Below are 144,179 nucleotides of genomic sequence, written 5' to 3' on the forward strand. Positions count from 1 at the left end.
TGATGATGATGATGATGATGATGATGATGATGATGATGATGATGATGATGATGATGATGATGATGATGATGATGATGATGATGATGATGATGATGATGATGATGATGATGATGATGATGATGATGATGATGCTTGGATTGAAACGCCTTCTTACAAACACTGCATGCGAACTGTTTGTTCTTTGGAATACCTAAAAAACAAATATGATACATGATTCTGTACCTATCATTGTGTGATATATATCTATGTTTTTATAATATTATATATAATATGTTTTGGAAAACAATATATATTTTTTTTTTTAGTTTTTTCATCACTGTTGACCAGAGTTAATGTAGTTTACACATTTTCACTCACCTTTACATCTAACATAATGTCTTTTTAAGCTTCTTTGGTGCTTCATTGGTTTACAACAACGATCACATATAAACTTTCTCTCCTCCGAGTGGCATGCCATATGTGCGTGTAGATGGATTTTCTGTCCAAATATCTTGTCACACAGTGGACACTACAAATAAAATAACATAATTTGAATTGATCTTTCACTAGATACTATGAATACTGCAAATATGAAAATAAAATATATAGAATGGACATTTTGTCAAACTGAAGAGTACATTTTTTTGGATAATAGTCACTCAATGCAATTAACCCCTGTTAATTAGTCCGAATTGTATCCCTTATGTTACTATCAGCTATTTGGTCTTTGATATACTAGTATATATTATTAGATAATATGCGTCAAACTGCAAACTTCGTGTGTTTTATATGTCACTCCAGATTTCAACTATTACAACATACCATATTGAGTCCCCTCTCAACTTTATGCAGGTGTTCTCTCCTTTTGTGTTGCCAAAGACCAGTATTAGTTGTAAATTCCGCTCCACAATTATTCTTCTCACATTTATACAACTTATAAACATGATTTGGCTGGTTATCTGCTGATTCATGTGTCTTATTGTGTCTTGTTAAATTCCATTTTCTTTTGAAGTTTTTACCACATATATCACAAATATGCATTCTTTAATAATAAAAAAAACATTGAAAATTCTTTATAATCATATATTAAAATTACAAATTCAGTCATAATAGATCAACGTTAAATCCACGCATGGTATTTTCATCTTGTGAGCAGGTATTTATTGGTTGTACATATTGCTTTTTGTTTTTAAAGTCATGATTTAAAATCAAAAGTGTGATCTAATCACTTAAATTTGCAACTTGATCTTAATTTGCAATAAACTATGGTGATATGTTGGCATTGCTGCATCTGATATAACATGCATTGTATCATCACATTAAGTTCCCACACGTTTCATAAAGTACTGATAAATCGATTGGTAGTTACTTTGTAGTGATCATACATCGCGGAAAACTCAAATTAAACGTTTAATATTATAAGACCATGTGTAACATATGCATAATTTAGTTTTCACTTTTGATTTGTTTTGTTATTAAATGAACTGAAATACATGTATGTTTATAATGCAAACAAATATAGACATACCTTTCTACATCAACCTTTCTCTACACTCAATAGAACAACAAGCACGTTTGCGGACTGCGAGTCGGCTAAATGACTTACGATATCATAGGAATACATCATTACTCGAAAAATAAAACTAATATTATGCATTTATTGTGATTTCCAGGAATATAAAATTTTCTTTATTTTACACATTAAATCACCATCAACACAAATATAAAAAAATCTTACTAATGTCAATTTCTTGTTTAGAACCACGTCTTACCAACGATTAGAAAACAACGGTCATTCCGTACTTGATACATTTAGGCGGCAGAAAATGAGAATGATGACTTGGTACAAAAGACAATACATACCGGAAATAAAGTCCTCATAGATACCAGGATTGAAATTTTATATTTACTCCTTATATTTATGCCAAACACGCGTTTCGTCTACGAAAAACTCATCAGTGACGAAAAAAATGTTTAAAATGCCAAATAAAATACGAAGTTGAAAAGCATTGAGGAAACACAACTAATACCGGCGTCACACATCAGCGTATAGCACTGGCGTGTTCAAAATCATTTACGCTGCCAATACGCTAGTAATTTTGGATGCATTTAACCTGTCAATCATATTTGTAACGTGTGCAAAACGAGCTTTAAGCGTGTATTGGGCGTACTAGAAACGTATGTTGGCGTATGTTGTATGTTTTTTTATGCTGCATACAAATTTCCTTTGATTGTAGCGTTCATCAAGCGTATTTACTTTCCTTCATTGGCTACAGGGAATAGGATGAGGGTTGATATCTCATAAACATGTTTATCCCCACCGCAATTTTGCGCCTGTCCCAAGTCAGGAGCCTATGGCCTTTGTTAGTCTTGTGTGATCTAGTATACATATTTTTTAAGGGGCCAGCTGAAGGACGCCTACGGGTGCGGGAGTTTCTCTCTACATTGAAGACCCATTGGTGGCCTTTGCCTGCTCTATGGTTGGGTTGTTGTCGCTTTGACACATTCCCCATTTCCTTTCTCAATTTTACCTTTGTATTTCGACGTACTACAAATTTATGCAACGCGCTTTTAACGATTGCTCAGCGTTCCTATGGCGTGCAACTAACGTATACCGACTTTGTCAATTTTATTTTAATTCGAGCGGCCAATCAGTCCATATAACGCTATATTGAAGTGACACACCCTTCAATGAAATGCAAAGAAATAAAATTAAAATAAAAGTTCTCTTTCTATAAGGATACTGTTGCACCGTATTGTAATTTTTTCGTCACAAGTACATCTCATTTTTTTCAATGAGAAAATATAAACTAAAGGTAGTAAGACTATTGTCGTGGCTAAATAACTCTTAACTGACACGATTTAAATTGTCCAACCCATTAACAGACTGTATTCCCCTAATATTCATTAAAATGTGGTATTACTCAACTTATATAACAATTATGAAATATTTTAACTATGACAATTCATTTTTTAGAACCAAAGTACTATTTTGTGTCCTTTAAATCATATATAAAAATGTTTTTTAGCCTTTTATCTAAAATATTGCTATGCGTACAAGCATAAAAACCACATACTTGCGAGACGCCTTTTCGTTTTACTTAAAACTGGGCAGGCTATGCATTTTTTTTACTGGTGGAAAATGTTCTATGATAGATATCATTTTGTCAGACACTTTTCTTTTTTTGATTTGGTTCTTATAATATGCCAAAAATCTGTATATTTAACAGAGTTTAACATTAAATTGTGTGTTTTACTCTTAACAGACGTATAGCCAACCCGATTAACAGACCAACCGCCGATATAGCCGCATACTCAATATAGATTAACCGACCAACTCTCGGTTAGCCGAGTGTCGGCCGTGTTGATAATTATCGTGGTATTACTATTTTAAGTTGTTATGGTAAGTTATTTACTTGCATTTTGAATAATAGGCTTCATACATATTTAGAAAATTCTGGTTTATTGTGTGAAGAACACAGCAGGGTTCAGAAAAGGTTAGAGTACGACAGATCATATTCTTAATTTGAAATGCTTGATTGATTTATACTTACGTACAGGTAGAAAATTATATTGTGTATTTGTTGACTATCGAAAAGCAAAAACTGTTAAAATGTACCATTGATGGCAAAATGTTTAAGCTAATAAAAAGTTTGTATGTATAACAATGCAAAGTCTTGTGTGAGACAAGGCAACTCTTGTTCAAACTTTTTAAAATCCAATGTAGGTGTACGCCAAGGAGAAAATCTGTCTCCTGTATTGTTTGCCATTTTCTTAAATGACTTGGTCGAATTTATGTCACATTCATATAATGGTTTAGTTGATATGAGTATTGCAGCACGTCTTCTTTATACTGATGAAGTCGCTGTATATTTTCGTTTATATATGTTTTTGTTTGCAGATGATAATGTAATTTTAGCCGAATCGGCAGCAGAGTTACAAGCCTCATTAAATGCCGTATATTTATATTGTCAAACCTGGAAAATGCAAGTAAACCTATCAAAGACAAAAGTTGTAATATTTTCAAGATCTAGACTTTATATGAACTGTAAATATAGTGGTGAAAGCCTAAATATTGTTACAAATTTTCAATACCTTGGTATTATATTTTTATGTAAGGGTAATTTTAATGATGCCAAAGCACATCTTGTACGGCAAGCAAGAATAGCCATGATTATAGTCTTAAGAAAGGCTAGGAAGGTGAATTTACCAATTGATGTGCAACTAGAGCTATTTGATACAATGGTTGTACCTATTTTGTTATATGGTGCAGAAGTATGGGGTTTTGAAAATTGTAATATTATAGAAAACTTGCATATGCAATTTTGTAAAATATTTTTTTTGAAGGTTAAAAAAAGTACTGCTTATTGTATGATTTATGGAGAATTGGGTAGAATACCATTACATATTCTTATTAAAACTAGAATGGTTAGTTTCTGGCAACGTATCATGTGTGGTAAAAGAGAAAAAAAAATATCATATACACTGTATTCTATATTGTATCAGCTTAGTAAAAGGGGTATCTACCACTCTAAATGGTTGTTAGAAATTAAAAATACTTTATATTAATGTGGATCTAATTTGATGTGGGATGATCAAATAATTGCTAAATCTGATAATATTAGTAAGAATGTCAAGAAATGTTTAAGTGATAAATTTATGTTGAACTGGAGTAATAATGTTATGAATTCTGCAAAATGTCTTAATTACAGAATATACAAATCTGATTTTTGTTTTGAGAAATATTTATCAGTGTTACCATCTGATCTAAGAATGTATTTATGTAAATTCCGTTGCCTTAGTAATAAATTACCCTTTGAATCGGGCAGATTTTTTAATATTGATAGAACTGAAAGACATTGTAATCTTTGTAATGCTAATGATTCGAACTTGGTGATGAGTTTCATTACTTATTCAAATTACCCTTTTCAACAATGTAAGAGCTAATTTTTTACCTTTAAATATATGTAATAACCCAAATGTTTTAAAATTTAAAGAATTGATGAATACATCAGATTTATTTACACTTACTGGAATAGCAAAATTTTGCAAAAGTGTTATTAAAACCTTTTAATACATGTGCTTAATCATGTTACTATAATGTGTACTTCCTGTCAAATATCTGTATTAATTATATATACTATTATTGCACCTTTGTTAACCATGTTGTTCTAATGTAAATATGTTCCCACTTTTATTTATTGTTTGTTTAAAAATGTTGTACTAACATACCCCATGTGGGGGCTTTAGTGAAATAAAATGTCTTATGTCTTATGTCTTAGTAATTATTTGGGGCCCTTAAATGTATAGCTTGCTGTTCGGTGCGAGTCAAGGCTCCGTGTTAAAGACCGTACCTTGACCTATACTGGTTTACTTTTATAAATTCTGACTTGGATGGAGAGTTGTCTCATTGACACTCATACCTATGAAATACAGTGGAGAAACCAAATGCACAATTGTGCTGATGGGAAGCTTTGTAGCTATAGCACTTTTAAGACTCATTTTGGTCTTGAAAGATATCTTACTATATTACAACCGCCTGAGCAGAGGAGAAATTTCACTCGATTGCGTATTTCTTCTCACAGACTAAGAATTGAACAAGGTCGCTATCAGGGTACTCTCCGACAAGACAGCATATGTCTCAGGTGCACCTCAAATGAAGTTGATGATGAAAAACATTTTTTATTCTCGTGAACATCATCTCAAGATTTTTAAAAATCAACTATTAACTCACTATGCCCAAACTTTATGCGTTTGATTCCTAGCCAAAAACTGATATGGCTTCTTAATGTAGAGAATCTTGATATCTTTATATCTGTCTGTGAGTTAGTCGATGAAGACAAAATATAACTTGAAAGATAAATATTTAAATCAGGCTTTCTGCACTAGGCACGAGGTTGGCATGGTGGGGTATAGGACACATCGTATAAGTTCTATTACCTTTCTGTTTGTGATATTTTTGATTAAACTGGTAATATTTTATCTTTTTCGTAATATGTGCACTTTGGCATGTCAACTAGCATTGTCTCTTGGTGCCTCTTGTAGTTGTGTCGCTTTAAACAGTACTGACTCCTCGATCTGCACCAGGCACGAGGATGACATACCAGTTATGTGCAACTTCTTACAATATCTTACCATATCATTAATGTCCCGATACACATTTTGATATACACCCACCATGCCATATAGCACCGTCCCTTGGTGTCTCCTGCAGTTCAGCTAGATATATTCAGCCTACTCACAGTATTTTTTTTTTGGTTACTTTCTAGAGGTGTGCCTGAGACGAAGGTTTTATGTATACTCCTATATATATACACGAAAACTGTCGTCTCTTATTTGTGTTTGCAACTATGTATACTGTATTGTTTATTATATATTTGTAAAAGAATATTATTATACACAGTGTAGATACTATTCTGTACGCTATCCGGAAGTCGCGATTTTCGAAGCGATGATTTCCAATGGCTGACAGGACGGTTTTGCCTACGGTAAATTTTCTCATCATTTGTTTACTCCTATATCTACAAAGTGTTTTAAACATCTTCAAGGTATATATAGCATCATAAATATGAGTAACTGTAACAAAAACATGCATTAGAATATAAAATATACGTGTGCATCACATCAACTTGGTAGAAAAAAGTGAGTTCGATGGACAATTTTGCTCTCGTAGTACAAAGCAAATAATCTTTATTGTAAATATTTGCATCAGTTTACAGTTAAATATATACTGTTTCAATATTCTTTTCGTATTTAAGTAGAATATTCGTATTTCCCATAAAAAAATATGTTTTCCTTGAGGATCCCAAAATAAATTACTGTACGATCAGTCTAGAACTGACTGTATTCTAGAGGCGATTTCAGATTTTTTGACTGTATGACCAGTCGTGATTTTGAAGGAAAAACAACAGCAATTTGAAGGTATATACGTGTATATGTGATATTATGAACTATCCAGGGAACTATAACGTGTAATTACTTTCATCAGACAATACAAATATTTTTCTGATGAATTTTTTAGACGGCAAAATAATTGTATTTTTGTTCCATCAGTCTTATTTAAAATCAAATGCCTAAAAAGTAATACACGATTCTCTTGTGGACTTTGTAATAGTGTATCGTTACAGTTATCTGTTTAGCTATTACATTTTTAAAGATTATTTACACCGTCCGCCGTTGACCAATTGATGATAACATAAATCAAGCTTGTCTTTTAAAATAACAAAAAAAGGATAAAGACAGCTTTGCGTAGGGGGATAATTCATGTGATATAATTTTGGTAAGTTTACAGACAGAGAAGGTCAATAATGCATTAATCGAGTAAAAATGGAGTTCAGAAAACTTTAATGATTGGTTTAGGAGGTGTTGGAAATACCTGATGGGTGCCCCCATATAATGTAATGTTCAAGTCCGTATCTTATATAAAGTAACCCCATAAAATATTTTTACTAAAATTCGAAATAGACGGTACACAATACAGTCATTATCATTTATGATAAGGAATCCGAATAAGATTAATTAATAGTTATATCAGTGACTGATTCAAAAAAAGGGGACCCGGCAGTTTGAAACCCTTTTTTAACTATCAATTCATTTGTATGGGAACATATATTTGGAATCCCCTTTTCTCCTGGATTGGACCCCTCTCCATTTAAAAATGGCCGGAATCCCCAATGTATATTAAGTGGTTTATGAGGAGATGCGCTTACAAAACCGGCGAAACATATTGTATCGGTCTAACGGACGAACGGAAAGACGGACTTCTTTATCACTTTAACCCCCCGCTTGACAAAGTGGTGTACAATTGACACAAAAGACAGTTTTCTCGTTTGAATTGTTTTACATTGTCTTATCGAGGCCTTTTATAGCTCACTATGCGGTATGGGCTTTGCTCATTGCAATTTGTTGAAGGCCGTACGGTGACCTATAGTTGTTAATGTCTGTGTCATTTTGGTCTTTTGTGGATAGTTGTCTCATTGGCAATCATACCACATCTTTTTTATATAGCTCTACATCTTAAACAAAGTGAAGGAACTGTGATCAATTATAGGCTACAGTACGGCCTCGAATGTGTGTAAATACATGCATTTTTATATAACAACTAAATCTGTGTGTTTGTACAATTTTAAGTATAACGGAGGACATTTCTGAAACTTATATACTAGTATACATCAAACCTTCCTCTTATTTTAGCAACATTTAAACATCCTTATACTAAATGTAGTAAGTCGAGTACACCTTATCAAGCTAAAACATGTTTCATAAGTTTTCAGGATGTGAATGTATTGAAAGATATTTGTGTTATTTAGAAAAATGCCACCTTCTAATGTATCGTAAATAACTTTGAAATCACCACTAGAATACAGTGACATAAAGACTGATCATACAGTTTTGAAATAAACAAGCGAGACTGATCGTACAGTGAGAAATTCAAACAAGTATAATTTTCTTATTTCTGGCTTCAAAGATCTGGTTGAAACTTTTACCACCACTTGAAATATACTTCATTGAGTTAATTAAGTCTAGTTTTTACGTTAATTTGTACACTACGAGGGCAAAAAGATTGTTTTTAGGTTCGCCGACTGATTTTTCTTAGTGATGCACTTGAAAATCTCTTGATTAAGGCAAAGACACGAATATTGAATGTGCGGAATTTAATTCTAAACCATTTGAGAATATCGATGTCGGCTGAATTAATCATTAAGCAATGTACAGATGACCAACTTACCGTTTAATTCAGTATACCCATCAAATTTAAAATGTGATCCAAAAAGTCGAAAATCGCGACTTCCGGATAGCGTACAGAATAGTATCTACACTGTGTTATAGTGATATTATATTATGCTCCTTGTGAGCCCATTTTATGGAAATAAAGCATCTCCTTCTTCATACAGCATCTTCCTGTATCTAATTAGGTATTTTATGGCAAACAAAGTCAAAGAGAGCATTTCTATAATTTTTTTACATGAAGTTAAAAAATGGATTTCCTTTTCAACACAGCCAGAGAAGCATTTTTTCAAATATTTCATTTCGTGGAATATTAGAAAACGACCAAATTCAATTTTCTTAACCAAAGAGAGATAATTCTCATAGCTAAATTTTGTTTAAATTTGAAATAATTGAACAATTTTCCATCAGACGCATTAAATGATTTGTTTGTCTAACAAGCCAATTGTTACTATATTTAATGTGAATTAATTGATATCGCCAGATCGCTGATTACAGAGCCTACAGATAATTTAACGTTTAATAGACATTTTCAATATTAAATTTGTCAGAATGAAACGTGTTCTAAAAATTAAACTTTAAAACTTCTAGTACTAGACATATTAAAGTTAACTTTGTGTACAAAATGGTCCTAGTTTAAAAAAAAATCCAAATTCAATCTAATAGGCCGAGATTATTCCAGGCCGAGCTAGACAAGTTCAACTGAAGGATTTGTATAGTATTTTTTAACTATACAATTTGTCTAATCCTTGGACAAGTCAACACTTGTAAATGCATGTAAGTGATGGGTGTTTCAGAAAAAACATATTAGTGTCATGATGAAAGGTAGAAATATCTGTATGTATATTTTTTGAGGTGATTTATTATGTTAAAGTTAGTTTTACAGAATACTTGTAAGATTCAGTTAATTTTTAGTTATACAGAACACTTGTAATATTCATTTTAACAATGAAAAGAGTTATTTCCCTTAGACTGTTGTATTTTTAGCAGTCATGGATAATAGTAAAAAAAAAATTAATGTATTTTGGAACTATGATTATTGTTTAATCTATCATGTTTATAGAAACATTAACCAAACTGTGTAATTATAATAGAAGGTTTTCAGGCTAACAAAAAGGTTTATTATACAATTGACAATAGCAAATATTAAAAAATGAACAGAATTCATAAAAAATTGTCAATTTCCTCATGGAATGTACATGGCCTTGGGGATAAAATGAAAGACCCAATGTTTCTGGATTTTTTAAATAAAGATATAAATATATTGTTAGAAACCTAGAAGGGGGGGTCAGAAGATTTTAAAATTGAAGGCTATAACATTATCTCTAAAGTACGCAAGAAAACAAAAAAAGCCAAAAGACATAGTGGAGGCATTATAGTCATGATTAAAAAACAATTTTACAAGGGGATTTCTTATCTTAAAGATGCTACGTCATCCCAGAATAGATTATGGTTAAAGCTTGACAAGTATTTCTTTGGACTTAAACAAGATTTATATCTTTGTGCTGTTTATATTCCTCCTTTTTCATCAGCACATTATGATAGTGACTTGGAAAATCTTGAAAATGAAATTAGTTCATTTTCTATTGAAGGACAAATTATTTTAATAGGGGATTTTAATTCTAGGACTGCAATGAAAGCAGATTACATAGAAAATGACTCAGATGAAATAAATAATTTTGATGGTATTGACCTTCTTCCAGAGAGCTATATAACTGATATTGATATCAGAAGAGTAAACCAAGATAGCACTTTGAATACATTGGGGAATAAATTACTTGAATTATGTTCGTCCTCAAGGCTTCGTATACTTAATGGTCGTTTTTTGGGAGATTCCCTGGGATATTTTACTTATATGTGTAATACTGGGTTCAGTACAGTTGATTATGCTATTGCAAGTGAGAGTCTCCTGCCTGAGGTAAAATACTTTAAAACAAATGACTTTACATATTTATCAGATCATGTTCAAATAAACTTATATATGAATTGTTCTATTATATCAGATACATGTATGAAGAAATGTTTAGATGAGAAGAGATGGCATTTGATAAAATCATACAAATGGACAGAATTGTCATCTTCAAAATTAATTGATGTTCTATCAACAGAAAATGTTAAAAAGGAAATTTTAGATTTAGAGATGGAACATTTTGATAGCAATAAACTAGGCGTTGATGGTGCAACTGAAAAACTAAACAAAATTTTACAAACTATTGCAGAAAATACATGTAAAGTCATATCTAAACCAACAAAAAAGAAAAAGAAAAAAATTAAACAAGTATGGTCAGATAATGTAGTATATGAAACAAAAAGACAAATAAACTATTTAGGAAATAAAATCAAGAATAACTTAAATGACAAAAGTTTAAAATCTAAATATTTTGAATTATGTAAAAAACTAAAAAAAATGATTAAACAGAAAAAATTTGAATATCACCAAAAACTTTATAAATCACTTTCAGATAATTTAAAAAATAATCCAAAAGAATACTGGAATGTTCTAAAGGCAATAAAAAAGAAACCAAATATTGAAGAAGATATTCCTGAAATTTTAATGAATGAAAATAAAATCATAATTCATTTTCAGGATCAGGGTACACCAGCCTCATATGATAAATCCTTTGTAAATAAACTGGAACGTGAACTAAACATTATAGAAGATAATATTGAATTGAATATGGAAACTGATGCACCAATTACATTTGCTGAAGTAAAACTGGTCATTTCAAACCTTAAAGTAAACAAATCAGCAGGTCCAGATAGAATTGTGAATGAAATACTCAAACACTCACAACCTGTGATAATTAATTCTATTGTAAAAGTTTTTAATTTGATTTTAAAGACAGGTAATTATCCAGATTCTTGGAAATTATCTTTCATGATCCCTTTACATAAAAAAGGTGACAAGTTAGACCCTAATAATTATAGAGGCATTTCTCTTATAAGTAATCTACCAAAAAATTTTAATGCCATATTAAATAATAGGCTAATCAAGATTGTTGACAAACAATTAAGTGATTGTCAGTTTGGCTTCAGAGAAAATCACAGAACAGCTGATAGCATCTTTTTATTAAAGTCCTTGATTAATAAATATTTACATAAAGAGAAAAAAAAGATTTATGCCTGCTTCATAGATCTGAAAAAGGCTTTTGATTCAGTATGGAGAACTGCTTTACTTTATAAATTATGTAAAATGGGAGTTGGCAAGTCTTTTTATAGAGTTATAAAACAACAATACTTAAATACTAAATCATCTTTAAAATATAAAGATTATGTATCAGAATATTTTAATATTGCTAGAGGGGTTAAACAGGGAGACACACTAAGTCCCACTTTATTTAATGTCTTTATAAATGATATTGTAAAAATTTTTGAGGGAAATGATTCAAGTCCCCTTAAACTTATAAATAGTAAGGTAGGATGCCTTCTTTTTGCGGATGATCTTTTAATCCTCTCAGAATCAAAAGAGGGTCTACAAAACAGTTTAAATAACGTTAAATTATATTGTAACAAATGGCAACTCTCTTTGAATACAAACAAAACTAAATCCATGATTTTTAGTCAGTCAAAACATAAAAGTGAAACATCACATATTTACTATGAGAATAAAGCCATAGAGAGTGTAACAGAATATTCATTTTTGGGAATGTTGATAAAATGTAATGGAAATTTATCACAAAGTACTTTAGAGCTGACAAAAAAAGCAAAAAAAGTATTTTTTGCAATAAAATCATATACTAAATCATTGAATAATCTACCTATAAAAGTAGCAAATAATCTTTTTGATTCTTTAGTAAAACCAATTATGACCTATAATTCAGAAGTAACATATTTGGATACATATATTTCTTTTCATCGAGCCAAAAGCAGAGCCTTAACTTCAGGAAAAGAAATTAATCAACTTGATTTTATAGACAAAACCCCCATAGAAAATATGCATCTTAAATTTTGTAAATCTACTCTAGGGATAAGAAAAAATGCATCCAATTTAGGAGCAAGAGTTGAATTAGGAAGATTGCCTATAGAATGTTTTATTAAAACACAAACCCTTTTATATTTAGCTAGACTATATAATAATAATATTAATCCATTGTTAAAGGAAGCTTTTTCTCTAGCACAGTCTCTAGATTTGACAGGAACTTACTCATGGTATACATATGCTAAAAATATTGTTAAAGAGACTAACGTTGACCTTAATATTCTTTCTACTTGTAAGGACATAAAAGATGTAAATAAAATAAAAAACGATATAAAGTTAAAAATGAAAAATAGATATGAAGATTTAATTCAAAATAAATTTCAAAACATCGATGATAAAAGTAAATTTTTTCTCTATAAAAAACTTAAAAAAGATTACAAACTAGAATATTATCTAAATACATCTAATTTTCAGATAAGGAGATTAATCACTAAATTTAGAATAAGTGATCACTCCCTCTTGATTGAAAAGGGGAGATATTTTAAAATCCCAAGAGAGGAACGTCTTTGTCATAAATGTAAAATACTAGAGGATGAGAAACATTTTTTACTATATTGTGAGTATAATAAAACTCTAAGAAATGAATTTTTTCATCACATATGTACAGAAAATAATAACTTTAATAATTTAAATGAAGAAGAAAAAATTCATTATTTACTAAATCCATCATCGCCTTTACAAACAAATAAGTTAGGATCCTTCTTGAAAAAGTCATTAGAACTGAGGGCAGGGGACTCTTAACAACTTGTTTGTTGTTATAAATTTTAATGCTGTTGATATTTTGTATGTTTAATATGTATGTATATATGTTTATTGTGTTTATTGTATTAATATATGTTGGTCACAAACTGTAAAGTTTATATGACAATAAAATATTTGATTTGATTTGATTTAAAAAAAATTATAATCCGGAAAATCACCGAAACGAGTATAAGTTAAACTGCTTCCGGTAACATATGTCCGGTAACAAATGATCTACTTTTCGAGGCAAACCTTTTGGGGACTACATGTAGTTACAGCATACTATAAATGTCCTATCATTGAGTAAAAGAGTACTTTCAATATTTCGAATATTATTCAATAGTTCTGATTATATCACTGTCTGAAGGAAATGGAAAGACCAATAAGAGTTGACGAAATACAAGGATTGTGGACATATCTTGCGTCGGTAAATTATGTTTTATCTCTCCTAATAATAATACATAAGGGAGCTACCATTTGATTTTTAGGGGGGGGGGGGGGGGGGGGGGGCTAGGATGAAATTTGAAAAAAATAGGCAGGACAGGAGTTTTGAGTAAAAAAAAGGCAGGATGAGACACTTGCAAAAAAAAAAAGTCCGGACGACAATTTAGGTAAAAAAAAAAGTCGGGATAAACTTAAAAAAAAGGCAGGACCGAACAGAGTGAAAAATAAAAAGGCAGGACAGAGATTACAGCTAAAAAAATGCAGGACAAAAGTTTTCATCCTCCCCCCCCCCCCCCCCCCCCCCCATAAAAATCAAATGGTAGCTCCCTAAGGCTAAGCTTTATTTAGATTCGGCAAGGTATACAAACATAGACAAACATAAGCTCTAATGAGCTTTTAACCGACATATGAGACATTTTAAACAATACAACATTTATTATTTATTCCTTCAACCTATTTTTATGGACAAGAGACGAGGTGGACCTCTGTTAGCAAACTATCTCCATTCTCCATGTTCTCCATTTGATATGGCCATGGTGAATTAATAAATTATTAAACTATTTTTGCATGGCAGAAAAAAAAATCAAAGATATGAAACTTTGAAAGAACAAATAACAATAACAATTGTTTTATGTTGTGACATTTTATATGATATATATATTCTATGATATTAATATATTCTCTTCATGTGAATTAAAATTTTAATTTTATCTTCATTATATGTTTATGTGTTAAGAATCAGAATGTATTGTTTATTGTTGTCATTATGTCCCGTCAGGCATGTCAGGGGCCCTTAATTGGAAAATAAAGAACTTTGAACTTTTATATAACAAAACACATGCAATAAATTTCACAGCACAAAAATGAAGCAGAATATAAGCATAAGCCATTTGTAAGCTAGGTATTATAAAAGCTAAAAGCATATAAGTGTAAACTAGGCATAAAAGCTGGCAAAATGCATAGCATAAAATATTTGAAAAACAGGGTATGATCTAGATGGTAAATAAATTTGCATAATATATAAACTAAAAGTCTGCACAAACTGTGCACTTACAGTCATTTCCATTCCATGACTTTAAAAACTGACTAAAATTAGCAATTTTTCTAAAATCATCAGGTAAATCATTCCATAAAACAGCAGCTGTGTATTTAAAAGAGTTCTTACCATAGGTTGATGTTCGGACCCTAGGTACATGTATATCTACAATATTAGAATATTTAAAATTATATTTACAATCTTTCAATACATATAAATTGTCACCCCTATGCTTACATAATATTTGTCAGGATTTGCCTGCATACAATTTAATCTAAACTAGTAACTTAAAACAGCACTTTCTCTTTCAAGTGTACATAATAGATTTTCAAAATTGTTGTCAGCATATGACAGAGTATTATCATCGGCATAATTATACAGGGTACCATGTTCAATAAAATAGAATATGTTATTTATAAAAATATATTAAATTAAAAACCAATTGTTCAGAGAACCATTGATGGTCTTTCCACCAGTAAAGATATTTTTTTATATGAAAATATTCAATGTCAATTTTAGCGTCAAATGACAGCTTATTGAACGCTGATTCTAAAAATATATGGTTTCTATACAAAAAGATATAAATAAGGGAGATCATTCTTTACTTCCGGTTGGCTTTTTCTAGATCACATTGCTTGCAACCTAATGCAAAAAGGCCCATGGCTTTATCATGTATACATATGAGGTAAAAGCAAAGGTCAAAATCTAGAACGTTAAATTTACCTATGACCTTGAGCTCAATTCCAAGGTCATCAGCCAAGGACCTCAAATCAAAAGACTCTAGGCCTCTACCTTATACTGTTAATGAGTTATATTACCATACAACTAATATTAGATATAAAATGGGGGAAAACTCACCTCAAATGTCTACATACTCTTTCAACTAATATTTACGTGTTACGACATGTCGCAAATAACAATTGTGTGAAAATATTTTGTCGATATCTGAAAATAAGAGATCACAAGCCAAAATCAAATTTTGAACATGACCTTGACCTTTGACCTTGACCTCATTTTCATTTTTTTGGACCAAGGACCTCAAATCTAAAGACCCTAGACCTTTATCACTTATGGTTTTCCAGTTGAAAGTACATTTCACTTATATCAAATACAAAAGGGGAAATAACTCTCATATGGAGTCTCCGGATAGCTTCGGCCAAAATAAATCAAATCATCCTGAGGATATAACGAGCAATTTGGTAAAATAAATTTGTCGGTTTCTTATACGGTTGCGAATATTAAGCGATCACAAGAAAAACAGTTTTCGGGGAGATAACTCTTACATTGAAAAGATTTTGGTTACATGGTGTCATAACTGTTCGATATCATATACCATATGTCTAAGCGACATCTTGCGAAACAAAAAAACTGTGAAGGAAAAAAAAGTTGGCGGAAGAAAAAAAAAAAAATAATGAGAAGAAATCCAATAGGTCTTTCCACGGAAAGGTGGAAAGACCTAATATTAAATAGGGCCCCAGGATTGAGCCTTGGGAACCCCTTTTTGGATGTCAACCCAACTGCTGAGTTCTCCCTGAAGTTTGATTTGTTGCCTATGATCTGTAAGATAATTTTGAAGTAATTTCACTGATTTAGAAGAAAGTCAGTAGGCAGATAATTTACTTAAAAGAATATCATGTGGTAAACAGTAAAAATATTCATATAATTACAATACGCTATGGAACCTTTTGTAAATATGTCTCGCTGTTTAGGCAAAGTCTTAGTTGGTCAGTTCAAGTCCTAGACAAGCAATGTAGCCAATTTAAAAACAGGTTTTGGGGAGTCAAATCGACAAATGACTTGAAATGTGCATGATGTGTAGGGTATGAATGTGTAGTGGGAGCGAATGGACCTGATAACAGTATATGTTTATGTTAGTTGTTAGTTGGTGAATATAAATTGAAAGCGTCACAGGATATATTGTTTTGGCAAAAAAGGTGGAGGTGGCGAATAAGAAAAGTGACACAGGAGAAACCCTGTAATGTTGTTTTAAAAAATTACCCAAGAAATCCCAGATTCAAAATATTGAAACATTCTTCTAAAGGGGGTGCAATGTAGATATCTCGACTTTTTGTGTGGTAAAATTAGCTAGAAATTTAAGTTTCAAGTTGAAACCAATGATATCACCCCTAACAACAATCTATAATCACCATAATTAACAAGAAATCTGTGGATTTCTATTCATTGAGACTATCCCCATATATTTCCCCCAAAACGTGAAGAAGACAATAAGGATAGAGACATGCCTCAATCAGGAGTACACAAGCTGACCCTCCATATAAAAGAATCTAGCGAATTTTATGTCAATGGTTGCTGGGAAAACTGGTGTTGCATTCATTTTAGTCAAACCAATATTTCAGGGGGAAAATGTAATAATGAAGTACTAGTAATAGATTTGTATGTGTCCTAGTGAATCCTACAGACCAAATATCAAGTGACTGACTGACGGAAGGACGGACAAGGTAAATAATATGTCCCTGTTCCGCAAAGAACCTCCGAGTTATGATGGCAAGGTCTCCTACAAGTTGGAAAAATCTACAACAATCTCGAACTCCTAACACCCCTCACTCACGCATGCACTAAGGGATTCATATTGCATATATATGAGTTTATAAAGCTACAGTTACATGTATAAAGCTGCAGATCATGCGAACATTTTATTTTGATTCTGTGTTTCAATGCAAACCAATCTACAATCAAGACACCAGCACTTGTTGTAAAATTATCTATATAGCAATATCGGGTAATATCTTAACTAAACCTTAAAAGACGTGCTGCTGGTAGTTGTGACGTAAAGAAATACAGGTAGACCACAAAAAAAAGGTTGGTTGGAACTTCGATTATCAAAGAAATTGATAAAATTGTTTTTACTTTAACTGCTAAAAACCTATTATGTTTGTCATCAAACCCAGCTTCGCATTTGACACCTTCCTTTGAAGTATATTATATTTTATAGAACTCAAATAAATCATAGGTCAGTTGATTAGTAATCACATTGATTCTGTTAAACTGACTGTTTGACTGTGAAAAGATGAAATGGTCTCGTCTGATACTTAAATAAGTTGAAGACAACCGATGCTTTGCAAATTTTAGGGGTGGGGCGCACGTGACATCTGCCACGCCCTCGCCTAAATTTGCCCCTGCTTGTGGCTTCGTTTTCTCTAGTGAGGTCAAAATTTTACGAGCCAATCTGTGATGTCTAGTTATAACTGTGGACAAATAACAATTTATATAAGATGTTTCAAGTCCATTCATGTCATTCATCAATTAAGAGACCTAATTTTGATGATGGACAAAGGTTTGGCCTCATATTTAATTTTTATTACATTCTTATTTATGTAAAAATGTATACATAGTTTACATGTTTTTTTTCTGTTTTCAGATTGATTGGACTGATCCATGGTTTCGATATTTACTCTTGTTTCATGTTATATGCTGCTTAACTACAATAGTGATCAGGAAAAAATCCAATATACAATTCATTTATTTTGGTTTCTTAAGTAAGTAAAATCAATAAAAATTAATTCACCATGCAACAGATAAAAATGAGAGTATCTCTGAGAAATGCTTCATGAATTCGAATCATTATTAATGTATGCTACTAAAATAAGGAGGTCCAATTTGTTAGCAGGCATAATGTAAAAACAATGAATTAAAAAAATCAACTTTATATGTAACTTATAAAGGACAACAGTGTTGATTAAAGATTACACCATTACAGACCCTTTTAATTGTTTACACATAATTTATAATTACTAATAATTAACAAGTACTAGGTTGAATCTTATAATCCTGGTACCTTTGATTACTACTGATACTGATACCAAAAGTTCCTGTTAACTAATTTGTACCTTCTGATTTGCCAGGCACACCATCAAATGATGTTTGTGTGATACCTGACTACATCATTCTACAACAGAGATTGACAATACTAAATTAATTCATTGACCAAATAAATAAAAACATCTACAACTAATTTCCAGCTTTAGTAAGAAACCAGCATGGAATCAAAGGGAGAGATTCTGAAAGCTGAGAAAATTATGCATTTTATAATTGGCATGACTTTATAAAATAACAGTATGAATACTAAAAATCCAGGCTGAAATATATTGTAAGGCATACAAATGGCATAGGTACAAATGTACTTTAATACATTGTAAGGCATACAAATGGCATAGGTACTTTAATACATTGTAAGGCATACAAATGGCATAGGTACTTTAATACATTGTAAGGCATACAAATGGCATAGGTACTTTATTACATTATAAGGCATACAAATGGCATAGGTACTTTAATACATTGTAAGGCATACAAATGGCATAGGTACTTTAATTTAGTCACAGACCTGCAATGTTGTGGGTTTTCTAGTCATTCTGAATATGGAATGATTAAGATACACAATTTAAGTTATATGGAAGGAACTACATTTGTATTATGTAATTGGAAATGAAACAGCTACTTACTAATTATTTTCTCCAGCTATAATTTGTACATAAAATGTACTGGGGTAATTTTGATATTCACCCTAAAAGGAAAATGTCATGCTTGTACCTTCAATACTAATATACTTTAAATGTTGTTTTGTAACAAAAGTAAAAAGGAATTAAAGGGTATTTTAAAAATTAAACAAGTTTGTTGTGACTTCATCCCATGTTCATCTCAATTCGTGATGATGTTATTTCTTTCCACACTACTGTTTAAAATTCACATGAGGGGAATGTCCAGTTGTGTTTTTAAATTATTAAAGATATTTTTTTTCATAGATTTGACATGATTGAAGTGGAGAACTATTCATGATGTTAAAAGAACACTTCCTACATATAGTGGATATGTTTAATTAATACATTGCCACAATCCCTATTAACACTTAAATAAAAAGAAAATGAAAAACAACACTTCACTATATCTTTGCATAAGAAAACTTAAAAAAAGAATATGGACTATGCAGTTGCTATAAATAGAATATAAAGAGGGAAAATAGTAATCTTTAGTATTATGTATAACATGTGAATGTTTTATTAGTTTATATGAATATTTTATGATAGTTTATATTTGTACTTTTCAGTCATGATGGTGTTTTTGTCAGAATATATAAATGAATGGGCTGCAAAAAATTACAAGTAAGTTTGATGTACTCTAGCATTTATATCTCAAATAACCTTCTACACATTTCTATAATTGTGCACATTTTTCTGACATAAAACAAATGTAGAATTCTATTTTTACATTTTTGGAAGATATAGGATAAGTACATTTTTGATGCATCAATTTTTTTCTTTACAACCACACACATAACTTGTATACCACCTTCAATCAAGCAAATTTTAAAAATATATTTGATCCTCACTGGCTTTTATTAACAAAGGTGAATTTTGTGGTTTCTGACACAACATTAAAAGATGAAAAAAATTTAACAAAGAGTTCATTCTTTAATCATACTTTTCTTCATATTGATCATCTAATCTGATAGGTGTATTCAATGGCATAGACTAGCTATTAAGTCCTTGCATGGTCAGTTTTAAATCATGGATAACATGTATAAAATTGTGAATGGAAATGGGGAATGTGTCAAAGAGACAACAACCTGACCATAGAACAGACAACAGCAGAAGGTCACAAATAGGTCTTCAATGAAGCGAGAAATTCCGGCACCTAGAGGCGTCCTTCAGCTGGCCCCTTAACAAATATATATACTAGTTCAGTGATAATGAACGCCAAACTAAACTCCAAATTATACACAAGAAACTAAAATTAAAAATAATACAAGACTAACAAAGGCCAGAGGCTCCTGACTTGGGACAGTATGTTTATTTGTTACCCTATGTCATCTATGGGTTTGTTTGTGTCCTCTATGGGATTGTTTGTGTCCTTTATTGGTTTGTTTGTGTCATCTATGGGTTTGTTTGTGTCTTCTATGGGTTTGTATGTGTCATCTATGGGATTGATTTTGTCACCTATGGGATCGCTTTTGTCATCTATGGGATTGCTTTTGTCATCTATGGGTTTGTTTGTGTCATAAATGGGTTTGTTTGTGTCATCTATGGGCTTGTTTGTGTCATCTATAGGATTGCTTTTGTCATTTATGGGTTTGTTTGTGTCATCTATGGGTTTGTTTGTCATCTATTGTTGTGTCATCTATGGGATTGCATTTGTCATCTGGGTTTGTTTGTGTCATCTATGGGATTGCTTTTGTCACTTTTGGGTTTGTTTGTGTCATCTATGGGATTACTTTTGTCCTCTATGGGTTTGTTTGTGTCCTCTATTGGAATAGTTTGTGTCCTCTATTGGTTTGTTTGTGTCATCTATGGGTTTGTTTGTGTCTTCTATGGGTTTGTTTGTGTCATCTATGGGATTGCTTTTGTCATCTATGGGCTAGTTTGTGTCATCTATGGAATTGTTGTATCATCTATTGGCTTGTTTGTGTCTTCTATGGGTTTGTTTGTGTCATCTATGGGATTGTTTGTGTCATCTATGGAAATGCTTTTGTCATCTTTGGAATTGTTGTGTCATCTATGGGCTTGCTTTTGTCATCTTTGGAATTGTTGTGTCATCTATGGGTTTGTTTGTGTCATCTATGGGAATGCTTTTGTCATTTATGGGTTTGTTTGTGTCATCTATGGGATTGCTTTTTTCATCTATGGGTTTGTTTGTGTCATAAATGGGTTTGTTTGTGTCATCTATGGGCTTGTTTGTGTCATGTATGGGATTGCTTTTGTCATTTATGGGTTTGTTTGTGTCATCTATGGGATTGCTTTTGTCATCTATTGTTGTGTCATCTATGGGTTTGTTTGTGTCATCTATGGGATTGCATTTGTCATCTGGGTTTGTTTGTGTCATCTATGGGATTGCTTTTGTCACCTTTGGGTTTGTTTGTGTCATCTATGGGATTACTGTTGTCATCTATGGAATTGTTGTGTCATCTATGGGTTTGTTTGTGTCATCTATGGGATTGTTTGTGTCCTCTATTGGTTTGTTTGTGTCATCTATGGGTTTGTTTGTGTCTTCTATTGGTTTGTTTGTGTCATCTATGGGATTGATTTGTCACCTATGGGATCGCTTTTGTCATCTATGGGATTGCTTTTGTCATCTATGGGCTTGTTTGTGTCATTTATGGGCTTGTTTGTGTCTTCTATGGGTTTGTGTGTGTCATCTATGGGATTGCTTTTGTCATCTTTGGAATTGTTGTGTCATCTATGGGTTTGTTTGTGTCATCTATGGGTTTGTTTGTGTCATCTTTGGGTTTGTTTGTGTCATCTATGGGATTGCTTTTGTCATCTGTGGGTCTGTTTGTGTCATCTATTGGCTTGTTTGTGTCATCTATGGGTTTGTTTGTGTCATCAATGGGTTTGTTTGTTTCATCTATGGGATTGTTATGTCATCTATGGGTTTGTTTGTGTCATCTATGGGAATGCTTTTGTCATTTATGGGTTTGTTTGTGTCATCTATGGGATTGCTTTTGTCATCTATGGGTTTGTTTGTGTCATCTATGGAATTGTTGTATCATCTATTGGTTTGTTTCTGTCATCTATGGGATTGCTTTTGTCATCTGTGGGCTGGCTTGATGACTTGTTTGTGTCCTTTTTTAGATTTTTTTTTGTCATCTATGGGCTTCTTTGTGTCATCTATGGGCTTGTTTGTATCATTTATTGGCTTCTTGTTTGTGTTGTCCATTATGTTTATTGTGTTATAAAATTAAGAATGGAAATGGGGAAAACATCCGAACAACAGCCGAAGTCCACCAATGGGTTTTCCAAGAAAATCCTGCTCTTGGATGTGGTCTTTAGCTGGCCCCTAAATAAAACTGTGTACTATTTCAGTGAAAATTGACGTCACACTAAACTAAAGGGAGTAGTGGTTAGTGCATCAGACTACTAACACAAAGGTTCCTGGTTCGATTCCCAATTGGGATGAAAATTTCAGGAACTGAATTTTCGGCTCTCCCTTGACACCATTTGCGAGTATGGTCTAGAGGAAATGATGATAGTCCGTCGGAAGGGGACGATAAATGGCTGACCTGTGTTAAGAGAGAGCCATATCTCTTGCACATTAAAGACACCCTTGTAGATTTCGAAAAAGAGCAGTCTAATGCCGCTACAAGGCAGCACTCGCACCGTCAAAGTGGAAAGGGATTAATATTAGTTGCAAAACTTGTTTCCTAATCCACAATAAATAAATATGTTTAAACTAAACTAAATTTCAAAACATATAAATGAACTAAAATTAAAAAAACATACAAGACTAACAAAAGCGGGTTAAACGTCATGTATTGTGAGATGTCAACCCTCCCCTATACCTGTAGCCAATGTAGAATTAAAGAAAAATAGCAATACACACAGTAAAACTCAGTTTAAAGAAGTCCAAAGTTATCTATTGTCATGATTGTTGTTGTCATATTTTGTTTATGTTTTCCCCTAAAAAGTTAAGTCGATATATATAATCCTAATTGGAAGAAGATGAATAGTATAATTACCAAAAGAAAAAAGAGAAAAAGACCTACAAGAGTCAACAAATCAGTACACCAAATAACATGAAGTGAGCATAAAAGAACCCTGTCAAAAACCAAGATGAACAATCAATGTAAGGGCTAGCAGTGCCTGCTTCATCACTGTTTTGTACTTTTATATTTTAAATGTTGTTAAACTACATATCAGTATATATCATTAATTTAATCAGAATTTCTTTTAAATATCTGTTTTACAGGTCATTCTCGAGACAGCAGTATTTTGACAGTAATGGCTTGTTTATATCAACAGTTTTTTCAACACCAATTCTTATTAACTGTTTGATTATGGTAGTAAGTAAATGTTTTTGTTGTTAAAGTAAGAAATTGTGCACAAATGAAATTCTATTAAAAAGCCAATTTCCTGAATATGTATCTGTAGAAATATACAATTAGAGGATAAAGATACAGATTAGAAGTCAATTAGTCTAAGGTCAAAGTTATAAAGTTACTAATAGAAGATTTGTGTAAAAGAATATTACTGTCTAAAATAGTAATTTATATGGACTGGGTGGGGGTGTGTGAGCTTGCTCAATGAATGTTCTTCTAATTAGAAGAGTCTAGGGTATCTTGCATACTGCAACCCATTGAATTTAATGCCCTCAAACAGACTGGGAGTCCCTGCATATTTATACACCCAACACAGTGTAACAATGCTCATACTGTGGTAGGCCAATTTCGATTGGTATTCAGTTTTAAATGCATCAGCACGTCTCATTTCCATAGAGAATATTTGCCCCACCCCTCAGTCATGATCTATTGACTTAGAAACTTTTGTTTAGTTTACATTTAGTTTGTGATTAGATCAGTTTAAGATGAACTGCTATTGTTATAAGAATGGAAATTTAGTATTCAAATTTATTGGTATTTGCAAGTATTGTTTCCATGGAGATTATATAGCCCCACCTCCTCATCATGGTTCATTAAACTTGGAACTTTTACATAGTTTACAAGTTAATGTTTTTGTTTAAGCTTGTTTAAAGGGAACGACTTATGATGAGACAATAGTATTTGTTATGCAGTTGTTAAAGCATTGGCACATTTCATTTTCATGGAGATTGTTCAGCCATGAAACTGCAGCCAAGTTTCATCGCCTTTGAATATTTGCTTAACATGCATAACTTACATGCTAAAGTATTGCTATTTTAATTTAACATTTGCATTATCAAAATTACAAAAAGGCGAGACATATCTCTATGAAAACAGTTTATTAATTTTAACCCATATGTTTAAATTTTTGCTCATTATCTCAAATAAAATTGAGAATGGAAATGGGGAATGTGTCAAAGAGACATCAACCCGACCTTAGAACAGACAACAGCAGAAGGTCTTCAATGCAGCAAGAAATTCAAAAGCTATATAAAGCTAGTCAAAAACCTTGTACATTTTACAACAAAAAGTTCTTTGATATCTTGATTTTGTTTTCACATGTTGACCAGTGCCTCATATTATAGTAAAAGTTAATGTATTGTACCTTAATTATAACATGTTTTATTACAGATAATGTGGTTATTAAATATGAGCAAATTGATGTCAGAAGTCAGATATGTTAAACATCGTTCAAAAAGGAAAAATGAGAGTGAACCACTTCAAACTTCAGAGAATAGAACAGATAAAGTAGGAAAGAGAGAAAAAGGAGACTAGCATTGTTAAATTCATTATTGGATATTAAATTGTGGGAATTGCAATATCTTTATAATGGTAATCTGGGGTTAATATTTGTAAGCATTCCAAGAAGATAACCAGTATTATGATACATCTTTTCATGTCTACAGTGTGTTATTTAGGATAACAAACTAAAGTTGTTTTGAGAAGACAGTGATAGCGTGCTTGTATTGACAAGGTAGTGTCTTTGAAAAAATTGTACAAGGTGGTATTGTTATGGAATTAACATGTTTATAAGTTAATTACTATGATTAAGATGTCTTCTAATCCTGGACTCTGATTAATGTGTTTAGTTAATTACAATGGCTAAGATGTCTTCCAAAAGTGTTTAGTTTATAACCATGGCTAATTTCTCTTACAGTCATGGACTTTGATTAAGAGTTTAGTTAATAACCATGGCTAAGATGTCTTACAATCATTGACTCTGACTAAAGTGTTTAGTTTATAACCATGGCTAAGATGTCTTACAATCAAACTTGTAATGATTTTATTATTTCAATGCAGACTATTATTCTTCTCTCAACCGAGTTTTATTCATAGAAATAAGTTTTTTTCTCTTTTTAGCTCACCTGGCCCTAAGTGAGCTTTTCTCATCACTTGGCATCTGTCGTCCCTCGTCAACCAATCATTTTACAAAAATCTTCTCTTCTGAAACTACTGGTCCAAATTTAACCAAACTTAACCACAATCATCACTAGGGTATCTAGTTGAAATAATGTGTCTGATGACCCCGTCAGCCAACCAAGATGGCTGACATGGCTAACAATAGATCATAGGTGTTAAATTGAGTTTTTGGCATATATCTCTGTAATCAAAGCATTTAGAGCAAATCTGCAGATCTATCTGCCCTTAAATTTTCAGATGAATCAGACAACCCATTGTTGGGTTGCTGCCCCTGAATTGGTAATTTTAAGGAAATTTTGTCATTTTTGATTATTATCTTGAATATTATTATATATAGAGATCAACTGTAAACAGCAATAATGTGCAGCAAAGTAAGATCTACAAATAAGTCAGCATGACCAAAATTGTCAGTTGACCCCTTAAGAAGTTATTGCCTTTTATAGTCCATTTTTAACAATTTTTGTAAATTTTTGTCATCTTTTTCAAAAGTCTTCACCTCTGAAACTACTGTGACAAATTTAATTAAACTTTGCCACAATCATCATTAGGGTACTATGTTAAAAAAATGTTTCTGAGGACCCTGCCCGCAAACCAAGATGGTGACATGGCTAAAAATTGTACAAAGGGGTTAAATCCATTTTTTTGCTCATATCTCTGAAACCAAAGCATTTAGAGCAAATCTGACGGGATACAAAAATTTTCATTAGGCAAAGATCTATCTGCCTTGAAATTTTCAAACCAATCAGGCAACTAGTAGTTGGGTTGCAACCCCTGAATTGGTAATTTTAAGAAAAATTTGCAGCTTTTGGTAATTATCTTCAATCTCATAATAGATAGATAGAAATAAACTGTAAACAGCAATAATGTACAGCAAAGTAAGATCTGCAAATAAGTCAACATGACCAAAATGGTCAATTGACCTCTTCAAGAGTTATTGCCTTTTATAAAATTGAGAATGGAAATGGGGAATAGTAAATTTTTTTACAATTTTCATAAATTTCCTCTAAAACTACTGGGCAAAGTTCACTATAGATAGAGCTAATTGTGAGCAGCAAGAATGTTCAGTAAATTCAGATCTACAAACACATCACAGTGGCGGACCCATAACTTTTCATAAGGGGGGCCTGAAGACTAACCTAAGGGGGGGGGCTCCAGTCATGCTTCAGTGATTCCCTATATAATCAACCAAATTTTTCTCATGCTTTTGCTGTAAATGTGCATCATGACTGAAATATAATGTGATCTGTCATACTAGCATTGACTAGTGCATCATGACTGAAATATTGCTGTATTGTACAAGAAGTGTACAAACACACCAGTTAGTAACTCTATATATTGTTTATTTAGTTATCGTTCATGATAATGTTACTTGTTTGTGATTAATCCTGCATGGTAATGTTATCTGTTGGGATTACATGTGTATTACTTCATTAAAATGTTACCTGTTTGGGAATAATACTTCGTGATAATTCAACTTGTTTGGGATTAAATACTTCATGATAATGTAACTTGTTTGGGATAACTACTTTATTATAATGTTATTTGTTTGGGATACTACTTCAATGTTCCGCAATTGTTAATTTTGAGAGCATTAAAATGATTTTGACGCATGGATAGTTATTTCATATTTTTTGTGTCTTGTTTAGAAGAGGTTTATAAAGTGAGACTTACATGTATGCATGCTGTTTTTCAGAAGTGACATTAGTACATCTTATTTTCTTGGAGATTTTTCCCACCCCTCAGTCATGGTTTATTGACTTTGAAACCTTTGCTTAGTTTCTTCTTCTTCTTTCAGTACAGAGTTGGACTCTTCTTGAAGGTATATAAATGACTCTTGCTCGTGAAATCATGAGGCCTTCGCTCCTCAATTAATAAAAACTATTTACAGGAAAATTATTTACAAATAAAACTATGTACATCTGGGGTCTAAGGAGTTCTAGGTCTGGGAAGCATTAGCTTTGACTTCTGGTTTACACCGTCCTATGTTCCTTCTCAGAAACCCTAGTGTCCTTGATGCTTTGCCTACCGTCTAGTTGATATGTGTCTTCCACTGTAGGTCATTGTTTATTGTGACTCCCAGGTATTTCCCATGCTCAACTGCATCTAGTGTGTGACCATTTAGTTGTTAGTTCCTTATCAGTGGGTTTCTTTTGTTGGTTATCCGTATCACGATTAACTTCTCGGGATGGAAATTCATCTGCCATCGTGATTCCCACTCTTGGAGTTTGTTAAGGTCGTCTTGTAGTGTCTCGCTATCCTTTACATTCTTTATTTTTCTATAAACTAGGCAATCGTCTGCAAATAACCAGAATATGTTGATTGTAGCAGGTCGTTAATATAAGCCATATATAAGCCGTGTCACTCCACGTATTCCGTAATAGTCCATTTTTGGAGGAGTCTCTTGTGGGGCTTTGGAGAAGTCAAGCAAAATGGTGTCTGTCTGTTCTCCATGGTCTAAATTCTTGCCAATTTCGTCTAGTGTTATCAGGAGTTGTGTTTCACAAGATCTTTTGGATCTGACACCGTGTTGATGGTCACAAAGGATCTGGTGGCGGTCAAAGTGATCCATGATGGTGCTGTGAACAATATGTTCCTATAGTTTGCAGCAGATCGAAGTCAATGAGACTGGTCGATAGTTGGAAGCTTTGTGTTTTTCCCCTTTTTTGAAGACTGGGACAATGTTGGCAGCTCGCCAGTCGTCAGGGATAATTCCAGTGTCCAAAGATTTCTGGTAAAGTAATGTTATAGTTTACATGTATATGTTTGTGTTTGGGTCAGTTTTAGGGAAATACTAGTATTAGGTCAATGATACATGGTTTTCAGTTGTATGAGTTTTGAATGTACATCTCGTTTCCATGTAGATTATTTCGCGCCCAATTTTAATTCAAATTCCAGTTGAATAATTGGAAAATCATCATTGTTGTTTTTAATTGCTTTCGTGTAAATACTGAATGTATTTATAGCTTGGTATGAGATTATAAATGAAAAACACAATAGATAATTGCTTTTAACAGCTTGGTCCCTTTGATCTGAAACAATGAAACAATAAAATATAGCAATACACTATTATAACCAAAACATGATAAAATTTATTCAAGACTAAAAAAAAACGTAGTCAGAATCTCACTTCATTTTGAAACAAGTCAATGAAACAAAGTTATAGTAATTAAATACACTAACCAAAACATGATAAAGAGTTATTCAACACAAAATAAAACGTTGACAGAATCCCACTTTATTTAGAAAGGAATATTATTATTTTTTAACAAATTACACTATCCAAAACATGATTTAGATTTATTCAACACAAAAAAATGCTGTATCACTTTATTTTGAGACAATGAAAAAAATAATACTTATAAGAATACTACTTGATTACAAAGTTAAAATTGGGCGCGAACATGTAGGGTGCGAACGGACTTTGAGTGCGAACATGTAGAGTGCGAAAGTGAAAGGGGGCGAACATGAGTGGGTGCGAACGTGAATGGGCGCGAACGGACCCGGATTCATTTGATTCCACTCCTCAGTCATTGTCTATTATCTTTGATACTTTTGCTAATTTAACATGTTAAAATTTGTGATAAGTTTGGTTTAAGACAAAGCGCTTTCATGTATGGTAAGTCACTGATTTTTAGTATATAGATGTATTTATACCCCCGCTTTGAATAAGGAGAGGGATACTGTTTTACCTCTGTCTATCAGTCAACCGTCCGTCCGTCAGTCCGTCCGTCTCATTAATATTTTCATCGCATTTTTCTCAGGAACTACAATAGAAGGATTACTGAAATTTTGTTTCAGGGTTTATATTTTAAAGTCAGCTTTACCGAATGGTGTGTTTTCAGAGTCATCACTCAACAACTTCCTATTTACCAAACACTTGTATCATATTACACATGATGGCCAAGTTGAAAATTGTCGTAGCATTTTTCATAGGAACTACAATGCCAGGATTTCTGAACTTTTGTTTCAGGGTTTATATAAGTCAGCTATGCCTTGTGATGCGTTTTCAGATTCATCACTTGACAACTTCCTGTTTACCGAACACTTGTATCATTTTACACACGATGTCCAAGTTGAAAATAGTAAACAGGAAGTTGTCGAGTGATGAATCTGAAAGGCAGGCAGTGTCTGCGCGTACCCGCATGCGGGTACAAATAGCAAAATTGCCGTTCGTAGGCTACGCGTACCCACATCCGGTTTTATAACAAATTGCCATCTGATCTGGAATTAAACGTAAAATATATACAGAAATTATCGCAATTAGTGAATAAAATTGATCAACTACTTAGAAGTTTTGTAAACATTTATATATATGTAAGTGAACAGTTTTTCTCGGTTAATAAATATTCTTAAAATGGGAAAAGAGTGATATACATGTGGGACAGACATTTCAAAGTTATCATGAATTGGAACAATTTGTTCAAAAGTATCAGAGTCGATTAATTTTATACAAATTGTATATAAAAACAAACTCAGAGTCAATTGCAGCTGCAGAGAAACGAAGAACTGGAGACACAAAAAATAAAGAGGAAATCAAGTTTTACAGAATAATTTTTCCAGTATTCACGGAGGCAAAAAATTCTTAACAAGTTCGACAGGAAAAATTAAGGCCTAATGCATTATTTCTGAAAAACAAAGGCCGATGCCAATAATCTTCTATGAAAGCTTCGTTAATAAATAACAAAATGTTTGACGAAAATGTAAACCTTCAGCGCATCAAAAAATATTTTGCCTCTGAGGCGTGGAAGCAACTTAAAATTCGGATATTATATATTATAGGACTATAGTTTACAGGGACTGTATATTTCATGCATTTTCAATCAGTGTGCATTTAATTTGCAAGGTTTATTATATATTATTAACTTATAAATACAATTCGAAAATATTATTTGTCATACCCTTCACTCGTTCTACTCGAAATCCCCATATTATCGATAATTTCTGTATATATTTCACGTTTAATTCCCGATTTGATTACATTTTATTATAAAACCGGATGTGGGTATACGCGTAGCCTACGAATGTCAATTTGACTATTCGTACCCACATGCGGGTACGCGCAGACACTGCCAATCTGAAAACGCATTACACGGTATAGCTGACTTATATAAACTCTGAAACCAAATTTCAGAAATCATGGCATTGTAGTTCCTTAGAAAAATGTAACGAAAATTTTCAACTTTCAAACCTATGATTGCGTTGGATAAAAACCGCGATTCTTATAAGTGTGCATGCAAAACAAATTTCTTGGTAAAGGGGTCTAATTACAACACAAACAACTTTTTCCAAAGTACTGTAACGTGTACACAGGGTAAGCGTGTCTGTTTCTATTTTAGAATGAGTTCGTTACCAGTTTGATACTGGATCCAAAATGTTCTATGTACAAAATATATAACAAATAATCTTTATCCATATTAACGTCAATGAACCAAAATATGTACAACTGCTCTTTTAAAAAAAAAATAATGTACCCTACAAGTTTACACACTTGTCTTTGTTCTGTTGGTACAATTATGTATTTTACAAGGTGGTCACACAGACACACACTTGTTCTATACGGTTCAGGTTTTAAACGTACAAGTCCGTATTTCTAACAGACACCAACCTGTTCTTTATTACACTTAGTAATATTATCTATTATATAAGAGATACCAATCTCGAATATAAACGGACCGTGGTCTTATGTCTCCGTAGACTTATGACAATCGACCCTGAGCTAGGAATATCTCCTGCTTATATACCCCGATTGAAACTGTACCATTCTTGAGGGAGCTAGGGGTGTTCTGCTCAAGTGTCACATTACTCATTTGGACAGTTTCCTTTGGAACACCCCTTCACATTTGACCTGACCCAAAGTTTCCCCGCGAAAAATCTTACTCTTTTCTATGTTTATTAAAGTTTTATACAAATGCATAAAATAAGGTTTCTGCAGAACAGTAACTAATATAAACAATCTAACCTTAGATACAAAATCATCACAAGACCAAAACAGTGAAAAAGTATATTTTAACAAAACGGGTATATATCACATATTATTGAAAAGCCACAGTTATGGAAAGCCACAGTGAACCCCCCGATTATAATTATTTTTTCCCTTTAAAAATACACGGATACAAATAAATCTTCGGCTCTTACAATCCCGCCGACTATTATAAATTCTATAATCTTCGGCTTTTCAAAATATTCGGCTTTCAAAATCTTCGGCTTTTCAAAATCTTTGGCTTTTCAAAATCTACGGCTTTTTAAAATCTTCGGCTTTCAAAATCTTCGGCTTTAAAAATTCACCGCCGATTATTATGTTATAAAATCTTCGGCTTTTAATCAGCCCGCAGATTATTTTCAAAAATTACTGTAAAAAGCTACTGCAAGTTTTAATAATTGAGGAGGGAAGGCCTCATGATTTCACGAACAAGAGTCATTTATATACACTCAAGAAGAGTCCGACTCTGTACTGAAAGAAGAAGATGAAGAAGAAGAAGAAGAAGAAGAAGAAGAAGAAAGGAAAAACAATAATAATCGGGGGGTTCACTGTGGCTTTCTTTATAGTCTACATGACTGTGCTTGCGTGTCAAGTTAAGGTTTTCAGTTGACTTTTCAACAACAACGCCTACCTATCTCAACCATTCTTGGTGTAATGAACCAGAATATGCAAATCTAGAGTTTCAAATATATTTCTCTGTTCCGCGTCTGCCCATTACGCCCTTACCTGGACCCACCCCTGCAATTTCATCCATTTCGATTTACACATCGGGTTAACTTTCGGATCCGGCTAACTCTTTTGGCTTGGAATAATATATACGTACGTTTGGGTACTTATTCTAACTTTTATCTCTCCTGTCTTTAAATCTTTACTATTGTTTAATGGAATGTTCTGTATCTCGATGTATTTTAAGACTTTTTCCCCCTTTTTTCAATGTACCGTCCCGTGCGATAGTTAAGGTCTTTTATCCAAACGCACCTATTGTTATCTAATAGACATTCGGACCTTTTCTTGACATTACCATATAATGCATTGGTTTCCATTGACGTCACAGTTGTTTAGAAATGGCCGACTAGGACTATTGGAGCCAGTGCCCTAATTTTCGATTGGTATATTTAAAAGTAAGCGCAAGGAAAGCTATGTACATAACAAATAATTAAGATTAATAGTCTCAATAAATGATTTTTGATTTTAGCATAGCTCTTTGCTTCTGAAAAAAGTAATGATAGTAGGTCATGTAGGTGGCAGTTTGCCAACTTCGAAATAATTTATCATGAACGTCCAAAATTATGAAGAAAAAATTCAAAGTAATTAAAAATGATGAACTAATCTGTTGTCTACAAGATACTAGAATGTATTTTTTTTTATTGATTTAAAGTCTATTTTAATATCCAACTGCAGTCTGTGACTTACACAAGAAACAAGTGCCTGTGGTGACATAGCCAATGTAGCAGTTGGTTCGGCCATATTGGATAGGGGGCAGATTTTCATAATAGGGGTTAAATTGGTGTGAAAAATACGGGAAAACATCATTAAACAGAACTGTTGCTTGGAAACATGCATAAGATTTCCTATATACTTTCATACTATTCCCTATTTCCACCTCTTTCCAAAAAATCTGCCCCCTATCCAATGATGGCAATATGGTCGAACTAACCGTGAAGAGCACTATTATTTTTGAATGAAAGAAGTTCAAATATCATCATGTCATATGTTATCCTACATGTCCTATGTCATATTTTTTCGTATTATCCAGACCATATTTCATCGGTTTCGATTTCACATGTGTATATTGTGGGGGTATTCCATTTTCTTTATTTGGAACAACAACAACACTACAACTTGACAATTTAAAAGACGCTAGAACTAATTTAATAAAACTGCCCAGGTTAGTCATTTTTATTTAATGCCAAAAATATGCCTTATTAGAATAGTCGTTGAGCAATATTCTGAGGGATTACATAAAGTATAGCTATATTGTCTGCCTCCCCGACATCGGATCTTCAATACATGTGACTGTCATGTGGTTTTTTGGTCATTTTTATTACAAACCAGCGTGTTAAATTATCATGTTTTTTTTATAAAATGGCTGTTCAAAAATCCATTTACTCAATGTTTTATTAAACCCAACGCAACGGGTTGCGGAGGGTATAATGTTTTTGACCCGTCAGTCCGTCCGTCGTACCGCCAGTCCGTCCGTCAGTCCTGTTTCTTGTCATCGCAACTCCTCTCAAACCACACAACAGAATTTCACGAAACCGTTTCAGGTAATAAGGACATACTATGTAGTTGTGCATATCGACGGGAAATTGCGATTCAATTTTTTTTCTAGGAGTTACGCCCCTTTGAACTTATTTACTTTAATGTACTACTGCAACAGTTTGTCATCGCAACTCCTCTCAAACCACACAACAGAATTTCACAAAACCTTTTCAGATAATAAGGACACTATGTAGTTGTGCATATCGACAGGAAATTGCGATTCAATTTTTTTTTCTAGGAGTTACGCCCCTTTGAACTTATTTACTTTATTGTACTACTGCAACAGTTTGTCATCGCAACTCCTCTCAAACCACACAACAGAATTTCACAAAACCTTTTCAGATAATAAGGACATACTATGTAGTTGTGCATATCGACGGGAAATTGCGATTCAATTTTTTTTCTAGGAGTTACACCCCTTTGAACTTATTTACTTTAATGTACTACTGCAACAGTTTGTCATCGCAACTCCTTTGAAACCACACAACAGAATTTCATGAAACTTTGTAGATAATAAGGACATACTACGTAGATGTGCATATCGACAGGATATTATGATTCAATTTTTTTACCAAGAGTTACACCCCTTTGAACTTATTTGCTTTAATGTACTACTGCAACAGTTTGTCATCGCAATTTCTCTGAAACCATACAATAGAATTTCATGAAACTTTGTAGATAATAAGGACATGCTATGTAGATGTGCATATTGATAGGAAATTACGATATTTTTTTTTATTTCTAGGAGTTATGCTCCTTTGAACTTATTTGCTTCAATGTACTTCTGCAACAGTTTGTAATCGCAACTCCTCTGAAACCACACAACAGAATTTCATGAAACTTTGTAGATAATAAGGAAATACTATGTAGATGTGCATATTGACAGATAATTATGATTCAATTTTTTTTTCTTATACAATTTTCTTTTCTTACACTTATTTCATTTCTCCAATGACAATGTGGGGATGGTGGGGTATGTGAGCGCGCTCACTAAGGTTCTTTAATTGACAATTCTTTTTATACATCCTTGATACACGAAAATGAAAACAGTCTTAACTTTTTACATTTAAACCCTAAATTTTAAAAACTGCATTTTGTTTTAAAAAAAAATAATGTCCTTTGAAAATAGAAACCAAGTGTCAATCGGAAATAAATGAGAATGTATAAACAATTTCAGCACATGGAACACTAACCTTAAACTATTTACTATTTATTTCTAGTACTGAAAAGTATTGAATAACCTTTAATTTATTATGATTCAAGCGATCACCAGAACCACGCCTTTGGAAAACACTAATTTCCGGATTATATAGTCATTTCCTGTCCGTTAACTGATCCAATTTTTAATTCATACGAAAACATGTGACGCTGTTTTTTTAACATACCAAAATCACAAAGTAATCGGAAAAAGGTTAAAAATCTAAGTAAGCCTTGACAAAAAAACTAGATACCTAAAATAATTCGATAGGACAAGCTTTTCAAATTTGAGTAAACACCTGAATAAAAACTCAACAGTGAACACCGTAAGCAGTGAAAATTGTTATCAGTACGAAAACACATCACATGATGATACAGGTATACTAGTGAAGCCCTTAACTGGCTGAAGAGTGTCTTTAGTCACTTGCCACGAAATTCCAGAGCGTCTTTTTACCACAGAACACTCCAAATATACCACAGAACACAAATTACAAAAAAAATACTGAAAGGCTGTACATAGAACATGGCGGCCATTGAGATTTCCGTGGTCACCATATTGGATGTACACACTAAATTTAAAAAGTTTTTAATGAACTTATCTGCTCTCTGTAAATCATTTATAAGTTATAAAATACATAGATAATATACTATTATTTAATAATAAATGTTTAAAAGTCACCAATATGTGCAAATATTAAATTTTCAAGTGTTATTCGGTCATTACAAGTGTTATTCGGATATTAACAGTGTTATTCAGTCATTCACAGTACCAACTACTGAAATATACTTTAGAATGTTAAAAATACAAATCTATTAAAGCTAAGAATTATATTTTTTTTTTTAAATTTTACAAGTATGAATGGGTACAGATAATTGTAGAACTGGCATGCATGTCCAAAAAGACAAAATAGGACTAATTGGGAATGCTCAATTCAGCAAGTTTTATAAGTTCTGAGCGCTATCATAGCAAAATGCAAGAAATACATATACCATTTTTAAAGGGCTTTGCATATAAAATTTGGAGAATATCCGAAATATTGTCAAATGATTGGAGAAGATACATATACACACACAACATACATGAACATAAGAATAAAAAAAACATTCATTAAACTTGAACTTTTTGACAATTAAAAACAGATAGTTTATAATATTTTTTTTGGCACAGAATTGTTTTATATTATAACTTTAAGGGAAAAAACTTTGACATACATCATTAGTCAAGTTTAAATATTTCTACGGGTAGAACTTCATTGTAGGCTTAACAAATTACTTCAATCACTTTCATAAAGTTTATTAATTTGTTAATTATTAATGACTTAATTTAAATGTCATATTTACCATTTTGGGATACGATTGCTTTTAAGCAATCTGTAGACTTATACCATTGACTCAGGGCCATGCCATCACATCAACTGTTTTATTCTAAACATCTAGGAACATCTCAGATTCTTGAGATTGTCTTGCTTTAAATGGTATAAAAAACAAAAGAATTAAATTTTAACAACTGTCCTATAATGTTCTTCTCATAATCTTCATGTTTTGATATTCCCCTTGTTTTTAACAACATGGAAAATCAGAATTAAGCAGTATTTATATTTAGGGTTTTTATAAATTTAGAAACACGTCAGAGGGAATTCCCCAGTTTTTATAACATGCGAGAGTTCTCTGAATTCCGATCGATAATCCATTTCTGTCATATAAGAACTGAAGTGGAGTTTTCTTATAATATAATAATAATTCTTTATTTGCAAAACAGATTATATGTCACCATTATGAAACTGATATTTGATATTGTACTTCCATAAAGAAATGGAGGTCGTTTAATTAACATTTAATATACATCCTTGCTATAAATCACAAGTCTAGGGAATTTATATTTAGGTAATTATGCGCATGCATATAGTTTTCTTGACTTGAATGGTTGCTCTGGATTCCCCACTCCATTGATTAATTTGAAACTCACGAGATCCTTTCTATGTCTGTCTGCTATTGAGGGTTATTGTTCCATAATTTTAAATCATATGCATCATTTATATTAAAATAAATGTAATCCACAACTTTAAGGTGTAACAAGAACACCCTTTCAGCCAAAATGGAGTCTTCCGTGTTATCGCTTCAAGTTGTCTCTCTTCCGTAAGTAACTTTCATCAAACGACTATACGTCGAAACAAATTAAATTGTTCTGTCGAGCTCTGACATAAACAAGTAGATTTTTGTTTTTTACTTAAAGAAGTCAAAACATGTATTTATTATATTATAAAAATGTGTTTTCAATTTTAGACATATCTATTAAAGTAAAAAAATGACAGACTTGTTTAGGTCTATTTATGTTGATGAAAAAACTTAATTTTACTTGGTGGCCAAAGTACACCACCTATGAGAGCAAAGTCCTATCTGAGAGTTCACAAGGACTTGAGCTACATTTGTACCTATATTTATATAATTATCTAATTGAACATCCTTACTAAACACAGATGTTTTACCTCATTAAGTGTGGTTCCAGGTGGTTGCATTGTAAGGTTAATTTACATTATCTCCAATTTTTAGCTCACCTGGCCCGAAGGGCCAAGTGAGCTTTTCTCATCACTTGGCGTCCGCCGTCCGTCGTCGTTAACTTTTACAAAAATCTTCTCCTCTGAAACTACTGGGCCAAATCAAACCAAACTTGGCCACAATCATCATTGGGGTATCTAGTTTAAAAAATGTGTGGCGTGACCCGGTCAACCGACCAAGATGGCCGCCACGGCTAAAAATAGAACATAGGGGTAAAATGCAGTTTTTGGCTTATAACTCAAAAACCAAAGCATTTAGAGCAAATCTGACATGGGGTAAAAATGTTTATCAGGTCAAGATCTATCTCGCCTGAAATTTTCAGATGAATCGGTCAATCGGTTGTTGGGTTGCTGCCCCTGAATTGGTAATTTTGAGGAAATTTTGCTGTTTTTGGTTATTATCTTGAATATTATTATAGATAGAGATAAACTGTAAACAGCAATAATGTTCAGCAAAGTAAGATCTACAAATAAGTCAAACATGACCAAAATGGTCAGTTGACCCATTTAGGAGTTATTGCCCTTTATAGTCAATTTTTAACCATTTTTCGTAAATTAAAGTAATCTTTTACAAAAATCTTCTCCTCTGAAACTACTGGGCCAAATTAATCCAAACTTGGCCACAATCATCTTTGGGGTATCTAGTTGAAAAAATGTGTGGCGTGACCTGGTCAACCAACCAAGATGGCCGCCACGGCTAAATATAGAACAAAGGGGTAAAATGCAGTTTTTGGCTTATAACTCAAAAACCAAAGCATTTTGAGGAAATCTGACGTGGGATAAAAATGTTTATCAGGTCAAGATCTATCTGCCCTGAAATTTTCAGATGAATCGGTCAATCGGTTGTTGGGTTGCTGCCCCTGAATTGGTAATTTTGAGGAAATTTTGCTGTTTTTGGTTATTATCTTGAATATTATTATAGATAGAGATAAACTGTAAACAGCAATAATGTTCAGCAAAGTAAGATCTACAAATAAGTCAAAATGACCAAAATGGTCAGTTGACCCGTTTAGGAGTTATTGCCCTTTATAGTCAATTTTTAACCATTTTTCGTAAATTAAAGTAATCTTTTACAAAAATCTTCTCCTCTGAAACTACTGGGCCAAATTAATCCAAACTTGGCCACAATCATCTTTGGGGTATCTAGTTTAAAAAATTTGTGGCGTGACCTGGTCAACCAACCAAGATGGCCGCCACCGCTAAAAATAGAACATAGGGGTAAAATGCAGTTTTTGGCTTATAACTCAAAAACCAAAGCATTTTGAGGAAATCTGACATGGGGATAAAAATGTTTATCAGGTCAAGATCTATCTGCCCTGAAATTTTCAGATGAATCGGTCAATCGGTTGGGTTGCTGCCCCTGAATTGGTAATTTTGAGGAAATTTTGCTGTTTTTGGTTATTATCTTGAATATTATTATAGATAGAGATGAATTGTAAACAGCAATAATGTTCAGCAAAGGAAGATCTACAAATAAGTCAACATGACCAAAATGGTCAGTTGACCCCTTTAGGAGTTATTGCCCTTTATAGTCAATCTTTAACCATTTTTCATAAATCTAAGTAATCTTTTACAAAATCTCCACTGAAACTACTAGGCCACAATCATCTTTGGGGTATCTAGTTTGAAAAATGTGTCCGATGACCTGGCCATTCAACCAAGATGGCCGCCACGGCTAAAAATAGAACATAGGGGTAAAATGCAGTTTTTGGCTTATAACTGAAACCAAAGCATCTAGAGCAAATCTGACAAGAAGTTTAATTGTTAATCAAGTCAATATCTATCTGCCCTGAATTTTTCTGATGAATTGGACAACTGGTTGTTGGGTTGCTGCCCTCCAATTGGTAATTTTTAAAGAAATTTTGCCGTTTTTGGTTATCTTGAATACTATTATAGATAGCGATAAACTGTAAACAGCAATAATGTTCAGCAAAGTAAGATCTGCAAATAAGTCAACATGACCTAAATGGTCAATTGACCCCTTAAGGAGTTATTGCCCTTTATAGTCAATTTTTAACAATTTTCATTAATTTGGTAAATTTATGTAAATTTTTACCAAATATAGTTCTCTGTTACTAATGGGCAAAGTTCATTATAGATATAATTGTAAGAAGCAAAATCGTTCAGTAAAGTAAGAACTTCAAACACATCACCATCACCAAAATACAATTTTGTCATGAATCCATTTGTGTCCTTTGTTTAATATGCACATAGACCAAGGTGAGCGACACAGGCTCTTTAGAGCCTCTAGTTTAGACTCTCATTCATATTTTTCTTTAGAAGACAAAGCATTGTCTTTCAGTGTTGTCATTATTTGATTTCGATGCATGACCTTTTTATAAATATGCGTGGGTCTTGAAGTTAACAAATTTTGATAACTTATCGACTTGAAGGAGTCGATTATTGCAACTTTTTGAATCTGGTCAATTATTTCTTGCTTAAAAATATTTGACTTATAAAAGTCGTATTTTGTCTTGCATTAAAGGGAGACAAATTCTAAAACTTACTAATTAAGACCTCTATGAGTCAAAAGCAGATTCAGACTTATTTATGTCTGAGCTTCGACTGATTATATTAAAACCGATCGCAATTTAAAACAGAGGAATGTGTACGGAAAGGAGTCATGCCCACTGACCCAAAGAAAATTAAATATTTAAAGAGTTAGGAATGGGGTTCCACCTAGAATTTACGTAGGAAAATAGGTGATAAGTTAGGAAGTGAAATACCTTCTCTCACTCTCAGTGACTCTCTGCTGTGTGCCTGCTGTGGAAAGTAAACTTGGAATTGATAGTACAAAAATAAAGCACAATAAGTACATTGTTCATACACTTGTATCGAGGATTGGCTATTATTAAAGTTGAATATGGTAATGTATGTACGTGTAGATTCCTCCGATATCCGAAGAACCCCTCGAGAGCTGGGAGGGTACAGGGGAATCCATGTACACTCTCTATCAGAATTAATGGAGATGTGTCACTAACGTATTTACAATGTTTAATATTTACAAGGAAAATCCCTAACCCATCAACAAGGAGTGTTAGGACACCGTGCAGAGTCTGTTATTGTGGTGGAGGAAGCCGAAGTACTCAGAGAGATCAACCGGGCTGCTCAGTGGGAACAGACAAACCGAAGAGATATCAGCAGATTGATCTCCAGGTCAAAGTCAGGAGCAACTTTGACCAACCGAGGCCCCCATAGTACCCATGCTAGTTTCCTCCGGTCTGGGTACCAGAGTTGTGTGTGAGAGGGTGAAAATCACCCTTCTGATGTACTAACATTTTTAGTGTCCTGAGTGAGGATTGTACTCGAGACCTTCAGCACTGTAGCCATGGGACTTAACCACTAGACCACGAACTCACAAGGAATAACTATTCAGATTACGTAAATTACATTTTACGAGCAATTTTTACATGTGCAGTTGAATTATTATTGAAAATAATACTAATACATGATGAAAACAATGGCAATAGCATCCCTCAGAGCAATCAATCTGCTCTTTGACTGTTATTTATTGTTACAACTCTCAAAATAAAATTTAGAAAAAAAAAGTGACAAAAAAAACCTGAAAGTTCTTTTCGTGAATGGTAACAATTCTAATGTAGATATATTTTATAAAGCTTGAGAGTCAACACCAGCAACACCAAACCTATCATTCAGAGGTGACCTCGTGGTCTTCAACACAGTAGAAACCCACTCTAAGCAGCAAGCTCTGAATAGCACTGGTGACAAGCAGTGCGCTCTGAGTAGCCCCAATGACAAAACGAGATGAACTTAACAAATGATTACGAAATGCATCTAAACATTTCTAAAAATGAATTAAAAATTGCAAATAAGATTAACATAAAATTGAAAATGGAAATGGGGAATGTGTCAAAGAGACAACAAACCTGACTATAGAGCAGACAACAGCTGAAGCCCACCAATGGGTCTTCAATGTATTCAAATATAAATAATCTTTGTATATTATGGTTTTAATAGTTAGGGATTTACATATGAATTTGATTGACCATTCAGTTTGGGGAGTAGCGATAGTGAGTCGAACCAACAATGTAAATAGAAAAAAAAATTTAATTGAAAAATGAATGTCAAATCATAAAAAGAATGAACAATACCACAATAAATAGTGTCTGAAGTATTAATATTGCGAAGTTCTGTGGTAAATTAAGGGCGTTCTGTACATGTGGTATATTTTGAGTGTACTCAGAACTTCTGTGGTAATTTCAGTGGTATTCTGTGGTGTTCTGTGGTAAAAAGATGCTCCCATGAAATTCTCCAGAATTTTCAAGTAATTTACTGTAAGCTTGTATGATACTACAAGTAATCTTTATTTACTTGAAGAAGTAAACAAAATATTTAAGTTAATTATAATTTATTAATATAATGTTTGAATAATCTCGCCTTAATTTTCTAAAATTTTTACTGTTAGTTGTAAAAAAAATGTTCCATTCCACAAAAGTTCTCCAGTTTCATGAGTTTTGAGATGTAAAATCATGCCATTAACAAATTTTCTCAGGATTATAGGTCATAATTTTTGATAAGAGTTCAATGTTTCATCTCATCAACTAAGAAACTGATTGCACAATGATTTTAAGCATTTGTGCAAGGCCTTCAAAAATTGCTTCTTGGGGCTTGTAAATGAGCAGTGTTCTGAAGATAACAGACGAATGATTTGCTTTCTTCAAAAAAAGAATTGTAATCATAAACCCAAATGCCTGCTTGATATGACAGATCAAATCATAGTTCAATTAATTGACTTATTCATTTATCATGAAAGGGCATATACATGACTTGTATGTAGTTAACACAAAGGGCCAAGGGAGCTTTTCTCATCACTTGGAGTCAATATTCATCGTCCTTCGTTAACTATTTCAAAAATCTTCTCCTCTGAAACTACTAAGCCAAATTATCAAACTTGGCTGCAATCATCATTCATTTGGGTATCTAGTTTGAAACATGTGTCTGGCAACCCAGCCAACCAACCAAGATGGCAGCCATGGCTAAAAATAGAACATAGGGGTAAAATGTACATTTTGGCTTATTTCTCTGAAACCAAAGAATTTAGAGCAAATCTGACGTGGGGTGAAGTTGTTTATCAGGTCAAGATCAATCTACCCTGAAATTTTCAGATGAGGCAAAAAAAAAATATATGTTTGTTTAAGGTTACATCATCAAAATAAATAGGGTAGGTAGGTCGGTATTTCCATTTTATAATTTTTTCCATTTTATTTTTTTGCGCCATGATTTTGAGTTGTGCGGTTGTCTTGCTGTGGGACGAGTTTACCCGTATTTTTAATGATTGGATTATTTCCCTTTGTTATTGATTGGAAAAAAAATGGCGGCAAAATGTTTATTTCATCACACGAGTCATGAATTTCCTTAAAACAGCTATCATATTCATGATTATGAACATTGGTATGTAACAGGCAACTCACTTTTAACACAAGTTCAGTTTATTTTTCACTTTATGACGGAAATAAAATGGCTTAGGATCGGCGCTCAAGATAGGGTTGGTCGGGTAACTGTAAACAGACATACATGTATATTTTTTTTGGGCCTGAATTGGATTATCACTTATTTGGTTGCTGCCCCTGAATTGGTAATTATAAGAAAATTTTGCGGTTTTGATTAATATCTTGAATATTGTTATAGATAGAGATAAACTGTAAACTGCAATAATGTTCAGCAAAGTAAGATCTACAAATAAGTCAACTTGACCAAAATGGTCATTTGACCCCTTAAGAAGTTATTGCCCTTTATAGTAAATTTTTAACAATTTTTTGTTATCTTTTACAAAAATCTTCTGCTCTGAAACCATTCATACAAATTTAACCAAACTTGTCCACAACCATCATTATGGTATCTAGTTTGAAAAATATGTCTGATGACCCCACCATTGAACCAAGATGGCCAACATGGCTAAAAATAGTACATAGGGTAAAATGCAGTTTTTGGCTCAGATCTCTGAAACCAAAGTATTTAGAGAGAAATCTGACAGGATAAAATTAATCATTAGATATCAATCTGCCCTTAAATTTTCAGACCAATCAGGCAATCCTTTGTAGGGTAACAATGCTGCCCCTGAATTGGTAAATTTAAGAAAATTTTGAAGCTTTTGGTTATTAATTGTTTCTATATGAAGGTATAGTTGCATTTAATCACAGATGTCCCTTATTTAACACATCCGAAAGGCGTTTTTTAAATTTTGTTCAAATTTCCAGGGTTAACTGCATGACATTTTTTAATGAGATTTATAAAAAAAAATAAGGACTCAGGGGGAGATGGGGTGTGATTGTCAATGAGACAATGATCCACTAGAGTTCATATGAAGAGGATATAAGCAATTATAGGTTTCATAAGGCATTCATGGCTGTATCTTTATTCTGTTTTTATACGACCGCAAAAATTTTAATTTTTTGGTCGTATATTGCTATGACGTTGGCGTCGTCGTCTGCGTCGTCGTCGTCCGAATACTTTTAGTTTTCGCCCTCTAACTTTAGTAAAAGTGAATAGAAATCAATGAAATTTTAACACAAGGTTTATGACCACAAAAGGAAGGTTGGGATTGATTTTGGGAGTTTTGGTCCCAACATTTTAGGAATTAGGGGCCAAAAAGGGCCCAAATAAGCATTTTCTTGGTTTTCGCACTATAACTTTAGTTTAAGTGAATAGAAATCTATGAAATTTTGACACAAGGTTTATGACCACAAAAGAGAGGTTGGGATTGATTTTGGGAGTTTTGGTTCCAACAGTTTAGGAATTAAGGGCCAAAAAAGGGCCCGAATAAGCATTATTCTTGGTTTTCGCACAATAACTTTAGTATAAGTAAATAGAAATCAATGAAATTTCAACACAAGGTTTATGACCACAAAAGGAAGGTTGGGATTGATTTTTGGAGTTGAGGTCACAACAGTTTATGAACTAAGGGCCAAAAAGGGGCCCAAATAAGCATTATTTTTGGTTTTTGCACCATAACTTTAGTATAAGTAAATAGAAATCTATGAACTTTAAACACAAGGTTTATGACCATAAAAGGAAGGTTGGGTTTTATTTTGGGAGTTTTGGTCCTAACAGTTTAGGAATAAGGGGCCCAAAGGGTCCAAAATTGAACTTTGTGTGATTTCATCAAAAATTGAATAATTGGTGTTCTTTGATATGCCGAATCTAACTATGTATGTAGATTCTTAATTTTTGGTCCCGTTTTCAAATTGGTCTATATTAAGGTCCAAAGGGTCCAAAATTAAACTTAGTTTGATTTTAACAAAAATTGAATCCTTGGGGTTCTTTGATATGCTGAATTTAAAAATGTACTTAGATTTTTAATTATTGGCCTAGTTTTCAAGTTGGTCCAAATGAGGGTCCAAAATTAAACTTTGTTTGATTTCATCAAAAATTGAATAAATGGGTTCTTTGATATGCCAAATCTAACTGTGTATGTAGATTCTTAATTTTTGGTTCAGTTTTCAAATTGGTCTATATTAAGGTCCAAAGGGTCCAAAATTAAACTAAGTTTGATTTTAACAAAAATTAAATTCTTGTGCTTATTTGATATGCTTTATCTAAATATGTACTTTGATTTTTAACCGGATTTTTGTGACAAAAATGTCGGTTATTGATTTGGGGATGTACGGCGGGCGGGCGGTCGGTCGGGCGGGCAGGCGGGCGGGCGGGAATCAAATGTTGTCCGTGCATTAACTCATGAACCGTTCAACCAAAGCTTTTAAAATTTTAATATGTTGTTACTGACAACTAAATGAAGGTCAAGTTCAATAATGGCGATTTTGACTTTTACCGTTCAGGAGTTATGGTTCTTGAAAGATTGAAAAATGGAGTTTACAGTCGTGTCCGTGCATTTACGCATGAACTGTTCTACCTAAGCTTCCCAAATTTTAATATGTTGTTACTGATGACAAAATGGAGGTCAAATTCAATAATGGCGATTTTGACTTTTACCGTTCAGGAGTTATGGTTCTTGAAAGATTGAAAAATGGAGTTTCCAGTCGTGTCCGTGCATTTATGCATGAACTGTTCTACCTAAGCTTCCCAAATTTTAATATGTTGTTACTGATGACAAAATGGAGGTCAAGTTCAATAATGACGATTTTGACTTTTACCGTTCAGGAGTTATGGTTCTTGAAAGATTGAAAAATGGTGTTTCCAGTCGTGTCCGTGCATTTTCTCATGAACCATTCAACCAAAGCTTTTGAAATTTTTATATGTTGTTACTGATGGCAAATTAAAAGTCAAGTTCAATTATGACGATTTTGACTTTTACTGTTCAGGAGTTATGGTTCTTGAAAGATTGTGAAATGGCGTTTCCATTCACGTTGTTGCATTTACTCATGAACCATTCAATCTAAGCTTTTCAAATTTTAAGATGTTGATACTGATGATAAAATGGAGGTCAAATTTGATATTGACGATTTTCACTTTCACCATTCATCAGTAATGGTTCTTGTGATATTGCCAGGACACAAATAAATATTAATAAATCTGGTTTGCTGTCGTTGTGACAGCCTCTTGTTGATTATGGGCCCAGTTTTCAAGTTGGTCCAAATCAGGATTCCATATCAAGTATTGTGCAATAGCAAGAAATTTTCAATTGCACAGTATTGCACAATAGCAAGAAATATCTAATTGCACAATATTGTGCAATAGCAATTAATTTTCAATTGGAGTTATCTTTCTTTGTATAGAATAGTAGTTGATAATATATGTTGGAAATTTGCCAGACATGACTATGATGTCATTTTCTATTTTTATTTGCCAATAACTTTATGTAAATAACTTCATTGGAAATTTGCCAATATAAAATGTTGCTGATGAAGCTTTTTTTCCTTATCTTATCTAAAATGTTTTTAGATAATGTATGTTGGACATTTGCCAGACATGACTATGATGTCATTTTCTATTTTTATTTGCCAATAACTTTATGTAAATAACTTCATTGGAAATTTGCCAATATAAAATGTTGCTGATGAAGTTTTTTTTATTGTTTTATACAATAAACAATGTATATTCACTTTTACTACCAACCAATCTTTACCATTCAGTGATAACAAGCACTTTATTTTACATTTTAATATTTTATGATGTATTTAAAAGAGTAGTTATTGTTGCAAACTCCATTAGAAATTTGAATTGATATCAGTTTTGGAATAAAGGAAAGGGGGAGGTGAAAAATAAGGGGGGGGGGGGGGGGTTAAATTTTTCTCATTTCAGATTTCTTAAATAAAAATTTCTTCAAACATTTTTTTGAGAGGATTAATATTCAACAGCATAGTGAATTGCTAAAAGGCAAAAAAAAACTTTTAAGTTCATTAGACCACATTCATTCTGTGTCAGAAACCTATGCTGTGTCAACTATTTAATTTTAGATTTAAAAAGTTTGAAGAAGAAATCTTTAATTGATTTGTAAAATCTTGACATTTGTTTTGTGTAAAAAAAAAACCATGTAATGTCAAAAATTTGATCACAATCCAAATTCAGAGCTGTATCACGCTTGAATGTTTTGTCCATACTTGCCCCAACTGTTCAGGGTTCGACCTCTGCGGTCGTATAAAGCTGCGCCCTGCGGAGCACCTGGTTCAATTTGTTTCCACTCTGATGACAGTATAAAATAATTCATAATTTTTCTTAATACATACATGAGGGGGGATAGGACCTTTATCGGGACTCTGGGATCGGGTGTTTTTAAGCTCGGGATTTCAGGATTGACCCTTTCGGGATCCGGGAATCCTTTTTTTCGGATTTCGGGATGTCAGGATTTGCTTTATTTAAATTCGGGACCTCAGGATTTTTCGTTTTTTCAAGTCCGGGATTTCGGGATCAAGACCCCTCCTATCCCCCCTCATACATCATGTTCTTATTATACAGTCATACAGTAACTTGCCTTTAGTTAAATAACACTCCAGCTGTGCAAAAGGTGTTTTATCAGGTATTTATTGATCTATGTGGAACTCATTTAAGAAAAATTAAAATTACCCTTTTCTTAAATGGCAGAATAAACCTAATTGTGGATTCCTGGTAAACTGGTAATGGACAAATAGAACTTAATGTAACTTGTTTATGAGTCCTGGTTTCTTAAACTTATTTTCATATTCTGGTCATCAATCGATCTATTACCCATTAAACTAATTTTTTCTGGTTATAAACATAAAATTTTATGTTTTGAACTTTTGACTTAAAAATATGTTTTTCATGTGTTGAACTTTTGTTTTTTTTCTGGGACATACAGAGTTTTATGACTATGGATGTATGTTAATTTAAAAGTCCCAGGTGTATTTTTTCATAAAATATAATATACAACTACTTAATAATTAGTGAAAATACTACCACCAAACACAAATGAAGGAAGAATTTGGTATTGTCAGCTGTTACTGAGTTTTGATCCTTTATAAACTGTAAAATTACTTGTGTTGTCAACAGTTAACCTTACTGGTTAATAGTTGGAAGGGCCGAAAATCGAATACCAAAAACGTTATCCGGTTAACCAGACTTTTTTCAATTTCAATAGATTTTATATAAATGTGTATTAAAATCATTAAATAATTTTGTTCTATTAATAAATTATCTTAGTAGCAAGATCCATTGTCCAGTATGTTGATTGCTATTGTTATTTAAAAAAACCAATTAATTAGAACTTACTAGACAGCTTGTCTATCAGCTAGGGGCAATATCTTAAGTTCACATAATTAATTAGTATTCATGTTTTTAAAACAGTTACTTTAAATCAGTAATCCCATAATATTTTACGATTTACCATATTATTTTATTTTTTTATCTAGTATTGCGGTGACTCACATCTAAATGTCCACCTCCGTCGTGCAAAGTTTTCCATACTTAAAACGAAATGCCAACTCAAAAATTGTGAAAGGCAAATCAATACGAAAGTAATTAATGTAAACATGCCTTCATCATATGAAATTAAAAAAACACTCCACATTACTTTCTGAGACATCAAGAGAAAATGAAAGAATCATTGGTTTCTAACATTTTCAATTCAGCGAGATCAAGGAAGTTTTTTATTTTTTTAATCTAAATTTATTACAAACGCCATTTTTGTCTTATTAAAAGTCAAATTTCGCCATGAATCCTCACAGACAAGCCCCATAATGCCAAAGGACATACTTCAATTCATCGTATTATAAAAATGTAAATTTGTAGGGTACTATAGATGAGGCCTTCAAACATCAACTCAAAGTACCAGTTAACCGGTTAATCAGTCACAGTAACAGGATACTTTTAATCCTGATGGAAAAACTTCTAGCCCAGCAAAACACACCTGCTAGGCTTTGATTTTTTTAGCCAGTCAGATAATTTGTTTTTATTCTGATTTCAATCATGTAGCAAAAGGCAATCATAACATGGTAATTATTCAGATATCATAACAATGATTGACTTAAACATTGTTAAAACTTTAAAAGAAATGATACTTTTCACATATCACATAGATTTGACATTAATTATTCCATAGAAAGTGTACAATAGCTAGGAAATGTTCAACATACAAAATGTATGTATCTCACAATGAAGTGTACTTCTATTATAGAAACCTCATGAACTTTACATTTGTTTTTGTAGCATTTGGTAATTGAGTGATTTGAGGCAGTATAATACTTGATTGTTGTAACATAGAGAATGGAACAAGATCCAAAGAAAAAAGGTATAAATTAATATAAATTATTCAAATCACTACTTTTGTCTTTGCAGTAGTTTTTATTGATAACTTCTATAAGTGACAGACAAGCAGCTAATAGCCAAAAGCATGAAGTTGGAATCGACTTAGCTATCAAACAGCTTCAAAGTAAAACAGTCTGTTCACCTGTTAATGTTTTATCATACCACTTATAATTTCATCAGTTGGAAATAACACATCATGGATTAGATTATAGTTATAAAGAAGATAGGAGGTTGCCATTTTCAGTCAATTAACAATATCATTTTCTTCTAAAGAACAAATAAGTTTGCCTTCTTTTAGTCTTATTTTAATCCATGATAAGTAATGGATGCTGAAAAGACTGTTCTTGTGTAGACATTTTAAATCTTAACCTTTATTAAAAGGAAATAAACTTAATGGGCATGATAATAACTTGATACTTGATGTTTAGATCGTAGGAGACAAAAGAAGATGGACAGTAAACCTGATAGTAGGAAACCATCAGTTTCAGCAGAAGGTCGACAACAATCAGCAGCAGTTGAGAATGAAACAGGAAAACCTGTTGTTGCACCACCACAAGGTAAAAATGTATAAAAAATGCTACTTTTTATGCTCCTCCTACAACAGTAGAGCGGCATTATGTTTTCTGGTCTGTGCGTCCGTCTGTCCTTCCATCTGTCTGTCCCTCCGTTCTTTCTTTCAGGTTTTTAAGTTTTTGGTCAAGGTAGTTTTTATGCTCCTCCTACAATAGTAGAGCGGCATTATGTTTTCTGGTCTGTGCGTCCGTCTGTCCTTCCGTCTGTCTGTCCGTCCGTTCTTTCTTTCAGGTTAAAGTTTTTGGTCAAGGTAGTTTTTGATGAAGTTGAAGTCCAATCAACTTTAAACTTAGTACACATGTTCCCTATGATATGATCTTTCTAATTTAATTACCAAATTAGACTTTTTACCCCTATTTCACTGTCCACTGAACATAGAAAATGATAGTGCAAGTTTCAGGTTAAAGTTTTTGGTCAAGGTAGTTTTTGATTTAGTTGAAGTCCAATCAACTTGAAACTTTGTACACATGTTCCATAGGTTATGATCTTTCTAATTTATATGCCAAATTATTTTTTATCCCAATTTCACGGTCCACTGAACATAGAAAATGATAATGGGAGTGGGGCATCCGTGTACTATGGACACATTCTTGTTTGGTCTTTGTATTTCCAAGGTCTAAGAAGATCCAATTTATATTGTAATTATTTTTCATCCAAAAACAAGCTTTAGAAGAAAGAAAAAGATACTAAGAGAGAATTAAAACCCATAAATCGAGAAAAAAAAATATGACAAAAAACAATGAAAAGACAAAACACAGCATAACAGATAAAAAACCAGTCTTGAGTCTAAATATCATGAATACAGAAGCTAGTCAGTACAAGAATCAATCATGTCAAATAAATGGATATTTGCCTATATAAATTGCCTGATTAAATTTGTTTTAATATACACAGAGAAATACACTGTATCCTGGAATACAGAGTAAGACTTCACATTAATATGTATGCACTATCAACATGTTTGTGATGCTGAAAATTATTTTTGTTATTCTTTATGTCAGAAGAAGAATTTCCAACAGAAATTAAAAAGGAAGAGCCAAAAACTGAAACCAAAAGAACAGTTCAAGTAAGTACAGGGAAACTTGATTTATGGATTAATGTTATTTGAATCATCTGTAATTGTTTTTATATATTCAAAGATGTTACCAGCAAAATATTAAAACATCATCTTTGACATTTTTTTTGAGTGACAAATTTTACATGTTTATCTTTCATGACAAAGTTTTAGATATTTATCATCTTTATTTTAACAGATATAAGAGGTGCAACATCGGCAACATGTCATTTTTATACGACCGCAAAAATTCGCAAAAATTTTTGCGGTCGTTATTGGTATCACATTGGTAACCACAAAAGGAAGCTTGGGATTGATTTTGAGGGCTATGGTCCTTAAGGTTTAGGAATTAGAGGCCCAAAGGGGCCAAAAACAAGCATTTATCTAGTGTCAGGACAATAAGTTGTGTATAAGTATTTCAATTGTTCTGAAATTGTACCTCAATGTTTAATACCATAAGTAGAAGGTTGGGATATATTGTAAGGGTTATGGGGCAAACAGTCTAGGAATAAAAAGGGGCCAAAAACAAGCATTTTTGTAGTTTCAAGACAATAAATTGGAGTTATCTTTCTTCGTCCAGAATGGTTGTTGAATCACCTAAAACCAATACTTTACAAGCGTTAGCCTTTCAAAAAGGGCTATTCGACTCTTAGCTGATGAAAATGGAAAGTGCTCTCGCTTTGTAGATTAATTCATTTACTAGAATAGCCACGTGCATCAATGAACAAATTTTACCACACACGTGAGAGCCTGTCTCCACTTGTGAAAATTTCTGGATCTGCCACTCACTTTCCGATTATGACAATAAACATTAACAAGTAAAACTAACTAATAATCCTGACAATATATATTACATGAAATGTTTGCCATTATAAATGAAAGTATAAATATTCAATGTCACAAAAGCTTGATAACACGTGCAACCAAATATAAAGCACTATAAAAGGCTAATACTAATATGAAGCTCTCATTTTCAGGTCTCGGGGCAGATTCAGACATTTTAAAAAGGGGAGGTTCCAACCCAGGACAAAAGGGGGAGGGCTTCCAACTATATGCCCCATTTCAAATTCATTGATCGGCCGAAAAAAGGGGAACTTCCAACCCGGACCCTCTCCCCTGAATCCGCCACTGGAACTTCAAAAAATAATTGTCAAGATTACAAATCACAAAGTGATATATTAAAACATATATGAAGGCAGGTTACAACATGTTGAAGAAAATTATTTGCAATTAACATTTCGTTCCAAATCCAATTGCCATAAAAACATCTTTTTCAAGTATTATTACATCTAAAAATTAGTAATAACAACACTTAACTTTTACAGTCAAAACTAATTGCATTTTCTAAGACAAAAGTCAGATAAGATATCAATCACTTCTATACATGAAGATATAAGATGTAACATTCTCAAATTTGAAAGACCTTCTGTAGAAGTCCATTTTGTCAAGTTGTAATCCTCAAAAGTACATGTATTTTATAATGCTTTTTTTTTTTATCAAGTTGATTATAGACACAGTATGCATTTTATTATAATATCATTCCCAATTTCCATTCTCAATTATTATTAAGTCTCCTTCCATTATAACTCTGGTCCACCAATAATACAACTAAAATCACAAATTAGTAGAAAAAAGCGCTATGCATTCATATTGCTTGGAGTGCAATATTCCAAAAAAAAAAAAAAAACCTATAATACTTCTAAACCCTCAATATAATCAGCTAAAATACGGCAAGCTATTTAGAAAAGCTATTACTTGTTGTTTACTCCAGAAGATTCGACTATTTATAGATAAAGGTTACCTGTGTAAAATCTAATTGCTAAAATAGAGAGGACAAATCCGATACTCTACGGGATTGAAGGACATTTACTTGGTTTGGATTGTCCTAACCAATCAATAAATTTTGATTATTCACGTCTCGTAATATCTTCCAATCAGGTAGCAAGAAAAATTCACGCCCTAACTGTCCATCGTTCAATTCTTAATCTCGACTCCTAGGAGTCGAGAATGAAATCTTCTTTGAAAATTGGAGTTATCTTTCTTTGTCCAGAATAGTAGTTGAATCAACTTAAGTCAATGCTGTATACAATATACAATGCAATATTCACTTCACTACCAACTGATAAATTAAAGCAATCTTTACCATTCAGTGATTAAAAGCACTTTGATTACTAATCTATAGTTATGCCCCTTTACAAGTGGAAAAATTGAAGATTTTTTTAGTTTCTGTTCTCTTAACTTAAGTTTGTCTTAACTAAATTTAATAAAATGTGTATATAATGCTTATTACCTCTAAACTCAGTTTAAGTTAAATTTTTGGCAGCTTCACTTTTACAGTTCTGTTATGTCCCTTTATAATGTTATATGCTAGAGGGGGCATCGTCTCTGTCCCTTTGGACACATTCCCCATTTATTTTTTTAGAAGTTACTATTAATTAATATTAATTTTAACCATGACTGTATGACATTTTATATTTTAATATTTTATGATGTATTTAAATGAGTAGTTATTGTTGCAAACTCCATTAGTATTTGGATTGAGATCATTTTTGGAATAAAGGAAAGGGGGAGGTGAAAAAAAAATTGGGGGAGGGTCAATTGTTCTCATTTTAGATTTCAGAAATTAAAAAGAAAATTTCTTCAAATATTTTTTGTTTGAGAGGATTAATATTCAACAGCATAGTGAATTGCTCAAAAGCAAAAACAAAATTTTTAAGTTCATTAGACCACATTCATTTTATGTCAGAAACCTATGCTGTGTCAACTATTTAATCACAATCCAAATTCAGAGCTGTATCAAGCTTGAATCTTGTGTCCATACTTTCCCCAACCGTTCAGGGTTCGACATCTGCGGTTGTATAAATCTGCACCCTGCAGAGCATCTGGTTCATTACTGTACATATAAATTCTGATCACCAGAATTATAAATAAGAAGTTAAGGTAGTTCATCTTGAATTGTACAATCACAGTAAATAATCCGACTTACCCAAGAACGAAAGTCACTTATCAGGTCAAGTTTTAGCTCACTTGCCACAGGTTGAAATGAGCTTTCCTTATTACTTGTCGTCCTTTGTCAGTCATCATTGTCCGTCTTCATCTATTTACTTTTACAAAAATCTTCTCTAAAACTATTGAGCCAAATTTAACCAGTCTTGGCCAGAATCATAGTTGAGGTTTGTAGTTTAAAAACTGTGTCCAATAACCTGCCAACCAACATGGCAAACATAGCAAAGATAGAACAATTGTCCATATACATCAAAATTGTCAGATGACTTTTAATAGGAGATATTTCCCTTAAATTTCCCTTTTTTAGCTCACCTGGCCCGAAGGGCCAAGTGAGCTTTTCTCATCACTTGGCGTCCGGCGTCCGTCGTCGTCCGGCGTCGTCCGTCGTCCGTCGTCGTTAACTTTTACAAAAATCTTCTCCTCTGAAACTACTGGGCCAAATTTAACCAAACTTGGCCACAATCATCATTGGGGTATCTAGTTTAAAAAATGTGTTCGGTTACCCGGCCAACCAACCAAGATGGCCGCCATGGCTAAAAATAGAACATAGGGGTCAAATGCAGTTTTTGGCTTATAACTCTGAAACCGAAGCATTTAGAGCAAATCTGACATGGGGTTAAATTGTTTATTAAGTCAAGATCTATCTGCCCTAAAATTTTCAGACGAATCGGACAACCGGTTGTTGGGTTGCTGCCCCTGAATTGGCAATTTTAAGGAAATTTTGCCGTTATATGGTTATTATCTTGAATATTATTATAGATAGAGATAAACTGTAAACAGCAATAAGGTTCAGCAAAGTAAGATCTACAAATAAGTCAACATGACCGAAATGGTCAGTTGACCCATATAGGAGTTATTGCCCTTTATAGTCAATTTTTAACCATTTTTCGTAAATCTTAGTAATCTTTTACAAAAATTTTCTCCTCTGAAACCACTGGGCCAAACTTATCCAAACTTGGCCACAATTATCTTTGGGGTATCTAGTTTAAAAAATGTGTCCAGGGACCCGGCCAACCAACCAAGATGGCCGCCATGGCTAAAAATAGAACATAGGGGTAAAATGCAGTTTTTGGCTTACTCCTTAAAAACCAAAGCATTAAGAGCAAATCTGACATTAGAAAATAGTTTATCAGGTCAAGATCTATCTACCCTGAAATTTTCAGATGAATCTGACAACCTGTTGTTGGGTTGCTGCCCCTGAATTGGTAATTTAAGGAAATTTTACTGTTTTTGGTTATTATCTTGAAAATTATTAAAGATAGAAATAAACTGTAAACAGCAATAATGTTCAGCAAAGTAAGATTTACAAATAAGTCAACATGACCGAAATGGTCAGTTGACCCATATAGGAGTTATTGCCCTTTATAGTCAATTTTTAACCATTTTTCGTAAATCTTAGTAATCTTTTACAAAAATCTTCTCCTCTGAAAGTACTGGGCCAAATTAATCCAAACTTATCCACAATCATCTTTTGGGTATCTAGTTTAAAAAATGTGTCCGATGACCCGGCCATCCAACCAAGATGGCCGCCATGGCTAAAAATAGAAGATAGGGGTAAAATGCAGTTTTTGGCTTATAACTCAAAAACCAAAGCCTTTAGAGCAAATCTGACAGGGGGATAAATTGTTTATCAGGTCAAGATCTATCTGCCCTGAAATTTTCAGATAAATCGGACAACCCGTTGTTGGGTTCCTGCCCCTGAATTGGTAATTTTAAGGAAATTTTACTGTTTTTGGTTATTATCTTGAAAATTATTATAGATAGAAATAAACTGTAAACAGCAATAATGTTCAGCAAAGTAAGATTTACAAATAAGTCAACATGACCGAAATGGTCAATTGACCCCCTAAGGAGTTATTGTCCTTTATAGTCAATTTTCAACAATTTTTATAAAATTTGTAAATTTTTACTAACATTTTCCACTGAAACTACTGGGCCAACTTCATTATAGATAGAGATAATTGTAAGCTGCAAGGATGTTCAGTAAAGTAAGATGTACAAACACATCACCATCACCAAAATACAATTTTGTCATGAATCCATCTGCTTCCTTTGTTTAATAGTCACATAGACCAAGGTGAGCGACACAGGCTCTTTAGAGCCTCTAGTTTCATTTTTGCACATTATCTTGAAATCTTTAAAAGATAGAGAGGAACTTTAAAATGAAAAAATGATCAGCAAGACAAGTTCTAAAAATAAGTTAAAATCGTCAAGTCAACGTTTTATGAGAGTTTTGGTCCTTTGATGATGATTTTTACCAATTTTTTGCATAATTGCCCTATCTTAAAAATTATAATAGATTTATATATAAAAATATGTATATATATGAACTTAGATAAGCAAAAATTATCAGCAAGACAAAGTCTAAAATTAAGACAAATAGAGGAAATCGTCTGAGGACTCCTTATTAGAGGTATTACCCTTTAATGTTGATTTTCACCTCTTTTTTGTGTTGTGCCTTATAGGATAAAAAATTGATAAATAAACACTTTTAATCACAAAAATCATCAGCAAGGCATGATTTACTAACAAGCAGCTACAGTTATCAGACTCTCAATATTTATATTAGTGATTGCCTTTAAATGAGGATTTATTTTGTTATCCTTGTTTGTGTTTTGAGCAAAACTGAAGACTTTTGAGAAAAAGTAAACAGACTAAATGATCAGTAAAACAAGATCAACAAAACAGATTTTTGTCATGATCTCTATTCTTGTCTACAATGTTGAAAAGTGTCCTTTGTTGAATATGCACTAGATTAAGGTTAACAACACAAGCCTCTAGTTTTGAAACCAAGAAAGCTCACTTTAGTCAGTATAATACTGTAAAAGGCCAACTATTTATTTTTATGTGATTGTTTGATTGCTATATACTAGATATCATATATCTTTTCAATACTCATATATTTTTCAGGTTGAAAAAAGAGAACATCAAACAACAGAATTTACAATGGTTGATCCAAAGGAATACGGCATTGAAATTGAGGAAGAGGAATTTAAATTTGGTAAGAATTTTCTTAAGATTTAAATTAACCATTTAAACATAAGCATAAGACTACTATCATGACTTTAGATCTGTAATGTTTTGATAAAGCAATGTTTTTTGCAGTCATACCACATCTCCAGACTCAGTCTCCTTATTTCTATATTAAGTGTCTGGTTACACAATCAGTAAGACATTTAAACTGTCTTAATTATTTCATCAAAGGTATATTCAAAAGTTGACGTTAATATCTTTTCAGCTTTAAAAAAATGCATTATCTTAATACCTTGATAAAACTGGTTGTTCATTCTTATAGACTTACAACAGCTTTTCTACAGTCCATAATTGTATATTGTCAACCTTTTGTAATGCATATTATTCTTGCCAGATGTTTGTCTCGCTTGACGGAGTCAAAAAGCAAGACTTAGGTATGCTGTTGAAGACTTTGGCAATGGGGGCAAGGTCAATGATGTACTAGTTTGTGATTTGGTCTTGTTTATGGTGAATCATATTTGGTATGCAGTTGTCTAAGCATTGGCACATCTCATTTGATTTCCATGGCAATTACTTGGCCTTGTCCCCCTCAGTCATGGTCTATTGACTTTGAAACTTAGGCTCAATTTATATGTATTAGTTTGTGATAAGGTCATGATCAGTTTATTTGGAACTAACTAGTTGTAGGTCAATGATATTTGGTATGCAGTCGTATAAGCACATCTCATTTACATGGATATTGTTTAGCCATGTACCTCAGTCATGGTTCATTGACTTTGAACTTTTGCCTAACTTATGTAACATGTTATAATTAAAGTATTGATATTTTGATTTCAACATTTGCATTATCAAAATTACAAAAAAACGAGACATGTCTCTGTGATAACAGTTTATTATGACATTTATATCCAGTTCAATTTCAGAAATATCTGGAACAAGTTTGACCATCAGCACTAAATAACTATTTTTACCTTGGTTATGGCCCTTGGGAATTGAAGTAATAAGGAATCTTATCTAAAGCTTATATATCTTGTATGTTATAATTATCTATGTAAAAGTATAAATATATTAGAATTTCTGTCCATGGACGATAACATTTGTGTAACATGTGTAAGGGTGGCTACATTGGAATTCTGTTCCTTTTCTGATTGATGGATTTTATTTGTTATCCACATAAAATGGTTTTATTTTTAAATATGTGAAACACTTAAAATATATAAGTTTGTGATTTTTGTGTGATTGACATAGGTTGATTCATTTTCATTATTTATTTGAACAAAAATCAAATCAATATTAATGCAGGTTTTTGGGCATCTTCTTTGAATACCTACGCTATTCAACAGTGAAATTAAAGTAATTTTAATTTGATGTATTTTTTAAGTTTTCCATGAGGAAAGTTTAATTAAAAATCAAAAATAGATATTACGAAAAATCTGTCAAAAATATGAAGATGAGACTTTTCAATGATAATTTTTCATTTTTTGTGAAAAAAATGTCAAAAATGCATTAAATATGTACGCAAGACTTTTCACAGGATCATTAAGTGTCCTTCTTATTTATATTATACACTTGTAATTTAGAACCTCCACAAAGAGATGACACATTACCAGACCTACGTAGACTGATGGACTCATTAGAGGATGGCCAAACCGACTTGGAGGCAAAAGACGACCCTCCAGCACTTTTTACAGGACCAACACACATACCAAGTTATACCAAGATTTCAGGTAAGAAAAGGAAAAGTTTTTTAGACTAACTTACAAACCAAGTTATATTTAAATTTCAGGTCAAAAAATGAAAAGTTTATAAGAACAACTTACAAACCAAGTTATATTAAGATTTCCGGTGAGAAAAATACAAATAAAATTGAGAATGGAAATGGGGAATGTGTCAAAGAGACAACAATCCAACCATAGAACAGACAACAGCAGAAGGTCACCAATAGGTCTTCAATGTAGGGAGAAACTCCCGCACCCAGAGGCATCCTTCAGCTCGCCACTAAACAAATATATATACTAGTTCTGTGATAATGGACGTCATACTAAACTCCAAAAGGAAACTAAAATTAAAAATCATACAAGACTAACAAAAGTCTACTAGACGAAAAAACATGCAGAGCTGTGTATTTACATGATTGACCAATAAAAACAATAAAAAAAACAAATTCATTTGTCAACTTTCTAAAATAAAAGTGTTCAAAAAACCTAATAATGCACAGGAGAACCAAATTAAATATCAAACCTATGCGATCTTGACCTTTCTAGCCTCTGTTCAGTGAATAATTTACCCTACCAATAATTTACAAAATTGTTGTCATGTAATTAATTTTTTTTGTAACTTTGGGAAATTTACTTTCTTTCTAAAGGAGTAAGTTCGGTAGGGGCCATAATTGGCCCCAATTATAAAGTCCATAGTTACAAGACAATAAATGTTTTAAGTTAGCGTAAAGACATGAGAGAAAGTTGAACAGAACTGTTTTTGTCAAAGTTTTATTCTAACACGTTGATTTTTACATCCAAAAAAGGTCAACATAAGGGATTTTGGTGAAATTTGACAAAATCAGCTGGATTTCAACCAAATAAAGGACCAGGAAACATAGAGCGCAGGCGTCGACAAGCTTAATATTCAAATGAGACATGTGAAATGTCTTCACAAACATTATTCTAAAAGATCTTTGTTGTCGACGTATGCGCTCTATGTTTCCTGTCAAATAATCTATGGAAATTTATCCATTTTCATTGATTTTTTTGTGAAAAATCAATATAAGTACAACTTGTGACGTCATAATGAAACGCAGAAACGTAAAATTTTCAACAAAATGGCTTATATCCTATCTAGTCAATGTATTAGCTATAATTTATCGTGATATTGGTCAATAAATCCGAATTTGAAATTTACGTTAAAAAAGGGGCCATTTTAGGACCTAATCGAACATACTCCTTAGAGCAATCAATCAAAAAGCTATCATGGTCTCTGCTGGAATTTCTAAATTGTTTGACCCTTTCTCAAATTGTGTATCGCTAGTGAAACCAGAGGCACTAGTTGATAAAATTTCCTTCACCTGACCACAAGATGAGTCAAAGAAGGAGGAACAAAGCATTGTTCACGCTCAAATTGTATAGTATATTGAATAGTATGACAACAAACCAGCTGCCTGTGGCACAGTTACCACCTTGGTGTCCTGTTTGTACATTCCTGCATTTGTGTGAGGGATTTTGGTTCAAAGCCCATCCAGTCAAACCAAAGACTTGAAAATTGGAATTAATTATTTGATTCATTCTTGCTTAGTACATAGGCAATAAGCAAGGAAAGCAAAGAAAGTTGGAATTGATGAGGCAATTAAAACAAATATTTCACTCAAATATGTAAAAAATAATGTGTAAAAACCCAAATTTGTAATTTTTATCCAGAGCACTGCTTAACTTAGCATAAAATCAATTATGATCAGTAAAGTATGCTAGTTATTTCAGTGTATGCACTCTTGTTTTCATATATTTTACAAACTTTTTACTTTAAACTCTAAAAAACATTTAAACTATTGGAAACAATAAAACTTTTATGTTAATCAGTAGGTGTTTTTGTTTTCATAGCTCATTTTAAGATTGTATAATCTAGTTAATGCTTTGAATTTTACATACATTTTGATAAAAGCTTCTATTTTTCAGAATTAAAACTACAGATTGAGAAGTCTGAGTTAGATCCATATCTTGATCATTTTGAAGAAGGTGTTAAAGATGAAGTAGTAATGCTTGGTCAGATTTCTCTTGAAGAAGTCCAAGAAGAAGAAAAAAGACTCAGAGATGAACATATAGAGTTAGTAGACTTCTTCTGGTCTTTATAAAATCAATTGGAATCTTTACAGCAATCCCACTAGAATGCTTCACATTTGAAAATTCTGATTCTCCTCAAAGTTATGAAGATTAGCTTTTGTGAATGAAATAATGTAAGTGTTTGATGATGATAATTTTTCATCAGCTTTAGGTCAATGGTACTGTTTTAGCTTTAGGTCAGTGATACTGTTTTAGCTTTAGGTCAGTGATACTGTTTTAGCTTTAGGTCAGTGATACTGTTTTAGCTTTAGGTCAGTGATACTGTTTTAGCTTTAGGTCAATGATACTGTTTTAGCTTTAGGTCAATGAAACTGTTTTAGCTTTAGGTCAGTGATACTGTTTTAGCTTAAGGTCAATGATACTGTTTTAGCTTTAGGTCAATGATACCGTTTTAGCTTTAGGTCAATGAAACTGTTTTAGCTTTAGGTCAATGAAACTGTTTTAGCTTTAGGTCAGTGATACTGTTTTAGCTTTAGGTCAGTGATACTGTTTTAGCTTTAGGTCAGTGATACTGTTTTAGCTTTAGGTCAGTGATACTGTTTTAGCTTTAGGTCAATGATACTGTTTTAGCTTTAGGTCAATGAAACTGTTTTAGCTTTAGGTCAATGATACTGTTTTAGCTTTAGGTCAATGATACTGTTTTAGCTTTAGGTCAATGATACTGTTTTAGCTTTAGGTCAGTGATTCTGTTTTAGCTTTAGGTCAGTGATTCTGTTTTAGCTTTAGGTCAATGATACTGTTTTAGCTTTAGGTCAATGATACTGTTTTAGCTTTAGGTCAATGATACTGTTTTAGCTTTAGGTCAGTGATACCGTTTTAGCTTTAGGTCAGTGATTCTGTTTTAGCTTTAGGTCAATGATACTGTTTTAGCTTTAGGTCAACGATACCGTTTTAGCTTTAGGTCAGTGATACTGTTTTAGCTTTAGGTCAGTGATTCTGTTTTAGCTTTAGGTCAATGAAACTGTTTTAGCTTTAGGTCAGTGATACCGTTTTAGCTTTAGGTCAATGATACCGTTTTAGCTTTAGGTCAATGAAACTGTTTTAGCTTTAGGTCAGTGATACTGTTTTAGCTTTAGGTCAGTGATACTGTTTTAGCTTTAGGTCAGTGATACCGTTTTAGCTTTAGGTCAGTGATACTGTTTTAGCTTTAGGTCAGTGATTCTGTTTTAGCTTAAGGTCAATGATACCGTTTTAGCTTTAGGTCAGTGATACTGTTTTAGCTTTAGGTCAGTGATTCTGTTTAAGCTTTAGGTCAGTGATACTGTTTTAGCTTTAGGTCAGTGATACTGTTTTAGCTTTAGGTCAGTGATACTGTTTTAGCTTTAGGTCAGTGATACTGTTTTAGCTTTCTTTAGGTCAATGATACTGTTTTAGCTTTAGGTCAGTGATACTGTTTTAGCTTTAGGTCAGTGATTCTGTTTAAGCTTTAGGTCAGTGATACTGTTTTAGCTTTAGGTCAGTGATACTGTTTTAGCTTTCTTTAGGTCAATGATACTGTTTTAGCTTTAGGTCAGTGATACTGTTTTAGCTTTAGGTCAATGATACTGTTTTAGCTTTAGGTCAGTGATACTGTTTTAGCTTTAGGTCAGTGATAGTGTTTTAGCTTTAGGTCAGTGATACTGTTTTAGCTTTAGGTCAGTGATACTGTTTTAGCTTTAGGTCAGTGATACTGTTTTAGCTTTAGGTCAATGAAACTGTTTTAGCTTTAGGTCAGTGATACTGTTTTAGCTTTAGGTCAGTGATTCTGTTTAAGCTTTAGGTCAGTGATACTGTTTAAGCTTTAGGTCAGTGCTACTGTTTTAGCTTTAGGTCAGTGCTACTGTTTTAGCTTTAGGTCAGTGCTACTGTTTTAGCTTTAGGTCAGTGCTACTGTTTTAGCTTTAGGTCAGTGATACTGTTTTAGCTTTAGGTCAGTGATACTGTTTTAGCTTTAGGTCAGTGATACTGTTTTAGCTTTAGGTCAGTGATACTGTTTTAGCTTTAGGTCAGTGATACTGTTTTAGCTTTAGGTCAGTGATACTGTTTTAGCTTTAGGTCAATGATACTGTTTTAGCTTTAGGTCAGTGATACTGTTTTAGCTTTAGGTCAGTGATACTGTAAACAAACTTATTTTGCATAATTAGCCCATTCAATCCCTTGTTGCAGTGATTTAATTTCATGATTTTTAAATTAGCCTTAATTAAGTATTTGCATAAGGAACGATTTAAGTAAAAATATTCACGACGATTTATAATCATTATTTTTCTACTTAGTAAAGTAGCAAAAAAATAATCATTCGCCAAAATAAGTTTACAGTATTTTCATTGAACCCAGGTGGCAAAACTGGTGTTCATACTAAATATAATTGTCACCAGCTACAAAAAAGAGATGTAAGTTGAAGCTTGTTAATATTACGTTGAATAAACTTTTATAGATACCTTGATCAAGAGGCCAAAAGAAAGCGAGACCTACAAGAGGAGGTGTTACAACGGGAAGAAGAAGCTAAGAAAAGATTAGCTTTACTTACTAAACAGAAGAGAGATGACATTGCTAGGAGAGAGGTAATTAACGATAATACTATCGTAACTTTTGACCTTTATTTTATGTCGCTGTATTGTTTAGATACAGTAATTATTAGATGTTATCATACAGAGATAATGATAAACCACATTATTAACATCAGTTAAAGTTAACATTAGAGCTGATATTAAACTAAGGAAATAAAATGGTAGTGGATGTTAATTTGACAGATAAGGTTTCTCAGTTACAAGCCATTGCAAGAGTTTTTTTTTATATTTACAGGAGATATTGAGACAAAAGGAGAAATTGTTGATGGATAGACTACACAGAGCCTATAGAAGAGCTGAAAGTCAACTTATCAGTACACTAGAGAGTCGTAAAGGGGAAGTCAAAGTAAGTTAGTTCATAACACAATGACAAATTAATGATAGGGCTGGTGTCTCTATTTTAAAATCTAAAGTTTATTGATTTATCAGGAACATTCTACAGTCAATAATTCATTTTGGTAGTATTTTACATTAATCTTTATTTTCTAGTGACAAACTGCCTTAATTGAATAAAAACTGCCAGAGTAAGGTTTATTTGACATTTTTGAGCAACTGTCTTGTCCAGCAAGATCATTTGAAAATTTATTGCTGCATGTTATATTATTCATCGACCAAGATTGACCCATAAAATGTAGAATTGTTATAAGTTTAGTTTTTAGAACAAGTACAAATTTGGATGGGCTGAAAAGGGATTGATCTTCCTTATATATTAGCCCCTAAAAGATTTTACAGGTATTCTACAGTTATGTGATAACAGATAAAAGTACATACTGATTTGGAAAGTCCAAAAAGCACCATAATTTTTTATGTAATATTATTGTTAAAACTTACAAATATTTCACACAGTATTTTCAAAAATCCTAAATTACAGCTATAACTATGGTAAATACTTGTTCAATGTCATTTTTCTACCGTGATATATATTTATAGACATTTTATGGTGATTTAATGCTGGCAGATGGCACGTATGGTGGGAGTAAAGGTCGAAGGTGGAAGGTCGACTGGGACAAAACCCCACAACCAATTCAAGTGAAACTGAAATGTCTGAGAGGTGTTAGAGAGAAGCTTCCAGGTTAGTGGCAATAGATACGACATCAAAGTTAAAATAATAGATACGACATCAAAGTTAAAATGTGTATTACATCTTTATGCTCCATCTACAATTGTTTGGATGTATTATGTTTTCCAGTCTATGCATCAATATTTTTTGTGTTCATCATTCTGTTTATCCATAGCAAAAAAGAAAATTAATTTGTTGTGAAAAAAAGTCACTGCATTCAACCAAACTCCTTACCAATAGTTTGTATTACTGAATTTCAGGTGGAAGGTATGTGTTAATGGTTTCCCTTTACAACAGACTTGGAGGTCATGTGTTAAGATGGTCAAAGTTGAAAGGCCAGATGTGGGGAGCTGCAACCCTCCCCATAGATCATGATGGACAGTTCTATAATGTGGAAATGAAGGTAATTATTACCATTGATTCAAATGGAGTTGTGACACCTTATGGTTCATTCAGAAATTATTGTGTGCATTTATAAATGTGATTGTGTCAATTTCAGAGTTCTTGATAATTGTTGGTCCTAGGGATTTGACCATGGTGGTCCTAGGGATTTTACCACCACATATTTGTGAAGGACCAACACAGTTTTGGTGATTTGCAATAGAAATGATAGTGAGGACCTGCAGATTTTCTTCAAAGACCACCAGGCAAAAAAAGATTTCGAGAACTCTGCATTTAGACTATAATGCGTTTTTAATTTTAGTGATATTGAGAAAATTGTGTAATTCCTTTAAAAAAAAATCAAAATGTGAGTTTAAATTATTGCGATTATAACCCTGTCTCATTTTTATCAATAATGCAAACGTCGCAATAATTTTTGAATTTACAGTATTGTTTGTCATCTTGTTTACTATTGATATTATATGCTCAGTAGTCAGTGCTCTAGAAAAGCTTTGTTATATTTTGATAATTATTTTCTTTCATTATTTTATTGTACAATATTCACTAAATCAAAGGCATCAACCCATTCCTAAGTGGATACATTTTATGTAACCTGTAGCTGGGTAGGAAATTTGACATATTTGTTTACCAAATAATGCAAACATTTGGGAAAATATTTTTTTGTCATTTTGTGTTTTTTTCATCACTTGCTATTCCAAAAAAACTAAGCCTGCAGAAGTCAATCATCTTTAAATGCAGTTAAAGGACTTTACATAAGTATATATTTGAACTAAAAATATCAAACTTGTCAGAATATAAATGAATGAAACAAAATATTTTTCAGAACTCTAAAAACATTTTATAATGTTTACTACCCTGTTTCAAAATAACAAGCTTTTTAAAAGACTGTTATAAATTGATAGTATGTAAACTAAGGAACTTAAACAGTTTCGAGATAGAAACCATTAAAAATATGGCGGGTAATAATTCTCCCTGGACTTATCATGCATTTAACTTTGGCACTCTTTTTCTATAATAAATAATGAAAAAATAACAAGGATTTTCACATATGGCTTTTTTAAACTATATGTAATAAAATTAAAGAAGAAAAGTAGAGGTTAGGAGGGGGGGAGTTTTTAATGGCACTACATGTTTAAAACCAGGATTCCAAATATCTGGCAAAAAGTCAAAACCAAGAGGAGCGAACATTCTTAATTGAACTAGGGGCAGGGGGCATATGAACATAACTATAAGTAAGAGTGGGATCTCTTATATATTTAAGAAAAACTAAATTGTTTTACCATGTGACAATCTTTATGTGGCAATGAGCTTAAGATTATGGGCCTTTTCTGATTTATAAGGAAACTAAAATCCCAAAATATACTGATATCTTGCAGGCTAGTAATTTAGAAACTATTTTCAAGTTAGAACACAATTTATATCCAAGACCAATTTTTTTGCTTTAGATGGACCAGAGTGTTTTTACAGTTCTTCCTGCTAAAGCATCACTGAGACCTGGTATGGTACTGACCTTTGAACTTTTCCTGTTACGAGGATCTGTAGTAGCAAAAGACAGAGTTGTTGCATGGGGCTCATTTCCAATATGTGATGGCCAATTTGATGTTATAGAAGGAAAGTAAGTATTTTGTACATGTCAAAATTTACATAAAATTTAGTGTAGCAAAAATATTAAATCATATTGAACTTTTGATTTAGGATATCAGAGATACAGTTTGTTTTGTTTGCTAGATTTGACCTAACTTCAAGATTAAAAAAAGAAATCTTCATTTTACTATAGTATTATTTCGATTTTTATAAAACTAGTGGTATTTATGGTAAATGTGTATTGTATATTTGGTGTATGGAAGGATTGTAAGGTGTACATGTCCAACTGCAGGTGTCATCTGACCTTGACCTCATTTTTATGGTTCAGTCAGGCGCATAGCTCCCTATACGCTAACACGCAGTTGCATGCACATCGATTCAGCATGCAAAAAAAAATAATGGCAAAATAAAAATTTATAAATTGAATGTTAAAGGAAACACGTATGTTGTCACTTTTTTAATTGATGAAATATCATTAAATAACGGCATTTGGTTTCAAAATAAAAGTTTTATTGGAGATGATGGCAAAATCGGACAGTAACTTGTATCTTTTTTGCAAGATTTGAATTTGTAATACTCAGTCTAAGACATGTAGTTTTGGAGCACATTTTACAGTGTACGGTTCATCAATTTGGAATGAGATGTACCAATCGGCATTAGAATTATCAGGTCCCTTCAATATAATTGAAAATATGCCGAGGCAATGTGGTCGGCAGACTACTGGAGCCAATCACCCTGCAAATGCCAAAACAGTATTGGAAAGTCTCATTATTTTTTGCGTTATAGACCATATGATAAGGGAACTGGAGAGTTGAGTCGCGTCTAGTATTATCAGATAATCGCTTCTTTGTGCTGTATCTGCTTCATCGTGTTGTAGGAAATATAACAGACGAACAAATCTAAACATTGTCTGAGACATACAAAACTGACCTGGCATGTAATTTTGACGAATTTAATTGGGAGGTCGCTCGATGCCGAACATGTACGCTGGTTTATAACATCTTGTGAGTGCTACCATGAAGATCTATCAGTGTACTATGTATGTTGAAAACAAATGTACATTCAACAATGAACAACGACATACAGTTACTGCATATTCATCGGTATTTCAGTGTGAATATTGACAAAGTAATAAAGAAGTTTGTTTCTGCCTAGACCCGAAGAGCAGATTTTTGACGATTTTGAGTAAATTCTGTATCACAAATATGTTTTGTTTATGTATTACTCTATTCAGAAGATTTATTAATAGTTTTACAATCATATTTTTTTTATAAGTCCTGACTACATATAGCGCGTCTGACCGAAAACAGAAAAAAAAACATTTTTCTGCATAAAAGGGTCCCAAAAATTTTTAGGGAGTTGCTTGCACATTGTTTCTTTCTAGCTACGCCCCTGTCAGTGGTTATAGTTAAGTTTTTGTGTTTCGGTCTGTTTTTCTTATACCGGTACTGTATGCAATAGGTCTACTATATTTGGTGTATGGGATGATTGTAAGATTTACATGTCCAACTGACAGGTGTCATCTGACCTTGACCACATTTTCATGGTTCAGTGGTCTTGACTGATTTCCATTACTATTATACTAAGTGGGTCAGAAATCTACTTATCAAATAAAACCTTTTTAGACAAACCTTATTATCAGATCACTTTCCAGATGCAGAGATCTACTAGTGTTGTAAGATGTGATAACTAAATATGATAGACATGTTTCTTATGACTTTTTTCAGGTATAGATGCCCAATGTTGCGTGGAGAAATGGACCCCATTTTAGACAAACATGACAAGATAGAAGAACTAATGGCATCCGATTTGGATCACTGGATGTCTAATCTCTACTTTGAAATCATAAAGCTTCCTAGGTATATATTAATGGTACTATAGAATGATGAAATCATTGATTTTGAATGATTTATAAGGTTTTCAGAGCTTACTTAAAGGACAAAGCAAACTATTTGATATCTTATTACATAAAGTTATTAAGTGTTTTGAATACTTTTTATATTCTGTACTTTACAGTATATTCCATAATGAACAAAACAAATTATTAAAAAAGACAAAAAATCTTGATGAATTAGTCAGAAAAAGAATTTTATGTTTTTAATTGAATGGTTTTTATATTCAGATACTTGGCAGGACAAAAAGAACATGAAGTGGAATTACATTTTACGTCTGGGTTGATAGGATACCCTGATCGAGTGAGATCAGCCGAGGAGTATAGAGATGGAGAGAAACCACTTCCAGGTTCAATATCTACCATGGCTTCGGATGATGGGTAAGATTAAATATTTGACTGAGCAAGATTGTAAATACATCTTATAATACTTCATGTCAAAATGCGAGATTTTAATTGATGGTGAGGAAGGTGATAATTGACTTTATCCTGCAGTTATCTATTATACATATAACAGGTATACAGCTATCTTTAAGAAATTAGAGGCAATGATTTAGATTTTAATAACTTAAGTTTCAAGTGTTGGGAGTAATTTCTGGATAAACACAATATATGTACATTGTCGGAAAATATAAAATTTATTTGTACTCGCTAAGAAACCGAGAGCCTCGCTTTATGTCCTGTTTCTAAAGCTCATACAAATAAATTTTATATTTTCCGACAACATACTTGTATTCTATATATATCACACGGCTTGTATTCTATTACCCTTCACAGTGAAACTTATAAGTGTATAAATCTTAACAGATGTACATTAGAATGGGCGTATGACTTTTGTGTTGATTTTTAAAATTGTCATTCTTTCATTTGCGGCGATTTCATTTTTTCATTTGCGTCGATTTTACATTTGCTCCTAATTGCATTTTCAGTTTAACACAGGTGGGTAACATGTACTATACCTTGAAGGTATATTTGTAAAACTTGGTTATAAACATTGTTCACTTATGTTTAAGTTAAGAAAATTCAGGCTATTACGTGTGTTAAAATGCAAAATCTAGAAATGCCTGCATCAGTACGTAAGCCAGAGAAAGAAAAGATAATATTCTTTATTGATAATTATGACAAGTATAGAAGAAACGAAATAACAAGAAAGGAATATACCAGATGTGTTGCTTATAAATACTCGGCAAAAAAAGATTTATGATTTTAATGTTGTATTTAGATTTTTAATTCGTGATTTTAGTATAAATAGAGTGCTGTTATCTTAGGTTTTACTTCTTGTTGTTAAAGTATGCATCCGAACATAGTGTGTTTGAATTGACTTATCCTGCTCGACATCCTACTTCCACCTCCCTGTATGTTGTGGGCAGAGGACAACAGTCCTATACATGTTATGAATGACAATTCGTATCATTTGTACAACTGGCTAACGGAAGAAGTCTATAAGGATAAATGAAAAATAACATTCACCTGTAGTTTACCTGTAAAAAATCAACGCAAATGAAAAGAAAAATCAGTGCAAATGAAAGAAAAAATCAGCGTAAATGAAATGCAGATTGGCACAAATGCAAAACGCTGATTAGAATTGCTTGTACTAATGTAGCTGTTTAACCCGTATCATATCACATTTTATAGTAAATCCACAATTTTACAACAATTATCAAATGTACAGTCTTGGCACTGGGGTTACTTGGGATGTGAAATGAATAAAAAAAACAATAGGATATTTTGTCTATCTGGCCTTTACAGCACCTCTGTTATGGGGATGCTGTATGGAGTGTATAAATACACAGTTACATCCTTTTCTACTATGCATGATCAGTAAGTTGAACTAAAATGACAGTCATTTAAATGGAGATTTGAGACACTGTAAACGCTAGTTTTATTCTACAGTTGTAATCCAAATAAACTTTGTACAATGGCATATTATGATGTTTCAATTTGCAACTGAAGGATTTTTCTACATTTATTATTTCCAGAATTAAGTTATGTGCATTTAAGTTATATATCCTGATAATCCGAGAGTACTTGGATTTTATTCATACTATTCAGTATATGCACTTTGTATATGCACATAAGCAACATGACGGGTGCCACATATGAAGCAGGATATGCTTACCTTTCTGGAGCACCTGAGATCACCCCTAGTTTTTGGTGGGGTTCGTGTTGTTTATTCTTTAGTTTTCTATGTTGTGTCATGTGTACTATTGTTTGTCTGTTTGTCTTTTTCATTTTTAGCCATGGCGTTGTCAGTTTATTTTCGATTTATGAATTTGACTGTCCCTTTGGTATCTTTCGTCCCTCTTTTGTAGACACAACTCCTCCTTCAAAACTTTTTATCTTTTTTTTATATCATGGATATAAGAAGTGTTTCCTGGTGAATAATCCCAAAGTTATGCCTCTTTGCACTTAAACGTTTTGATACTATTCTGTATTAAAGGATAAAAACATATATTTATAATTACTTGCCAGAGACATGATTGATTGATTGATTAAGCAACACTTTCAGCACTATTGGCTATTTCATGGCGGTCAACTGTCTGCAGAGCAGGACCAATATCCTCCCTCCCTTTAATAATCATAAAAAATTGAAATGGTGGTTTATAGAAATTACAGATGACTGAAAAAAAGAGTCTTCATTATTTTTTATGATAGTCAAGAGTCTATTGAGCTGTGGAGCTTATTAAATGTCAAATGAAATATTCTCCTTTATCATTACTCATGAAGATATTTTGTATTCAAGAGTATATACATATATATTTAAAATTCTAATTTTGATTTAATGCAGATCGTCAACAAGTTTAAGTCCAACAGACTCTGGGACTATTGAAGTGAGATCTGAAGCAACAACTTCCAAAGTTAAACTGGCAGATAAAAACAAGGTTGGATACTTTGATATGTTTATTTTTTTATTTATTTTTTTTTTTTGGGGGGGGGGGGGGGGGGGGGGGTAGGGGATCTTTCTTGTTTAAACAAAAATGTCACCCAAGAACCATGATTCAAAAGGATAAATATTTTAAAATATATAAAGAATATACTCAGTAATGTAAAATTAATAGTAAAATATTCATTTTTGAATTTTTGAATATTTGAGTAATATTTAAGCACAAATTAACTTCCTTTTTCAGAGAAGCATATAAAATTTTGACTGATATTAGATTTTAACTGACATTTTTTATGTTTTTATTTTGATTAGAGTAAAGAGGCTCAAGCAACTACTTATGGTTCTCGTATCCTACACAAAGACAAGAAACTGAACATGGCTATAGGTGATAGTTCTGATGAGAGTGACGATGAACTGGCTGACCTAGCCATCAGAAAAGAGGAAGATTTTAATCCTGTCAAGGGCATGCCTGGCATGTATTACAAGGTATATATTAGTTTGACCCTGGAAAATACAAACGTTACACAGAACTTAATGAAAAGAGACAGACAGTGTCAAAACTATTGAATGGCCATTTCTGTCCAAAGGTTTGGTTAAAACTATATACAGCCAAACCTGCCCAAAGCAACCTCAAATCAGGTGTTGTAATCATTTAAAAAGAGTCATTCTGAAACCTGTCCAATAATTTGTTAACTTGCTTTAGTGGTCACTTTTCTAACTTGGTCAGAGGTCACCTGTCTTAGTACAAAATGGCTGTTTTGACTCCTGATAATGATCATTTTTAAATTCATGTAAATAATGTGACACCAAAATTAAGTCTTATCATGTGACAGGTTATATGTGTCTGTATTATAATAAACAACCTGAGGGATTAAATGACTGAAAATTTCTTTAAACTGCCAGAGCATCACTGCATTTTTAAACGATATATTAAGGAAAGAAGAAATAAAAAGTTGTTCTTTTACCAGATACACTTTTTTATATTTTTTTAGCAATACAACAGCAAACCTGTTGATCTTTATCACAAAAAATTGTATTCAATGCTGCCTAAAACTCCATTACTGGCTCCAAACATGAAGAAGAAGAAGTTGACACATGTTGAAGAACTAGAGGAGCATTCTTTTGCAGTTCAGTAAGTACTGACATAATATATATACAAGTCAAAGGATAGATCTAAAGATGTTAAGATTTGTTTTGTTGACCACATTATTTTAGCCTGAAAACATTTTTATTCAAAAGATTTTAGTTGGCTTAAACCTTTTCTGCATGGGTAGATCATCTCTTCTAAATTTGAATTGCAATATATAAAATGAAGTCAATTTGGTGACTTTTACAAAATTCCTAAAAACAAATATTTGTTTGACCTTAAACATGTATATCAGAAACTTTTCAGTAGTTGTTATTTGTTGTAATATCATTTTTGTTATTCATTTATTGTTTTGTTCATAAATTAGGTTGCTTTCTTATCACTTGAATTAATTTACAACCCTTAAATAATTTTAAAGCTATGCGTTATGAGTTTTGCTCATTTGTGAAGACATATTTGGTCTCTGTTGGAAAGCTGTCTTAATAGCAAGCATACTACATAGATATAATATTACAAATATTTTACTGTTAATTGTCTTTAGAACTCCTGAAAACATATGATTCAGTAAATTCATACTACTTTTTGATTTTCTAGTTCATGGGGTCAAAGAAGTATAATACTTTCTCCTTTTTAGCTCACCTGGCCCGTCGTCGTCCGTCGTTGTTAACTTTAAAAAAAATCTTCTCATCTGAAACTACAGGGCAAAATTTAACCAAACTTGGCCACAATCATCATTAGGGTATCTATATTAAAAATGTGTCCTTGACCCGGCCAAACAACCAAGATGGCCGCCATGGCTAAAAATAGAACATAGGGGTAAAATGCAGTTTTTGGCTTATAACTCAAAAACCAAAGTATTTAGAGCAAATCTGACAGGAAGTGAAATTGTTGATCAGGTCAATTCTATCTGCCCTGATATTTTCAGATGAATCTGACAACCCGTTGTTAGGTTGCTGCCCCTGAATTGGTAATTTTAAGGAAATTTTGCTGTTTTTTGTTATTATCTTGAATATTATTATAGGTAGCCCAAATACCACTGCGGTGAATTCAAATAGCGCTGAACATCGCAGCGCTAAAACGGCCTGGGGAGAACACTGGGTAGAGATAAACTGTAAACAACAATAATGTACAGCAAAGTAAGACCTAAAAATAAGTCAACATGACCAAAATGGTCAATTGACCCCCTAAGGAGTTATTGCCTTTTATAGTCAATTTTTAACAATTTTCATAAAATTTGTAGATTTTCACTAACATTTTCCACTGAAACTACTAGGCCAAGTTCATTATAAATAGAGATAATTGTAAGCAGCAAGAATCTTTAGTAAAGTAAGATCTACAAACACATCACCATCACCCAACCACAATTTTGTCATGAATTTATCTGTGTCCTTTGTTTAATATTCACATAGACCAAGGTGAGCAACACAGGCTCATTAGAGCCTCTTGTTTAAGTGTAACAGGTGAGAAGATACAAAAATAATAAATTGAAGTAAATAAGAAATCATGCCTGAAAGTAATTCAACAAAAAGACAGTCCATAAAGCAGGGGTAAAAATTAACTTTTTAGGTTAGAAGCCAGCTGGGCTACTAGACTTGAAAATCCATTAGCCCAGACAAAAAGTTAATAGCCCACTATCACCGGTGAAGCCCGCGTAGGGGTGTTTGAGGGGGGGGGGGGGGGGGGGCATGAAAATTTTGAATTCTAAGACTCAAAATCCTGCATTCTGAGCATACCTGGAGATGATTTGGATGCATGGGAAAATGTAATTTTGTTCTTGTTTTTGTAGTTGACTTCAATCAAATTTGATAAAAAAAAAAATCATTTACAAATGTAAATCTTCATGCCAAGTGTACAAATATCTAGTTAAGACAAGTAAAGAATTCAATGTCAGTATGATTTTATTAACTTGAATTAGCTACATCAAACATTACAACAGAACAGACATAATTTTTAATCTCTTGAAAATTCGAATAGCCCTTTTCATAGAATCATATTCCTTTTGATAATCCTTGTCCAATTTTCTTTTCGCGACTTCGGGTTCTTTAACCCCAGGAATATGTTTCCCCATTTTTGTTTACTTCAAATACGGATCCGGATATGTAAATTGTAAACGCAAACCGATATCGGCACGATTTCCGAATTTGAACAACTGGTTCCCGATAAAATTTTGATGACGTATCTACGGTTCAGTTTGTGATCAAGGGGTACCAGTGAGAGTGCCGACTTTGATTTGTCAACGGGTAGATTTTACTCGTCACTAGAGTACTTTTTTTTCATTCGCCACCTGGGCTACCACAACTGAATAAAAAGATCGCCCAGGTCAATTTCTGGTCGCCATTGGCGACTGGGCGACCGTCAATTTTTTCCCCTGTAAAGCACTAAGTGGTTATCTGAATTTTGAGAACACAAACCCTGGCAAAAACTGAGGCTGTTCCTGCTACGCTAGTGACTACAGCCCTGTTGTGTAACTTGTGTTGCTGATGGGGAAATAAAATTCATGTTTAAGGATGTAGTTAGGTGAGGTTAGGTGAAAATTAATAAATTAAGAAGTTAAAATTGATACTAAAAGCTGGTAGAGCATCAATTAAGGATAAAAATAAGCTAAAAATATTGATAGGTCATGGACCTCCTTTTCGAGATATTTGAGATTTAAAATATGGCAGGAAAAGGCTGACTCGGACTTTTACCTTATATTTGCATTGGTATTATTAGGTCTCAAAACAAAATAAAAAAAATTAAGAATCTTCTAAAAATTTTGGTAAATGACCTGTCATGAGCTATTAAGTCTTGTATGAAAAAATAAATGGGTGTTATGGGGCAAAATATTTTACATTGTATTGTATGGAAAAACACCAAGGAGTCCGAACATTTGACACAAATTCCAAAACCTCACATAAGTACATCCTTAAGTCAATATTGTTTGTTTTTGTAGACCAGCTTTTGCTGGAAAAGGTAGACTGGCTAGAAGCAGTCATGAGAAGCTACAGTATGTTGGTCGTCAGTTCCTAGCAGAACTTGGATTATCACAGTGGAGAAGTAGAGAATTCTGGGGCATGCTGTTGATGTTTATTATTGTGTTTTTCCTCAGAATGTACATGCATTATATTGGACAGTGGTTATTCCTCAATGCTATCAGTATACCAATCAATAAGTAAGTTATAGTGCTCCACTTATTTGGCAGATATTACAACTTTAGAAGCAAGTCATGTATAAAGCATTTTATATGAAATTGATAGAAAATATATAAATATTGAATTATTAAAGACATGCTTTCAGTTTATAATTCTGGTTAAGGCCAAAATGACAAAACACTAATTCTAAAGGAAAAAAGACAGATAATGTAAAGCATATAATCAAAAGATATTTTTATTGGTTTATTCAGGGTATATTAACCAAACCAAAATTATAATATACATCAGTAAACATACAATTCTTAGGTTGACAAAGTCTTGTCTCCACCGCATCAAAAATTAAAAAAATATGATTATATCAAAATTACATAAATTCACTTTATAACATGTATAAGGTCAAATAAAATTGAATTGATTGTCTGTAAAAGAATTATTTTCAAACTAAAGTATCTCCATATTTCAGGTTCAACTTTCTACCGTACACTGTGGAACTGAACTATCAAAGTAACCTGATGAAGACCAGAGAAGAGATAGCAGTTGTTTGGTTAGGTCCAATCATGAACATTGTTATTTTCATTTTGTTGGTGATATTTTGTTGGTTATCCCAGAAATTGTTTGGACTTTTCCCTGACATTGGTTGTAAATTTACTGTGGCTTATGGACTGATGACTCTGCTGAATCCACTCTTTATAATGATTGTGGATTGTATTTTGAAGGTTAGTATTTGAATTACCCCTTACATTCATTTTCCTGGGGCCTCAGTGACCCAGTGGTCTAAATAGTTACTACTGTATAAATCACTAGCCAGTCAACACTGAGGTTGTGAGTTCAAACCCTGCTTGTGCGGGTGCACTCGACTCCAATCCTAATTGACTAGGATTGTCAGTTTTCCTATCGAAGGTCAGTGGTTTTCTCCATGCACTCCCACTCTTCCCCAGTAAAAACTGGCCGCCACTTATTACTGTAAATTCAGAAATTATTGTGATGTTTTTATTATTGCGAAAAATGCGACAGAGTAGAAAACACAATAATTTAAACTCACATTTTGAAATATATGAATTAAACTGGATTTTTCTCAAAATCGTAAAAATTTAAATGGCATTTAAGTCTGAAATGACAAAATCGCAATAATAAATGCACGCAATTATTCTGAATTTACAGTAGCCAAAACGCAGTGCTTAAAAGTGGCATTAAAACACCAAAAATCATCAAATCTAATCATTCATTTTCCCATCTGCAGTTTTTTCTCAGAATTCAAAATGGTACAGCTTAATAATTTGCTGTGCAGCTGGATCTTGTAGAGACTAGTCGTGTGCCATTAGATGAAGGACCCATATTTCATTGTTCTAGATCTGTGGCTTGGATACAATTTTCATATTTCATAAAGTTTTACTTTTCATGCTACTTAAAGTTCTAGCAGTTCTCAAATACTGTTAATTCAGAAATTATTGTGTGCATTTATTTTTTAGGACTTTTTAAGAATGGACTAAAATGCAAGATAAATTTCAAGAAAATTTTCATACAGATATATGCAGTGTTCTCCCCAGGCCGTTTTAGCTACAGCGACGCTATATTTTTTCACCGTGATGCTATAATAATTCCCGCGACGCTATAATTATTCCCGCGACGCTATAATTATTTTGAATATGCTATTTTACTTGTCATCAATTTTGAACTTTCATCTATTATCGTTTATGATCATAAAAATTATATCACCTTTAATTGTAATCCCTTTAAGTCGGACACTAAAGGCAATTAAGAGATTAAATAGCTAGGTGTTAATTGCCCTCAGGGTGCTAACTGTTTGGATGCGAATATCCCAAGCTGACACTTGTGACATGACTAATACCACCTGTCTGCAATCACCAATTTCGACATGGAAAAATGCAATTACAAAATAATTCGAAATCTACGTTTTGTATTACGAAATTTTAAAGATTTAAACTTTTTTTTTTTTTTAAAAGGTCGTTTATTTGTGCATCTCTCCAAAATTTCTCTTCCGGTAATACAAGAGTGAGAATTTTGGTTTAGAGCTAAACTAAGTTTAATAAAAAAGTTATCATAATTGGCTTAAGTTTATGTTTAATCCATTTAATGCATTAAAAGCGTCTTATTCATGCACAATCTTTTGTCAAACAATGTTTATTCTCGGACTCATTTTCGTAAATTTTTCCACGGCCGCCATTGTACATTTTTGTGTAAACTGCGGATTGGAACCGGACCAGATATGACAAAAATCCGCATTTTCACGATAATGACAACAGATGGACAGTAGACAGAAAAAATATACCAAGAGAGAAAACTACGCATTAACAGACTATTTGTTAGATAACTTGTTAAAAATACATATCATTTTGATGTAAAGATAAGAAACAACTGGGACTAATTCATTGAGTGACATGAAACAATGAATTTCATAAACATGATAACAAAAGTTTTTAAATTGATTTTTTTTTTGCTACTTTTGCTACTTTTTCTTTACTTGATATAATATAAAAAAATAGTTAATTTTGTGTACCAGATATTTAGTTTTGTATATAAACAGGTTGATCTATAATGAACCATTCATTCATTTGACTTATTGTTGGGTAACTAAAACCACATATTTATTTTTATTTGGCACAAGAGGAAAAAAATAATTCTGTAACTATAAATGAATAAAGAAAACATAAACTGAAACAACTGTTTTTGTGGTTATAGTTTACAGTTATGAATTGAACAATCTAAACTAAAACATATAAAGGAAATAGAGTATCAACGCGACGCGACAAACAACATTAAAAAAAATACAGTTATTTTTTTTACGCAAAATGTGATGCTATCCAAAATTTCTGGGGAGAACACCGATATGTATCAGATATCAGAATGCAAGTTCTTATTATTAAGATAATCACAAAATTTCATTATTGGTATTAATAAAGTCCTTGGAATTATTTCTGAATATACAGTACTCACTAAGCTACAATCATATAATTGGTATTATGGTGCATCTTGGATCTTGGAGGCTATTTAAAGTAGCTCAAGATGATACCAACATTATTGATTAAGTTTATGTCAAATGTGTTATAAACTACATTTACTAATGACTTATTTATTGTATTTTTTCTCAAGCGATACATTGATGATGCAGTAAACCCAGAGGCAGACTTCATGAAGCTTTACTGGCACTTTGAAAGAGCAGAAGGTTCAGGACTGGCAGGCATATTCATTACCTCGTTCCTGTACTTATTTATCATGTTCATGACAGCCTCTATTATATACATGTACTTCCTAAGGTAAGCATACAATAAAAGCATATCCTCCTATAAGTAATTTATTGTTCTTCTAAAATTACGAAAGTTTGGTTTACATTTTAAAACTACAATAGTTGGCTTTTGCAGACTTTCATAATTTTCCACAAATGAAATGAATGTGGAAATGAAGCTCTCTTTGGATTTTAAAGACCTTTTGGTTATGTCTAACTCAAATTTTGTTCTCTTTGAAAAAATAGATTCTTATAGTTAGATAACTTTTATGTGATAGACAAATGTACTGTGGATTCCTTTATTTTTATGGGTAACATTTTAAGTAGATTGGTGAAAGATTGTTTATTCCAGTATATTTGATTTCATGGTTTTGTCAAAGACTGCATTCTAGCATATATAGAAAACTTGTTCTTTGTTGAATGATTATGTTTTAGTTCAAACCTATAACAATAAAAATTGGTATCCAATGAAGAAAAATGAATCCACAGAATTAGTAACAAGAACCAGTTCAGTTAAGGAACTGAAATATTACCAATATGTTAGAGAAAGAAGATATGACAATGTAAGATTGACAATGAGATAAATATCCTCCAGAAACCAAAGGATTTAAACAACACTTACAATGACCCATACAGTACTGTTAAGTAAGCTATGAATTATACCAAAACCAATTAAAAGAGAATACCAAATGCTTGATTCATGAATATGATGAACAAGGTTATTCATGCATTTTATACTTTGAAACACAAAGTGTGTATTTAAAAGGCTTTACTGAAAATTGAAGTATCTGTTGTCTATTACATAAGTATTTGATTATTCTAGGCTGCACAACAATGGAAGAATGTTAGATGTTTACTGGCGTCTACATGGGGCAGAGGATAACTTCTTTAATCCTTATGACCTTGAAGTATCCAATCAGGAGCTGAACTATATTGTTAAGAAGTCTGAGGCCTGGAGAGGAGAAGAAGGGGAGAGAAGAAAGACAGCTGTATATGATTACATCTGGGAAGAGGAAGATGTAAGATAGACTTTAACTGTTTTTCTCTGAAAAAAGTTGTTATCTTATACAAATTTAAGAACTACATCTAAGAAATGAGCTACCTGTAGACAGTTTTGACTGATCTATGCAGAACCTTTTGGTTTTCATACTGTCAAATGTTTGAAAGTTTGGACTTATGGAGTTTGATCTAGAGTATACATGATCAAGGATATTCCAGAACATGTATCATGTACACAGAAATTTGTACCATAGTATTTCGAAGGCTACAGTAAAGTTTAGCAGTTCATAACAGATCATATAAATTTGCTTATTTAAAGAACATATTATAGTAAGTTTTTCAATACTGTTTTGCAGACAGCCGATACAAATGATTTACACTTCATTTTTCTTTGTTTTTGTAATTTATTGTTGTAAACAAATTGCAACATTTATTTTGTTTAAATTGAATGCTGTTAGGTTGAAGAGAGTATTTGGGATGAGCAAGGAGTGGAACATCGTGAAGTAAAACATGGTCGGAAGGAGATCACAACACATGTCTCTATCCATACAATACATCTGGATGGTCTCAGAGAACTATACAGACATTTCCTTAGACTACCTGATGGTGGTGTCGTAGAGGTAAGATTGATATTTTAATTATTTGTAAATAGAAAGATAGTCATTTTAGGGGAGATAACTTTGACAATGAAAAGTTCAAGTTAAAACAATGAATTGAACTATCGGTTAACATGGTTACCGTATCTATATAAATAGGATACAAACATTAATTCACCATTCTGCCTCTGGATGAAGGTCCTTTATAGACCGAAACGTGTCAGGCTATGAAACATCACCAGGCACTGTAAGTTATGTGTTTTGGCATATGCTGTATTTTTATATATATATATAACTACTCTGTTTTTATATTTTCTCAAAGTTTCTTTAACTGTATGACTGTACTTTATTAATAGATATTTGGTGATATAGCAATACCTGGTATGGACAAGGATATAAAATTTGCATTGGAGAAAGGAGCAAAAAGGATTGAGAACCTAGGATCACAGACCAGCTTGAACAGGGTAAGGCTTACAGTGTAGTTACTTCGTGTATTTAAGATACTCAAATTTAGAAAATATGAATTTATCAGTTATAGTTGCTCTGACAGTGTAAAGACATAATAAATGTCTAAGTATGCAAACTGTTACCTATGCTGGTGAAGTAGAAGATGTGGATTAACCTCAGGAGATAACAAATAGTGTTAAGTTTGGACTTGTTTATATAAGGCCACTGCAAGGAAATTTATTGATATGTATATTACTGGATTTTTTAGTTATTTGTTTTCAATTGACTTTCATATTTAACTTTAGAAATTGTTTGGAATTTAAGGGAAAATATCAAACAGTTTGAAAAATCAATGTTTTCCTGGAGAAAAAAAATATATGTATACCTTGAAAAGACACATCAAAATTAAATGTTACTGCAAACAGTTTAACATACTTTCAATTTTACATAAATTAGAATTCTGCAAATGTTTTATTTTAGATTCGTGGACGTCACACATCAATGTCTAAAAGTGGGTTTGCAGCACCAGATTCACCAACGTCCAGCAGTTCAGGATCCATCAGGAAAAAGAAAATGGCTTGATTTCTTATTGTACAATTAATTTCTGTCCAAGTCTGACAGAAGAAATATTGTCTCATTATGTTTAATATCTTTAATAGTTATCTTTTGGCATATTATATTATTTCCATTCTTACCTTTATGTTTATCCTTTCCTAAAGATTTGCAGGAATTTGTTATTTTTATTTACTAAACAGAAATTTGAATTTTATTTAAGAAGTTTTAACAGTTGAGATTAGTAACTTTGACTTATTATACTGCAACTCACATATTTCTGCATTAACCTTGTCAGTCAGTTCATCTGTCTGCACATTTAGTTGTTTGTTCACAACTTTTCTTATATATATATATATATATATATATATATATATCTATATATATATATATATACAACTCGTCTAAACATCAACCCAACAATGTTAGATCTGTAAATTTGCTTTCGCAAATTTTTGGTTCTTCCCTCGCCGGGATTCGAACCCATGCTACTTTGATATCGTGACACCAAATCGCCTGCACTGCAGCCGTCCCGCTAGACCACACGACCACCTGGGCTCTATATATATATATATATATACACTAGCATTTATTGTGAGGAATGGTAATTGGTCTTGATGATCAATTTTCAGATCTGCTGGGCAGTCACTTCCCGTTGGATGATTATTTGAAGTCTTATTTTACCAACTGAGTACAGAATTTTTCTTGTATGGCTAATAAAGTTATACTTTACATGACAACATGTGCAACTTAATTATATTTTCAATTGCTTTTACTTCAGTAAAAAATATTTCAAAACAAATTCAAAGCTACCATCTTCCTACTTAAACTTGTCATTCTCAATACTTGCTTTTCTATTGTTTTTATGGTTCAACTTCTTAAAATGCCATACATTATAAATCAGTTGTCTTTTTCACTGTACACTATATAGCATGAGAAGAAAAAAAGCTTAGAAAATTGGTAATTGAATAATTAAAAAACAATCAATCTTCTTTCAATGATTATTGTTCTGTTTTCATTTTTGTTTGTTTACCTTATGTGGACCACATGGTACAAGGATTTTAATTACTGTTAGTCTAAAAACAATTAGTTTTAATTTAATTTTGAAAAAGCATGATTTAATCTGTAAGTCTGAAAATATTGTGTCATAATTTTTTTGTTTTTATAATAACTTTACAGTAATAAACATACTGAAGAAATGAATATATAAATTATGAAGAACAGTTGTTTGCTCTCTTAATGTTAGGAAGTGTTATCTTATTTTCAGTTCTTAAAATAGAATTGTTATGTATAAAGTAAGCCTAAACAAACTTCAAGCACAGTAATCATTATACATGTACTATATATATATAGAGAGAACTATTTATCACCCTAGAAGTTTTGTAGTTGTATTTTTTATATTTTATTTTATATCTTTATATTCATATAAAATGCATATATATCAATTCCGTCCAATATTTTCTGTAAAAATGATTGTGTATGACAATTGTAAATTTATTAATTTTCCCAAAATATTGGTTGTTTTTGTTTTTGAATTGTTTATTCCACAACTAAATACATACTTAGTTATTTGGTTAAGTCAAATGTGTAGAGCTATTTTATTTGCTATATTTTTTTCCTTTTGTTTATGAACTACTTAGATTAAATCAGTTTACAGACAAATTGTATTGTGGAAGTTTATTCCTAATTGGACTTCTTTTCTTATTGTAATTGAGTAAGGTACATGAAACTTTAAAATATTTTTATTTTACTTTTCTATTTGGTTAGAAAAGATGAATTGTCTGAAAGAAATAGAACGTAAAGTAATAAATTTGTCAATTTTATATGATTGTTTTACAAGCTGTCCTAAATAGGTTTCATGTCACTTAAGTAGTTCACTGTAGTTTGATAAAAGAGAACTGATATGATCAAATAAATTTAAATGTTTGGCATACATGTCCTTCTTTGAAAGAAAAGGTATGAATAAGCAGTTTTTTTTCTGCTTCTTGAATTTGAAAATCTTAGAATCTATGTATTTTTATATCTTTTAAGTATACTTTACAAAACTTGGATCTGACTTAAAAAGTACATAATTTAATTTTATACATTGAAATGGTACCAAAAATGGCTAATAATGAGATTTTTCAAGTAACATTGTGAAATGAGCTACATGTGTATCCAGGAAAGAGGTTTTGCTACAAGTAGTCTTATACAACTTGGCACTCACACCACATCTTCCTATATCTTTATACAAATATGTTTATGAGAAATTCCAATATCTTTAATGGGAGGACGGAATTCAGGCATTGCTTATATTTTGTTCTTTAAACAAAATGTTATCTGTAAGAATGTAATAGATTGTGGATTAATATGCCTTTATTTAATATTTAAAGATAAGTTTTTATGGCTAAATACAGATTTACACTTTATAAATTTTTTTCCATATATAAAATGATTTTCATTGTATAAAACATGTATTCTCCATCAGATGCAAGTTATTTTTATGTATTTTTCATTGAAATTAAAATATATTAATATTTTGATGTTCCAGGAAGTGTTTAATAGAATCAATTTGTATGAACAGATGATTTAATTTAGAACATAGGCTACTGTGATAAAATTATTGTTGATTTAATTTGTTGAAGGTTTTTATTTTTATTTGTTAAAAATGTTGTGGACAACATGAAAAAACCTAAGCTGGACTTAGAAAGATTAATTTGTGATAATTTATTTTAACTATTATAGACATTTAATATTATATTTTATTAACACATATATTTGCAATGTTAATGACCATTCATTGATAGCTTTTTTATGTACACTGATTTGTGCAATATAAACTTTGCAATCTTTAACTCACTTATAAAACAGTTTTACCAAGATTGAATAAAAAGTAATCTTTCCTTCTAAACTTATTATAAACATATTTTGAAGATAGTGATTTCTTTCATATTTAATAATGAAAAATTTAAAATTCATATGGCAGATATCAAAACTTTGAACACTTTTACATCCAATTGATTATAATTATATGTAATAATAATGTTGTTTATCAAAATGAGTTAATTTCAAAGAAGTTGATAAAACTGATTTATTCATGCAAGAATATTTTCTTATCCATCAAGCATTTTATATTTAGTTAGTAGAATTAACCAATTCTCTGACACAAGGATACAACACTCCAGTAGTGTTTGCTGCTGGCAGCCTCAAGTTTTTTTTATGAATAAAATATTAACAATTCATTCCTGGCGTCTTTTTATACCCCTGCTTTGAAAAAAAGGGGGTACCGGTATACTGTTTTACCTCTGTCCTTCCGTCATTCCATCAGTCCGTCAGTCTGTCAGTCAGTCCGTCCGTCCCATGAATATTTTTCGTCACATTTTTCTCAGGAACTACACTACCAGGATTTCTGAAATTTGGTTTCAGGCTTGATATAAGTCAGCTATACTGTGTGATGCGTTTTCAGATTCATCACTTGACAACTTCCTGTTTACCGAACACTTGTATGATTTTACCCAAGATAGCCAAGTTAAAAATTTTCGTCACAATTTTCTCAGGAACAACAATACAAGGATTTCTGAAATTTGGTTTCAAGGTTTATATAAGTCAGCTATACCGTGTGATGTATTTTCAGAGTCATCACTCAATAACTTCCTGTTTACCGAACACTTGTATTTTTTTACACTATTAATATTATCCACTTGCGGCGGGGGTATCATCAGTGAGCAGTAGCTCGCAGTTTCACTTGTTTTTTTTATCTCTCTCAGTCTAAAGATTATTACTTTGTATAATTATTCTATGATGATATCTACTTAGAATGAGACTGTCACTGTAAAATTTTCCTGATGTCACTTGTTTTACTTGGGTTCTTTTACTTAATGTTTAATTAATTCTGGGGGAATTTCTAGTGTCTAATTTGACGTCTAAATGGTAATAGGGGTATAAATCAATGAGACAAATAGTACACAAAATAAAACTAGAGGCTCTAGAGAGCCTGTATCGCTCACCTGACTCTACTAAGGTTTTTATACGACCGCAAATTTTGAAAAAATTTTCGTCGTATATTGCTATCACGTTGGCGTCAGCGTCGTCGTCGTCGTCGTCGTCGTCGTCGTCGTCGTCGTCGTCGTCGTCGTCTGGCGTCCGAATACTTTTAGTTTTCGCACTCTAACTTTAGTAAAAGTGAATGGAAATCTATGAAATTTTAACACAAGGTTTATGACCACAAAAGGAAGGTTGGTATTGATTTTGGGAGTTTTGGTCCCAACATTTTAGGAATTAGGGGCCAAAAAGGGCCCAAATAAGCATTTTCTTGGTTTTCGCACTATAACTTTAGTTTAAGTTAATAGAAATCTATGAAATTTTGACACAAGGTTTATGACCACAAAAGAACGGTTGGGATTGATTTTGGGAGTTTTGGTCTCAACAGTTTAGGAATTAGGGGCCAAAAAAGGGCCCAAATAAGCATTATTCTTGGTTTTCGCACAATAACATTAGTTTAAGTAAATAGAAATCAATGAAATTTAAACACAATGTTAATGACTAGTAAAGGAAGGTTGGTATTGATTTTGGGAGTTTAGGTCCCAACAGTTTAGGAATTAGGGGCCAAAAAGGGACCCAAATAAGCATTTTTCTTGGTTTTCGCACCATAACGTTAGTATAAGTAAATAGAAATCTATGAAATTTAAACACAAGGTTTATGACCATAAAAGAAAGGTTGGGTTTGATTTTGGGAGTTTTGGTCCCAACATAATAAGGGGCCCAAAGGGTCCAAAATTAAACTTTTGTTTGATTTCATCAAAATTGAATAATTGGGGTTCTTTGATATGCTGAATCTAACTGTCATGACTGTGTATGTAGATTCTTAACTTTTGGTCCCGTTTTCAAATTGGTCTACATTAAGGTCCAAAGGGTCCAAAATTAAACTTAGTTTGATTTTGACAAAAAATGAATCAGTTAGGTTCTTTGATATGCTGAATCTAAAAATGTACTTAGATTCTTGATTATTGGCCCAGTTTTCAAGTTGGTCCAAATCGGGGTCCAAAATTAAACTTTGTTTGATTTCATCAAAAATTGAATAAATGGGGTTCTTTGATATACCAAATCTAACTGTGTATGTAGATTCTTCATTTTTGGTCCTGTTTTCAAATTGGTCTACACTAAAGTCCAAAGGGTCCAAAATTAAACTTAGTCTGATTTTAACAAAAATTGAAATCTTGAAGTTCTTTGATATGCTGAATCCAAAAATGTACTTAGATTTTTTATTATGGGCCCAGTTTTCAAGTTGGTCCAAATCAGGATCTTAAATTATTATATTAAGTATTGTGCAATAGCAAGTCTTTTCAATTGCACAGTATTGCGCAATGGCAAGAAATATCTAATTGCACAATATTGTGAAATATCAAAATTTTTTTTAATTAGAGTTATCTTTCTTTGTCCAGAATCAACTTAAATCTTTGTTATATACAATATACAATGTATATTCACTTTTTACTACCAACTGATAAATTAAAATAATCTTTACCATTCAGTGATAACAAGCAGTTTTTTTACATCTTAATATTTTATGATGTATTAAAATGAGTAGTTATTGTTGCAAACTCCATTAGAAATTTTAATTGAGATTAGTTTTGGAATAAGGGAAAGGGGGATGTGATTAAAAAAATTGGGTTCAATTTTTCTCATTTGAAATTTCATAAATAAAAAAGAAAATTTCTTCAAACATTTTTTTGAGAGGATTAATATTCAACAGCATAGTGAATTGCTCTAAGAGAAACAAAAATTTTAAGTTCATTAGAACACATTCATTCTGTGTCAGAAACCTATGCTGTGTCAACTATTTAATCACAATCCAAATTTAGAGCTGAATCCAGCTTGAATGTTGTGTCCATACTTGCCCTAACCGTTCAGGGTTCAACCTCTGCGGTCGTATAAAGCTACGCCCTGCGGAGCATCTGGTTGAAATCATAAAAAAAGATAAAATTTGGTTACACAGTAACAACACTTGGCCAGCACCTCATTAGGAAAGGAACGTTTATGCTATATTTGGTTTCATTCCATTCTGTGGTTCTCTTAAAGAAGAAATTTGTATGTATTTTCCATAGGGTCCTATGTTAAACTAAGTCCCCCAACTGGTGGCCATCTTGGATGTTGGATTGGCGGCAAAGTAACAACACTTGGTCAACACCTCATAAGGAACATTCATGCTATGTTTGGTTTCATTTCATTCATTGGTTCTCTAAAAGAGGACATTTGTATGTATTTCCCATAGGGTCCTATGATAAACCCAGTCCCACCGTTGGCAGCCATCTTGGATGATGGATCGGCTACAAAGTAACAACACTTGGGCAGCACCTTATAAGACACATTCATTCTATGTTTGGTTTCATTCCATTCAGTGGTTCTCTAAAAGAGGACATTTGTATGTATTTACCATAGGGTCCTATGTTAAACCAAGTCCCCCGCTGGCGGCCATCTTGGATGATGGATTGGCTACAAAGTAACAACACTTGGGCAGCTCCTCATAAGAAAGAAATATACTGTTTGGTTTCATTTCATTCATTGGTTCTCTAAAAGATGTCATTTGTATGCATTTCCCATAGGGTCCTATGTTAAACTTAGTCCCCCGCTGGCAGCTATTTTGGATGACGGATAGGCTACAAAGAAACAACACTTGGTCAACACCTCATAAGGATCATTCATGCCATGATTGGTTTCAATCCATTCAGTGTTTCTTTAAATGATAAAATTGTGAATGGAAATTGTATGCATTTCCCGTAGGGTCCTATGTTAAACTAAGTCCCCCGCTGGTGGCCATCTTGGGTGATGGATCGGCTACAAAGTAACAACACTTGGTAAGTACCTCACAAGAAACATTCATGCCATATTTGGTTTCATTCCATTCAGTGGATCTCTTGAAGTTCAAAATGTAAAAAGTTCACGCTGCCGCCGACGACGGACACCAAGTGATGAGAAAAGCTCACTTGCAATTGGTCCTTTGGGCCAGGTGAGCTAAAAAGAAGTTGGAAATCTATGCATTATAGTTTACAATATAAAAGACAAACATGCAACAGAAATGTTAAAAATTGTTATATAAGGGTGATAAATTCAATCAATAAGATCTCATCTGATGTTTTGGATCATGTTGTACTAGTAGATTTTGACTTGCTGATTAATTTTCTTTTAATGTTTCTATCTATTATAGCTTTCAAAATAATAGGCATAAATATAAAAAATCTTGAAGAGTCCTTAGGTCCCTTAGTTCTCATCTGATGATTTTGATCATGTTGACTTATATGTAGATTTGTCCTTGGTGATCATTAACGCTATTTCAAGTTTCTGTCTATTATCACTTACGAGAAAACACAAAAATAATAAAAAAATGTGTACATTTTGTTGATTAAGGGCAATAACTTTGTGTCCTGTAAGAAAAATGTCTATTATAATTTTGGTGTCAATAGACATTAATAAGATATCACTTTAACAATTTTGCCATCAGATTTTTAAGTTTAATTGATTTTGAAGATAAAGCAAAAATTACTTTTTACCCCTATGTCCTATTTTTAGACATGTCAGCCATAGTAGTTGGCAGGCAGGGTCATTGGACATATTCTTTAAAACTAGATACTCCATTAATGATTGTGGCCAAGATTGGTTGAATAAGGACCATCAGTTTTTAAGGAGACAATCTCTGTAAAAATTAATAGACAACAAAGAACATAAGAGATGTCAAAGGCTCATTGAACCTTCAGTAACTTTGAGGACTATCAGATCTGTACCTTGTGTATAATGTGTTTTTGTTAGTTGTTTTTTGTGCTTTGTATTGATATTTTTTTTTACTAGTTAAGTTTGCTCATTGTTGAAGGCCTCCAGTTGTTAACTTATTGGTAGCCATTTGGTCGCTGGTGCTGACCTGAACATCTGAAGGGTGTTATTTTCATTCATTTGTAATACATTTTTTATTTTCAAGGGACGAAATGAGTTGCCTAAACATATATTTTACATTTTATTTTTTAGATCCAAAGCCATTAGTACAGATTTATCCGAAATGAATGCATTAAAATGCAGCTAAATATTTAGACTAAAATGAAAACATGCATCATTTTACCTGTTTATCCCCTTAGTTCTACTAACAGTCTCCATCATTAATCTGTGGATTAATCAGGAATATGCCTTAGACTGCAGATAGGATCAGTTTAAATCAATCCTTTGGTATCAGAGGTGAAGAACAAAAGTTTACCACACTATTAAATGACTCAAACTAATAAACTGTTATCACAGAGATATGTCTCGCCTTTTTGTAATTTTGATTATGCAAAATAGCAATACTTTAACATCTTACACAAGTTATGAAAATTTTCAATGTCAATGATTCATGACTGAGTTACATGGCTAACCAATCTCCATGTAAATGAGATGTGCCAATGCTTATACAACTGCATACCAAATATCATCATGACCATTGACTTATCATAAGTTGTTCCCAAATCAAAATACAAACATTAACTAGTAAACTATAGAAAAGTTTCAAAGTCAATAAGAGGGGGTGGGGCTATATAATAATTTCCATGGAAAGGAGATGTGCCAATGCTTATACAACTGCATACCAAATATGATTGACCTACCACTTGTGGTTCACCATAAACTAGACTTCATCACAAAGTAATGCATTGTTGACGCCACCGTCGCCGCCACAGGAAACAGCATACCTATGTTTTGCTTTTTGACTCCGTTAAGGCGAGACAAAAACCTTAAATTGATATCTACTAAGATGTACCTGCCTGCATCTAATGCAAATTTAAGCATCAATAAAAACACTTTATAGCTTCCATAGCTGACCATAGGGTATGAGTTCTGTTCGTTGTACATATTAAAGGTTGCTTACATCCATGATGTGTGGACCATAATAGAAAGTTGTCTCATTGACATTCATACCAAATATTAACTTTATATTAAAATGAAAATAGGTAGTCATAACTGTATCACCATTTTTCTTGGACAAATGCACAAAAAACAAATTTTAAATTTATTTAAAAAACAAACAAACAATATTTACACATTAATAGCTGATTGTCCTTCATCTTAAAATAACTGTCATTGTTTTTTAGTTAGGAATAACAACTTTCCATCTTAAAAAAATGAAATTCCTTAATCTATTATCAGAAAGGCAACTTTTTATTAATTTTTGACAAATACACTTACTTATAATTTCAATAGCACTATATATAAATTAGCTAGGTAAAAAGTATTTTAAAGCTACTGTAAAAAGACACAAATGATATAAATTCTGTGTAGTTTGAAAAATGTGATTTCTGCTTGAGAAATGAAACATTTATATAAACTGTCTCATTAGATTATCCACAGATTTATATCATAAGCGCATAAAATACAAATAATCAATGTCCATATTAAAATCGATTATAATAAACTTCTGTTTTGTTTTGACATGCAAGAAACAAATGGTTTACAGCCATTAAAATAAGTTTCATCTGACCACTTAAATCTCAAATTTTACATGAAGTGAAAAGAGCTGAATTTTGTATCCAAATTTAAAAAATAAAAAGTACTGCATCATTTAAACTTGAAATTATATAACTTTATGGTAATCATCCAATCATTTTATGTAATAGTTGTTGTGAACTGTATCATTGAAAAGTTTGACAGCCAAACAGACAAATTTGTTTAAATCAGTGTTTACTATTATAATTAAGTCATCACAGGCAGAATATGAAAAAATATGTGAAAATAAGTTTTAACTCTTTAAAAAAAATTATTAGTTGTGCATCTTACAACATTCATACAGTTCTCATTTATATCATGTATATTATGATAGCCACTGAAGATCATTGTAATAATAGTTTTTCAAATAATTTTTTTATTCTCCTAATCTAAGTCATATTGATTGCTAATTGAAATTTGCATTTTGAAGAACAAATGTTTCTTCTACCCGACAATCACCATTTATCTATAATATTCTTATGCCTTTATTTCTATTTATTTACATTACTTCAGTAACCAATAGTGAAATGATCACCAAAAGTAGCAAAAAGTCCAAATAAGTTTTGGGTAATGTGCTTGTTGTAAAAAAGTAACCCTTTTAATTATCCCAATATTTTAAAAATGATACTATTAAGAATTGTGAAAAAATACAATTAAATATTTCGTCAAGACATTTTCCAGAATAAAACATGTAACATTAACAGAATTCTGTATGTAGAAACATCAACACCATCCCTGATTTTAGTTTTGTTACAATAAAAGAACAATGTATTTGTCAATTAATTTATACACAAAACATGGAACCAACATGGTCTTTTCATAGCATGTCTGTTTCATCTCTATCTGTTCACAGGTAACTGCCATTGGCATTACAGTTGTATAATGGTTACTGGTCTCCATCCATCCTCAGGTAACTTCATCTTCAATACAAACATTACAAACCAGGTGGTAAAGTTTATAAACCTAAATGTTTTCAATTCTTTGCTTTCTTATTATGTCTATTTTTCCTATCTATAAATTTTTTCATGTCTTTATCTTCAATCAAATCACACAGTTCTATCTGTTTGTCATTCCCACAACCGCCAACAGGACATCTAAAAATACATAGTAAAAACTAATTATTGTATAATAACTAACAGGACATTTAAAGTTCATAGTAAACACTTATTTCTGTTGTAACCATTAGCCATAGCACATCTAAAATTACATAGGAAATACATTTGTACTTATTACTGTTTTATAACCAACAGTACCTGTCTTACGATAAACTGTGAACATATCAAAAACTAGACATCATACCACATCTTCTTATATCTATCTTAAGATAAACTGTTAACATATCATAAACTAGACACCATACCACATCTTCTTATATCTGTCTTAAGATAAGCTGTGAGCATATCATAAACTAGACATCATACCACATCTTTTTATATCTATCTTAACATGGCTGTCATAAGTTAGGAGCCTGTAACTCAGTGGTTGTTGTGGTTTGCAGTATATCATATTTGTTTTTCTATCTACCGGGTATACTGTTTTGCACATAAATATTGTGACAATGGACATGATTTAAACAATTAATGAAACCAGTGGCGGATCCAGAACTTTTCCTAAGGGGGCCCTGCTCCAGTCATGCTTCAATGATTCCCTATATAATCAACCAAATTTTTCCCACAAAAGGGGGGCCGGGCCCTCCAGGACCCCCCTGGATCCGCCTATGGAAACATCTTTAACAATACAATACAGAGTTTATTTGCGTGTATCTTCATCAGGGAAAATTATACACCACGGAAATTTAATCTGCCCATTTTGTCATCAAATCGCGAAAAAACCCCAATTATAGTATATGACTGACCATTTTCTACATTACATGGGTGAAAAATTACAACTTTTACAAACTTTATTTGTTTTTATCTGGACGTAGTATAATAATTCTCAAATTCATATTAGGTCATATGTGGACTACTTTCAGCATAGATTAATACAGAATATTATTTAAATGGATAAATTTTAAACAATAAACATGTCCTACTTTGCTTTGCGTCCTTTTGTTTTGATATAATGGCTGATTCCCTCTTTATCATAGTGATGACCACAATAAGAGTTTTTGACCGGATTAATCATATCTTTGCCAGTATATGGACAGCGTGTGTTGATCTCTGGCTGTGTCATGGCAATATCCTCATCAATCTGAGTGGATGTAGCTGGACCAGCATATGATCCTTCTGAAAAAAACAATTGTAGTCTCAAATGGGGGAGAAATGGACAACCTAAATCTTTTATTATCCTATTACTGAAAGTTATTGTTTATTTAAAATCAAAGAGAAAATTATGAGTCTTAACTGAAGCGAAAAAAAGAAACATTAATAAATTGTAACTTTGCTGGTTTTTAAGCTAACAATATTTTTAAGACTAAGCTTTTAAACAGAACAGAAGAATTTTTTGTAAGGATTGAAAAACATTTATTTCTTTTCTGTATTACTTGAAAACTTTACAGAAGGGACAAGTTTTTCATCATAGAGGATAAATACTACTCCCAATAAGTGGAGGTGTGCCTTAATTGGCAGAAGTTAGAGGCATACAGATACATCATACATTCACACGACTCTAAAACATATATATTATTTATATTAATACATATAGAGGACAAACAGCTGTGGGTTTGAAAACATACATGTGTAAACAAACAGTACTAATGTGCTCATATCAACCACCAACAGCTTCTAAGATAAAAAGGATTGTAAAACAAATGTCCATTTTATCACAAAAAGATCTCAAATAAGGACTTTTAATTCAAATTCAAACCCATCACTAAAAATAAAAATTATTATTAATGACTTAAATAGCTCAAAATTAAAGAACCTTAGTGAGCACGCTCACATACCCCACGTCCCCACATTGTCATTGGAGAAATTAAATAAGTATAAGAAAAAAAATTGTATAAGGAAAAATATTGAATAATAATTTCCTGTCAATATACATAGTATGTCCTTATTATCTACAAAATTTCATGAAATTCTGTTGTGTGTTTTCAGAGGAGTTGAGATGACAAACTGTTGCAGAAGTACATTGAAGCAAATAAGTTCAAAGGGGCACAACTCCTAGAAAAAAAATTGAACCGTAATTTCCTGTTGATATGCACATCTACATAGTATGTCCTTATTATCTACAAAGTTTCATGAAATTCTGTTGTGTGGTTTGAGAGGAGTTGCGATGACAAACTGTTGCAGTAGTACATTAAAGTAAATAAGTTCAAAGGGGCGTAATTCCTAGAAAAAAAATTGAATCACAATTTCCCGTCGATATGCACAACTACATAGTATGTCCTTATTATCTGAAAAGGTTTCGTTAAATTCTGTTGTGTGGTTTGAGGAGTTGCAATGACAAACTGTTGCAGTAGTACATTAAAGTAAATAAGTTCAAAGGGGCGTAACTCCTAGAAAAAAAATTGAATCGCAATTTCCCGTCGATATGCACAACTACATAGTATGTCCTTATTATCTGAAAATGTTTCGTGAAATTCTGTTGTGTGGTTTGAGAGGAGTTGTGATGACAAGAAACAGGACTGACGGACGGACGGACGGATGGACTGACTGTCTGATGGGTCAAAAACATTATACCTTCCGCAACTTCGTTGCATGGAGTATAATAATATGAATGTATTACTACTATCTGGCTGAGGCAAATTTTAGGAAGGGATTTAAATCATAAAAAAAATCTTCATAATAAGACCAAAGTGAGTTAAAGAACAGATCCATTAGAACAGCTGGTCATTTCAAAAATCTTTTAACCATTGCAGAAAAGATTTGACCACCACAGCACAAAGTGAAGATAGTCACACATTGATTAAATCTGTACAAACCACATAATACACAATCTGAAATAGGGAAGTAAATCATTATTATCCTGTAAACGGTACCAATCTTACTGCACCAGATGCTCATTTCAACAACTCTTCAGTGATGTTCAAAGCCAAATATTTGAAAATTAATAGGATATCAATTTATAAATGTATGACAATTAACCAGGGTTCGTAATACTAAGGGCCTTCATTTACATTAGTATAACCATGAATGAACCCTAAAAAATAGAGTATAGAGACCCTTAAAGTAAAAGAAGGCCATACTAAGGAACAAGGGCTAAAAAGTCTATTACTTTTCTTGACCCCAAAAGTGATATCTAGTCACCCTGCAGGTGTTAACAAAAGTAGCTTTTGTCATTTGTAAATTTCCATTTTTTCAAGTAACTGTAATGTAAAATTTTACTTCATAAGTGAAGAAATTCATGGATAATTTATTTCTTAAGAAAAGTTGTGAAAACATGGACTCTGTAGACTGGTTGTATGTTATTTGACTTTCTTCTGAAACAATTTGTTACTTTATGAAAACACGAGTTTAACCCTTACCATGCTGAGGCCGTAATATTACAGCAATACCTAAAGTAATGTTATTTTGCTCCAATGGCTCTCTACTTTTGGAGGTAAACTTTAAGATATTATTTAGAAATATATGCATGTTATGGTTGTTACCTCAGATTTACACTATTATTGTCATGTTATTCAGTTTAAAATATGAATTTCAAAAATTGAAATCGGATAAAACTTTTATTTTAAGGGCTTTTTTGCAAGCATATAACTACTGATTGTGTTTAATATTGAAATAGCCTAGGTAACTACTTCTATCAGTCATTCAGTTGCAGTTCCAGTTTAAGTAAACTAGAGGCTTTAAAAATATAATACCAAAACTGCATTTTCTATTTAGCCGTCTTTCTATTTATGTCAGCCATGATGCTTGGGAGCCAGGGTCATCAGACACATTTTTATACAACCGCAAACAACTTTTGGGGTCGTATTATGGTATGATGTTGTATTGGCTTCTGTGTCCTCCAAAGACACATTTGGTTTCAAGATATTTACTTTAAGTAAATGGACCTATATGAAATTTTACAAGGAGGTTCAATACCACAAAAACAAGGTTGGGATGGATTTGAGGGGTTATGGTACCAACAGTTTAGAATTCAGGGGCCCAAAACAAGTCTTTTTGTAGTTTCATGACAATAACTTGTGTGTAAGTTTATGGATCAATCTGACATTTTACGACAAGGTTCCATATCACAATTGGGGATAATTACTCAAAACATGCAAGAATTAGGGGTCAAAATAAAATTGATAAAGGAAATGGGGATTTTTTCTAGTTTCCAGACAATAATTTGCTTTAGGTGTATGGATCTCTCTTACATTGTACTATAATGTTCCATAATACAAAGGGAAGACTGGGATTGAGTTTGGGGTAATTGTTCCCAAGGAGGGGGGGTTCAACAAGTTTGGGGGGGAATTATTTTTCCAATTTTTTCAAGGAGTTCATATTTCTTTTTCAAAACTTTTCAAATTTCAAACTTTTGAGAAGAAATCTTTAACTGCACAGTATTGTGCTATAGATTTGTAAGATCTTTGACCACATTTATTTTGTGTCAGAAACCTATAATATGTCATAAATTTGATTACAATCCAAATTCAAACAGTATCAAGCTTGAATATTGTGTCCAAATTTGCCTTAACTGTCCAGGATTTTACCTCTTTGGTCGTATCAGGGTGAGCTCAGCAAAGCAATTTATTTGAACTAGATACCCTAATAATGATTGTGGCCAAGTTTTGTTTAATTTGTCTCAGTAGTTTCAGAGGAGAAGATTGTTGTAAAAGTTCACAAAAATTTACGAAAAATGGTTAAAAATTTACTAAAAAAGGCAATAACTCCTTAGGAGATAAATTAACCATTTTGGCCATATTGAATTATTCGTAGATCTATTTAACACAGGTCTATAAACCGTTCATTTGCAAGCACAGACAAATAATTATGCAATCGATGAAACTTCCTGATTTAAAAATGAGATAAATGTGTTATTCAACAGGGTACAATCAAATAAGATATACTTTAATTATGTATATATTTATTTCATATAAAAAGTGAAAAAATCCTACAGAGTCTCTTTGATCAATCAATTACCTGGCTGTTGCATTTCATTAACTTTGTCAATAAGATCAACATATTTCTCATGCTGTGTCAGTTCTGCATCATTGTTTGCTTGCTTTAGTTCCAACAACTTATTATCTAATTCTTTCTCCAAATCCAAGGGCTCATTTTTCTTTGTTGCCTAAAAAGAAATATATATATATGTAATAGTTAATTATTTTCAAATTTATTTTCAACCCATGGCTCATTGTCTACATTGCACAATGGAAATTAGATTTGGACCAACATTGTTGTACAATATATATATATAGACAGGTACCTTACAATTGCTTTATGTCTATAGTTTCTTAAGGAAAGATATACTATAAGGCATTAATATAGTTTCTGCACTAATTATCTTTGATAATTAAAATTCTTTATATCAGCATAGACTAAAGAGCCTGTGTCACTCACCTGCATCTTCAACAATGGCCACTTAATAGCATCATTAAAGAGTAATAACTCTATGAAGTGTTAACTGAAATTTTCAATCATTTTGACATTTTTGTAATAAATTATTCTGATATTTTTTTCTTTTTTCTAGTTTCGATTTATCTAATATAATTTCTCAAATGATAGGCAAAATATGTTTCAAATTATCATTAAAGGAAAAAAAAACTCCAATTATGATCTTGTCTTGCTGATCAATTTTGTAATTAAAGTTTCTATCTATCTATCACAATTTTTAAAATATAATGCAAAATGTAAAAGTGGTCACCAAACATGCCAAAGGGCAATACTCTAATTAGACAATAAGCTAGATAACTAGATAAGATACCCTAAAAAATTTCAGCTTAAGTTTAGCTAACATTGTTACGGTTGTTTCCAAGGAGAAAATGTTTATAAAATTAACATTCATGATGAATGAGCAAATTGTGTAAAATTACAAAAGGGCAACAACTTCTTAAGGCCACGGTTTTTTAATTTGTTGGTTTACGGATTTTTCGCATAAAAAAGTCGGGTCGGTCGGTCGGAAAAAAAAAGAAAAAAAATATCTTTCAAAACAGAAAAAATACGCAAAATAAAATATATATTTCACCTTACTAACAAAATGTTGGTCTTATATGCTGTTTTGTTATCATTTCTTAACATTAAGTTCGTTGAAATATTATTGATCAGTGATCATGAACATCGCATGACATCGTTTAATAATTTCCTGTAAAAAAGGGGGGTTGCACGGACAAAGACGAAATTAAATTGTCATTTCACAAACAAGAAAAACAGATTCGCGTAGCTCTCAATCAATTCCAGAAAACTTGGTGAATAATGATCTTCAAGCACAAAAACTGATAAAGAAAAAAATATAAAAGCGTCGTACAAAAATAAGTTTCAACACACGTGTCGAAAAACGTAATAGACTCGTCCACTGGAAAAACGACAATATCGGGTTAATCAGTTGTCATGCAATCCGGTTTTTATCCCAATGATCAATATTTTTTGTTATCTATGAAACATGAAAATTTCAAATGATTTGTTAATATTCAGTACTTTAATTGATGTATTCCACCTGTCCACATTTGGACAAGTCTATTTCTCTGAGATGATGCATCTTACGGACTGATGACAAATAAGGGAAACAAACTTATTTTGTAAGTGGTTTTAAACACAGGTTTCGTTCCACAAAATTATTTGCGCAAAAGACATTTCAAGGTCAGTTATAATTGATTTGTCTATTTTTAGAAACGTAAATTATTTTTCACAACAGAAAGGGTTACAGTCAACTTTGTTAATGATTAATGCATTTCATTTCATAATAAAGAAAAATTTAATTATTTTTCAGGGATAATGCATTTAAAAGGGTCGGCGGGAATAAAAAAGCATGAAAAGTCAATTTTATTTTTATTCTGAAAATCGGCAAAATAGGGTCGGCGGATCCGTAAACCAACAAATAAAAAAACCGTGGCCTAATGGGTCAATTGACAATTTTGGACATTTGACTTATTTGTAGACCATGTTGAACATGTTCAGTGGCGGATCCAGAATTTTTATAAGGGGGGGCACTGGCTGGTTAAGAGGGGGCCCGCTCTGGCCACGCTTCAGTGATTCCCTATATTTCCCCCCATCACCTAAATCCGCCTCTGATGTTTACTGTTTACAGTTTATCTTTATCTTATCTCTCATAGTATTTAAGATAATAACCAATTTTTTTTTACCAATTTAGCGTAAATTACCCCAAAATCAGTTGTCAGCTTTGTCTGAAAATTTCAGGGCAGCTAGATCTTGACCTAATGAACATTTGTACCCAAAGACAGATTTGCTCTTTATCCTTTAATTTTTGAGATACAAGCCAAATACTGCAGTTTACACCTATGTTCTATTTAACCATGGCGGTCAGAGTTTTTTTGACAAAATAGAAAGAAAAAAACCCACAAACTTTATATTAGATACCCTAAGAATCTTTCAGCTTAAATTTGGTTGAAATTGGAATTCAATTGTTTCAGAGGAGAAGATCTTTGAAATAGTTTACACTGGACAAAGACAGACACCAAGTGACAGCAAATGCTCACATTTCCTTTTAGGAAAGGTGAGCTAAAAATAGAACACACTGGTTCTTTACAGCCAAAGTGCTTGTGAGCAATGAAGGATAAAGATACATTCATTTTGCAGTGGAAGGCATTCTGTGAATCGGTTCAAATATTATTATGAACAAAGGAAGATAACTCCAATTTTAAATATTAATTTAATCATGATAATAGCATTGATACTTTTAGAACAAATTGAAGATTCATGCACCATGCACAACTTATGCATGTACTTGACAGGTATAATTATACACATAAATCATTCTGTAACTTTATATATTTGAGTATTTTTGATTGATTAATTTCTTGATTTGTTCATAGATTGGATATATATAGAATGTTGCATTCAATGAACTATATTTTGTTAATCTCAAAAGTGGTGATAAAGTTTTGACAATTGATAACAATCGAGTCAGCCACTTATTAGTGCAGGAATACCATTGTTACTCCAAAAAAGATTGCCTGATATGGAAATAGAATCGATATTACAAATATAATGGCAAATGTAATGGCTATCACCATGATCACAGTCTTTAAAGACCAAGTGGATTGAATATTAAGTTGCCAGATTGATCAACAAGCAGATAAGGATAATCATTATTCATTCTTCGGAATATAACTCAGCACTTACAGTTGATTTGACACATTCTACAGCCTCCATAAACTGCTGAAGATCTCTTTCCATTCTAACATACTCTTTCATCACAGATCTCAGCTCATCTATTTGTTTCTCATTGTCTGAAAAATAATAAATCAGGTACTAAAATTATTTGTTTTATTCAAAAACAAGAATGTGTTCATAGTACACAGATGCCCCACTTCCACTATCATTTTCTATGTTCAGTGGACCCTGGAACTGGAATCAAAACTCTAATTTGGCATTAAAATTAGAAAGATCACATCATAGGGAACATGTGTACTAAGTTTCAAGTTGATTGGACTTCAACTTCATTAAAAACTACCTTGACCAAAAACTTTAACCTGGAGCAGGACAGACAGACCGCAAACAAACGGACATAGGTACGAACAGACACACAGACCAGAAAACATTAAGCCCCTCTACTATCGTAGGTGGGCATAAAAAAAAGAATGTGTCCATAATTGTCTATGTTCTATGTTCATTGGACCATTAAATTGGGATAAAACTCTTATTTGGCATTAAAATTAGAAAGATCATATCATAGGGAATATGTGTACTATAAAACAAGTTGTTCAGACTTTAACTTCATCTATTTATCTTGACCAAAAACTTTAACATGAAGTGGGACAGACAGACAAACGAACGGATGCACAGACCAGAAAGCATAACCCCCTTCTACTATTGTAGGTGGGACATAAAAAAGAACAAGGTGAGGTTTCACAACAATTATAACTGGCTATTAGACTCATACATGGGTTTATAGTTGTTGTCCAACAAAAATATTATATGAATAATAATGCTTCAACCAAAACAAAGGCATCACTGCAAAATTATATTTTTCTAGGCAAACTTTTGTCTGTGTTGTAATCATTATAGCTTTCAGGTGACCTTGTTGTCATTTTTTGCACTTCCTACTTCAAGGAGAATGTTTCTGGTGTAAAGGGTATGGAATATTTGTTCCAACAAAAATATTATATGAATAATAATGCTTCAACCAAAACAAAGGCATCACTGCAAAATTATATTTTTCCAGGCAAACTTTTGTCTGTGTTGTAATCATTACAGGTTTACTGTCAAATTGAATCATTTTCAAATGGAAACTAGAAACTTCTGTTGGCATTATAAATGTGTGTAGTTTTCATGAAGAATACAGGAAGGATTGTCTTAAATATAGGCCATGATTCCTTGTCTGGCTTTGCAATGGCGGATCCAGAACTTTTCCTTGGGGGGGGGGGGGGGGGGGGGGCGCTGACTGACCTAAGGGGGGCCCGCTCCAGTCATGCTTCAATGATTCCCTATATAATCAACCAAATTTTTCCCACAAAAGGCGGGGCCCGTACCCCCCAGGGCCCCCTGGATCCGCCTATGCTTTGGCTACAATGTATACTTTGTGTTTCTATTACATTGTTTCCGCTGACGGTCGACATTTTCGCAATTTACATTTACATGTCACAAACGGGATTTTGCCACTTTGCGACGCACGTGTTGAAGCAAAATGTTGACGCTTCCTCTCGATCCTTCTTTTAATGATAGTCAAGAAAAGAAAACTGTTGTTATGACGAAAAATCTTCAAAAGCAAGAAGGTCTCTGATTTACAACTTTATCATTTAACTTTGATATAGATAATTGATTTGAGTGGGTACTTTAAAGTCGTTTCAGTAACACCCGTTTTTCAATGTTTCAAGCATTACGATGGTCTAGAAAAGAAAACTGTCGTTATGGAAGAAATCTATTCAAAAGGTTAGGTTGGCATGACAGTAACACTTCAATGTAATGACTACACCTTACACGAGGGATAAATTTCAAGTGGTAAAATGTGTTCTTTTGTTGTAAAAAACCACTTCTTGTTTTGGAGGGGGGGATGGAAAATTTTAAAAGAAAAATATATTTGTGTTACTTGGCAAAAAAAATAATAAAGTGGCGAAAAATATATTTTTTTGGCGAAAGAGGTGGCGAAAAAAATAATTAACCCAGGGGAAACCCTGTTCTATTAGTTTACAAGCTCCTCACTTTTAAAAAAAAAGTTTTGGATTTTCATATATTTTGACCTCGATCATCACTGAACAATGCTGAAGAGACATTTATCTGCAATATGCAAAAAGTTGGTACTGTTGATGTTATGTGTAACTAAATATACAAGTATATCCAGTGGTGGATTATAGCAAGTCTGACTGTTACCTTTGTCATGTTCAACAAAGTCCATACCAACATCTAGAGTTGTCTCCATACCAACTTTGATGTATTCTTCAACTGTCTTCATAGACTTCATAGCCTGATCAACAACACCAAAGTGTGTTCTGGAAGACATCTTTAAACCAAGAAAGATGTTAGATGCCAGCTGTAATTACACTGTAAATTAAATGTATTTATTACATTTTGTAGGTCCATTATACATGTTATATCAATCATTCAATAATTATAATTTATATTTTAATTAAAAGGCATAAAAAAAATCTGTTTTCCCTCTTTTAAGCAAGCGAAGCCGAAATTTTGATAATAACGTACTATGGAGATATATTTTTCTTATTCAAAATTATAAAATCTTTCTACATAACAGCCGGACAGCAAATCTCATAATGGCGTCGATTTTATTATTCTGGTCACGTGATTTTCAGTTCAAAAAATGGCATTTTTAAGCAACGGCAATGACGCCACGAAATCGACGGCGTAAAGCTATTTTGTGTATTTAGCATGCTTAACCAAATACATCATTAAATACGGTAGGTTTCAAACTTTAACTACGTTATTCATTTAAGAATGAAAAAATAGAATTTCCTTGATTATTTGATTGGGAAAGATGAAAAAACGTGCCGCGGCCGTGACACTTCTCGGTAAATAAATGTAAATTGAAATGACACACGGAATGGTAACGTATTTTCCTTTATAGGGATGATACCTCCTGATATTATGAACATGAAATGCCTATTGATACAAAAACTCGCCAGGTAAAACGGCATTGTGTCAATTCAACAGGCCCAAAACTAGCGACCGGCCAAAGGGAGATAACTCTAATGAAAAGTCGTTGAAGGGACGGCTGATCAGAAACGAGAGAAAATAACCATTTCGCTCAATTTTAGTAAGTGAAAGAGTTCATTCTGGGGTAAAATATCCAATAATTTATCAGTGTGCGAAGGAAAATGTGTAAATATGAAAAATACCTTGGATATTACAATTAATCATTGGAATGAGGGCACCTGTCAGGTATCAAGACCCAAAAAGTCTGTCATATTTCGGAGCTGTTTTAGTCAAGAGCAGAGCAGTTTCATCAAAAAGAGAAGGCAGTCCCTGCAGGGCCTTACCAATTTGTGATGTGTACTGGAATTGTGCTCGTGTGTAAACAAGGAAGGGTAACGTCATGTGACTACCCCAGTTCTGTTCTCCATGCTCCAGTGTATCAATATAAACTTATCATATTTATTTTTCCTAAGTAAAACGGGTTTGTGTCAATTCGTCCAGAGTTGAATATTTGTCAATGACAGTCGATGTTGAAAAATGGCGGTTCCGAAGGCTGAAAATAAATGACTTCAATTTCTGATTCAACGATGAAATTATTTGACTTCTCATATCTTTTAAATACTTGTTAAAATTATCATATCATGCATACCGCTCGTGATACGTTTAGTTTCTTATAATTTAACAAATTCACGATTTCCTGCCGGGTCGTCTTCCGCGGGGAATTATTTTTCTACGCAGCGACATCTGTTGACGACGTTCTCTTAAATTATCTCCACTTGATTCTCGAATAATAAATCCGGGTTTTTAACGGACAAATCAGGGATTTGCTGTCCGGCTGTAAGATACATGCACATGCATGTCATTAACATCTACATATCTTCATTTATAGTGTTTGTTAATTTAATCATCTTCTGCAGGGACGAAAAAAAGTCCATGGCAAAATCCAGTTATGTTATGAATTTTCTAAATCATACAATGCATTTGAATTCTATTTATCTAGGGCATGCTTGCCTGAAAACTTTTCCAGATTATGAGATACACAGGTTTGTCTGTACTCAGAGTAAATTTTGAGGTGAAAATACGGCCATTTTAGGTATCTATAGGGTCCACATGAACAGATGAACCTTAAGTGTCCTGTCATGCCTGTACAACTATAAACATATTCTATTCATTCGCGTTACTGCGTCAGCCGGTCATGACATAAGTCATTTAAGACAAATATTCTTGTGTTAGATGATATTTCTTCTTCTTCTTTTGTCATTTGCATTTGTTACAGAAAACCATCAACGAACTGATGTTTACTTTCCTTTATGCTGACTTTTGAATACAGTTTTATACCTAATGTTTCTGTAAATTGTGTTTTTCAACAATTTCTGTTGTTTGTACCCATGGAAAGAGGCACAGGGGGAAATTTTGTAAATAAACTGAAGTGAGAAGTACCGGAAACAGATTTTCCGTTTTGGCGGTAAAACTAAATACAGAAAAGAGTTCGGAGAAAATTTGCGGAGGTAGTACTGTTTACTTTTTTTTTAAACACAATTTTCTCCTTCTTCACATCTTTTTCTGTATGTTCATATTTTTTTTTATTTTTTCTTATATACTAATTCGTATATCCTTCCAATTAGGAACACTATTAATATATTATATGGGCTTAAATCAGCATACTTTAAAATTATATTTATATGAAAATCCAAGTTGTCTTAATATCATGACTATAGTCTATACAAATCCTTGTGAAATCTAAAAAAAAAGAAGATAGATCCATAAGTAATTATATTATAATTTTTTTTTATGTGTAACAGGAGAGCACAATCCCCTCTGGTCTACTAACATGACTAATGAAAGGAAACAATCACATCACATACTTTAGTTGTGACTTAATTAAGGTTCATGTGGACCCTATGGCTAAAATGGCCGTATTTTCACCTCAAAATTTACTATGAGTACAGACAAACCTGCGCATCTGTAAAAAATTTCAGGCCTGGCATGCCCTAGATAAAATAATTTCAAATATGTTTTATGTTTTAGAAAAATAAAAACTTACCAGGATTTTGCCGTGCACTTTTTTTCATTCCTCATGAAGGTGCCAAAATAAACTAAGTTGGGAAACAGGTTTGAGAACTTCCCCACAGGTAATAATTGAAGTGAGCAGTATTGATTGACATGGACATTAGATGGACAATAGATACATGACAATAATTGGTTATTTAAACTGTGTACCTGAGTGGACCATATCAAGGTAAACTCAACTGTTTGTTAATTTTATCATCTTCTGCAGGGACGAAAAAAAGTGTACGGCAAAATCCAGTTAAGTTATGAATTTTCTAAATCATACAATGCATTTTAATTTTATTTATCTAGGGCATGCTATGCCTTAAAACGTTTCCAGATGCACAGGTTTGCCTGTACTCATAGTAAATTTTGAGGTGAAAATACGGCCATTTTAGCCATAGGGTCAACATGAACCTTAATCGTGTTTAGGCGGGGTCATGGCGGATGTGCGCCCTCTAGAAATATGCCTTATCACTAATCCCGGCAGACCCCAGAATATGCCCTGCACGAACTATTGACGTCATACAACAATTACTTTTCCATTGTGGCATCAGATATTCAGATATTTTGTATTATGACGTCAAAATTTTGTGTTGTCCAGTAATGGGGATAAATAGCAATAAGGTGTATTGCAAAGCATGGGTTGTCCTCAGCTCAACAAAGTATCTGTTAAGACGACGAAAATGACTGCCGTCACATTCCAACCGTTTTAACATTCAAAGAAGTATATAAAACATGTAAAACAGTATAAAGTTTAACAGAATCAACGTGATTACTACTTAACAAATCTACAGTGTATGATATAAGTTCTATAAATATCATATACTTCCAAAGAAAGTTGTCAAAGGGGTACTGTGTTTGATGACAAATATCATAGGCTTTTAGCAGTTAAAGTAAAACAATTGTTACATTATAGTTGCGGTTTTATAAACAATTACAAAACAAAGTCAGGTCTTGAGAAAAGATGTCAGATAGTCTGTCGGAAGGGGACAATAATGGATGACCTGTGTTAAGAGAGAGCAATATCTCTTGCATGTAAAACCCTTGTAGATTTTGAAAAATAGCAGGTTGATATGCTGCTAAAACATGTAAAAAGGCAGCACTCGCACCTGCAAAGTGGGTTTTGATATAAATTGTAATAACTAGTTTCCCAATCAACTATAAATAAATATGTTTAAACTACACAGTCAAGGACCCTGCCCCCTGAATATATTTGATTGACTAATAGTAATGTTACACCAGTTATCAAGTAACCAATGACATAACATTCGCTTGATTTTATTTTATATGGAGGGTCAGCTTGTGTACTCTTGATTGTCTCTATTCTACTTGTGTTCAGTCCCTTTTTCTGGTAAATATATATTTTATAGAGGTAGTCTCAATGAACAATGATGAATAGAAGGTCACATATTTCTAGTTTATTATGGTGATTGTAGATTGTCAGGGATGGATTGGGGCGGTTTTAGCTTAAAACTTTAATTTCTCGCTAATTTTACCACAAAATATTTCGCACCATGCTTCTACATTCATGACATTGCACCCACTCTAGAAGAACATTTGAATAGTTTTGAAAATTTAAGTTTACCTATAACCTATAATCCTGGATCTGCCCTGTTATAAAGTTCACCTCACTTTATTACCATATCATCTGTTACAGTAATTTTAATTGACAGATCAGCAACTCTCACATGTCTGCACGTTCTTAAATAAACATAATTAAATAGATCAATTGAAGTTCTTATACACATGTTGGCATTCTGTAGTCTGACCATCAAATGATGTACTTGTTAATAAATTAGTTAGGGGGTCTCATTGGGGGGTTCCGATCCCAGATCCCGCTTACTGTTTTGTCAGATTCCCGTATCCCGCTTACACTATGTACGTAAGCAATTCTCATTTTTTTGTCATTTCCCGGGTCCCGCTAGACCTCATTTCCCGTTTTCACGACAAAATAATTTGACTTTCCTGTGTCACGCTTACCAAAAATTGGCAATCCCGCGTCACGCTTAGACCCCAATGAGACTCACTAGTTATAGAAACTGGATTGTATTATTACATAGCAAATATATTATAATTAGAAGAAGTAAACAAAATATACATAAATAGAAGTAAAAAAAATATACTTATATAATTAATATAAAAGTTAATTATAATGTTTGAATAATCTCCCCTGAAATTTGGATTTTTATTTTACAATCCGACAAAAATTCTCAAGTTTTTAGATGTAAAATCATGCCATTAACAATTTTTCTCAGGTAAGACCAAAAAATATAATACATGTGTTTCCCATAACCCTACCTACCCTAATTTTTAGGGCATACCCTAACACTTTTTATGCCATTTTGGAACCAGAACTGCATGTTAAAGTCAGAGTGATTTCCTAGTAGTAACCAGCTAGAAAAAAATTGTTAAGGACAATAAAAATGATTATGCTGACTGGTGGATTGGCCTTGTTAAAAGCCATATAGTGTTCTATAGTTGTTAATTTCATTTGGTCAGTTGTTATGATCCTGGAGAGTTGTCTCATTGGCAATCAAACCATCTTCTTTTTATATGAAAAAGCATCATAATACATTTGTATCAAAGATATGCAAACAGTCGGAATATTTGTTGTGATGACATGAGCACTTGTCTTGGGCAAGTTAAACTCCACTAAATTTTACTTGTCCGGAAAAAACATGAGAAAAGTGACTTGCCCTGGATATCCAAAGAAATATTGAAGTATTCTACAGCATGTACAGTAAGATTGTATGATTCTATAAATTGTTTTTTTTCTCACGATATATATTTGTGATATATTTGATTATAAATATGTAAGAATAAAAGAAGGTATGGGATTAAGACTAATAAAACAGAAACTCAACAACAACACAAATCGAAAGGTATATTGTATACATGTAGATTGGTCAATTTTGCAATGTTCTTAAAAATGATAGCCAGTAGGTGCATGAAGTTTTGAATCCAGTAAATAAAATGAACACCAAATAATAGATCATTTTACATATATTTTATCAATCCCAGAAAAAAACCCATATTTTATCATGTTTATTACCCACGGAAATAAACAAATCATGAGTATGGGAAATAAAACAAATTTGTAGGTTGAAACTGTAGGAGTTGTGACCACAAAGTGAAACATCATGAAAAATATGAATTGTCCATGCAGAAATAACCATAATAACAGGGATAAGAAAAACTTAAAAACAAAAATCCTCATACAGTATGACAGACAAATGATATGCATGAAAACAAACAAAAAACAAAAAATCATGATATAAAGCAGTTTCTTTTATTAATGTGTTTCAATTAAGACTTGTTTATACATTGTATATACATAATATACATGATATATACCTTATCTTATGCAGAAAGTTGGAATAAAGTGACTGCACAACTAGTTCCAATTAGAGTGACAATTGTGTGTTGTATTCATCAGATTCATATGGATGTTATTGTTTGAAAACATACTTATCATGCTGATTACTGGCAGTTTTGTTTAATTGTCTTTTTTCCTCCAATATGGTGACAGGTGTGTATTGTTTCATACATCATGAACATGGGTTAACATCTGTTTTACTTTTATCACTTTCATTGTAGAAATGGACTTTCTGGAAGTATTAGAGGCTAAAAATCTGAGTAGAAACACATCAGATAACACACAACTGACAGTACAAAGACTAGTACAGTTAAGAAGACAAAAAGATGCTCTCAAAATTCAGTTACAGACTGTAGAAACTATGGTAAATGTCCCTTGATAAAATTATTAAGATCTGTCCACCTTTCCATGGAAACTCCTTTTGATTTAGTTCTGAGTATTTTTTTTTTTTAATAAACCAACTACAACAAATGTTGTGCTGTTCTTACAAGCACTTTGATTATTAATATAGTCAAATCATTTCATGTATTGACACATATCCCTTTTTCAAAATCTTTTACTGTTTTAACTTTTTAGTCAAAAACATCTGTGATATATATTTTTTTTCTTCAAAATCAAATATCTTGATATTAAGCTCCTTTGCTGTCAATACATCTTATGTTAGCAAAGTTCTGCAAGTTTGTACAAAATTGCCAAATTATTGTTTTAAAGTGCTACAATGTGCTATATATATAATATAAATAAGAAGATGTGGTAGGAGTGCCAATGAGACAACTACATCATGTACATATAATTATATAAAACTGCCCATACTGTATTGTTCTAACGTCCTACTAGTATATGATATATATGATAAAGCTGTACTAAGGGTTTTTGTCTCCCCTTGAAAGAGTATGCTGTTTCTGACGTCTGCTGCATCAACTATTTTATTGGTTCGTGATTAGAACAGGAACCTCTAGTGGTAGGTCAATGATATTTAGTATGGACATGTATTTCAATGTACTTCAATGCAAGCCCTCTCATTGATTAAATTATTACTTGCATGACTTAGCGGCTTTTATCGTGATTATTTGATTACCGGTTCAAATATTTCATGATAATATTTGACTATTTGATCATGTTGATGATCTAGGACTGTATTTTTAGCTCACCTGGCCGAAAGGGCCAGGTGAGCTATTCCCATCACTTTGCGTCGGGCTTCTGTCGTCGTCCGTCGTCATTAACTTTTACAAAAATCTTCTCCTCTGAAACTACTGGGCCAAATTAAACCAAACTTGGCCACAATCATCATTAGGGTATCTAGTTTAAAAAAATGTGACCAGTGACCCAGCCAACCAACCAAGATGGCCGCCATGGCTAAAAATAGAATATAGGGGTAAAATGCAGTTTTTGGCTTATAACTCAAAAACCAAAGCATTAAGAGCAAATCTGACATGGGGTAAAATTGTTTATCAGGTCAAGATCTTGCCCTGAAGAATGTCAGATGAATCGGACAACCCGTTGCTGGGTTGCTGCCCATAAATTGGTAATTTCAAGGAAATTTTACTGTTTTTGGTTATTATCTTGAATATTATTATAGATAGAGATAAACTGTAAACAGCAATAATGTTCAGCAAAGTAAGATTTACAAATAAGTCAACATAACTGAAATGGTCAGTTGACTCCTTTAGCAGTTATTGCCCTTTATAGTCAATTTTTAACCATTTTTCGTAAATCTTAATAATCTTTTACAAAAATCTTCTCCTCTGGAACAACTGGGCCAAATTAATTCAAACTTTGCCACAATCATCATTGGGGTATCTAGTTTAAAAAATGTGTGGCGTGACCCTGGGAACCAACCAAGATGGCTGCCATGGCTAAAAATAGAACATAGGCGTAAAATGTAGATTTTGGCTTATAACTCTAAAACCAAAGCATTTAGAGCAAATCTGACATGGAGTAAAATAATCTATTTAGTCAAGATCTATCTGCCCTGAAATTTTCCGTTGTTGGGTTGCTTTTAGTAATTTTAAGGAAATTTTGCAGTTTTTGGTTATTATCTTGAATATTATTATAGATAGAGATAAACTGTAAACAGCAATAATGTTCAGTAAAGTAAGATCTACAAATAAGTCAACATGACCAAAATTGTCAGTTGACCCATTAAGGCCACAATTATCATTGGGGTATCTAGTTTAAAAAATGTGTGGCGTGACCCTGCCAACCAACCAAGATGGCCACCATGGTTAAAAATAGAACATAGGGGTAAAATGTAGATTTTGGCTTATATCTCTGAAACCAAAGCGTTTAGAGCAAATCTGACAGGGAAGAAATTGTTAATCAGGTCAATTTCTATCTGCCCTGAAATTTCAGGCAAAACAGACAACCTGTTGTTGGGTTGCTGCCCCAGAATTAGTAATTTTAAGGAAATTTTGCAGTTTTTGGTTATCTTGAATATTATAATAGATAGAGATAAACTGTAAACAGCAATAATGTTCAGCAAAGTAAGATCTACAAATAAGTCAACATAACCATAATTGTCAGTTTACCCCTTAAGGAGTTAAATGCCCTTTATTGTCATTTTTTAACAATTTTCATAAATTTTAGTAAATTTTTGTAAATTTTTAGAATATATTTTCCACTGTAATTACTGGGCCAAGTTCGTTATAGATAGAGATAATTGTAGCAAGAAGAATGTCCAGTAAAGTAAGATCTACAAACACATCATGATCACCAAAACACAATTTTGTCATGAATTTATCTGTGTCCATTGTTTAATATGCACATAGACCAAGGTGAGCGACACAGGCTCTTGAGAGCCTCTAGTTTATTATTCTTGTTTAAAAAAAATAGTTATAGATTTTGTATTTCCATGAGATTGTTTCGCCCTGTACCTTCAGTCATGGTTCATTGCCTTTGAATATTTTGCATAACTTACATGATAAAGTATTACTATTTTAATATAACATTTTCATTTTACAATTGAGATAACCTTGGTACATTTGAAAATTCTTCTCTTTCATTACAATTTTAAACATCAATGTAAAAGTAAATAAGCAGTTTTTAAAATAGATTTCAGAAAACAATGTGTCATTGGAAGAAGATACTCCAGAGAGAGATACAGAGGAATTAACTGATGTAAAAAGTCATCATCGTGAGTTGTCTACCTTGATGGATTGTTACAGATTAACAGGTGATCAGATGAAGTGGTGTACAACATAAAGCTAAAATATACAATTACCTGTCAGTAAACTTTTAATATTGAGAACAGAATGTGTCAAAGAGACAACAACATGGTTAAAAGCAGAAAACACCCCACCAATGGATCTTCAACACAGCAAGAAATCCTGCACCAGGAGGCAGGCCTAAGCTGGCCCCTAATAAAAAATGTGTACTATTCCAAACAAAACTCCAAAATATATTAATGAACCAAAATTTAAAAATAAACATATATGACTAACAAAGTCAGATGCTCTTGACACGTACAGAAATGTGGCGGGGTTAAGCATATTTTGTCCCTTTTGGAGATAACCATATGGCCCAGACCCCTGATCATGGTTCATAGACCTTTAAACCTTTTCAGTTTTGCATGTTTTAGTATGTGTTTATACCAACTTGAAGGGAACAACTTTTAATAGATCAATGTTATTTGGTCGGCATGCAATTATACAAGCATTTGAATTTCTCATTTTCACAGAGGTAATTTTGCCCTGCACCTTCAGTCATGATTTATTTACATTGAATGTATTGCATAGTTACACTTTACATGTTCAGGTGTTGAATTTTTAATTTTATAATTTCTAGTTCACCTGGCTTGAAGGGCCAAGTGAGCTTTTTTCATCACTTGGCGTCTGTCGTCTGTTGTCGCCTGTCGTTGTCGTTTTACATTTTGAACTTCTTCTAGAGAACCACTGAATGGAATGAAACCAAACATAGCATGAACCTTACGAGGTGCTGACCAAGTGTTGTTACTTTTGCCAATCCATCATCCAAGATGGCCGCCAGCAGGGGACTTAGTTTAACATAGGACCCTACGTGAAATGCATACAAATGACTTCTTTTAGAGAACAACGGAATGGAATGAAACCAAACATAGCATGAATGTTCCTTACGAGGTGCTGACTAAGTGTTGTTACTTTGTAGCCGATCCATCATCAAAAATGGCTGCCAGTGAGGGACTTAGTTTCACATAGGACCCTATGGGAAATACATACACATGTCTTCTTTTAGAGAACGACTAAATGGAATGAAATAAAACATAGCATGAATGTTCCTTATGATGTGCTGACCAAGTGTTGGAACTTTGTATGCTATCTATCATCCAAGATGGCTGCCAGCGGGGGACTTAGTTTAACAAAGGACCCCATGAGAAATACATACGAATGTCTTCTTTTAGAAAACCACAATGGAATGCAATATTAAACCAAATTTTATCTTTTTTTATATGATTTCAAAAACCTAAATCAGATGAGTGATTCAGGCTCTTGAGAGCCTCTAGTTATTATACTATCCAAATTGCACAAAGGTGAGAGATAACTCTTGGTTTACAGGTCATTTTTTCAAGGGACTTGTAGGAGCTTTCTAGCACCTGTATACGTATCTATGCATAGCAAAACATTTTTTCGTTTAATAGATATTATTGATTTTTGTTGCAAACCGAGCAAACATTTCTTTATAATTAAATTAAACAACTATATTTACACATTTATATATAATCATTTTGACATATTTTAGGATTTTCAGTGTTTTCTGTTGACAATACCAACATTATATTCAGTTATGACACATCACACAAAGGCGTTTGTCATGAGACCTTTTACTTAGAAATTCAGGATTTGGAAAACGAGAATTTCAAGGTGATGAGACATTCTTTTCCTGGTTTTATTCCTGTCTTGGATTTAGAAGAAACATTACTGAAAGTAGACCCTAGACAGTTTCTGCTTAAGCTGAATGATTATATGTTTGCATTTATTACTAGAAGAGAAGAGGCAAAAATTGTACAGGTAAATAAGGACATTAGAAATGGACTTTTGCCAGTCAAAATCAATCTTAAAATTTGAAAAACAAATCAAACTAACTCTTTGCCAATGGTGAAATTAAAGGTTGATTATATAGAACCTACATTGCAACATTGATTCTCTGTGACTGTAAAGGAATGTTTAATATTTGTATTGTCATCTAATGATGTCACACTGTGAATATGGTCATAAGTTTTCTCTGCTTGTAATTCAACCATTCTGTCTGAACCCATGGTTGGTTTCTGACTGAATTAATTATACCCCCGTTTGCAGGATGTATAATCATGATAATGGTTAATAGGTAATTTGTGCATTTCTCCTTTGATGTGAAATCACTGATAATGTCAGTATCACCCTCACCGAAAAAAAGACCTGCAGCAAACATTTGCCACAAGTTTGCAGCAAATGTTTGCTGCAAACTTGCCGCAACTATTTTACCATGCAACTAAAATTTGCAGCAAGCTTGCTGCAAAAATAATTATGCAAATTAGATTTGACGCAAGCTTGCGGCAATTGTTTGCTGCAAACATAATTATGCAAATTAGATTTGACGCAAGCTTGCGGCAATTGTTTGCTGCAATTATAATTATGCAAATTAGATTTGCTGCAAGTTTGCTGCAATTGTTTGTTGCAAACTTGCAGGAACTACACATATACTAATGTCATGTGTGAAGACACATTCAATTTGAAATGATCTCTTTCAAAAATTACATAAAATTTTATAAAAGTCAATTCCTGTCTTTATACAAACTGTCATTGGAACTCATTTGATTTAAGGAAATACATACATGCATTTGAGTTTTGAAAAAGGGGCAGGAGTCATTCTCAAATGACATAATATACCTGTATTAAAAAATGAACAAGGTAAAATCTCAAATATGTATTGAGACTATAAAGATAGGTAATAATTGCATTACAGAATTTAAATTAATCTTAATAAACATGATCATGATGGTGCAGTACATCAGTTACAAATTCAAACTTATAATGGCTTAAGTTTTTCAATAACACATACATGTATATATAATTGCTTACTTAATTATGTATGATGATAACATTAATTATACCCCTGCTTTAAAAAAGGGGGGGTATACTGTTTTTCCTCTGTCAGTCCGTCCGTCCGTCCCATGAATATTTTTCGTCACATTTTTCTCAGAAACTACAATACAAGGATTTATGAAATTTGGTTTCTGGGTTTATCTAAGTCAGCTATACCGTGTGATGCGTTTTCAGATTGATCACTTGACAACTTCCTGTTTTTATTTCATTAAAACATGAAGTTCTATGAATCATTTGTACTTACAAAATTACATACTGATTATCCCATATTAATGAACCAAATATCTTATATGTAAAATGCATTTCCAAACACAACCAACATGACCTAGCCACAATTGCAAATTGTTAGCATCCAGGAAGTGCCAACTAGGCATGCCCAGTCAATATTGTGTCAGTCAATATTGTGTAATTCCTGCAATGTTCTGGGAGACATATAGAATGGTCAAAGTTTTCTGCAATCTTGTGGCAAACATATAAAAGAGTCTTCTGCAATTGTTTGCCGGAGGTTTGCAGCTAGCTGCAAACATCTGCAAACACTATTTTCTGTGTTCCTGCAAACTTTTTGTTTGCCGCAAGCTTGCAGCAGACTAAGTTTGCCGCAAACAATTCAGTTTCATAAGGACAAATTATCGAATGCACTGTTTAAGGATCTACTTTCCCTTTCATTCACAAAATGGTATGATTTTTTTCCACAGAAATGTAACTTTTTTGGTGAATGAAACACTTGTCATTGTTTGAAACTTTCAGAAAAAGTTAGTTTAGCCTTTTTATATGACTGCAAACAATTTTTGGAGATCCTATAATGGTATGCTGTTGTTGTTTTTTCGTTTTCATGGTCCAAAGACACATTAGATTTTGGACAATGGCTTAAGTATAATAAGAATGGATCTCTATAAAAAAAATTAAGAAGGTTCAATACCACAGAAGGAAGGTTGGGAAAAATTTTGCGGATGATGGTCCCAACAGTTTAAGAATAAGGGGCCAAAACAAGTATTTTTCTAGTTTCAGGTTAATAACTTGTGTATAAGTATTTGGATGTTTTAAACCAAAAGTAGAAGGTTCATGTAAGGTGTTATGGGGCCAACAGTTTAGGAATAAAGGGGCAAAAAGGGCATTTTGCTAGTTCTCTGACTATAACTGTAAGTGTATGAATCTTGCTGACATTGTACCACAAGGTCCCATATCACAAAAGGGAAGTCTGGGATCGAGCTTTGGATAACTTCCCAAAAACATGTAGGAATTACAATCCAAAAAGGGCCAAAATATCATTTTTGTAGTTTCCAGACAATAACTTATGTTTAAATGTATGGATCTCTCTGAAATTTCACTACAATGTTCCATACTACAAAAAACAAGACTCGGATTGTGTTTTGGGATTATATTCATAGACCAAAGTCCAAAAAAGAAACTCAAATAAGGATCCAGGATACATTGAAAAAAGGGGTAACGGGGGCCCAAAACAATAAAAAGTTTGGTGCAGAACAGGTAAAAAGTCTACATTAACCATACATATAGCCATTGACTTTGTATGATCCCGGTAGCCTTCCCCTAAATCTATTTCTGAAGTTAAAGGTAACCTTAGGGCCTTCAAGTTCAATGTTTCATATATCTCATTCGGGTTGTTAATGAATGACATAACTGAAAAAACAAGAATTTTAATCCTAAAATAATTTGAAATCAATGTGATCATTGTCTGGATGAATGTAGTCTATATATTTGGACTAGGATGAACTCAGAAAAGGGGTTTGCAGGTAAGGGGGTGGAGTGTTATGTTTCTTTGCCCAAGTCAGAAAATTGTTTAAAAGTTTATCAACGCGAGACCAACTTTGAAGTTTGAGTGGTTGTTCCCTAATGACAAGATTGGGAAAACAAGAACAGACACTTTTAATTATTAAAATGATCAGAAAGGCAAGATAATTATCATGATTTTACTAACAAGTTTAATTTTGCAGATATAGCTAGTAGACTGTCTTTATAAATAGATAAAAACAATCCCAGGCTTAAAAACATGAAATCCCAAGGAGAACTTAAAGAAATTCAAATCCTGACATCCTGAAAATTTTGAAACAATTATTCCCAAAACAAGAAGGTATCAACTGTGAAAACCTCTAGCAAAACAACACCCAATGCAGAAGTGCTGATAAAGGTCAGACCCCTCCCTTTTATAGGAATGATTACACTTATACTTAAATAAGATTTTTTAGCTCATCTGGACCAAAGGCCAAAGTGAGCTTTTCTCATCACTTGGCTTTCGTTGTCTCGTCCGTCGTTAAGTTTTACTAAAGATCTTCTCCTCTGAAACTACTGGGCCAAATTTAACCAAACTTGGCCACACTCATCATTGAGGTATCTTGTGTAAAAAATGTGTGGTGTGACCCAGCCAACCAACCAAGATGGCCGCCTTGGCTAAAAATAGAACATAGGGGTAAAATGCAGATTTTGGCTTATAACTCAAAAATCAAAGCATTTAGAGCAAATCTTTAATACAGGGGTGAAATTGTTCATCAGGTCAAGATCTATCTGATTTTCAGATGAATTCGACAACCCGTTGTTGGGTTGCTGCCCCTGAATTGGTAATTTTAGGGAAATTTTGCTGTTTTGGTTATTATTTTGAATATTGTTATAGATAAAGATAAACTGTAAACAGCAATAATTTTCAGCGATGTAAGATTTACAAATAAGTCAACATTAACAAAATGGTCATTTGACCCCTTTATGAGTAATTGCCCTTTATAGTCAATTTTTAACCATTTTTCGTTAATCTTAGTTATCTTTTACAAAAATCTTCTCCTCTGAAACTACTGGGCCAAATTAATCCAAACTTTGCCACAGTCGTCATGGGGGTATCTTATTAAAAACTGTGTCTGGTAACTTGGCCAACCAACCAAGATGGCCTACATGGCTAAAAATAGAACAATGGGGTAAAATGCAGTTTTTGGCTTATAAAGTTCTCAAAAACCAAAGCATTTAGAGCAAATCAAGTGATATTGTTGATCAGGTCAAGATCTATCTGTCCTGGAATTTTCAGATGAATCAGATAACTGGCAGAAGTGGTAATTTTAAGGAAATTTTGCAGTTTTATGTAATGATCTTGAATATTATTATAGATAGAGTTAAACTGTAAACAGCAATGCTGTACAGCGAAGTAAGACCTAAAAATAAGTCAGTATGACCAAAATGGTCAATTGACCCCCTAAGGAGTTATTGCCCTTCATTTTCAATTTTTACCAATTTTCACAAAATTTGTAGATTTTCACTAACATTTTCCCCCTGAAATTACTTGTTCAAGTTAATTATAGATAGAGATAATTGTAAGCAGCAAGAATGTTTTGTAAAGAAAAATCAACAAACACATGACCATGTCATGAATCCATCTGTGTTCTTTGTTTAATATTCACATAGACCAAGGTGAGCAACACAGGCTCTTTAGAGCCTCTAGTTTAGCAGTAAGAAGTATATAGAGCAAACCTGTGCTTATTCAAATTTGTAAGTCAAGCAGTTTTCTTTTAGACGGCTATGATTTGTTTTCAGGGAAAATTAAACGTAGATTACAGTGAACCTGTCGACTTCATTGAAATAAAGATAGGAAATTCTTCAGATATACTTCAACTAGAATTCCAGTTAACATACACTGATCTACTTCACACAATGCCAACAAAGACTAGATTAACAGTTATTGTTAATGGTGAGTACAGTGAACTTATAAACATCATGTCAACACAGACTGGATTAACAGTTATTGTTAATGGTGAGTACAGTGACCTTATAAACAACATGTCAACACAGACTAGATTAAGGTGAAGGAACAGTAAATGGGTTATGTTCGAGATTTTGCTAAAATTTTGCATACAACCTTGGCTCGTTGAAGTACAACTGAAAATCGAAAAAAATAATACATTTATCTCTTTTATTATCTGAAAAATTGTAGATTGATTTCTTTTGATATGGGTAAATATTTGTATAGAAAGCACATAATATCGGCGAAAAACCATCTAAAATTTGTCTTAAAATCGCCAAATCTCTAATTCTACTCCATAGATTTTTCTTAAAAAACTATATATTGTTGACACATAAATTTCTGTTTTAATGATATAAAATAATCATAGAATCACCAACTTCTTTTTTTTTCTAATACAGTCTAATAATCAATTTGTTACCTTGTTGGTAATGAAAAACGTCGAAAATCAACGTTTTACGGCCTGCAACGCGATAACGTTACGATTATTTCGCCGTTTTGTTGGCTTTTTCACAACTAACGCAACTTTGTTGATGTATACCATAAAAACGAAGTCGGTGACCCTATTTTTATTTTGCATCATTATAACGGAAATATATGTATCAACAACATACAGTTTTTTAAGAAAAATCTATGGTGTAGATTTACAGATTTGGCGATTTAAAAACAAATTTTAGGATTTTCGCCGATTTTATGTGCTTTCTATACAATACAAATGTTCACCCATTTTGTAAGTATTCAATCAATAATATTTCAAATGATAATTGAGATAAATGGATTATTTTTTCGATTTTCAGTTGAAGTTCATCGAGCCAGAGTTGTATGCTAAATTTTACTGAAATCTGTGACAAAGCCCATTTACTGTAACTTGACCTTAAAGGGGCACTAGCTACGATATATATAAAAAAATAAAGTATGATTTTTTTTTTAGATCAATCATTAATCAAATTGGAATAATGAAATGATAATTTGCTTTTAGCAATCAATTTCCTTTAATTTTGTTGAAATAAGCGATTAAACATAATTTTTGACTGATTCACTTGCAAGTGAAAACGTCATCATCATTCTAACCGGTATTCATGTGAACTTCAAGTTAACCCCTAGCTAGAGATTGACAACGCATGCATTGTACGTGTACTGGTTATTTAAAGAAAAAGAATGTCAACAATGAAAGTGAAACTACGGTAAATCATTTGATTACTAATTCGATGCACATAAAATCATTCTTATATGGTTAAAAACAATGAGAAACATCTATTTTTAATCTATAAAATAAAATCAAACAGACCTATAAAAATGCAATTGCACGTGTTGGTTTAATCTATTCGTATCTTTATTTTTATTTACATCGCTTATATGGTCATCTGAGGTCAAATCAATAGTTAATTAGATGGCGTCTGGACTAAAATACACACGAAACGAACCTATATATTATCTACCCCATGCTCTGTAAACTGTTTATTTTAGACTTTTGATAGTTTGGATAAATGTTTTACATTGTTATAAACCAAATATGAGAATTTGAGTCAAATCGGTTACAATGAATTTGACAGCTAGTGCCCCTTTAACAGTCATTGTTAATGGTGAGTACAGTGACCTTATAAACAACATGTCAACACAGGCTAGATAACAGTCATTGTTAATGGTGAGTACAGTGACCTTATAAACAACATGCCAACAAATAAAATTGAGAATGGAAATGGGGAATGTGTCAAAGAGACAACAACCCGACCAAATAAAAAAACAACAGCAGAAGGTCACCAACAGGTCTTCAATGTAGCGAGAAATTCCCGCACCCGGAGGCGTCCTTCAGCTGGCCCCTAAACAAATATATACTAGTTCAGTGATAATGAACGCCATACTAATTTCCAAATTGTACACAAGAAACTAAAATTAAAATAATACAAGACTAACAAAGGCCAGAGGCTCCTGACTTGGGACAGGCGCAAAAATGCGGCGGGGTTAAACATGTTTGTGAGATCTCAACCCTCCCCCTATACCTCTAACCAATGTAGAAAAGTAAACGCATAACAATACGCACATTAAAATTCAGTTCAAGAGAAGTCCGAGTCTGATGTCAGAAGATGTAACCAAAGAAAATAAACAAAATAACAATAATACATAAATTACAACAGACTACTAGCAGTTAACTGACATGCCAGCTCCAGACTTCAATTAAACTGACTGAAAGATTATGATTTCATCATATGAACATCAGGCACAATCCTTCCCGTTAGGGGTTTAGTATCATACCATCATAACATATATGAGAAGAACATAACCCGTGTCATGCCAACAACTGTTTTTAGAATAAATGTGTTTAGTTCCGACGCAAAGACCTTATCAGTGACTCAATATTAACGCCAAAATATGCAATCTTTAATGACTTGACAACAGTATCGTAATTATATCCCTTCTGAATAAGTCTATTCAAAGGTTTTGTAAGTTTCTGAGGTGAATACTGACACCTTTGAGCTTTATAAAGAATATTTCCATAAAAAATTGGATGTGAAATACCTGAACGTATAAAAAGTCTGCAAGATGAGCTATATTTATGATGCCAACAAAGACTAGATTAACAGTTATTGTTAATGGTGAGTACAGTGACCTTATAAACAACATGTCAACACAGACTGGATAACAGTCATTGTTAATGGTGAGTACAGTGACCTTATAAACAACATGTCAACACAGACTAGATTAACAGTCATTGTTAATGGTGATCGAGTACAGTGACCTTATAAAAAACCTGTTAACACAGACTAGATTAACAGTTATTGTTAATGGTGAGTATAGTGACCTTATAAACAACATGTCAACATAGACTAGATAACAGTCATTGTCAGTGGTGAGTACAGTGACCTTATAGACAACATGTCAACACAGACTGGATAACAGTCATTGTTAATGGTGAGTACAGTGACCTTATAAACAACATGTCAACATAGACTAGATAACAGTCATTGTCAGTGGTGAGTACAGTGACCTTATAAACAACATGTCAACATAGACTAGATAACAGTCATTGTCAGTGGTGAGTACAGTGACCTTATAGACAACATGTCAACACAGACTAGATAACAGTCAAAGACTATTTACTGTTGTTAATGATGAGTACACTATTATATCTCACACAGTGATATGATCGTTCTTATGTTGTACTGTTATACCACTGTCCCAGGTTAAGGGGTGGGTTGGGATCCCGCTAACATGTTTAACCAAGCTACATTATTTATGTATGTGCCTGTCCCAAGTCAGGAGCCTGTACATTCAGTGGTTGTCGTTTGTTTATGTGTTACATATTTGTTTTCAGTTCATTTTTTTTCATAAATAAGGCCATTAGTTTTCTCGTTTGAATTGTTTTACATTGTCTTATCAGGGCCTTTTATAGCTGACTATGCGGTATGGGCTTTAGTTTAAACATATTTATTTATAGTGGATTGGGAAACAAGTTTTGCAACTTATATTAATCCCTTTCCACTTTGCGGGTGCGAGTGCTGCCTTGTAGCGGCATTAGCCTACTCTTTTTTTTTAAATCTACAAGGGTGTCTTTAACGTGCAAGAGATATGGCTCTCTCTTAACACGGGTCAGCCATTTATCGTCCCCGTCCGACGGACTATCATCTTTTCCTCAAGACCATACTCGCGAATGGTGTCAAGGGAGAGCCGAAAATTGAATCGAACCAGGAACCCTCGTGTTAGTAGTCCGATGCACTAACCATTACACCACGGCTCTCATGGTATGGGCTTTGCTTTGTTGAAGGCCATACGGTGACCTATAGTTGTTAATGTCTGTGTCATTTTGGTCTTTTGTGGATAGTTGTCTCATTGGCAATCATACCACATCTATTTTATATAGTCTGTAGATATAGGAAGATGTGGTGTGAGTGCCAATGAGACAACTCTCCATCCAAGTAACAATTTAAAGATATAAACATGTGAAAGCTCTCTCACAGGCAAACAACCTGAAATATATAAGGGCATACACTACAAGCATGGGGACACATTCTACTGCATCCACACAGCACAAGTAACAAACCCTGCAGTAAATAGATATAGGAAGATGTGGTGTGAGTGCCAATGAGACAACTCTCCATCCAAGTAACAATATAAAGATATAAACATGTGAAAGCTCTTTCACAGGCAAACAACCAATAACTGAAATATATAAGGGCATACACTACAAGCACGGGGACACATGGCAGGTTTTAATACTGTTTATTGCCTCATTTGTAAGGTCAATTGCTCTGTGTTTTTGTTTTTTGTTATTTTGATCTGGGTTTTTTGAGATGTCTAATACTATAAACAATAGGTCCACTATATGTGGTGTATTGAATGATTGTAAGGTGTATACAGGTATCACATTCTGGTATATATTATTTGCGCATTAGCACTGAGTCAACCAGAGTTGGATGAATCAAGTAGGCCCATATGTTTTAATAGGGCCTTCCCCATTGGCATGATTTTTATTTCTATCAATATTAAAGCAATGGTCAGTAACTCAGACAAGCCATTTCACTGTGTGGACTCTTGTCGTAATAAGGTGTGTTTCTTAGATACTATATATGGTATGATTGTATCTGTCTGTCTGAGAGGGTTCATTTGACAATTGCATGAATAATTAATAATGTAAACTGTTTGTGATGGTTGTAGTAATTAACCTTTATATTAAAGAGGACAATACATCTTTTGTATTTTTGGTGGTGAATAATTGTCTTAAAGCATGTATAGTCAAAAATGACCTTCTTATCTGATATCAATAAGACTAATCTTAGTTTTGATGATTTATGGAAATGAAATAATCACATCTCATCAGTACCATTTGATAAGGTGCTATAGTAAGCCTATCAAATACTAGCACTGTTACTATATATGTGTGTTCCTTTAAATTACAGCTTGGCCATTTGTTTACAGGAGCCTTTTGATATATAATGTACTTTATATACATATTAATGTATTTATCTGAATTACAGATGATTCGGAAGGCCATGGTGTTAAGCCAAAGGAAAAACTTGTCAAAGAATGGAAAAACAACTTACAAACAGAACTGCTGACAGATGCAATTTTTGATATTATGAAAGATTACAAAAGTCTCACATCTTACCATTTTGACAAATAGAATATCAAAAGCTGTAGCTTTTCTGCTATCAAAACAAAAAATAAAACTAATGGAAACTGTTTTCTTGTCTATGGATTTTCCATAAAATCATACATTGTTCCCAGAGAAGACTCTTTCACAAAATTGTAACCACCCATAGAAGCAATTTTGAGACTGGAATACATATTTGATGTGTTGCTTTATGATAACCAAATATAGATGATAAGACTAATTGATAATAGTGGATATGATTATGGCTACAACATTTCCATGTCAATTATTCATGTGTTTTTCTAGCAAGAGACCAACTGTTTATCGTTGGAAATTGGACAGAAAACAAATAATGTCATAGATTAAAATTGTCTCCAGAGACTTTTTTTTAATAAACCACTTTTGAGAAATGTTTTTATATTTTTCATGTAATATTCTTATTAGGACATTGTGTAGCTATGTATTTAATGAAAACAATTATATTGCTAGTCTTTTCTTATTTATTTCACTGTAATATATAAAAATAACAATAGGTGAATGATCTTTGTTTGATAAGAAAACTAGTTATCTTGTTTTCAGTTTGCAGCAAGTTCAACTCAAGTCTTCAATATGATGAAGTAGTAAAAAGAAATCTCTCATGTGTCATATTCCAGGAACTTGTCACATCTCTGCAGTAGGTCTATCATTGTATTCTGTTTGGCTTCATTGGTCATTAGACGTCTGTTTATGGCTTCTAGTTTATGTTCAAGTTTGGTATTTTGCTCGATTATAACATGTAACAACTTAATAATCTTGTCTTCATCAGGAAAACTAGAACCTGCATACATTGTTGTAGTTGGTTGTGTTGGTGTAAGTGATGTTGGTGGTACTGAGGTAGAAACTGATGGTCTGGTTGTTGATTCAGATGGTGCAGTTCTAGAGGTAGAAACTGATGGTCTGGTTGTTGATTCAGATGGTGCAGTTCTAGAGGTAGAAACTGATGGTCTGGTTGTTGATTCAGATGGTGCAGTTCTAGAGGTAGAAACTGATGGTCTGGTTGTTGATTCAGATGGTGCAGTTCTAGAGGTAGAAACTGATGGTCTGGTTGTTGATTCAGATGGTGCAGTTCTAGAGGTAGAAACTGATGGTCTGGTTGTTGATTCAGATGGTGCAGTTTTGGAGAGTGGTACTATTCTGGAGGTTTTGGATTGCCTCTGAAATAAAGTAAAATTGTTTTTTAAGTCTATAAATGAGGGGAAAAGAAGTTATGAGATTGATATCTTAATAGCATCTCTTATTATAATGATCTTATGCACCTCAATATGAAAAATCTTTGCTCAACCGCATTTAAATGTTTGAATCCTTTTTGAAGTTCATACAAATCATGTGATTTAATCATTTATGCCAATAAAAGGAAGATCTGGTATGACTGCTATGACACAACTAACCTACATAAATCTAATACTGTAGAATTTAGCAGGCTAGCTATAGGTCAACATACAGCCTTCAACAATGAAAAAATCACATTGCGCAAATCCAGTTACAAAAAGGCTTTGATATGACAAGTTGAAAACTAGGGAAATCGAAGGTCCTGATTTATGTTCAAAACAATATGATTTACAGAAACAATCAACAACTTCTGAATTGAGAAGGAAGAATTATCAAACTAAGTGTATATAATCACAACTTTTGCCAAGTCCTAGTTTTTTTAATCAACTTTGTGTATCTAGTGTCTGATTATCCTGTCTGCCAACCAAAATAGTTGCCATGGCCCAAATTAGAGGATAGGGGTAAAGTGCAACTTTATCGTTTATTTTGAGAATTAGTATTAATAGAAATAATTTGATGTGTAAAATATATTCAGAATGTTGAGCTCTATCTATAAACATTAAGTCATAACAGTCAAAAGGAGTTATTTTCCTTATAATTATGATGAATTTACATATTTTTGTCTATTATCTTGAAAACTTTAAAAGATAGCTAGACACTTTATAGAAGCACTTTCGATCTGTCTGACAAGACCCATATTTAGTCAACTAATAATTGACCTTTTATGATCGTTTTTAACATTTTTCTGAAAACTATAATTGATAAATAGAAACGTTTAAAATGAATATTTATCAGCAGGATGAATGCTACAAATATACCAACATGACCTAACATATCAGTTAACTCTATAGTGCTATTTCTGTTTCATGATTTTAACTAAAAGTTACTATTGATGAAGATGCAGGTGAGTGAGTTGTTTTCATTATTATTCTGTGGAGTTTTCTAACATTACCATGACTTGTAGAAACCAGGTGATGGATGAACATTAGGTTATCAAAAGAATTGTCAGAGATATATATAATGAATATAAAGATAAATGTGTGTGAGATATGGGTTAATGGGACGCATAACAACACTCAATGTCAGATTTGTAATGTTATGGTAAAACTCACCATTGGTGTATTTGTTGTCCTTTTCCTCTTGGCAGGACGTCTGGTGGTAGGTAGGCTAAAGGAATATGGCTGCCCTGTATGTTGAGTTGAAGGTAGAGTTGGTGGTTTTGTTGATGCTTCACGTGATGACTCTGATGTCTCTCTACTGGTTTTCATTTGAATCATCTCGGTCTCTGTCCCAGATCCAATAACAACAGCAGTGGCAACTTGTCTCCTGGTTCCATACTGTACCTGATAGGAGGCCATGTTTTGAATCTAAAAAATGAAAACATATAATGCATCATTTTATACATATCTGCTACAAATATTACACCAGTATAAATCTAATGTTTTTAACACCCCCTTTTTTTAAACTTTTGTCCATCTGTACGTCAGTCTGTCTATTCGTCTGGACGGCGTAACATGTCGCGCTGTAACTTGAGAATGACTTATCCAAATTTCATGAAACTTATTATAGTTGTTTCTTATGACGGTCAAATGATCTGTATACTTTTTGGTGAAAATAAGATTAAAACTTTTTGAGTTACAGCACTTTGTAACTAAAACAGGGGTATGTTTTTTTTCACATGTCGCACTGTATATCAAAAACTATATTGATTATTGCTTAAAACTTTACACACTTCTTAGTTATATTAATTTTAAGATCAGTATACTTTTTGGTGATGATTCAAAATTTCATTTTTGAGTTATTGAGTATTTTAAAAAAAAGAGGCAGGGTCTTTCAATGTTTGTGTTATTTATTGCAACTGAATAACTTTTCCTGATTATAAACAAAACACGGTCCATCAAAATCCGAAGTGCTAATTTTTAACCTTTTCCAGCTGGACCAAATCACTACTTTCCTGTAAAATTCTGAACCCAAATTTTTGTACAGTGTAATTTCACCCCCCCCCCCCCCCCCCCCCCCTACTTACAATTTGAGGCATTAAACATGGAGAAATAAATTTGGAAGGGGTATAAAAATTAATGGCAATTAACCCACTGTTAACACTAAGGACTATATTCGTAAAAAAGAACGTGAAATGTTATCGAAGATTACACTTTTTAACATTCATTGATTTTATAAATTATTCAAAATCATTTTCCATGCAATATTAATGATTTTTTTTAAACCTCCTTGAAACAATTGCAATTTCTTGAAAAAAGTCCCAGAACATTTGATAATTTCCTAGTGAGAATATCAAAACAAAGATAAAGAAATCAACACAAGCAAGGATTTAAAGCTTACTATATACTCAGTTATATTGTATACTTATTGTGTATTTGTCACAAACTTATTGTTCAAAGTTTATAAAGCAATACACATTTGAATCGAATTGAATGCAAGTTCAAAAATTAAATAAGGCAAATCACATATTTTACTGATTTTTATATGGATTATTTTCCTACATGAATTTTATTTCCGCTTTGATGGGATGAAAAAAACTTGTATTTTTATGTATTACTTACCACATCCAAAACGCCTACATAGATATAGGAAGATGTGGTGTGAGTGCCAATGAGACAACTCTCCATCCAAATAACAATTTAAAAATTAAACCATCATAGGTTAAAGTACGGCCTTCAACACGGAGCCTTGGCTCACACCGAACAACAAGCTATAAAGGGCCCCAAAATTACTAGTGTAAAACCATTCAAACGGGAAAACCAACGGTCTAATCTCTATAAACAAAACGAGAAACACGTATATATTACATAAACAAACGACAAATACTGTACATCAGATTCCTGACTTAGGACAGGTGCAAACATTTGCAGCGGGATTAAACGTTTTAATGGATTCAAACCTTCTCCCTTTTTCTGAAACAATAGCATAACATCACAACATAGAAAAAACATACAATAAAATATCAATTGGCAGACTTAACTCAATCAAAAAACGTATGATTACACAATGAACGAATAAATTTGATCTGCGATATCTGAATACAAATGCACAGTAAATTAAATATTAGAGACAAACATTCATGACCAAAAAGCTAACAAACAAATTCAAACACACTGAGAAATATTTAACCAATCAATGTTCACTTTAGAAACCGTTTTTTATAATCTTGAAGTTTATACAAATGTTGTAAGAATAAGTGAAAAATTGAAGATATTACAAAAAATCAAAGCTGGTGTACAGACAAGATCCATATAAATAAAAAAATAACAAAAAAGCATTATAAACAGTATCAACAGGTCGAATTAACAAGAAAATACGATTTGAGAGTACTCGCAGTTACTGACAGCTAGTTAAAAGCCAAAACCAATTAATAGTAAAAAATCAGAGACTAAAATGAGGTCCCTCATGGGGGGTCCTAGTAATCACATAATCACCATTTTTTTGCCAATATAATCACATAATCATTAAGTATTTGCTTATTTTTAGTAATCAAATAATCATAAACTAAAAATACAGTCCTAGGTAATCAAATAATCATGAAATATTTGGCTTAATAATCAAATAATCATTAAAAAAAAACGGCCAAGTAATCACATAATCAAAAACCCCATGAGGGCCCTCTAAAATCGACAGGGATTTAGTATTTTAACGTCATTAATAGTCAAAGAAGACATGACTTGTGCAATGCCAAAAATAAATGTATCGACAGGTAGTAGTATAGTGAAGAGCGACTTCTATAGAAATAAAAGTTAACGTGTCTGTGTCTCTATACATCTCGCCTCAAAAGATAATGAAATTTAGTTATGTTTTAATTTGCTAATGACAAAATCAATATTAGTGCCAATGTGAACTATATTCAGAGATCTAATTACAATATTGGTACGATAACCCTTACTTATAAGTTTGTTTAAAGGTTCGATGAGTTTACAAGGATCACATAGTGATTTCCTCGCTTTAAGTACAATATTACCATAAAATTTAGAATGTGAAATACCATTTTTAATAAGCTTTCTACAGGTATAACCAAATTTACTTATCAAATCTTTGTATCTATGAAAGAATTTAGTAAAAGTTTTAAGTAATTTATGGTATCGAAATCCCTGACACAACAATTTACCAGTGATGCATTGATTACGTTCGTTAAAATCTATGACATCAGAACACACACGGGCAAACCGAACGAGTTGCGATATATAAACACCGTATGATGGAGACAACGGCACATCGCCGTCTAAAAAAGGAAAATTAACAATAGGAAATGAAAAATCGTCTCTTTTGTCGTAAATTTTAGTGTGAAGTTTCCCGTTTGAAATTGAAATGTCTAAATCTAGAAAAGGACAACTGCAGCTGTTTATGTTAGATTTAGTTAAAGTAATTTTTTCGTTTGGGTAAATTTCTGAAGTATATTTAGAGAACTGGATTATTCAACGAAAAAATATCATCCAGATAACGGTAGATAACGGTAGGTATTTTTGAATGTATCAACCAAATGTAACAATGATGGGTCTTTACTGAGTTTGGTCATAAACTGAGATTCATAGCAATATAGAAATAAATCTGCTATTAAAGGGGCACAGTTGGTGCCCATAGGAATACCTACTACCTGACGATACACTTTATCGCCGAAACGTACATAAATGTTATCAAGCAGAAAGTTTAAAGCTTCAATCATATCCTCACATTTCCAGTAAGTGTATCTAGCATACTTTCCTTTTTCGTTACAGAAAAAGGCCTTAAACGAGTTACAGCAAATAAAATTACAATGAGATTTTTCGAAAGACCATTTTATCAAATACGAAAACATTTTCTTCATAAGATTGTGTGGAAGTGTAGTGTACAGAGTAGAAAAATCATAACTGTCAACAGAATTGTAACTGAGGACCATTGAAAGCATGTATTTTATCTAAAACCTCTAAAGAATTTTTAACACTCCAAAAATAATTAATACCATTATTTTCATAAGCTTTATTACAAAAGTTAATAACCAGATCTTTGATAGTAGTAAGGGAGGTGGTTAGAAGCACTGATAGATTAGTAGTAGAACACTTACTCGAAGCGGAGATGAAACGGAATTTAAATGGTTTTTTGTGTAATTTCGGTAACCAGTACATGGTAGGGACTTTCAAATGTTCGGAAGATGCTTTAAGCTGGGCAGTGGCAGTGGTATGCTTGTTAACGATTTGACTCTCTGTGGTGCGCACTGACCTGAATGTAGAGGAATTGATAATTTCGTTTTGAAGAACTTTCGTGTAGTATATGCGTCACACCACCACTACATTATTTGCTGCCTTGTCTGCCGGTACGAACACAAACCGCTCTGCGAGTACCTTGAGTTTTTTTTTTTTTTTATTCTAGAAATGGGTATATCATGGTTCCTATTATTAATTTCAGAATTGTTTTCTAAATGAGATATTCGAATATCAACAGTATTCATAATTTTATTCAAATATAACTGTCTAAAGATTTTTTATCGGATTTTTCACGTTTGCACCAATTTTTACAATAGGCAGACAGAGCGTCTTTAATGACCTGACGACACTGTTTCCAATCTATTGTAGGTGGAGGACGGTATTTCGGTCCTTTCTTGAGAAATGTTATGACTTCACGGTCATCGACTATGTTGAGGTCTCCTGTGATAACATGACCATAGGGAACATATTTAAAACTAGATGTTTCGCAATCTCAAGTGGAAGGAACATTATTTTCTATATTGACGTCTGTTGTAATTGACGTATAATTGAAAATCAAATTTCTGCTCGTTTTTTTATAAGAATACGAAATAATGGGTTGTTCTATATTATCAAAATATGGAGGTATTAAGCTATAGACAGAAGAGTCATTGAATATGCTAGACAAATTAATAAAATCAATACCTCTATTTATATATTTTAATTTGAGAAAATGTCGTTTATGATTTTCAGGTTTATCAATAATAGGAAAAAGCCTGTGATGACAAAAGGCTGTAATAATACGGGTGTATTCATAAAATGGGCTAAAAAAAGAAATTTTATCACACTCCAGAAAAATAGCATATAATTTACTTATAGGTACAGACCTTCTAAAATTCAAACTGACCACACGCACGATACACGCACGGTGAATGCACGATACACGCACGGTACACGCACGATACACGATACACGCACGATGAGCGATGAGCGTTACACGGAGGATTAACGCAAAATGAATGATGAATGATGAACGCACGATACACGCACGATGCACGATGAATGATAAATACACGATACACGCACGATACACGCACGCACGATACACGCACGTTGAATGATTCATTGACGACTGAACAACGAACGCTTTTTACACGATTCTCAAAGCTATTTTATTTAGAATCATGCGTATTTAAAATTGATATGCATTTGCATTAAAGGCAATACTTGTAGCTGTTTTGCCGATACCAGCATAATAGATAATATGCTATTTTGCCAGCTCAGATTCAAATAACGTAATTAAAGTCGGCTATTTCATAGGCACCGGAAATATTTGTGAACTTGGACAGAAGCTCATAACAATCAAAATATAGTGTCTTGATTTTGTTCAGCCTCACCCTGAGAGTTCAAGTTTACGGCAAACGAAGGCGAGACATTGTGTTCCGCGAAACCCTTACTAATTTTATTTCAGACAGTTAAAAATCTAAATTGCAATGTCCGACGCATTATATCTACAGAGAGTGACTGGTTCTAGAAATTATTTCAACTAACATGTTGATATAATTGATTGCAATAAATGAATGATCTATGTATTTTTATTTTCATGTTATATATTTTTTCACTTTGACGGATACATTTTATAAACGATTATATATGTATATATCTAAAAAAAAACATTGTAAGCTGTTTTCGTATTCACTACAAGCATAGCAGAAATTATTTGATTCTTTTATGTTAACATTCACTGCAAATTTTTGTAGTTCTGTACATATATACTTATCAACAGGACATATTAGGTTATAATTTCACCAATAAATGAGTAGTTGCACAATCTTTAGAACGTGTTGGTTTTTCCTTGATATAGCCGAAAATCAGTGATCCGACTGACACGAGCGAACTGACATAACACCTGATTAAACAATCATAATTTCTTTTTTTAAGTTACAAAGTTCCTTATATTATCCATTGTTATCAGAATCGTATGTGTTAATTGAGAGCAAAAGATATTATTTTGTCAGAAAAATTTTATTCGTACAAATTAATTAGAACTACCTAAGAAAATGACATTTACTAAATAATTAGAAAATTTAAACATTTGTAATACCAAATACTTCATTATATACTTCTGAAACGACTTTTCGTCCTGAATATGCATGAAATGTTTGCCACTGGACGTTTAAACAACCACTGAATAATCAATTTATCAAATTTTGCTCTCACTAAAAATGACTTAAACAATATAAGACACAATTGGTGTCTATTGTTTGTTTGTACAGTAAACATACTGAATGTGTTTATATTCCTTATACAATTTCAAGTATGTAAGAAAATTCATACATATTTTCAAACATCCTGACACTTCAAATTTCTAGGAGGTGAGATTCACGGGGTTTTACCTAAAACTCTTTGGGAAAATGCAATTTTTAATTCCAATTTGAAACCAAACGGTAATAGATATCCCAAGGGTTTTTTTTAAATGCATGTCTAATTTGATAAGGAGATTTGAAAAATCTATCTCAATGGTAGTTGAAATTATTCAGTGCAATCATTTTGTGTCCGTCGTTGTCTTTCATACATATCAATGAATTGGTGTATCCACTGTTTGCTGTTCGTAATCTGTTGTTTATGGCAGTCAGGCCTCGCTATCGGTGTCCAAAATTTAAGCTCCCACTTAGGTAAATTAATGATCATTTATAGGGGAGGGGCTATTTTTCTCGATGCAAACATTATTTTGCTTCCTGAAAAAAACCCAGCTTAACAATTTTCTATATTTTTTCATTAAATCATAAACCGATGCATATTAAATGATTTTTTAAAAATTTAAAAAACATATTTTTATGGTAAATATATCTAAATGTCTGGGTAATGTTCCTCTCTAAATGATTATTTTGTTCATTTTTTAAGGTAATAGTGTTATCAGTTATGTAATTTGACACGTGTCTTATATTTCAGTGATTTTCGGAAAAATTAACGAAAACCGGCACAGGCGTTCAATTATTATCAGTGATCTTTTATTGATTAAATTTAAATGTATGCATTAAATATCAATCTCTATCTAGATAAGAAATTTGTTTACATTGCACATCACTCTTTTAGTCCTTAGTAGCATAATATTATAACATATTAATTAGTGCACTTAGGAGTCCTTAGCCGTGTTTAGACGTACCATTTTCTGCTCTTTGGTTGGATTGTTGTCTCTTTGACACATTCTTCATTTCAATCCTCCATTTTATTCAATTAGTTGTGATTCTCTTTATCTCTCTGTTTTATGTTTTTGCAGACAAAAACAATTCGCAGAATTAATCTAAAATAGTAGACATTAAACTCTTTCTTCGAAAAACTTTTAGCATTTTAACATTTTTTCGAGATTTAACCATTAGCTTAAGAGCATAATGTCCCTTCTTTTTAGAAATTTGACTTGATACCGTATGGAGATTTTTGTTCCAACTATTATGAAAAAATTAACGACTTTTTTTAACTAGATAAATATTCAACAAAAATACCGTTTTTTCTTAAATCAATTTCTTTTAACAAAAATCAATTATTAACAAAGAATTGTTACACAAATGTAGTAAGAACCCAATTTTGTAACGAAGATATTCCTTATCTCTTTATCGAAATCTCCATATCTTTATATTTTGAAACATAAAATGTTAAGGGTGTCTGCTCAAAGGACAGAAATGTCCAAGAAACCGAATTAAGTAAATGTCGAATAATTCAAACCCAGTTGTCTTTTAAATTTAGCACATGAAGATATAATTTTAAGCACATATACACATGTACAAATTGATTTTGTAAAAAAAATCTCTGTCGGTGGTCTAAAACTGTATCGCATGCCCATAAATGTCCTAAAGCTTTAAATGTTAGATCATGAGGGTCTGAATGGGGATTCAGTATTTCTGTGTTCTATATTTTTAGGCAATTTGTTTTATAATTCGTTTTACCTTTTGCCGATCAATCTTTATTCCATATATTCTAGTACCTCATCATTTTCTTTTCTATTTGTCTAGTTATTTTTTGTATTCTTTATTTTTTTGTCTATAGTTTCCTTCTATAAACCCCCATTCACACCCTCATGTATAATTGAAGACGATAAACATTTTAGTATACATACCACCCGTTGTCACTTTCACCTGACATACAAATCACATATTGTTATTACGGCCCGTTATTTCCGGGTCCGTAGAAATACCGCAAAGGACCTCCTTAGTGCACTAAGAACAAAAATGTGCACTAAGGACCTGATGGAATGATACAACGGCCACAAAGGACATGGCATATAGAAAAATACTTTGAAAAACTTCATAATTTCAAATTTCATAATCATAACTTTTGTAATTAGAAAGTTATTTAATGTTTTATCGACACGCGCCTCAATCAGTTGATTGTCACCTGTGTAATCGATAGAAATTCATGTTCATTCAACCTTGACCCGTTTATAATCCACTTATAAACTGATTAAACATGTATACGGTATTTGGTGTTCTGTGTTTGTTGTTACTGTCGTGTTTATTTTGTATTTCTGTCTGTTTTATTTTTCACTTCTATGTAATAGCGTATTTTCTACTTTTATTATTTAATTTTTGATTTTAATTTTTTTTTTGCTTGTTTTTAAAGTTGATTTTTTGTTGATATCTAGTAAATTTATATATATGGATATTTAAAAAAAGTTAAAACATGTATATTTTTGTTAACAAACACATAAGAAAACAAATAATTCAAAATATAACAGTTTATTACATTTTTAAAATATAACAGTTTATGACATTTTTAAAATATAACAGTTTATGACATTTTTAAAATATAACAGTTTATGACATTTTTAAAATATAACAGTTTATAACATAGTTTTTAAATTAATTTATATTGATATACATATTTACATATATAGATACACCAAGTACAATCATTTGGCAAACCGCGGCATTGTTCTTGCAGCTGCACTTTTTGGTCTATGTCGTTGACCTGGCTTACGAGCTAGACGCTTCACATTGGGAATGACGAGTTTCCCATTTGATGAGAAAATCATTTTGTCTGTTAAGGTCTTGTGCGCTAGTACCTTTTTGTACAGTTTATCTTTTTCTTCGGGAGTTTTTGTGCCCCATATATAAGGAGAAGTGTAGAATTTTTGAAACAATTCGGATAGTTCGTAGTTTCCTTGACCATATATCGATCGCCTTATGTCAATAAAATGAAGTTTTGTTATGTCGAATATCTTGGTCAGTAATTCTGGCAGAATCTGCGGCTTCCAGTCTGTTGCAATTTTAAATCTGTGGTTCATGCTTTCACAATTGTTGTTTGTCCACAATCGGTCTGGATTTGAAGAGTTTTTTAGCGGTCTATTTACGTGGTGAAAGAGTCTGTTTTTCAGTCTCTTTGTGTAATAATCTGTGATGATGGGGTATTTATTGCACAGGTTTTCGGATTTCAAATTAAAATCAATAGTGTCATTTGATGTCACGATACCATCATCACCAAACAAGTCCGACATAATATGTGATCGTTCTTCTTTTGTTAAGGGCAATTTATTTTTCATATGGTCGGTAACATTGTCTTTCATGTGTTTTGTACACAAGAGTCTTTCTGAAGTGTTGTCAATATATTTTACATCGGCGTCGAGACGTGCTTTCACATGTGACAGAAATGAGTGGTAAGTATAATATGAGGCGTCCCAGTGAAAAAATACCGGACCAACAAATATAGGATGATCACGTGATGATTTTTTTACAACCTTCTTGTTTTTGTACACAAAGTTTGTTACATATGTAGGACCTAGGTTAAATGTTCTATCAATGCCAAGTATGGAATCGGGATCGTTTTCGCAATGCAGTTTCATGTCTTCCATTTGCATTTGACTGTAGCATATTATAGACGGCGGCATGTTATTTCCACGTGTATAAACAACTTCTGCTACAAATTCATGCTTATTGACCATTGCCAAGGCTTCCCAAACCTGGTCCGGTACGTTACTTGAACCTAGATTAGACTGTTTCTTATCGTGGTATCGTTTCGATCGGATTTGCTGAAGATCTCTTGGTGCGTTTTCTGAGTCTTTGAAAACCATATCTTTATAAATGTCAATGTTTGTTTTTTTGGCCTTGATATCTTCTTTGATCTGATCTAACACCGTAGGATCTGTGCGTGTATAGTCATGTGTTACATGTTTTGCGTTACCATGAGGTCCACTGGTTTGAGGAAATTTGCCAGTATATTCGACTAGTGCTATATGTACACGGTCTTGATGTTGTGTTGGTAAACGATTAAAAGTGCTGACACGTTTTTTGTACATTTTGTCTCGTTTTAATGGTGTATAGTATCTTGTAAGAGTTACAATGGAATCTGGACTAGGCTGTGGGTTAAACGGAATAAATGTCTTTTTACCCTTTACTTGTTTTTCGAAACAATACTGACCATCTTTTACACATGTAAAGCGTAAAGTTGAGTCTGACTGAACAACAAAGTCTGTTTTAACAGTACGACCACAATGGGAATCCCATGCACCACAGTCATCAGGAAACTGGCTTGACTTAGAGTTAGTTTTGCGAGTTATGTTCCTGTTATTGTCGAGAAGAAAATAAACATTTTCTTTTGGACCATTTGGTATAGTGTCATTACAAGAAGATTCGTTGTTTATAACAGCTTTGTAGATTTCGTTGGCAGTCAAATTACCATTTGGAAGGCAATTGGTGTTGACCAAATTTGGGATTTCGGTACTTGAACTTGTTGATGTATTGATACATGTTGATGAGGACGGTGAAGAGGACTGTTCAAGAATTGACGAAGTTGATGGCTTTGTACAAGTTGGTTGTGAATTCTCTTTTGTATCAGAAACATTCGATTGACAGTATGAAATGTTAAGCACTTGTGTTGCTGAAAGAGGTGGAAATTCGTTGAACGAGTCAATGACTGGTGATGGTGAGCTTGCAGTTATAACTGATGGTCCTGTTATAAGCGGGACAAAGTGGTTCGGGGTCCAAGTATGCTTTGGATTATGGTACGAAGTACGTGTCCACATTACAATTATTGGATTGTTTTCTTCTTTGCAGTTACGTGGAATAGCAGTTAAGTTTAGAATTTTGTAGGAAAAGTCTTTAACACCGTTAAGCGGTAGGTAAACTGACTTAATTGGCTGACCAATAACCTCTGAAAGGGCGAATATAGTCCAAATAGAAGACCATCCACACTGTTGTGCACACTCTATTACTGATGAAATGTAGTTTGGTGAAACCCATAATAGATCTTTTGCAATTGGTAATGATTTGAATCTGTTTTTCTTCAAAATCATTTCTATGCACGTACGAACACGCAGTTCTGTTGCCATGTCTTGCGAGCCACAAAGGGATAACGATACAGAATTGAATAAGCAACTACCGTTGTCGGAAACGGTGTATGGAACACCCAAGTTCTTGACATTATGAGTTTGCAAGTAGTTTTCGGATATAAGATCAACAGATTTTGGCAAATTGTAATGATGCTTAGGTACTACGAGCGGTGGAAGATTGGTTTTCTCTTGTGCCACCACATCTTGTAGATGAAGAAAACCGTACTGGCTAGCCTGAATAGAAAGAAAAAAATATTTATTTATTTATTTATTTATTTATTTATTTATTTATTTATTTATTTATTTATTTATTTATTTATTTATTTATTTATTTATTTATTTATTTATTTATTTATTTATTTATTAAGGAATGAATGAACGACAAGAAGTTGTTTCATTACATGAGAAGATGTGGTATGGTTGCCATTCCAAGAGAAAGTTAGCCTTTTATAGCTGACTATGCGGTATGGGCTTTGCTCATTGTGGAAGGACGTACGGTGACCTAATATATGAAAGAATAGTTTCTTTCAACACATAGTACCAAGTATTGTTTTGTTAAGATAAGATGAATAAAAGCTTTTTGTGATTATCAAAATACGTTTTATAATTACATTTTTAATGTAGATATATTTTTCATTATTGTACGTTAGCGTACATCTGTCAACGCTTTTACACCCCAATACATGAATTTCATTTGCAATCATACATCTCCTTATTCTAAGAAAGTAAACAAAATGTAACTAATGAATTACAAACCTTGGGCCGTGTCAATGAACATGTCCTAAGATAGGTCTTAGGACATTATTTAGGATGGTCTGAGACATGTCTTAGGATGTAAAACAAAGCTGTCTTAGGACAGTCCTAACTACGATGGTCCTAGGACCATCCTAACACATTTATTTAATTGAAAATATATGTAGAGATTTGTATGACATACCGGTAGATTGAATTGTATTTTAGAACCTCAATGTAAAGAGAGGGAGGATGACTCTTATATAGAAAACAATTAACGCAAAATAAAAGTTAAAGTTTTTACGGAATACTAATAAATACGTTATTAAATATGATAAAAGATATAAATGAATTTAGTATGAAAACAAAAGTGAATGGTCACAAAACTTTGTGATATTCGTGCTGCAATTTTAGTACATAAACTAGTTTTGTCCTTAGGTCCACTCGATTTTATTACATGTATCGAATGAGGATAAGGTAAAAAAGAAGTAAACTTTTCCCCATATTCTAATTATTTAAAATATGTTGCTTATGATGATAGTATTGTTTAGGCTTCAAAAAGGGCAGCACGAAATAATTTAATATAATACAATTCAATCTTTAACAAACATTAAACAATGTTTTTTTTTATTAATTTTATCTAATGATAGTTTAATATTGCATTAGTATTTTAAGTATTGAGTTTATGCCATATTTGTTGTTTTTATTACGTTTTAGGACGATGTAACCTTTAGGACTATCTTAAGACACCTAATTGTATATCCTAACTTTAGGACCAAATTTAGGACATATCTTATTTTAGGAGACTTTCGTTAACCCGACTTAGGACTAAGACGTGTCCTAAGACCATCCTAAGACATGTCTTAGTCCTAAGACAGCTTCGTTGACACGGCCCCTGATGAATTGGGCCGTCAGTTTTCTCAATTAAATTATTTCTTAAAGTATATATGACCTATTCATTTTTTACATGTACTTTATTTAATTTTTAGCGGATACGATTCTATTATAGTACTTTGTATTTGATGCTGAAAATATTTAAAAGCATATAAATATAAGCGAAGTAAAACAACCGTTATGTATATGAACATTATATGTATTTTATATATTATTTCAAATACAAGCAGACATACCATTTGTGACACAAATTTAATTTATTTCTAAATCTTAAAATCATATATCACCACAGTTGTCCAGTTCTCTAGTGTCTCTTATTATAATGACAGAACGGGCTGTGGAGTTATATGATTATCGGCGATATGAATTTCATATATATAAATTTTGAAATATTCTTATTATATTGTCAACTCTTGTCAACTCCATATTTCCATAAATTTACAATGAAAAACAAAATGTATCGAAAACATGACAGTTTTTTTCTTACTTTTTTTAAGGCAATTTTGATGGAATTGACAAGTACTTTTATCAATAAATAAATAAGCTGAAGGCGAGTTCAAGATAATTGTCTTGAAACAACAAAATCTTTCCAAGAAGGGTCCCTTATACTCAATTCTTGTAATACTCCTGTATGAGCGTTAAGATCCGTGCAATGGGAAAGCCGTCAGCACCTGACCGTCGGGTGTTAACCCCGTCATGCCATGCCTACTTGCAAAGATACAAGCAAACCCGTCCTTCATTTAGTACTTGTATAATTGTACCCTGAAGAGTCGGTTTGATAGTACCCTTCCCGTGGATCTAGCATAACTCCGCTCAAGGCAGGGTATGGCGAATTGAGTTTATAAATATATAAAGCGTGTGTATGTTCTTGAAAAGATTTTGTTCGCCACCAGCTTATCAAAGTGCACAATCCGTGCAAAGTTTTTACTTATAGTATTGTTAATAATGGTGTCACAATCGTCTGATTAAAAATGAATTGCTCCCGTAAATTTTGTTTTATTAAAATACATTTTGGAAGTTAACGTTTTTTTGTATTCTTGAAATATACATTTTACACGTGCAATAGCTATTCAACTAATATTAATATAAAAAAGGAGATGTGGTATGATTGCCATATATTTTTTTACAGTATTTTTTAAATGCATTAGTGTTATATTTATAACATTAAATTTTCTAATCATACAAAATATTTTACCTTTGGTATTTAAATGCATTAGTATTATATTTATAGCATTAAATTTTATAATCATACAAAATACGCATATAGAGGAGAATAACAATTAATTCATAATCTTGCTGTACTATACAACGAATTTTATATATTGAACCAAAAGTTAACTTGAAAATGAACTTCAACAACATTGTGAATATATTGGTTTCTCAAATGTCTATTACATTGTAAAAGAAAATGGTCTTCATCTTCAAATGATCAAATAAAGATGAATTGTAAAAAAAGGCATTGACATCAGTAATAAAAGTATTTTTCATAGTACACAGTTATGATTATTCTCTTTTTGAAAAATAAAAAAAAAACGGTATGTTATTTCATAAAATAGTATTTACCTCTTGAAGTCTTTCTATTACACGTTTGTAATCGGGTTTTGAAGAACCCCACGGACGCCACATTTTTTATTCTCAGATATCTTTCAAGGTATAATACTAGATGTAAACTCTTGTGTTGTAAATAAGAAATGAAATCTCAGAAGCATTTTTTTTTCTCAATTTGTATCTCAAAATTGGCTTCTTTAAAAAAAACAAAAGAGGTTTATTTAACAATTTCCTTTAAAACAAAATAAAACAAAGGCAAAGTAAACACAAAATTCAATTTTTAATTTTTCTTTCATCATTTGAAATTATACCACGCCAGAGACACCGTTAGGTTTATTCAAAAACTACCATTAACTAATCAATTAGTAACGATCAAAAGATAATTGTTTATTCGATAAGGTTGATTGGACATGATGATTGGGAACTTGCAATAAGCCGTTGGTCACGTGTCGAATGGCACGCGCTGATTAAAGATCATTGAAAAGTCATTTAACTTCAAAACTACAAAAGCTATTAATACCAAACTTTAAAATTATGAGTTATATACTTATATCTTCTTATATCCATGTTCTTTGTGGTCCTAGCGTATTGTTTTAGTGTCCTTAGTGCAAAAACTTTCTCCTTAGTGCACTAAGAAGTCCTTTGCGGTATTTCTACGCACCGGTTATTTCCACCTGGACACAGGCCTTATATAATATGAAGCCATGGTATATATAATACCATATAATATATAATATATTACGTAATAATAACGGATATAGTAAATTCAGTAGAATTTAACATGTATCATCGCACTGACTTCTTGAATGTATTTTGAACTGACAATTGTATATAGTATTTTTAGTTATTTTAAAACTAAGAATGAAAATCGGGAATGTGTCAAAGAGACAACAACCCGAAAAGAACAATTGACAGCCGAAGGCCACCAGTTATATTTGCTAATGTTTTAGTTTCGAATAAGGCAAAAGCCATTGTATTTTCAGAAAATCTCTAAACGGATAATGAGAGTTTAATGACCTTGACTTGTTAACAGCCCTAGCACTGTCTCTAAACATTGTCGAATTTAAGAGCCTGTATCAATTAAGGGATATGCTACCTAGCTTTTGGTGTTTACAAAAATATACATTTCAGAACCAAATTGTGGCTTCTTTATTTTTATACCAAAATTGAGTTTAAGGCAGTATTTTGTCGAAGAGAACTATTACCGAAAGTGCAACATGCGAGAAGAAATTTCATTTCCCTTATTGTTTTTAGTGGTGTGACTAATCTTTCGAGATTACGTCACGGAAATATATCTTAAATGAAAAGGTGCAACTGGGTGCATCCCTCAAAATTTTTGTTTAAAAAATCTAAATATATAAAATAACGGATATTCGTCAATCAGACAGCAATCCAAGAATAAGAGGTTTAAGCATACATGTACCCCGCGCTGGTATCAACTTACTGACTTGTGAGTAAAATTCAATATACATGTAGGACTGTGAAACGGAAATACACGAAAGATTTGTTTTTATACGTACGATTGAGTATCATTCCTTAAATACATACGGGTCCACAAACTATTCTTATGATTATATAATGGTAAATGAGGATCTCATTAGAGGAACAAATTAAGTAACGATACATGTAAAACAAATATACAGTGACTGCTCATAATAATTGCACATATGTAGATTTTAATTAAGATATCCCGCGTTTTACAAAACATCGCACTCCATTGCGCCAAAGTCTGCTGGTCTGCTCCGAAGTGTGCTGAGTTATTATTTCATTATTCAACCCAATGTAACGCAAAACGAATAATACCGTTTTGAGCTATAAAACAAAGGCAACCCTTTATACTAGTCAAAAATTGCTTGGTCTTGATAGATGCATACGAAACTTCAATTTGTTTGTATTTTATTATATCCGATAAAAAAGAACAAAAATTGGATAAAAACTACCGATTTTTCTATGAAACAAAATTTATCCTTATTGGAGTCTTTGTCATATGGATTCATACAGGACATTTTCAACATTATCAAGACACGCGCCTGTTTTTCTTTGATATGCCGAAAATCAATGAACCGTCTTACACGTGTCAAATTACATAACGGATTACACGGGAATCCTCCTATCTGATGTCTTAACGTTTAATCGACAAGATCGGTAAAGTTGGATACTTATAAATGAATAATTCTTGGGGAAAAAATCAGAACGAAGAAGCATTTTCTCAAGTGTATTTTGAAATCATTTCAAGTAAATGATTTTGTCAACAGAGTAATAGATCTAATGTCGGTTTTTAAAAGACCGCATACAAATTTTGCGTTCGTATATTGGTATCACTTTGTCGTCGTCCGTCGTCAGCTTGACTTCTTTGTGGAGCGTTTTCACAAATTGTGGTATACTTTGTAATGTTGTTTCCAGTTAATCGCCATTTTGAATAATTGTTTTATAGATTTGCAAATGATACCTGTCCACACATGAACATGTTGAAGCTGGTTACGAGGTTTCAATACATATTCGTACAATCGTTCTGAAAGTTTTTGAAAATACATGTTCTTCAACAGTGAGTAATAAACACACCACAGTAATTATTTCATAAATTATCTCATACAATATGTTAAACAGACAATTTGTTAAAAAAAAATCGTAAAGATTCCGCGGAACCCAGTGTCTCGCCTATTCTTTCTGTTAATCGCATGCTCAACAACAACGAGGAAATAAATCAATAAAATATTCCTGTTGATACTATCTTTTGATTGAAAAAAGCTTCTGTCCAAGTTTGGTAAAAACCAGGACAGTTTATGAATCTAATAAATGTTTTAAAACTTCCTGATACTATCTTATAATTATTAACAAGCTTCGGTCCAAGTTTTATAGAAATCCAGGATAGTTTAAGAAACGGTCATTAAAATTTCAAAGACGCCGACGGAATGTAGGATCGCTTAGTCTCGCGTTTTCGACTAAAGTCGAAGATCTGACTAAAAACATACAAATCAGATTTCTTTTGACATACGGGCGCACTACGCTTTTTTATACGCCCGTCAACATTTTGACGGGACGTTTAATGGTATACAAATGTCCGGCGTCCGTCCGTCCGTCCGCATGTCGCACTGTAACTTGAGAACCGCTTATCCATTTCATGAAACTTAACATAGTTGTTTCTTATGATGGTTTTCGGAATTTACTCATATTTTTAGTGAAACCATTTGTATTTACACGCATCTTTGTCGGAATTAAAATAAAAACAAAACACTTATAAATATAATATATATTCCTTTTGTCTCCGTATATCTTACATAAACATTTTAACAAGCTGACCACACTCTTATTTATAAGTTGGCGCACATCAAAGTCGTGCTCCTATGGCAAACAATTTTGTTGCAAAAGAAATAAAACAACAGCAAAATTATTTGTCCTTTTCATCATTTTAAATAAGAACAACACATTTAATTATAAATATTTGAAGCATAAATCTTTTCGGTACAATTGTTTTAAATCACTTAAAATAAAATTGATCGTCATTGTTTAATCAGTTGCTATATGTTATTTGGCACGTGTCAAACGGTTCATTGATTTTCGGCATATCAAAGAAAAACCGGCACGTGTCTAAATAATGTTGAATATTTCGTTTATTTATGATTATTTTTCTGTAAAATTTGAATTTATGCATTAAATATCAATCTCTAACATGATATATAAAAATAATACATATAACAACACTCCTTCTAGTCCTTAGCGGCATTGTATAGTCAAAGTCTTAGTGCACTAAGGATTCCTTAGCAGTGTTTAGACGTACCGATAAAAAAACAACATCCGTCATTCTTTAATAATCATAGAAGGTTAACAACTAGTCTGTTTCCCGGCCGTTATTGAAATTCTTGACAATACCTTAATATATGTATATTCCGAATGCATACTGAATGTTTTACGGAGGGGACCAACCTAGTCAGTAACAAAGTACTATGGTAAATTATTTTTCGGATAATAATCTTTTAAACATACATTAAAAACGGTGTCATTGATAGGCAACCATGAACACAATAAAAAATTAATCCGTGAAAGTGTTCCATGTTTATTCCATTCAAGTA

General features: G+C 32.6%; 5 protein-coding genes across 9 annotated transcripts in view; 3 read left to right on the forward strand and 2 right to left on the reverse strand.

Moving 5' to 3' along the window:
• Positions 1-13,615: 13,615 nt before the first annotated feature.
• On the forward strand, positions 13,616-27,305 carry LOC139498599 (transmembrane protein 18-like). Its single transcript, XM_071287060.1, has 5 exons — positions 13,616-13,853; positions 18,286-18,403; positions 19,972-20,026; positions 23,607-23,700; positions 24,907-27,305. The coding sequence occupies exons 1-5, from the start codon at positions 13,797-13,799 to the stop codon at positions 25,048-25,050; spliced, it is 468 nt and encodes a 155-aa protein (XP_071143161.1). The 5' UTR covers positions 13,616-13,796; the 3' UTR covers positions 25,051-27,305.
• Positions 27,306-32,699: 5,394 nt separating this feature from the next.
• LOC139498601 (uncharacterized) lies at positions 32,700-84,448 on the forward strand. Of its 3 annotated transcripts, none has more exons than XM_071287061.1 (24): positions 32,700-32,796; positions 49,270-49,351; positions 49,797-49,925; positions 50,943-51,007; positions 56,912-57,002; positions 58,555-58,701; positions 60,640-60,787; positions 63,218-63,344; positions 63,586-63,696; positions 64,281-64,422; positions 64,671-64,813; positions 66,258-66,427; positions 68,124-68,255; positions 68,519-68,668; positions 71,076-71,169; positions 71,484-71,657; positions 72,164-72,303; positions 75,191-75,409; positions 75,853-76,105; positions 78,501-78,664; positions 79,457-79,652; positions 80,091-80,252; positions 80,585-80,692; positions 81,156-84,448. In XM_071287061.1, the coding sequence occupies exons 2-24, from the start codon at positions 49,327-49,329 to the stop codon at positions 81,255-81,257; spliced, it is 3,192 nt and encodes a 1,063-aa protein (XP_071143162.1). In that variant the 5' UTR covers positions 32,700-32,796; positions 49,270-49,326; the 3' UTR covers positions 81,258-84,448. The 3 variants fall into 3 exon arrangements, with proteins under 3 accessions (XP_071143162.1, XP_071143164.1, XP_071143163.1); XM_071287063.1 differs by lacking the exon at positions 32,700-32,796 and adding an exon at positions 41,393-41,411; XM_071287062.1 differs by lacking the exon at positions 32,700-32,796 and adding an exon at positions 43,083-43,101.
• A 5,771-nt stretch (positions 84,449-90,219) lies between these two features.
• On the reverse strand, positions 90,220-104,301 carry LOC139498605 (E3 SUMO-protein ligase NSE2-like). 2 transcript variants are annotated; one of them, XM_071287067.1, is made up of 6 exons: positions 104,168-104,301; positions 102,053-102,223; positions 99,866-99,972; positions 96,707-96,854; positions 92,737-92,929; positions 90,220-91,798 (listed from the first exon to the last, which is right to left on the reverse strand). In XM_071287067.1, the coding sequence occupies exons 2-6, from the start codon at positions 102,180-102,182 to the stop codon at positions 91,678-91,680; spliced, it is 699 nt and encodes a 232-aa protein (XP_071143168.1). In that variant the 5' UTR covers positions 102,183-102,223; positions 104,168-104,301; the 3' UTR covers positions 90,220-91,677. The 2 variants fall into 2 exon arrangements, with proteins under 2 accessions (XP_071143168.1, XP_071143170.1); XM_071287069.1 differs by having other exon boundaries at positions 102,053-102,182; positions 104,168-104,279.
• On the forward strand, positions 104,196-123,628 carry LOC139498604 (centromere protein O-like). Of its 2 annotated transcripts, none has more exons than XM_071287065.1 (6): positions 104,196-104,337; positions 108,479-108,621; positions 111,309-111,429; positions 112,971-113,239; positions 117,845-117,998; positions 123,023-123,628. In XM_071287065.1, the coding sequence occupies exons 2-6, from the start codon at positions 108,481-108,483 to the stop codon at positions 123,166-123,168; spliced, it is 831 nt and encodes a 276-aa protein (XP_071143166.1). In that variant the 5' UTR covers positions 104,196-104,337; positions 108,479-108,480; the 3' UTR covers positions 123,169-123,628. The 2 variants fall into 2 exon arrangements, with proteins under 2 accessions (XP_071143166.1, XP_071143167.1); XM_071287066.1 differs by having other exon boundaries at positions 111,309-111,390.
• A 4-nt stretch (positions 123,629-123,632) lies between these two features.
• The window catches only part of LOC139498602 (mucin-7-like), a 26,333-nt gene continuing 5,786 nt past the window's right edge, over positions 123,633-144,179 (reverse strand). Inside the window, exons 2-3 of the mRNA XM_071287064.1 lie at positions 125,559-125,813; positions 123,633-124,331 (exon numbers count right to left, since the gene is read on the reverse strand). Of these exons, the coding sequence (XP_071143165.1) occupies positions 123,774-124,331; positions 125,559-125,813 (813 nt within the window). The 3' untranslated portion in view covers positions 123,633-123,773. The remainder of the gene's footprint in view (positions 124,332-125,558; positions 125,814-144,179) is intronic.

This window comes from Mytilus edulis, chromosome 12 (assembly GCF_963676685.1).
Source record: "Mytilus edulis chromosome 12, xbMytEdul2.2, whole genome shotgun sequence".
NCBI classification, from domain to species: Eukaryota; Metazoa; Mollusca; class Bivalvia; order Mytilida; family Mytilidae; genus Mytilus; species Mytilus edulis.

What these genes read in the sequence shown, in the direction of transcription:
- LOC139498604 (XM_071287065.1), top strand. Translation starts at nt 108,481, where the DNA reads ATGGACTTTCTGGAAGTATTAGAGGCTAAAAATCTGAGTAGAAACACA. An exon ending in TACAGACTGTAGAAACTATG is followed by an intron (nt 108,622 to 111,308) that starts GTAAATGTCCCT and finishes TTTTTAAAATAG; the next exon opens with ATTTCAGAAAACAATGTGTC. An exon ending in ATTAACAGTTATTGTTAATG is followed by an intron (nt 117,999 to 123,022) that starts GTGAGTACAGTG and finishes TCTGAATTACAG; the next exon opens with ATGATTCGGAAGGCCATGGT.
- LOC139498605 (XM_071287067.1), bottom strand. Translation starts at nt 102,182, where the DNA reads ATGTCTTCCAGAACACACTTTGGTGTTGTTGATCAGGCTATGAAGTCT. An exon ending in CTTTGTTGAACATGACAAAG is followed by an intron (nt 99,973 to 102,052) that starts GTAACAGTCAGA and finishes ATTATTTTTCAG; the next exon opens with ACAATGAGAAACAAATAGAT. An exon ending in TAGAATGTGTCAAATCAACT is followed by an intron (nt 96,855 to 99,865) that starts GTAAGTGCTGAG and finishes ATTTCTTTTTAG; the next exon opens with GCAACAAAGAAAAATGAGCC.
- LOC139498599 (XM_071287060.1), top strand. Translation starts at nt 13,797, where the DNA reads ATGGAAAGACCAATAAGAGTTGACGAAATACAAGGATTGTGGACATAT. An exon ending in TGTGGACATATCTTGCGTCG is followed by an intron (nt 13,854 to 18,285) that starts GTAAATTATGTT and finishes TTCTGTTTTCAG; the next exon opens with ATTGATTGGACTGATCCATG. An exon ending in TGGGCTGCAAAAAATTACAA is followed by an intron (nt 20,027 to 23,606) that starts GTAAGTTTGATG and finishes TCTGTTTTACAG; the next exon opens with GTCATTCTCGAGACAGCAGT.
- LOC139498601 (XM_071287061.1), top strand. Translation starts at nt 49,327, where the DNA reads ATGGAACAAGATCCAAAGAAAAAAG. An exon ending in TCTATAATGTGGAAATGAAG is followed by an intron (nt 64,814 to 66,257) that starts GTAATTATTACC and finishes TTTTTGCTTTAG; the next exon opens with ATGGACCAGAGTGTTTTTAC. An exon ending in ATCAGTATACCAATCAATAA is followed by an intron (nt 75,410 to 75,852) that starts GTAAGTTATAGT and finishes TCCATATTTCAG; the next exon opens with GTTCAACTTTCTACCGTACA.